Source organism: Lethenteron reissneri, chromosome 61 (genome assembly GCF_015708825.2).
Source record: "Lethenteron reissneri isolate LAM-NWPU_2019-01 chromosome 61, ASM1570882v1, whole genome shotgun sequence".
Lineage (NCBI taxonomy): Eukaryota > Metazoa > Chordata > Hyperoartia > Petromyzontiformes > Petromyzontidae > Lethenteron > Lethenteron reissneri.
Genome location: NC_083839.1, coordinates 1,493,984 through 1,638,162, shown reverse-complemented (window position 1 = coordinate 1,638,162; position 144,179 = coordinate 1,493,984). Strand labels below are relative to the sequence as shown.

The window sequence follows — 144,179 nt, the reverse complement described above, 5'->3', positions numbered from 1 at the left end:
GAACCAATCAACTTCAAGGACAGTGCATACATTATCAGAGTTGTGCTTTTTGTTTGCATTATGACTGCAGGTATTGTGGTCTATGCAAACATGACTCCTCGTAAAAAGGTGTCAGTTCTGTTGCCAGATAGAAGGGTAAAAATCCAATTATCATCAGAGAGGTTATTCAGACCAAGGCCTTTACGGCGCTGCAGCCCATCACAAGCTCTACCCCCAACTGCTAACAACAGAGAAATCCAGGAAGAGTAACGCAAGCACGTGTGTATGTTGGACTTCTTTCGTACCATACGTAGCCCACGGTGCTGATGGGAGGCGTGACGAGGCGCTACCCGGTATTTTGGGAGCGAATTTTTGCCGGGGGAGTGTTTTTATTTCGCTTAAAACATTTGTACCCGGGTGTTGGCGCGTGTGAGACCAACGCACGCAAACAGCGGCTTCGCTCATCCAGCGCCAAACGAATCGCGTTCACCGATGTCAGCAAGACAGCGGCGGCAGTTCACGCAACAAAAACGAATCGCGTTCACCCGCCAGCATTCACCGCTATCGGTCAACGCTGGCGGCGAGTTCACGCGTGTAACTCGGTGGCCCAGGGGCAGGGGCAGGTTGGTCAGCTGGGGGTTGCGTGTGTTATAGTAATAGTTCAAATACCCTTTGATTCTTTCGATTGAAAGCTTTCGTGACTGCAGGGATTCATCTTCTTGGTTCTTTCGGTAAAGTCACGTAGAAGGGAAGAACAGGTCTGTCTTTCCGACAGACCTGTTCTTCACCTGAGGACGGCTGCTTGCGTTGTGGCCGAAATGTCGTGAGAATTATTTTATAATGTTTTATTTTTATTATTTTATTATTTCCCTTCTACGTGACTTTACCGAAAGAACCAAGAAGATGTACCCTTTGATTCTTTCGGTAAAGTCACGTCGGTAGAAAAATAACACTGGTCAACACAATTTTTCTGGCATAAGGTATTCCAACGGTTATAAGGTAATTTTGGGGTGCTGATTCCAAATCTGGCATCAGTTTCTGTCTATCAAATCAGGTTTTTGAGATATCAAATATTGCATTTTCAATAAAAACTGCAGAAGAAAAATATTAAATAAATGTGGATATCTATATAAAATGATATTATAAACACACTATCCTAAAAATACAGCGCCATATTTTAACACTAAAGCAGTCACTGACTCGCAGAGTTAATTTCGGGTACAATCAATGAAAATGGAGTATGCCGATAGCATAAAAATGAGATGTGATAGAGCAAATCTGAGATCAGATTTGGAATCAGCACCCTGAAATTAGTCTAAAACAGCTGCAAAAGTCCAGGCCAGAATTTATTTTATTTTATTTTGTTGACCAGTGTTATAGATCACGACGTTTCGATTTTATTATTTTATTATTTTTCTACCCACGTGACTTTACCGAAAGAACCAAAGAGTATGGATTCCTGCAGTCACGAAAGCTTCAAATAAATCATTCAAATTCCATCATAGGATCCCAACGCGCAACGCAAGTAGGTTGCCGTTTGCGTGGAGCATGGGAAATGTCCCCGCTCCCCATACGCACGAGAAAAAAAAAACCACGTAGCACCGAGCCTCCTGTGTGAACGATTGTTGCCATTGCACTTGCATCTTCTTGGTTCTTTCGGTAAAGTCACGTAGAAGGGAAATAATAAAATAATAAAAATTCAACATGATCAAATAAAATGCTCACGACGTTTCGGCCACAACGCTAGCAGCCGTCCTCAGGTGAAGAACAGAGCTGTCGGAAAGACAGCGTCCTGAAAATCGAAAAATGTGCATTCACAGCACGGCAATATTGGGGCAGAGCACCTTGCGATACATATACGGAGGCTGCCTCTGGGTTCCCACGTCGCACACGGCCCGTGGAGGAAGGTGAACGGTGGCCTGGTGAGCACTGGAGTTGGAACTTTTTTGTTCCAAGAACGTCCGGTGGGGGGGGGGGGGGGAGAGCCCAGAATGCCGCGCTGGTAAATTCACTACCCGTCCGTCAAGAAGCAAAATCCCTCGATAAATTGGGCTGCCGTGGTGGCGAGGTGTTAACTACCTCGCCTGGTCTACAGGAAGTCGTGGGATCGATCACGACTCTGACGCCTGCTGCTGTATATTTGGAGTTTGCGTGTCTCTCTCTCTCTCATCATCATCATCACGGTGGCTAGGAGATGTTAACTACCTCGCCTGGTATACAGGAGATCGTAGGTTCGATCCGGACTCTGACGCCTGTTGTATATTTGGAGTTTGCGTGTCTCTCTCTCCTCCCGTGGTCGCGTGCATTTTTCTCCGGTTTTTCCCTCCGCTTTTAGAATCAACGTCACGGCGTTTAGAGTATTTGGCTGCTATGAATGTTTACACGACGCTGCTGATGAAGCAGATCGTTGAGCCGTCATTCGTGATGGCCAGGTTGCTTCTGAAAAAGAGATGTACAGCTCAGTGGGGCCTTACCTGGTAAAATAAAAAGTTTAATCAATAAAAGCAGAAGAACGGGGGGCTGGGGGGGTGGGGTTGCTTTACGCAACACGCCCGGTTTGATTCCCGGCCACGGCTAGCATCAGTAACGAGTGCGCCTTTTGGCGTCATCTGGTCCAGCACCACGTGAGACTCGGCTCTGAGAAAAGCTGTCTCGGGTGTGGACCAATCAATTTCAAGGACAGTGCACATACATTATCAGAGTTGTGTTTTTTCTGACTTCTAAAAAGTACAGAAAATGGCTATTATTCCCCACAAACTTTGCATTTGTCACCAGGACAGTGATATTTAGAAATGTTCCCATTTTCAATGAGAAAACGGGCGCGTTTGTGTCTTTTCGTACGCATGAAGTCAGAAAAAACCCATATGAATCAAAATTAACATGTATTTATACTAAAGTAATACAAAAATTACTACAAAAGATTTAGAAGTAAGTAGTTTTTCTAGATTTACGATTATACTGTAAATCACTTCCACGAATCAACCCACAAATGTCGTCTCCCATCATGTTCTCGTTATACTGTCATTGGTAGCGGCGTTCAAAGTCCAGTATATCCTGGTGGAAGCGCTCGCCTTGCTCCTCCGAGTACGCTCCCATGTTCTCCTTGAATGTATCAAGATGAACATCAAGGATATGGACTTTGAGGAACAGTTCTTCACCAGAGTCTCAACCAACTCAACTCCACATAGTTTTCGACTTTGTGATTGCCCAGGAAGCCACGAACCACTGCGACAAAGCTGTTCCAAGCCACTGTCTCCTTACTAGTGAGCTTCTTGGGGAATTCATTGCACTCCAGGATCTTCTTTATCTGTGGTCCGACGAAGACACCGGCTTTGACCTTTGCCGCAGACAGTTTAGGGAAGAAGTCTTGAAAGTACTTGAAGGCTGCCGACTGCTTATCTACAGCTCTGACAAATTGTTTCACAAGGCCCAATTTGATGTGCAGTGGTGGCATCAGCACTTTCCGGGGGTCCACCAGTGGCTCCCACTTGACGTTGTTCCTCCTACAGAGAACTCGGTCCGCTGTGGCCAGTCCCGCCTGTGGTAGTGCGCCTTGGTGTCTAAATCTTTTATAGTCATTTTTGTATTACTTTAGTATAAATACATGTTAATTTTGATTCTTGTTGTTTTTTTTCTGACTTTATGTGAACAAAAAGACACAAAATCGCCCGTTTTCTCGTTGAAAATAGGTACATTTCAAAATATCATCGTCCTGATCACAAAAGCAAAGTTTGTGTGGAATAATAGCCTTTTTCTGTACTTTTGAGGCATAGGCAATTAGGAAATAACACTTACTACCCAGGAACAAAATAAATATTTAAATGTGTTGCACACAGAGTCACTACACACGTGGACGTTCACAACCGTGGCACGGAATCAAGAATCATCGAGCTCAGGTTGTTTTTTTATGGGGCCTTTTGTGGCGTGCCGCGTTTAGTCCCCTCCCTGCCCCCCCTGCCCCCCTGCCCCTCCCTGCCCCTCCCCTGCCCCTCCCCCCCACTCCCCCCGCCCCTCCAGCAAATATTTTAAATTATCACACAAAAAAAATCGTAATTAACGCTGCACGTTTAAATACGAGTTGTCTCAGACTCAACGGAGTTCCTGGTACCACGGCGGTTTAAAAAGCAGAACCTTTTAACGTCAGAAGGCTTTGCTTTGCTTTTTTAAATTCTCATCGTAGGGAACCACAATTGCAAACAGTTTTTGGTCGCGTATTTATTTATTATTATTATATATTTTTGTTCCTACCCTGGCCATCGGAATTTCACTGAAGGCGCTTTGTGGTTAGCGGCTCAGATTGGCCACCATATGTTTGGGCTCCGTCCAGGCCCACGCAAGGCGATGCCACGACCACGAAGGCACAGCAGTCGGCATCGGGAGAGAAGATGGTCTGGCTACGTACGGTGCGATAGAAGTTCAACACACGTACACACACCGCACCTCCGATTAGCAGAGTTGGCTACGTACGGTGCGATAGAAGTTCAACATACGTACACTTACATCATCTCAACTGGCGAGGCCCCATTGAGCCAAGCAGCTCCGTTACAGTTTTAATTCAAAGAAACTTTAAACTATTTTTTATTTTACCAGGTAACGCCCACTGAGCCATGGAGTTGTTTTTTTTCAGAAGCGACCTGGCCGTCACAATGATAGCTCAACGAAGTGGGCTTATCACGTGACATTAATAGCAGCAGACGAATACTCTGAACGCGTGATGTTGATTATAAATGTGGAGGGGAAAAACCGAAGGACCCGGAGCAACATCCACGCGAAGAGAGACACGCAAACTCCAAATGTACAGCAGGCGTCAGGGTCGGGATCGAACCCACGATCTCCTGTAGACCAGGCGAGGTAGTTAACATCTCCGAGCCACCGTGATGATGATGAGAGAGAAAGAGAGAGACACCGCAAACTCGGAATATACAGCAGGCGTCAGGGTCGAGAATCGAACGCATGTTTAATGCTTAATGTGGAGAGCTAAAAAACCCGGAGGGTTGCCAGTGGGAGGTGACGAGCCTGACGACACAAACCTCTGCGGCGGAGAGAGGAGGGTTGTCGTGAAGCAGAACGGCATTCAGGGCAGCGGCGTCTTGTGACGACCTGCACCACTTCATCTCATCGCCACGAGTCTCTCCTATCCGCCAGAGAGCTCCCAGCAGCGCTGTGTGTTGCTGGCCGCTTGGCAACCGCGATAAAAAAAAGAACATATATATTGAATTTCGATTTAAAGCTTTCGTGACTGCAGGGATTCATCTTCTTGGTTCTTTCGGTAAAGTCACGTAGAAGGGAAATAATAAAATTGGCTACATGCGGCGCGAAAGAAGTTCAGCGTGCGTGCAAAAAGTGCGTGAGTGCACAAAGTGCGTGCGTGCAAAAAGTGCGTGCGTGCAAAAGTGCGCATGCACAAAGTGCGTGCGCGCACAAAGTGCGTGCGTGCGTGCAAAAGTGCGCGTGTGAAAAAGTGCGTGCGTGCACAAAGTGCGTGCGTGCGTGCAAAAGTGCGCGTGTGAAAAAGTGCGTGCGTGCACAAAGTGCGTGCGTGCACAAAGTGCGTGCGTGCACAAAGTGCGCGTGTGAAAAAGTGCGTGCGTGCAAAAGTGCGCGTGGTCGGAGTTGCTGTGCGATACGATAAAAGGGGGATCGTGGTGAGGGACCCACGCTTGCAAGAGCGACACCGAGAAGGCAGAAGAAGGGACGCGTGGAGGCGGGGAGCGAACGCGGGGTCGAGGCACCGAGTTGACCCCGTTGGGAGAGCTGAGATCTGGGGTCGTGCGGGGATCACCGCCGCAGGAAGGGATCGCGTCGCGCGCGACCAACCCAACCGCGGTCGTCACGAGCGTCCGTTCACTAAGGGGGCATGGGTGGCTAGGAGATGTTGACTACCTCGCCTGGTCTACAGGAGGGGTCGTGGATTCGATCCCAACCCCAGACGCCTGCTGCTGTATATTTGGACTTTGCATGTCTCTCTCTCTCTCTCGTCATCATCATTCTCACGGTGGCTAGGAGATGTTAACTACCTCGCCTGGTCTACAGGAGGGGTCGTGGATTCGATCCCAACCCCAGACGCCTGTTGTATATTTGGACTTTGCATGTCTCTCTCTCTCTCTCTCGTCATCATCATTATCATGGTGGCTAGGAGATGTTAACTACCTCGCCTGGTCTACAGGAGGGGTCGTGGTTTCGATCCCGACCCTGACGCCTGCTGTATTTTTGGAGTTTGTGTGTTTCTCATCATCATCACGGTTGCTAGGAGATGTTAACTACCTCGCCTGGTCTACAGGAGGACGTGGGTTCGATCCCGACCCTGACGCCTGCTGCTGTATATTTGGAGTTTGCGTGTCTCTCTCTCTCCCCGTGGTCGCGTGGGTTTTTCTCTGGGCCCTCCGGGTCTTCTTTCCACATTTAGAAACACGCGTTCAGAGTATTTGGCCGCTATAAATTTCCACACGATGATGATGATAAGCCCACTTCGTTGAGCCGTCATTTGTGATGACCAGGTCGCTTCTGAAAAATATTTATATAGCTCGGTGGGGGCATTACCTGGTAAAATAAAAAAATAGTTTAATAGGTTTTAGCATCGGTGTGAGCTCAGACAAAGGCGGTCGGGTGTGGTGCTGGCCAAACCCACGACGTTTCGATCGCTTGTGTTGCGATCGAAACGTCGTGGGATTTTTGTTTTTTTTATTCTAATTGTATTTTTATTTTCTATCTACGTGACTTTACCGCAAGAACCAAGAAGATGAATTTCCTGCAGTCACGAAAGTTTTAAGTCAAAACCCAACTCAAAGTTTCAAGATCGGCAATTGCCCCGGTGGTGAACACGAGACGGCGATGGTCCTTGACGATCCGTAAACAAACAGCGCGTCACGAAGACGGTCCCTTCAAGACGAAGATATGAATGGCACGGTGTTTTTGTGTTTGTTCCACTAAAACCCTCCACCACCCGACAGAGCCAATCGAATCAATGTGTCACGTGTGGGCACATTTGCCTTAACGCCCCACACACAACAACAGCAACAACAACCGCCATTCGCCACTGAGTGGCGGTGACGTTACCACGACGCTTGTGCCAGGCTAGGTGCACATTGAGGCCACGTGGAGTGTCCAACGCTCGCTGGCCAAGAGGTCACGGGGAAGACTCAGCAGGTGCCACGGGTTGACTGAGATGACTGGCCGATGCACCACTACAAAGACAACGATTTCTCGTATAGCCTTCACAGACTCTTGAGGCAAGGTCTGTTAGCGAGTAGTACTTATGAGTGGCCAACGCCACGCCCGACCGCCTTTGTCTCCCCAGCGGCGATGTTTGTACACCACACCAGGTGCTCATCTGAGGCCGAGTCGGCCATGAGCGGGAATCGAACTCGGGTCGCCGGGTTCATAGCGCAGCGCAGCGCTAACCGCTACACTACCGCACACACCCACACACACCCACACACCCACCCATACACACACCCACACACACACCCACACACACACACACCCCCACACACATCCACACCCACACACCCACCCACACACACACCCCCACACACCCACACACACATCCACACCCACACACCCACACACCCACACCCACCCATACACACACCCATACACACCCCCCCACACACACACCCACACACCCACCCACACACCCACCCATACACACACCCCCACACACACACACCCATCCACACACACACCCACCCACACACCCACCGCCACATCCACACACCCACCCACACACACACCCACCCACCCACACACACACCCCCACACCCACACACCCCCACACCCACACACCCACACACTCCCACACCCACACACCACCCACACCCACACCCACCCACCCACACACCCATCCACACACCCACCCACACACCCACACCCACACACCCACCCACACACCCACACACACACCCACACACCCACCCACACACCCACCCATACACACACCCCCACACACACACACACCCCCACACCCACCCACCCACACCTGTCCTACACACGAACACCTGCACGATGGAAAGCGCATGACAACCAGCGACGGGATCGCAACGAGGGGTTTCGACCCCCCCCTCCCCCTGGCCCCCCCCTCCCCCCGGCCCCCCCCTCCCCCTGCCCCCCCCCCCTCCCCCTGCCCCCCCCCTCCCCCCGGGCCCCCCTCCCCCCGGCCCCCGTCAGCGCACGGCGACCTCCGCCGAGGACGTCTCGTGGACCCATCGACGCGTGGCTCGCCTCGGACTCCCGGCCGAGTGGGCGGCCACCTCCCCCGGCCCGGACGTGATCAGGGGCCTGCACGCTAGCGCTCCCCACGTGTCGCTCCGGGGATGCCACGTGGGAGCCTCCTCGCTCGCTCGCTCCTTGGTCGCCCCACCACACACATACACACATCCACACAAACACACACCCACACACACACACCCATACACACATATCCACCCACCCACACACACCCACAACAACAACCGCCATTCGCCACTAAGTGGCGGTGACGTCACCACGACTCTTGTGCCAGGCCATGTGCACCTTGAGGCCACGTGAAGTGTCGAACGCCCGCTGGCAGGAGGAAGGCACGGGGCAGACCCAGCAGGTGCCTTGGGTTGACTGACTGAGTTGACTGGACGATGCACCACCACCATCACCACCACCATCATCACCACCACCACCATCACCACCACCACCATCATCACCACCATCACCACCACGGCCACCACCACCATCACCACCACCATCACCACCACCACCATCACCACCACCATCACCACCACCACCACCACGGCCACCACTTTTGTTATCCCGACCAAGGTTGACATCATCATCATCACTATGAGAACGACTGTCCTCACCACCATCAACCAAAGACAAAGATCCCCCGTATAGCCTGACCAGATTATTAGGGCAAGTGCTGTTAGCGAGCACCTATGAAGGCCCACAAGGGGGTGGGTGGCCACCACCACCTTTGTCTCCCCAGTGACGATGCTTACACACCGTACCAGGTACTCATTTGAGGCGGAGTCGACCTAGGGCAGGCACATGACCGGTTCAGATAATCGTCCCACTGAGTGTTGGCTGTGAGTGGCGAACTCGGGTTGCCGGGTTCGTGGTGCAGTGCGCTAACCGTCTCATTCTTCACCTGAAGACGGCTGCTTGCGTTGTAGCCGAAACGTCGTGAGAATTATTTGATTTTATTATGTTTTATTTGTATTATTTTATTACTTCCCTTCTACGTGACTTTACCGAAAGAACCAAGAAGAGTTTTATCAGTTTCAACAGTTCCATAGTTTGGATGTGACCCCAGAGTAGCATGTGGGGCAGGCAGGGTTAATGCTGGTGTCAGTTCAAACTGGCTCTCGCCGTCACCGCAAAGACGTTTTGGTAACGGCACCGCTGCCCAAATGTTGCTGAGCTTCAGGCAAAGAGGTCTTCAGGGACGTAGATTTTGAATAATAATTGTACAGCAACGGCGTCTCCGCGCACAAACGCCGTGTTTTCAGTAACATTTCGACGCGGCTTAGAATGCACCTTTGATACCAACTTCATGTCCACGTGCGCACGCACAACGCACCTCGTGGAAGACTTTGTGTTTTTTTTTATCTCAGCCGGAGCGTCGCATGCGATGCACGAACCGAAATGTGTATTATTTTTTGTTAAATAATTATAATAATTAACAATGTGTCCATTTAGAAATCACCGACAAGTACGCATGTATTTAACCTGTGGTAATTGACAATTGCTGTACGTCCTAGTTGTGCTTTCAGAGTAGAGTAATGGCACGAGAAGTAAGCCATCGTCCCTGTGTGAGTTTACGAACTATGAACAATTTTTTTTTATTTTACCAAGTAAGACCCACTAAGCTGTGTAGCTCTTTTTTTAGAAGCGACCAGGTTATCACAAATGATAGCTCAGCCAAGTGGCTTAATCATCATGCTGACATTTATAGCAGCATCCAAATACTCTAAACGCGTGATGTTGATTCTAAATGTGGAGGGGAAAAACCTGAGGACCCGGAGAAACATCCACGCGACCACGGGGAGAGAGAGACACGCAAACTCCAAATATGTAACATGTGTCAGGGTCGGGATCGAACCCACGACCTCATACAGACCAGGCGAGGTAGTTAACATCTCCTAGTCACCGTGATTATGATAGAGAGAAACACGCAAAATCCAATTATACAGCAGGCATCGTCAGGGTCGGGATCGAACCCACGACCTCCTGTAGACCAGGCGAGGTAGTTAACATCTCCTAGCCACCGTGATTGATGAGAGAGAGGGACACGCAAACTCCAAATATACAGCAGCACGCGTCAGGGTCGGGATCGAGCCCACGACCTCCTGTATACCAGGCGAGGTAGTTAACATCTCCCAGCCACCGCGGTGAAAGGCCCTGGGAGTGGACTGCAACCAAATTGCCGTTGGAGGCACTTCAGTGGCGCCTCGCTCACCCATCACCACGTGGCACTGCTCCACACCCCCCAACCCCCCACCGCAGCAGCAGAGAGAGAGGGGGGGGGTGCCACGTGCCAGCCTCCCGGACTATGATTTCACAAAATCCTCTCCAGGACTTCGAGTTAAGGCAAGTGAATCGACAACTCCTGCTTTCTTGCCCTTGACCACGTGGCTGACTAACACGGCCGCCTTGTCCCGGATCCGAACCTGACCCCTCGGGTGTGCAAGGCTCACTCCGAGCTGCTCCTCCCCCCCCCCCCCCCCACACAGCCACCAATGTGTAACCCATCGCTCTGGTGACGATTTCAAGAAGAGAGATTCGAAATATCGCCACTCCGAATGACTCTGACCGTGAAGCATCGCTCGCAACGGGAGTTGGCCAAACTCCCCAAGCAGCAGAGTCATGAAATAAGAATAACCCGTAAAAACAAAGTTTTTCACTATAAATCATTTATATGCGTGGCAGCGAACTTAATATAAAGGATTTAAAAATATATTCGCCTGTGGAGGACGCGGGGATCGATCCCGCGACCCTTGGCATGGGAAGCGAGGGTGCTACCAACTGCGCTACTCCGCCACGGCCTGTGGAGGGGTTACGCTCTGGGCTCTTACACTCTGACGTTCAGCCAAAGCCATGAATGCGTTCTATTTGAATATATGTAAAATAATTTGTTTTGCCTAAAAAGTGTAACATTTTGGGAATTTTTTTTCACGAACATTAATTGTCTCGCACAACGAGTCTGTGTGGAAAATGTCAGCTCGATTGGATCACGGGAAGTGGGTTAAAAAAACGACCGAAAGATTTGCACGGTCGTAAGCAAGCAAGCACGCAAGCAAGCAAGCGAACTTAATATAAAGGATTTAAAAAGGACGGAGTTTTGAAAGATCCGATAGGGGGGGTGGACTTTACGGAGTGAACCTCTCCTTAAAAGAAAAACGAATCAACCTCGCGAGCTCGCAAACGTCGAGCACTATGGCCTCCTTGCCTCGTGGGGCCTTCGTGAAGTCGACCGAGGCCCGCGGCGGTGGTGGCAGCAGCGGAGCAGGAGGGGATGGGTTTCGTTTTTTTGCGACTTTCGTTAATCCAAAGTGCTTTTTTTGGGGGGGGGGGCCCTTTTCTCAAGCTTAAGGACGGCAGGGACCCTTACCAGAGCAAGGGGCCCAGGCAAATATGACAGCCACATGTGGGGGCCAGGCAGCATTGAAGCTGGCCTCTCACCAGACCACCGGAATTCGGTGCCCAGATGAGAGGAAAGGAGGAGAAGCGTGCCTTAATAAAGACACTGTTTGCCTACATCTGGGTATAATGAAATCAACTCAACCTCCCCCCCCCTCCTCCATACACATAATGAATTAATCATCAGAGCCCCCCCCTCCCCCCCCTTTTTTTTACCAATTCCACTGCTGGATGAAGGCCTCGCCCGAACCGCGTTTGGGTCGGTTGTGGTGGGTGCGCCTGGCTTGACCATATTTCACCCCAAAGGTTGTCGCTTTGTCGGTGAAGAAGACGTTGCCCACAGGGCAGGCAGGTCTAGATATTTCGCGTGTCGCCAACGCAAGCCGTGGACGGGAGTCGAACTCGGGTGGCCGGGTTCTGTTTTTAATAGCGCGGTGCGGTAACCACGGCGCCATCGCTTTCTAAACGGCGCTGGTTGTTGTTATTTCCATTCTACGTGACTTTACTGACAATGAGAGATGTTTGTTTTTTATTTTATTCATTGAGTCTTTTTGTTGCCCCAGTTTTTTCACCAATCGGTGCCACAGGGCGTCGCGAATCGAGGAATCTCGATCTGCCGCAGAGCAGTGCAGCTGCGTGTTAGAGAGCTGGCCGTGGAAGTGGATATCACAGAGTTTGTCTCTGAGGTGCCTTCCTCAAGTGACCTTTGATTCCCCGTGCGATTATTTTTAAAGCTACTAGACTAAAACTATTAAGACTAAACTATTTCATCTTCTTGGTTCTTTCGGTCAAGTCACGTAGAAGGGAAATAATAAAATAATAAAAATAAAACAATAAAATACAATTCTCACGACGTTTCGGCCACAACGCAAGCAGCCGTCCTCCCTTCTACGTGACTTTACCGAAGAAACCAAGAAGATGAATCCCTGCAGTCACGAAAGCTTTCAATCGAAACTAAACTATTTTTTTAATTTTCCGAGGTAAGGCCCACTGAGCTATGCCACTCTTTTCCACAAGCTATCTGGCCATCACAAATGATAGCTCAACGATGTGGCTTGTGATCGCGTGGACATTTATAGCAGCCAAATGCTCTAAACGCGTGTTTCTAAACGTGGAGGGAAAAACCGGAGAAAAATCCGTGCGACCACGGGTCGAGAAAAATATACAGCAGGTGTCAGGGTCAAGATCGAACCCACAACCTCCTGTAAACCAGGCGAGGTAGTTAACATCTCACCACCGTGGCGCAAAAATAACAGCTAACGACCACCCAACCTGCCGATTTGAACAAAAATATCAACACCACGAGGGTGTTATGGGGGAAGACGAACACGTGTGGGAAACTGGAAGAAAAGCCGGAGTGGTTCACCATGAAATCTCACTTCTTTAGAACTGCCTTTTGTGTTTAGTTCCTTGTCCTTCACACGCACCTCCAATTAGCACGGTCGGCTACGTACGGTGCGAAAGAAGTTCAACACGCGTCGTGTAATACATGAAACACGGAGTGGAGACCCACGGGTCCCGAGCGCAGTAGCTCGTCCTTGCCGACTCGGCAAGACCCTCGGATGACCGAAGGCGTCGTGCAAGGAGGAGGAGAGGGGGGAGGAGGAGAGGGGGGGGAGGGGTGCCGTCCCTTTACTTCGCGACGTGAACGCGCGTGGTGGCTTGGTAAGCGCAGATTTGGGTGCGGAAACAAATGAGACGCGGTGCGTGAAAGGCACCGACAGAGGCATGGTTTTATTTTTGTTTGTTATCTGCTTCGAAAATGTACTGACTCGGTAAGAATGCCGTTCATTCAATCGGGCGTCGTCGGCGAAGGGTAAACGTCGCGCCAAAACGCGTGCCCTCTCGCGACGGCCTGCTCATGGACTTCTCTTGCTGCCATGCACCGGCGCGTCTCCAGTGATGTTTGACCCACGGATCAGAGTGGGGGGCCAGAGGGGTGGTGGGGGGCCAGGGGGGTGGTGGGGGGGGCGGGGGGAGCGACCACGTAGGCGGCGCCATTTTGTTGAGGGTCGTGGTCTCTCGCTTGGAACGTCGAATGGCAACTGCAGTTTGCGCGATGTGGCTGGACGGGGCGACGTGTCCACAGAGCGGCAGCCGTCTCCCTCGAGCCGAGCTCTCAAGAGGCGTTTCGTTTCGTGGCAAGTGATCATTGAGCTTTTGGAGTCCAATCAAACACGGTTTCATTTGAACTCTTTCACTTATACTTGCAAGGGCAAGGCTATTTGATACTAATGACGACAAGCCCTTCACCCAGGAAAGTCTCACCGATGATGGTGGTGGTGGAGATGGTGGTGGTGGTGGTGGTAGAAATGGTGGTGGAGATCGTGGTGGTGGTGGTGGTGGAGATGGTGGTGGAGATGGTGGTGGTGATGGTGGTGGTGATGGTGGTGGTGGAGATGGTGGTGGTGGAGATGGTGGTGGTGGAGATGGTGGTGGTGGAGATCGTGGTGGTAGAGGTGGTGGAGATGGTGGTGGAGATGGTGGTGGAGGAGATGATGGTGGTGGAGATGGTGGTGGTGGTGGAGATGGTGGTGGTGGAGATCGTGGTGGTGGTGGAGATGGTGGTGGAAATGGTGGTGGTGGAGATGGTGGTGGTGATGGTGGTGGTGGTGGAGATGGTGGTGGTGGAGATGGTGGTGGTGGAGATGGTGGTGGTGGAGATAGTGGAGATGGTGGTGGTGGAGATGGTGGTGGTGGTGGAGATGGTGGTGGTGGAGATGGTGGTGGTGGAGATGGTGGTGGTGGAGATGGTGGTAGTGGTGGAGATGGTGGTGGTGGAGATGGTGGTGATGGTGTAGATGGTGGTGGTGGCGGTGACGTGGCTAAGCTGCGGTGCTTTCACCGCTTGTTAGGGCACCACGGTGTCAAGATGTTAACTACCTCGCCTGATATACAGGAGGTCGTGGGTTTGACCCGACCCTGACGCCTGCTGCTGTATATTTAGAGTTTTCATGTTCTCCCCGTGGGAGTGTTGAATTTCCTCCGGGCCCTCCGGTTCTTCCCTCCACATTTAGAATCAACGTCACGCGTTTAGAGTATTTGGATGATATGATGATAATTTCCACATTATGATAAGCCACTTCGTTGAGCTATCATTTGTGATAGCCACTTTGCTTCTGTAAAAGAGCTACATAGCTCAGTGGGCCTTACTTAGTAAAAAAAAAAAAATAGTTTAGTTTTGGTTGAGTTTTTACTGTGCGAATCCAGTAGCGGCCCTTGTTATTATTGCGGTATGTCATCAACCATAATAATATGACTACGTGTCGCTCACTTCATTTTTTGGTTTGGCCATGTTTGTTTGTTGTAGTACAGAGTTAGACTGATGGCCTTAATCTAAGTTGTCTTGTGGTTGTTTGTTGTTTGACTTGCATCCCACTGGGATATTTGCACAGGGTTGGTGTACAGGGATTTTTCTGCAATATTTTGCTGTCTTTTCTTGGATTTTCTATTTGCACATAGTCACTTTAAGATGTTTTCTTGTTCATGTTTTTGTTTTTGTTTGTTGCGGTTGCACCCGATTCAAGAGCCGAATGGCTCACAGGGCTACACCTAATAAATGAACTTTGAACTTTGATACTGGACGTTAAATATTCGCTGAAGCCATTCGCAAGAGTGGGCCACTGTGTGCCGCGGACAGGGTCCACCAGGCCCGTGGGCCCACTTCGAGACCCAACGTCTCGCCGCCGAAGCAAATCGCCGCCCCGAAAGAGAAAGGAAAAGGAAGCCGACCCGGCACTGCGGATTCCACTTCCACGTGGGACCACCGCGTGGTGCCTCCAATGCCCCGAAGATCTGCGGATCCAGAATTGGACTCCTCGGCCACCTCAAGAGCCACCAGCAAACGTCATCCTCGAACCGCGGGGGGACGGCCGATGACGACACCAACATGATTAGACACCGGCTCTACTGTACACCAACATGATTAGACACCGGCTCTACTGTACACCAACATGATTAGACACCGGCTCTACTGTACACCAACATGATTAGACACCGGCTCTACTGTACACCAACATGATTAGACACCGGCCCTACTGTACACCAACATGATTAGACACCGGCTCTACTGTACACCAACATGATTAGACACCGGCTCTACTGTACACCAACATGATTAGACACCGGCTCTACTGTACACCAACATGATTAGACACCGGCTCTACTGTACACCAACATGATTAGACACCGGCTCTACTGTACACCAACATGATTAGACACCGGCCCTACTGTACACCAACATGATTAGACACCGGCTCTACTGTACACCAACATGATTAGACACCGGCTCTACTGTACACCAACATGATTAGACACCGGCTCTACTGTACACCAACATGATTAGACACCGGCTCTACTGTACACCAACATGATTAGACACCGGCTCTACTGTACACCAACATGATTAGACACCGGCTCTACTGTACACCAACATGATTAGACACCGGCTCTACTGTACACCAACATGATTAGACACCGGCTCTACTGTACACCAATAGTTACACACCAGTTGGGTGGGTAATGATTCCAGGTGCAGGCTGCGTGGTCACGTGGATTCGTGCCACTGAGTCCGTTACTCTGAGAATTCTGAATATAGTATTGATTGAATAGTTCACCGCCGAACTGCTGTTTGTGAATTGAACTGATTTTCGCGTTTAGTCTGTTGTCCTTCTCCCGGATCTCCAATTGGGGACGGTTGGCTCAACAAATCTGTCTGTCGCTTGATGAAGCTTGCTGTGATTACTGGCAAAACGTCGTACTCAGATTGTAAATGTTGTTGTGGCTTTGCTCTCCAACACACCGGTGTTCTGTGCTAGTAACGAATTGGCCACGTTCTGTTTACGTGACAAATCTTACTAATTGGCTGTGTCGAGTGGTGGCGGGCTCACCTATATCATCGCACTCTAACCCCCCTCCACGCACTCTCCTAGCTCTCCCTTCTCATCACTACTCCACTCTGTGCACTCTCCTACCTCTCTATCATTGCACTACCTCCCTCCACGCACTCTTTCCGCTCCGACAACGATGGCTTTCCATGGAAGCCTCCAGTCATATGCGGCGTGAAAGAAGTTCAACGTACATACATCATCATCATCAGCAGCCATGATCTATCCAGCACTGAAGGACACTCCTCACGGGAATCCTTTACGTGGCCAAGCTGGAAAAGAGAACACGCGGTGGTTTTCATAGAAATCAATTGTCTGTGCATTCTACAGACACGACAGGAGGTCAGGGCTGCAAGTTGCCACCGTATGCAAACTTAGTGCCCGCCTGCCCTCTGGATCTGAAGGACACGCGGACCTTGTAGAGATGCCCGGCACAAACGCGTGGCTGGCCGATTCATAAATTGGTTTCTTTTTTGGGGCTCGCTCGTTGTGTCAAAAATGTGTCGTAAAAGCCCTCCTCCACCCAACGCGGGCCAATCCATACCGGAGCGTCACGTCACGCTCACACGTGCCCCCCACGTGTATTGCTGCTTCAGCAGCGTCGCCACCCGCTGTTGTTGCTGGAGAATAATGGAACGACGGTTTAAAAATGACGTTTCTCTCGAGATTACATCCCGCATCATCAAAGTTCGCTAACACGAGCTCACATAGTCAGTTGACACCCTCATTAATTGGCTGTGTTGGGTGGCGGAGGGGAGGGGTTTACGACGCATATTGCTCGTGACAGCCCTCGTATACATATAATTAACCGTAGGCCTGAATGTAGCGCCTTACACTCAGCAGCTTCTGATCGTCACAAACAGGACCACGGTTCCAGTCATTCTACGTTGAGACATCAATTACAGCCCTCAAGGTCAAAGTCAAATGTGCACCACCAGTCGCTACGGCTCTGATCCAGCCAGCTGTGGAAATTCCACATTACCATGGAAAGTGTCAGTCTTTCCAGAATAAAACCTCCCAAAATATAAATGTAATGCTTGAGTCCATCCACTTATTGAATGGCTTTTCCGACCGATATTAATCAGGCGGCATCTGTTTCAAGCAAGCGAATTGTGGTGCGGGTCTGACCGTCTGGAACTTATCAGCAGTCGTGCATGTGAAACCCATACAGTACAGCGTGCTCCAGATGTCTTGTGACCCCCATTTAGTTCTCTAAAACTGAATATTCATCTTCTTGGTTCTTTCGGTAAAGTCACGTAGAATGGAAATAATAAAATAATGAAAATAAAACATTAAATGATTCTCACGACGTTTCGGCCACAACGCAAGCAGCCGTCCTCAGATGGAGAACAGGTCTGTCGAGAAGACAGTCATTCAGATTCTGTCTTCTCGACAGACCTGTTCTCTACCTGAGGACGGCTGCTTGCGTTGTGGCCGAAACGTCGTGAGAATTATTTTATTAGGTTTTATTTTTATTATTTTATTATTTCCATTCTACGTGACTTTACCGAAAGAACCAAGAAGATGAATCCCCGCAGTCACGACAGCTTTAAATCGAAACGGAATATTCATATATTTTTAAGTAAGGGTTATTTAAAACAAAAATTAATATTACGGGGGGGGGATGTTAATGGTCAATTAATTTGTGGTCACAAGACAACTGGACCACGCTGTACAAGAGTGATCCATTTATCAATACCCATCTGGCTTCGAATGAGCCTCTTCATATCCAATCTCCTGAGCTGACGCGATCGTTGAAGATGTTCAGCAAATCACGAGGCGAGTGTCACTTAAACAGATGCAGGAGGCCTATTGAGATCGACCGTACGGATCAAATAATTGTTGATTAAGCGGGGTATCTCTAAATGCATCATCACGATTCTCACGTCTTAACATTATTCGGCTGCTTATACATTTCCACGTGATGATGACGACGACGACGACGACGATGAACCACTTCGTTGAGCTATCATTTGTGGCCAGGTCGCAACTGAAAAATAAGCAAATAGCTCAGTGGACTTTACCTGGCAGAATAAAAATAGTTACATTTAATTTGTGTGTGCGTGATTTGCTTACATTTCCTATACTTTGCGCTCCGGCCGTGTTTATTTGTGTCTTTGTTGTTGTAACTTTCTGAGCCCCGTGAAAAATGAGCTTCATAGCTCATCGGATTCCTCCAGTGCCACACAATCTCATACAGTCGCTTAAACTCTCCCATGTTGAACAAATATCTATCCCCCCCCCCCCTCAGGCATTTTTACATTCTCTCTCTCGCTCTGCTGTTAGCTAGAAAGTTAAAAATCGTGGCCCGTTTGAACATTTTCTGCCGCTACGAAGCGATTAAGGAGGGGGAAATGTGCCGGCCAGACCTCTCTCTCATCATCATCATCCCCGCACACTTGAAGATTCTCCGCGGGCCTCGGCGAGTCGGACGGGAGAGGCTTGAAAGCCACTGCCAGAATTCGGGCAGGATGTGTGGTGACCGCAAAGGCTTCTCTCTCATCGCATCTGCGTGCATGATGTCCCCCCCTCTCTCTCTTCTCTCATCCGTGGTCTCTCCTCTTCCTCCCCCACCCATCGATCTGCTGGGCTCCATCCGAATCGAGCAGCACGTCCCTCGCTGTCTCAGACACGCGATGGTGCCCTCTGCTGGCTTGAGCCGGCGTCACACCACTAGGGGACGAGACCCGATTCATCATACTCTTTGGTTCTTTCGGTAAAGTCGCGTAGGTATAAAGTATGAAATTAATTAAATCACGACGTTTCGGACGCCAACACAGGCCACCGTCGTCAGGCGGGACAATCATAGCAAGAAACAATTGCAATTGTCGATTTGAAGCTTTCGTGACTACAGGGATTCATCTTCTTGGTTCTTTCGGTAAAGTCACGTAGAAGGGAGATAATAAAATAATAAAATCTTCTTGGTTCTTTCGGTAAAGTCACGTAGAAGGGAAGTAAAAAAAAATATATATTATTATATTATTTTATTATGTTTTATTTTTATTATTTTATTACTTCCCTTCTACGTGACTTTACCGAAAGAACCAAGAAGATAAATCCCTGCAGTCACGAAAGCTTTAAATCGAAAAAAAATAAACATAATAAAATAATGCTCAGGTCTGTCTGAAAGACAGACGCTGTCTTTCCGATAGACCTGTTCTTCACCTGAGGACGGCTGCTTGCGTTGTGGCCGAAACGTCGTGAGAATTATTTGATTATGTTCTATTGTAATTATTTTATTATTTCCCTTCTACGTGACTTTACCGAAAGAACCAAGAAGATGAATTGTAATTGTTTTAATTTATTTTATCCTTGCAGTCACGAAAACTTCAAATCTAGAACGAGACCACTTCCCCAGCCATTGGGGAATTGAATCAAATACTTCTAGAGGCGTTGAAATCGGGTTTTATTTAGCGGTAACAGCGGACCATGCGACATTAAGTGGCTAATTCCTAAAGTGGTATCCATCAACATCGTGAGCCATGGTCTATCCACTGCTGAGTGAAGGCCTCTGCAAGCCCATCGCCGTCCCACGCGTTCAGAGTATTTGGCAACTTGCTATAAATGTCCACGCGATAAGCCCCTTCGTTAAGCTGCTTTCGATTGTGATAGCCTGGTTGCTTCTGAAAACACATTCCTGCGGAGGGAGCTGGTAGGAACGTTGGGTTACTCGGTCAATGGCCAGGGTCAACGGCGGCGTGGTGTATTCCGCAAATATGCCCGACTGTGAGGGCGGGCACAAGCCGGCGTGAGTAGGTTAAACGTTGAGTTTTATAAGGGCACCACGGGGTGACCAGCCCCTCCCCACCCAGCCCCACCCCTCACCCAGCCCCACCCCTCCCACCCCCCACCCAGCCCCTCCCCACCCTCCCCTCCCAGCCCCACCCTCCCCACCCAACCCCTCCCTCCCCACCCAGCCCCTTCCTGCACGACGGACGGACACAATAATCCCCTGTGGGCTGGTGGAACCAGCGGGTTCCTACCAGTAAAAAGAGATGTACAGCTCAGTGGGTCTTCACCTGGTCATTTTTTTCTAAGGTTTAGTGCATCGGTATCGCTATGCCATAATCAATCTCGTGCACATCAACTATGCACTAATCTCGACGCTCCATCTCCGTGAAGCCGGTGGCGGTGGTCATCCTCTTCGATGCGTTCTCTACTCCTCCTGCTGCCATTCCATCGCGAGCCATTCCGAACAACCCACGTCCCGCAAGCCCACCTCTGTTGAGTGGCGATGATGTCTGTATTGCATGTCTCCTGATCCACGTGATTCCGTATCTCTCCCCGTAGCTTCAAGCAAGCCGATTAGCTACAGTCGGCTACGTACGGTGCGAAAGAAGTTCAACGTACGTGCAAGCCACATTCCGTGATTTTTCCCCCCACACTTTCAGCTTTTGTCGCATGTGTTGTCCATATTCATGATCTTGGTGGATTTGGGTGATAATCATTGGCCGTGAAATCCCCATGGGCCGTATTTGTTAGTTTAAAGCAGGGGCGGGGAACCTTCTTTCTGACAAGGGCCATTTGGATAGTTATAACATAATTCGCGGGCCATACAAAATAGTCAACTTTTAAAATAGCCCGTTATATTTGGACAAACTTTTAATTAACTCGCCCCTAATGCGATGGGCTGGAACTGCTTCTCTCTGGCGAGGCGTGTGATGTTGTTAGCTGGTGCTGATGATGATGCTGCTACTCGCAACTGCTTTTCCAGGTTTGCTCCGAGATTTATTCAATTTCGAGTCCCGCCTGCGGTTGCCTTACATTATAAAATCGAGTTAAAGATGACCGGGCATAGACCACGCTCCTGGTTTGATCTCGGGGTCGCTGTCCGGATACAGACCCAGTTCTGGCCTAGGACCTTAACACGGCCACACTATGAGCCACCGAATCAATGTGGGGACGGTCTAAATGTGCTCTGCAACGACAAACGCATTGGACTCGATGTGTCTGAAACCCTCGAGTCCTGGACTCTCAGAGACTGCCCTCTGCCGGTGAAGGGGCAGTCAGCAACCTGCTGCTCTTTGGCCGCTCCGTTGCGGCTCTTTGGAGCCGTCCATTAATGACGTCACGCGATTTTGGACGATTTTTGACCCCCCCTCCCCTCGTCACACGGCGTCACAAAAAGTCAGACCCCCCCCTCTCAAATATGACGTCACAAAGCTCTGCCCCACCCCCCCCCAAAAAAACCATGCTTCAAATCGTTTTAAACTATTGTCATTGTAGTGCGTATTTAATGTGGCGCTGCACTCTGATGTTGTAGGAGAAAACATTTATTACAAAGTCTATTTAATTAAGTAGAACGTGTTGTCTATATTTATTTAAAGTTGCGCATGTTGATGTGACGTCACATTTCTGAACCCCCCCCCCCTCGTCACACATCGTCACAAATGTCTGACCCCCCCCCCCTCTACGTGCGTGACGTCATTTATGGACGGCCCCTTACCCCCCCCACCACCACCCCCACGCTGTTCCAACTTGGAGAGGTCGCTCCTCTGCCTCTTCGCTGTTACCCACGTATGGGTTGTTGTTGTTGTTGTGTAACCATACTTCACCACGCTGGTCAGGGTAGGTTGGGGAGGAGGGCGAGGGCATGGGAAGGCCAAGATTGGCCCAAATGAGCGTTTTAGTTATCATAAGGAGGTGGATTTATTTGTGTAACCATACTTCACCACGCTGGTCAGGGTAGGTTGTGGAGGAGGGCGAGGGTAGGGGGAGGCCAGGGTTGGCCCCAATGAGGCTTGTAGTTATAAAAATGGACACAGCAAACGAGGACCCAGGGAGTTCAACATTTCCCGGGCAGTCGCGATTCACGTGGCTGTAGTACAGCACTGCCCAGGCAGCACCAAGAGGTTGATGGATCACAACACGCGCTGCAAAACTCCCTTCCCGCGAGAGTTGAGGTGCCATACCGCGGCTCACCAGCAGACGGCAAGTGTGGAACACATCTCCGTCTGTTCCATCTGTACACAGTAGTGTGTTGCCTCTCTCGCAGATGTGGGGTTCACTGCCAGGTGCTCCCGTTGCTCCCACGGGTTTGGACAACTCATTGACAACATCTCAATGTATGTGTACGTGCGCTTGCGCGTGTGCAGATTGCAAAAACTTAAGAGTATGAATCATTGCACTCACGAAAGCTTCAAATCTAGAAAAAGATTGCACAGCGTTGTGAGATGCAGTTACGTAACGACACGACTATATAAAGCCCAATATACGGTCGATTTAAAAAACCCGGAAAATAAATAAATCATTATTGAAAATAGCTTATTTTGCAGATTCTTGCATGAAATAACATTTTAGGTGTTGTGTATATATGTTTTGTGTGCTCTAAATGTGTTTAACGATGTAAAATTGGCATAAACAAACGAACAAATAACGAAAAGAAATATCATCCTGTAAAAAGTTACCGTATTTACTGTACCGTACTGACCACGCTAATCTGCAAGATTCCGCATGGGGTGACGTTAGTCTCACCACCACGCTCCTAAATTTCGATTTAAAGCTTTCGTGACTGCAGGGATTCATCCTCTTGGTTCTTTCGGTAAAGTCACGTAGAATGGAAATAATAAAATAATAAAATCTTCTTGGTTCTTTCGGTAAAGTCACGTAGAAGGGAAGTAAAAAAATATATATTATTATATTATTTTATTATGTTTTATTTTTATTATTTTATTAAAAAATAAAACATAATAAAATACATTTCTCACGACGTTTCGGCCACAACGCAAGCAGCCGTCCTCAGGTGAAGAACAGGTCTGTCGGAAAGACAGCGTCTGAATGAACACCACCACGCTTGGCAGCGTATATCTAAGCTGCTGGGTTAGGGGAGGAAGGGCCCTTCTTTTCCTTCCTTTCCTTCCTTTACCGAAAGAACCAAGAACACCACGCTCGTGTTCCAACACGGCAATGTTCGACGATCACCCGAATGTTTGCAGCGTTTGGAGAGGCTTCGCCGGTTTCGCCGGATCGGCCCACGACCGCCGGATGAAGTTGGAACCAGCGACGGGATAATCGCGCGGTGGCGGATAATCGATGACCGGCTGGATTCTAATTTTTGTGTACGGTCTTGAGCGGCACAGTCGAATGCACGAGGTTGGGCCCAACCTTGGGCCAACGCCGACCAACGTTGGCACAATGTTGGGTCAACGTTGGTCGACGTTGGCCCAACATTGGGTTAACGATGGCCCAACGTTGGGTCAACGTTGGTTGGCGTTGGCCCAACGTTGGGACCTCTGTGCCAGCGTGGGCCCAACGTTGCTCGTTTGTTGGGTGATGACTTTTGTTGTGAACATCGTCCGTATGGGGTGCCGCGGTGGCTAGGAGATGTTAACTATCTCGCCTGGTGTACAGGTCACGGGGGGCTCGATCCCGACCCTGACTCCTGTTGTACATTTGGAGTTTGCGTGTCTCTCTCGCTCTCTCCCCGTGGTTGCGTGGATTTTTCTCCGGGTCCTCCGGTGTTTCCCTCCACATTTAGAAACATTCGAGTATTTGGCTGCAATACGTTTCAACAATCCACTTTGTTACGCTATCATTTGTGGCCAGGTCGCTTCTGCAAAAATAGCTATACAGTTCAGTGGGCCTTACCTGATAAAATAAAACGTTTAAATTAGTTGAATCTTCTTCTTTCATATGGCTGATGTGATGCATAGGAACAACTACAATTTCACATTCAGGTCGTCAAGCCCAGACAACCGTGTTAGGAGCAGCGGAGTAGTGCCATCATCATCGCTGTGATGTCTCCTTGGTATTTGTGGATCGGGGCATTGCGTCGTTATACGTTGTTCTGGATGACCACAGTCGCACAGGACTGGAGAGTTTTTAACATTCAATTGAGTGCATCAGATATCCGCGACTTACTGCCATGGTTTGTGTAGTCGATGCGGTTTAAGGTGGACCATGAGCGACGTGGGAAATCAAACTCAGGCATCTTCTGCATTGGGTCTTTCACAAGGTGTTTGTTTCATACTCTTTGGTTATTTCGGTAAAGTCACGTAGTTAGAAATAAATATTGTGTTTTTACAATTTTAGTTAGAAATAAAATAAAATATTGTATTTTTATCTACGTGACTTTACCGAAAGAACCAAAGAGTATGGATTCCTGCAGTCACGAAAGCTTCAAATCAAGACGGTGTTTGTTCATAAGTTCTTTTGAACTCCATTCATCTCTCCAAGCTTCATCGGGGTCGCATGGTTGAAGGTTAAACATCGTGGGCTCCAAGAAGGAGGCACGGCGTGATTTAAAGCGATGACGGGGGACGTTATTGAGGTCACGTAGGTAAAAAAAAATAATCATAAAAAATAATGAATTTTCATGAAAATAACTAAATTTAGTTATTTTCATTTACGTAGGTACAAATATATATAATAAATGAAAAGAACAAAATTTAGTTATTTTCATTTATTAATCTTTTATTTTATTATTATTATTCTTTTTTACCTACGTGACCATTTAGTTATTTTCATGAAAATAACTAAATGTAGATATTAGCATTCATTATTAATTTATTTTATTATTATTATTATTTTACCTACGTGACTTTGCCGAAAGAACCTAAGAGTATGAATCCTTGCAGTCACGAAAGCTTCAAATCTAGAGTTATTGAGGCCCTCATGAGTGGGAAGGGGCGACCGTTGTCCTCGATCCACAGGCACTTCCCGGAGGGTTGCGGCGGATGGGCAACGGAGAGACACGTGCACAGCGTTGCCGCAGAAGGTCACTTTCAGAGTGTGCCTGGCGCTCCTATTGTCAAGATGAAATGCAGTAACTGTTGTGTTGTGGGGATTTGGCTTGAGGCTCCATTTACAGAAATATTTGTCTTGGTTCAGGGTGGATTCGATGTCGTTGAAAGTGGCTGCTTGCATTGCCAGGGCAAGGTCAAATGCGTCTACAAGTTTATGTGACCCGGTCGGCGGAACGTCGCTGGCGTCGACGTTGAAGAGCGTTGGTGGGTGTGGGTAATCCATTGTCGAGGAACCGGGGTGAGCTGGATTTGTCGCCCACATAGACCCCCTGTCGCCTATTGCTCGGCATCGTCCACATCAGGCGTATTGTTTCGAGGCGAGGGAATGGTCCTTGTGAGCTTCAACATCAAGACCTTTAATCCAGACGGTGACGTGGCCGATGACGAGCCCACAAAGGCTGCGCTGGAGGATTTTGGATTTCTTCTGGAATGCGGCCTCGGTGTGCGTCGCAAGGGGCCCAACACTTGGGTCACAGCAGCAGCTGCGTCCAGGCCGGATTCTGCAGGGATCTCCGGCTCGACGAGGAGGCCGATGCTCTGGAGGATGATGATGATGATGATGTTCCAGGAGTTCGTAGGTCGTGCACAGGAGTGACATCGGCCTATAGCTTCCCGGGTCGTCGGTTGGCTTAATAGTTTAATATATTAGATACGCTCCGTGTGCCCTGGCTGACAGCAGAATGTCATCAGAGAGAGGATTGCAAACGAGTCATCATCAACCATGATCGATCAACCCACTGCTGGGTTAACGTCTCCCTCAAGTCGTCCTTGTGCCACACGCTGTCCGGCACGATGTCCCCCCACATGTCGCTCTCGCACGTGCTGGGAGCTTCTTCAAGAGACACCCGATCGTTCTTCAGCTCCCAGCACGTGGAGCGGAACGTCGGACATACCGATCGACAGCCGGTACAACCCCGAATACACGGTGCACGCACCGGGCAGGCGCGACCTGTGAAAGCCTACACAGTCGCCATACAAATCTGAATGAGGTGACCCATGATAAAATGTACGTTGAACTTCTTTCGCGCCGTACGTAGCCAACCGTGTTAATCGGAGGTGCGGGGGAAGGACAACAAACTAAACACGAAAAGCAGTTCTAAAGAAATGAGTTTGTCAATGTAGATGATTTTAAAGTGCATAGCTCCCAGTGGCTTCCTAATATCGGAAGGAAGAGAGCGTTCCAGACGGCCGCAGAAGCGCAACTGAAAACGCGATGGCCCGCGGCCGAAAGCCGCTGCGAGGATGATGGTTTATGCTCCGTGACGAGATCAGCGAGGTGAATGAAGTGGCAGCAACGAACAAAATCACCAAACCGTGATAAAAATTATATTTCTTTTTTTATTTTCTTTTGTACATCACGGGAGACTGATCTGAGTGGGGAGGGGGGTGGGTGGGTTGAGTTCTCTCTCCGTACTGTTGCGTCCCACAGCCGCCCACACGTGACAGCAGACCTCTCCGCGTGTGACGGCCGCGGCAAAAAGGCCACTCGCCCGAGACATCGATAAGACATCGATAAGACAGCGACGCCACACACGCCTGGGTCCACGCAAGGGCCCACCAGCACACACTCACCACAACGCCCGCAGCGAGGCGCTTTCTCACGCACAAGGTACGCACCCATATTGCTGTTCTGTGTGCTTAATACCGTTTCCCATCCTCTGTTTACCGCGCACAATCACCTGCTTTCTACATTGAAAAGTTTTTGTTTTTACATCCATCCGCCGATTCGAAAAGCACTTATGAACGTCCGATTGCTCTCCGCCTTTTGATTACGCGAACGTAACACGGTTTGAGAGGCCAACCTCTTCCACACCGAGGCTGCGTTTGAAGAGACGAAACGCTCACCGTGTGGAACAAAGCAAGACTCAGGAGAGACGCATTTCAAGGTCACCGGCCAAATTTTTTTTTTTAGCTTTGCCGCAAGCGAGAATGTCGCCGTCCGATTAAAACCCCGCGCCGTTGGTTTTGAACCAATTTTTTTAAACTTTCGCAACTCGAGTAAGATGCGTCCATCGAGCCACACAACGAACAGAACCGACCGCTAAATTTCGATTTAAAGCTTTCGTGACTGCAGGGATTCATCTTGTTGGTTCTTTCGGTAAAGTCACGTAGAATGGAAATAAAAAAAATAATAAAAATAAAAAACATATTTCATTATGTTTTATTTTTACGTAGAATGGAAATAATAAAATAAAATAAATACATATTTCATTATGTTTTATTTTTACATAGAATGGAAAAAAAAATGTTTTCTTTTAATTATTTTATTATTTCCATTCTACGTGACTTTACTGAAAGAACCAAGAAGAACCGACCGCCTTTGTAAATCGATCGCCGAAAAGTTCCAATTGGTGGGAAGGGGCCAGCCTGTGTCCATCATTAAGTGGGGGGGGGGGGGGGGGGGGGGGGGGGGCGCAGTTGGCGGAGCTTCTGCAAGAGAAACCACGGACATGCGACTCGTGGCGACGAGTTAAAAGTTAAACGGGGAACACGAGATCGTCACGGGGCGTCAGTGCCAACGCTGGGCAAACGAGTCGGGCCGTGGGCCTTGATCAGGGCCAAGAACGCCAGTGTGCCACCGTCCAAAACGTGCCGTCCCGTCGCTTGCACGACGATGTGTCGAGTAACGGTGAACGACGGCCATCACCGGTGGTGGCATTTCGAAATGAGCCGTAGAGAGACCGGAGGTGCCTCTCTCTCTGTGGCCTCGGATGTGAAGAAGGCTCACTGCCCGAAACGTCGTCTGTTATATATTTCGGCTTTTAAGGCAAAGGCGTTATTGACGAATGCGTTGAGGTTTTTTTGGGTGTGTGTGCGTGCTTGTGCACACCACTGCCAATGCAAGTATCGGCCAAATAAATTGAAATTAGCCGGTATAATTACCACTAAGTGGACGTTTAAAAAGTTGAACAAATCATCGTTCGGTGAGAGTGGCGCGTGGGGGGCACACTCTGGCGCAGGAACACAGTTAGCCCGTAGTGCCAATTGGGGGTCTTGTAGGACATGAAGTTAGATGTCAGTATAATGAGATCATTTCCAGTTTAGCAGCGGTTGGATCAGCGACCCTCTCCCAAATTCATCCTCTGCACGTCCAAGTGTTCGTTCGATTACATACGATAGAAAACATTCACAAATTTTAAACGGATCTAAGTCACAAAACGTTAAATTTTATATTGAGATTAAATTCAAGTGGCCAAAGAAGGGAACCGCGCTAACGAGCACAGCACAAGTCTCACGTTGCAAAAGAATGCCGTGGCAAATGAAATGCCGTGGGGCGGCGACTGTGACCACAATTTTCATCGCAAGATAAATTCGTTACCGCATCCGCGGCCAGGACAGTTATTTTTATACGCGAACACCCCCAAAACGCTCGGCAGATGCCGATTTCAGAATTTTCACGCCAGAAACGTTCGATAACCTGGTCACGTAACTTTAAATTACGTTGGGACTCGCATAATTTCTTTGGGAGAGAGAAGGACGGACAGGGCAGACCTGGAAGTGCAGAGAACGGTTCGACCGCGACGGGTTGAGCAACGAGCAGAACGCCGCAGCAGCTGCACCCCCACACAGGCTGGGCCTGGCTTTGTAAAACTGGACATGGACTCAAAACGAGACGGCAGCTTTATCGGCCCGACACCCCCTTTCGCTGGCACAGACCAGAGGTCGCAACCGGGTACCTGTACCCTACCCGATACCCGGCTACCCGTACCCGGCCGGGTACGGGTAGCCGTTTGCGACCCTGGTGCGGCCAGGTACGGGTACTGGTAGGCCGTGAGTCACCGGTGAGTAACCGTTTGTCACTCATTTCGGGTAGGGTACGGGTAGGGAACGGGTACCCGTACCCGGCCGGGAACAGGTACGGTTACCCATTTGCGACCCTGGTGCGGCCGGGTACGGGTAAGGAATCAAAACCCGTTTGCGACCTCTGACACAGACGCCGCGGGGTGGAAACTCTTTGCCGGGTGCGTCAATCTCACGCGCGGGCACCCCGCTCCACACTGGACATCGCGGACGAGACAAAAACTTTCGCTTTGTCGTACGCAGCGAACGGCGAGAAAACGTGGAATTGAAAATTATTTGGGTCTTTCGGTAAAGCCACGTAGATAGAAAAAATAATACAAATATGACGTTTCGATGGCAACAAAAGCAATCGTCACCTGATGACCTGATGACGATTGCTTGTGTTCCGATCGAAACGTCGTGATATTTTTATTCTTTTTTTCGATCTACGTGGCTTTACCGAAAGACCCAAAGAAGATTAATTCCTGCAGTCACGAAAGCTTTAAGTCAAGACCGACTGTTGTGTTTACAAGCACTCTTACAGAGCTCACTCAAAGTAGCGCTTCGCGAATGCTTACTCTTTGGTTCTTTCGGTAAAGTCACGTAGGTGAAAATAAAAGAATAAAATAAAAATAACTAAATTTTTAGTTTATTATTAGTTGATTTTATTTTAAAATAATAAACCAATAATAACTAAATTTGTATTTTATTAGTTTATTAAAATGTTTTTATTTTATTTTCACCTACGTGACTTTACCGAAAGAGCCAAAGAGTATGGATCCTTGCAGTCACGAAAACTTCAAATCTAGAATTCTTGAAAGCTTTTTGAGTGTTGGCGCCACGGCCGCACGAGACGTTTGACAGATGGAGTGCCACAGGGTAGCGAGTTTGAACTTGACCTGCCGACGGATTTCTGTTTTTTCCGTTTCGTTTTATTTTCAACGTGCAGAACAGAAAACGGACACAAACGCTCGCGAATCTTTAACTCGGACGTGACGGATACCGAGAGGCTGCCTCCGTGAATTTTAAGGAGAAAGAAAATATTCCTCGACGTCGCCTTGATAGGAGTGTAGCAAAATAGAATGTGTGCATTACGTACAGGGCGCATTATTGCATAAAATGATCCGGTTGGGAATTACGTTGAGCCGACCAGCCCTCGGCACTGCAGTGGGGGGCACGGACCGACGCAAGAGAACAGCATCCCAGAAACGTGTCAAGTGATTCTCAACATACAATCTATTTGCTTTACACGCAAGCGGAATTATGTACACGCGGCGATTTCGAACGCCGATCCTCCCTCTCGGATAGGCCTCCGTTAAAATCCGGCGCTAGCGGGCAAAGCCCCCAACGGCCGTTTCGGCACCCGACGTCCGGGATTCACGGCACCAGCAACTCGCAACTATTTTAATTCACCTTTGAGAAAGACCGTTTCGCTTTTTTTTTTTTATCCGCCGTGAAATTGTCCACACCAGATCACGTTGTGACGTTTGACGACGGATTTTTCAGCGTTCCTTTTAATGACAAGCTTCGAGCCAACGTCTTCTTAAAGAAGCCAGTTCGAATGCAAATGTGTTATTCAAAAACACAAGGCTCCCCGCCCCCCCAGCTTCTCCGAACGTTGTTCGAATGAGGCAACGCAAGTTTAGAGCGTGCGCACCTACATCACCGAGTTGACACGACTGCCAGGCCCGGCAAGTCACCTGCGTAACGGATCACTTGCCATTTTCAAGGACACCATCTCCGACACCTATCCCAGCGTGCGCAAGTCCAACTCCGCAGAGAGAGAGAGACAGAGCGCTCTGCAACAACCTCCCCTATTCCCCGTGCGCGCGATCCACCAACCGAGCAAGACGATGTCAGCTCAAGTGTACCCGGTTGCGGTCGGGGTTATTTTCAGTGGACACCGCGACCGTCAGAAGCTACGCAAGGCAATGGGCAAACTACCAACGCGGTGAACACGGAACGGCGACAAAAGCAATTACATTGAAAATAAAAATTTTAATCGTTAACAATCGGGTCGTTTTACAGTTTACAAAACGAGCAAACTTGTGGGATAGAAAAAAAGAAAGATACAGTTTGAAAACACAGTAAAACACCAACATTTTAATCGGACAGACTAAACAAGTTAAAACTATCCAAAGCCTATAGCATCAGCTCAGCGCACACAGAATGTAAGAGTCTTTTGGTTGTGACTGAGAGGATGTTTCCCGGCAGGACGCGGGCAAGGTTTGCAATAAGTACAGTGTCATCAAGTGACGTAACGCTCGAATTTGGACACCGTTAAAGATTTTGTGAAACGAGGGTGCTTTTTTTAGTTTTTGGTATTTTTTTTATACAACACATTACAACCTCTTTTTAATTATCATCATCATCATCATCAACTTTCAAAATATATATTCTTTCAAAAATACCTCTTAAAACAATATGTTTCATATCCACGACCGCTTCCTATAGAATTACGTCTGTCATCAGTGAACAGAAGGAAAACAAACGCGCCGTTTTCGCCATCCATTCTCAGCGTAGAGTAACGGGTCCATGGGTAGGTTAGAACCCCCCCCACCCCCCCCGTGGGGGACTTACAATGCACGCCGCACACGGCTCTCATGTGCTGCCAAAAACGCACAACAGGTTTGTTTTGTGCCGCCCAATCGGAAACACCGGTGAGAAATGTGTTTTTTTTTAACCACCTCGACAAATTACAACGTTTCCCCAATGATCGCGCGGCGTTCCCCCTCTCACGCCCGTCGCTGTACTCCGTCCGACACCGCGAGATGATCGCGGCTCGATGCAGCAAAGCCGTACAGCACACGCACACAAAAGAAAAAAAGAGTTCGGTGACATGGATTTTAATGGTGACGGGGGCAGTACATTTTTTTTTTCAGATTTAGAAAACTTAAGTGACCGCTTCTCAAATCTAGATGCCCGCCCCCCCCACGCGTAACCCATTAAGAGAAGGCCTCCTCTTGCCGAGGATACATTTTGATTGTTAAACCGGGCGGTGTTGAATGACGCAAAAACTAAATACAGTAGGACTCGCTAATTTTGGTTAATGCCACAAACTTCGACGTTTACCGTTTTCAAAAAAAGGAAGAGGGAGTTTGACAGAAGGTAGACGGAGGGTGGAGGCGGTTGCCGTGCCGACCGCGGCAGAGCGTTGGGGCGCCACGGACGCGGTCCGTGGTCGATTGACGTTTAGCGCGTTGACGTAACTGTACTGGACATCTGTGACAATGAAAGAGCTTTGCAGCTCATCAGATTTCTCCAGTATAAATAAAGGTTCTGACTGTGAACCCACGCTTTCGGCCGGCTCGCGGTCTATGCTAAGCGACACGCGCTGAGCGGCGTGCATGCGTGTGGGTGAATGTGCGCGTGTGTGCGTGTGTGCGCGCGTGTGCGTGCGTTTCCCACGAAACTCGTGGGGCGCACATTTCCATAGAGGCACCGGTAAATGAACGGGATCGGGTGTAGTAGCTTTGATTCCTGCTACTATCGTGTACAAATAAAACAGATAAACGAAAGGACCTTATTTTACAAGATCGAGAAGAGGCTTTTGTGCGTGGCCTTCAGGAATGGCCGGGAGGAACACAAGTTGCGAGAGTTAAATCGAAACTGTGGATTTGGAATTCAGATGCCACTGTGCCGTACATACACGTAACGGAGATAAACCTCAAAGCGTATTCATGAAAGCCCATGACACCACCGACACATCCAGCAATAACCTGTGCTCTATATGAATATGCATGTATATACATAAATATATATATAAAAAAGAAAATCCTGGTTATCCTTATTACAGGCGCCGGGGCAAAGAGGCGGTGGTTGCGGTGAGCACACTGAGGCCGGAACGGGCACACGTGTTGTTGTGTCCAGGGCAAGGACCACACACATCGTTCCCCCATTGCTGCTGCCGATAACCGTAACCATCACCACCACCAACGGTGGTCGTTTCAGGCCCAGCTGACCTAGGGGCGTGACCGGGTGAAGTTCAGATACCGATCCTCACCGATGCTGCGGTCGCCACGCCGCCGCTGCCCTGTTATATACACCTGCGATGAGCACGCTTGGCTACGTACGGTGCGAAAGAAGTTCGACGCACGTACGTACACACCAACACACGTGTACGTGAGCCCAGGATTTAAAACGTTGTGAACTACTTAAGAAAGAAATGTACAACAGCGAGAACACGAGGAGGGGGGAAAAGACAACTCAGTTTTTTGTAAAACTTAGCCACTAAGGTATCAATATGGTATACAGCTCTCAGCGATATTTTCTTGGTCATTCAACGCATGTACGTTATAAACAAAATGTAATTATTTTTTTACGTCTCTTCCTATTTGAGCAAGATATAAACATTTTGCAAGGAAAGGAAAAATACTCTGAAGTACGGTGTTTTATTTCTTAAAATCAATAGGGAAAGGAATAAATAGATCAAATATAAGTAGCATACAAAAAGAGTGAAACTGTTAAATGTTAATACCAATACCCAGGCAAGTAGGACCTGCAAAAGAGAGTAAAAAATATCTCATTTAAAAGAAGATCACCGTTACCCAAGCTTAACCCTGCTAAGATGAGGAATACACAGAGAACACAATCTACTTTAAACAAACATACTTTGCATTTTGTGTCATTCTTACAAAAGCCTACTTTGGAACAGAATAAGAACAATTGCTGGTGATTCTGGAGCGTTAAAGGAATTCAAAATAACACACGGTAACCACAACGACGACAACGACAAAGTGGAGATGGTGCGGCGTGTGTCCTCTGGCCAAGACGACGCATTTTAAATCGGCGTTCAGCGAGGCAGTGTCAACGCAGACATTCCCGTCTCAAAAAAGGCACTCCTCAGAAGTTTCACTTCCACGCCGCCGCGAGAGCGCATCGACCGGACGACGATGTCGCCCCCCCGAGAGCATTCACGTGCACGACCGCTTCCCATCGTCGCTCTGAGACCCCCCCCCCACGCGCCACGCGCGCCCGACCCACCCGGGACCCCCCCACCGAGACCGCCCCGCCCCGCCCCGCACCCCCAACAAAAACAACAACAACAACTTTAAAAAAAGAACGAACTAGATTTTATACAGTATGAAAAAAAAAAGTGTCTCGGTCGTTTTGCCGCAAACGACTTATACTCTTAAGCTCAAGAAATTGGCCTACTAAGGAAACTCTATACAACAAAACAGGTGAAGGCATGTAAAAAAAAAATCAACGAGAGGAAAGGAACGGCGAGCAACGGACTCATTCTAAGACACGGCTCTAGCGAGCGACTGGTGTGAGGGGGTGTGGGATAATCGCGTCGCGCCCGCGGCGTGTTTCAGACTCGCCGAATCGCCAGCGTCACGCGGCCCCCCCTCCGGGCGGGCCGTTGGGCCGCACCATCGTACGGACACACACGGAGCGACTGTCGCCGGGCACACGCACGCACGCCCCCCCCCCCCCCCATCGTTTCCGAAGATCGCCTGACCCCCTCCGTCAGCAGGGGGGTGGGGGGAGGAGGGCGGGGAGGGTTGGGATGGCGCTGCCAAACGCTCGGTGGAGCGAGCCGTGCCGGCCGCAATCCAAACGCACCGGGTCCGTCGCTTACATCGCCGGCTCCTCTTCCATGGGCTCCTCCACCGGCCTAGAGGAGGAGGAGGTGGACACACGCGAGAGGAGAGGTTGGAATCACGAGAGAAGGGGGGAGGAATCGCGCCAGAGAGAGCGTTGGGAATCGCGAGAGGAGAGTGATTCTCGACGACGATGTTGCACGTCGCTGATTATGGCGCCGACGCTCGTTCTTCTACGGCCGTGGTTCTCAAGCGGGGGGTGGGGGGTAGGGGGGGTACGTGGACCCCCACGAGGGGGGTTACGCGGCAATGCCCCAAGGGGGTACACGTGAGAGGATTTATAAATGCGTGACGTGATATCATGCGCGAGAGTCATTGGTGAATGATCACGTTGTACGAATCTGCCCATGTAAAATAACTACGGTAGAATTTGAATGCGTATGGTAACCCAGGGTTTCCCAGACTAAGCAGCGAGCGCGGACAAATTACGTCACGCGTGCAGAGCGTCCGTTGAATTAATGTTTTTTATTCGCTTGCGGTTGGCACCTAGTTAGGGATCCCTCACAAAATGGACAATCGGTTAATATATTGACGTTCATTATTCATGCATGTATTTCTCAGAACCACGATGGGTCAGATCACGGTGTGTGGCGGGGTGGGGGGGTAAATTCAGTGGAAACTAAATTCAACGACGGGGGGGTTTACAGGAGACAAAAATATGGGTTTGAGAGCCGTCAAGCTTCCCCTCTGGACCAGGCCTCCAACTGCCAACCACAAACAAACTGTGGGACCACCACGCAGCCAAAACGTCCGGCGTTGTGAGAATATCATCGTAGTACCTGCCCCACCGCTGGCGGAAGGGACGCCCCCCCCCGCCACCCCACTAGAGGGGGCTCTACAGGGTATTTGGTCTACTCTTCCACGCCGATCGGATGTCTTGAAAGAGGCTCTCGCGTCACCCACGTTTTTACCCCACCGCGCGCGCCGCCGCCATCACCGCACGTCTGGAACACACCTGCATCGGCAGGGCATCGTGACGTCACATCGTGGTCTCGTGGAATGAAGGAATGAAGGAATGAAGGAATGAAGGAAGGACTCAACAAACGGAAGGACTGCTCACCTCTTGTCGTCGGCGGCGGCGGCGGCGGTGTCGGCGGCCGCCTGCGTGGCGTCCACGGAGAGGGAGGCCATGGCGGTCACCGTCTCCGTCTCCTCCTTCTCGTGCTTCTGCGCCTCCAGCAACGACAACCCCACCGTGGGCGCCAGCCTCTGCAGGCAGCGCCAGTACTTGCCTGTGTGCACGCAGCGCACAGACGCACGCACGCACGGACACACACACAGACGCACGCATTGGCGCACGCACAGATGCGCCCACGTGCGCGTATATACTCGAGCCGGGTCAGCCAGGTGTGCGTGCTGTGTCCATTACGAACTTTACACGGGGAGGTTGGGGGGGTGTTGGTGGATCAGTCAGACGCGGAGGCATTGGGGTATGCGCGAGGCGCTCGCCACCGCCACCAGGGCGACAATAAGGCGGTGGCTGCAGAGCAGTGGTGGGCGACCTGCATCCCGAGGAGCCCCTCCTGGTGGTTGCCTGGTCTAGGTGCGTCTAGGGGTAATGTGTGGGGGCGGTTGTGTGCGTGTGTGTTGGTGTGTGCGTGTGTGCATGTGTGTATTGGTGTGTGCGTGTGTTTGGGTGCATGTGCTGTGCCGGCCTTCATAAGTGCCGCTCGCTAACAGCACTTGCCCCCAACAGTCTGTTAAGGCTACACGGGGGATCTTTGTCTTTGTGCGTGCAGGGGGAATGTGGCTGGGTGCACTCACTCTGAACCTGGATGACGCGTTCGAGCGACGCCACGGCGTTCGGGTTCGGTCTCTTCTGAACGACCTCCTGGGACAGAGGCTCCATCTGTTCCACGCGCGCACCAGCACGGACGCTTACTTCACATCCGCACCTCCGCTTAGCACGCCTGGCTACGTACGGTGTGCGAATTGGAAGTTCCACGTACGTACATCAAAAACACATGACCGAGAACTAGGATAGACGAAAGCTAACAGCGGAGGCCACTAGCGCCAGCGTGAGCGCGAGCAGGCACAACGCAGGGCAGCACCTTGACGCGTGTATGTACGTTAAAATTCCTTCGCACCGTGGTCATAGCCACCCGCTGTGACCGTTCCATCAGTGGTCCGATGTGAATACAGGCGAGGGTGAGCGCCACCCCCGCCACCCACCCCACCCCCCTACCCCCCCCACCGGCTCGCGCTAGCGGGGAAGTTACGACGCCTGCTCACCTCGCTGCCCAGCAGGCTGTAGACGCAGGCCTCGGACGCGTCGCAGATCGCCGTGAGGTCGTGCCCCCCCTCCAGCGACAGCACCACGCGGCCGCCCGCCAGCGTCATCAGCTGCTGCGTCAGATAACCGAAGCCTGGAGGGGGTGGGCGGTGGGGGGTGAGGAGTGGGTGGGTGGGTGGGTGCGGAGAGAGCGGCCGAGTGGTGAAATGGGCGGGAGGGACAAGTCCCCTCTTGCTGCATCTACCGAGCGTCTCCGGCAGTGTCTTTCACTCATTTTCAGAGGGGTGGGTTGGGGCGGGGGACACTTTCGCCGATAAGACATCGTCAGTAAGAGAAGGGCCGCCACGCATTTGAAACGAATGGGGATTTGACAGCAGCACGATGATGATGGGGGGTGTTTTTGTGTATTGTCGGGGGGGGGGGGGGGGGGGGGTGCACGTGAGAGGGCCGCACTAAAGGCCACCAAGGGCCGCCAGTGGCCCGCGGGCCTGGCAACGAAGAACACCGCTCTACAAGGTCGACCCCTCGCCGCTGGCTCCGGCGGGCGGCGCGTGGCGGCGACGCCGAACCTCAACGCCATTGCCGACGACTACGACAATGGTGTCGATGAGCACCGATTGGAGCGGCATTGATCACATCGGCTGATGATGACGAAGACGATCTGGCTGTTGACATCGCTGCTGCTGATGATATTGCTTCTGCTGCTGCTGCCGATGACGATTCTACTATTGTTTCAAATTATAACGATGTCCCCTGCTGCTGTTGCTGAGGATTCTATGTCGTCTGATGTTGGCTGCTGCAACTGATGATGATGATATTGCTGCTGTTGCTGCTGATAATGATACTACTGTTGTTTCAAATTACAATGATGTCCCTGCTGCTGCTGATTCTGCATCATCTGATATTGGCTGCTGCAACTAATGATTATGATGATATTGCTGCTGCTGCTACAGCTGTGACGCAACAAGTAACGCGGCGGACCGCGCCAACGGCAGGCGTCGCGTGCGGGCGTGGCACGTACATTTGGCGGTGACGTTGTACCCGCCGAGCGGCGCGGGGTGGCCCTCGACGGCGTCGAAGCCGGCGGACACGAGCACCACGTCCGGGGAGAACTCGTTGGCGATGGGCATAACGAGCGTCCTGGGGGGGGGGGGGGCGCAGCACATGACGCAACAGGCAAACAACAAGCCACGCTTAGGGGGGGTCACGGCCAGATTCAGCTGTTCAACAACAACTTACATCGTGGTGCTGGAGGTCGTGGGTTCGATCCCGACCCAGACGCCTGCTGCTGTAGATTTGGAGTTTGCGTCTCTCTCTCTCTCTCATCATCATCATCACGGTGGCTAGGAGATGTTAACTACCTCGCCTGGTATACAGGAGGTCGTGGGTTCGATGCCGACCCTGACGCCTGCTGCTGTAGATTTGGAGTTTGCGTGTCTCTCTCTCATCATCATCATCATCACGGTGGCTAGGAGATGTTAACTACCTCGCCTGGTATACAGGAGGTCGTGGGTTCGATCCCGACCCTGACGCCTGCTGCTGTAGATTTGGAGTTTGCGTGTAACTCTCTCTCTCTCTCCCTGTGGTCGCGTGAATTTTTCCCCGGGTCCTCCAGATTTTCCCTCCACATTTAGAATCAACGTCACGCGTTTAAAGTCTTTGGCTGCTGGTAAACATTTTCACATGACAATAAACCACTTCGTTGGGCTATCATTTGTGGCCAGGACGCTTCTGAAAACGACCTACACAGTACATTGCTAAGTGGGGGCCTTACCTGGTAAAATAAAACGTTTAAGTTTAACCACCGTCCGATCATCGCAAGCGCCGTGCATCGTTGCCGTATGGGGGCGGTGCGGGGGGAGGGGGCGGTGCCCGAGACGGCCGCTGCGGGGGGGCGAGCGTTACCTGAACGCCGCCAGGTAATCGGCGTCCCCCATGGGGGGGCTGAGGCCGCCCGTCCACGCGATGTTCACGTTGAAGCCCTCGCCCGCACCAACGCCCACCTGCGCACGGGCACGGCCACGAGGTGGTCAGAGACCCCGGCAAGGGGGCGAGCGGTGGTGGTGGTGGCGCTAGTGGCGGTAGCAGCAACGGTGGTGGCGGCGGTGAGAGTGATGGTGGCCGTAACGGTAGTAGCGGTGGTGGTGATGATCTTAACGACGACGATTGATACTTAATTACTTGGGAACAACTGCATTGGTGGCGAGTGTACGAGCACAAATAGCGACTCTTATTATCACAGTAACTCTCTGACCTCTCTATTTGTGTACTATAGAGAAGGGCCATTGCCTGAAACGTTGTCTATTGTATCCTCTTGGGGCTATGTTTATGATGACTGTGTTGTGGGGTGAGTGTTTTAAACGTCAGTGGTGAGTGTTTTAATCGTCAGTGGTGAGTGTTTTGAACTTCAGTGGTGAGTGCTTCAAATGTCAGTGTTGAGTGTTTTAATAGTCAGTGGTGAGTGTTTTAATTTCAGTGGTGAGTTGCTTCAAATGTCAGTGGTGTTTTAATTTCAGTGGTGAGTGTTTGAACTTCAGTGGTGAGTGTTTTAATTTCAGTGGTGAGTGTTTCACACGTAAGCGGTGAGTGTTTTGACCGCCAGTGGTGAGTGTTTTAATCGTCAGCGGTGAGTATTTTAAACGTCAGTGCTGACTCTTTTGAATGTCAGTGGTGAGTGTTTTAACCGTCAGTGGGGCGAGTGTTTTGAACGCCCAAGTGGGCGAGCGTTGACGAGTGACAGCACGAGCGGTGGACAGCCTTCGCACCTCGTCAGCGGCTCCGCTGCCGGGAAAGAAGTTGCCCTCGTCGTGCCGATGCAGGGAGACGTAGAGGACGCTGGGGTCGCTGTAAAACGCTTGCTGCGTCCCGTTTCCGTGATGGACGTCCTGCGGACACAAAACGACGGCGAGCGTCACTTCCCCTCGTCCGCCCCGTCCGCTATCCGGGTGCCCCGTTCGCGGCCGACCCGGCGAACCGCCGACGCGTCCGTCCGCAGACGAGGGTTGGCGCGGCTTTTTTTGCGTGTTATGAGTCTGCCTGGAGGAGGGTAAGGCGGGGTTGTCCTACGTTGGGCGGGCCAGGATTTTGACTCGCAAGGCGCCCGCCCGGCAGAGTTCGGGAGCTCGGGGTGCGTGGGTGGCAGCCCGCGACGGGGAGAACTCGGGACGACGTCGGTTGCCGGCAGGCGGTGAAGTGCGGGAAAGGTGACCCGAATAGCGTCCAGGTTGCTGCTAGGCTTGAACAGGTTCGTGACTTAGCAGCCTGCAGCTATAAAGAGAGGTTTACCGGATGTGGTGTGGAGGGGTGTGTAAATATTATTCCGGGAATGCCGAACCGAACAAAACCGGCTGAAACTAAGGCCTGGTTATGCGGGGATCTTCGTGTGTATGTGTGGGTGTGCATGCCTGTGTGCGAGTGAATGTGCATGGCTGTGTGCGAGTGAGTGTGCATGGCTGTGTGCGTGTCAGTGAGTGAGCGAGCCGGAATGGCTCATGCTGGATCTGTGCGCTGGAGCGGTGGCGCAGTGGTTAGCGCACCGTGTTACGAACCCGGCAAACCAGAGTTTGATTCCGCTCACGGACAGCACCAGCGATGATTAGTTAAACCGGCCCTGGGCATCCTTCAAATCGGCTCAGCAACTGAGCGTGGTGCTGGCCACCCCTCTCCACGCTTCCCATGCGCCGTGCCGGCCTTCATAGGCGCCGCTCGCTAACGGCACTTCGCCCCAACAGTCCGTCGCAGGCTACGCACGGGGGTGGGGACGGGGGGGGGGGGGACCTTTCTCTTTGCGAGCTGGAGCGGCCGCTTGCCAGACACTCACCCAGTCGACGATGAGCACCCTCTTCACGTTGAGCTTCTGCTGCAGCACGCGGGCGGCGATCGCCACCGAGTTGAAGAAACAGAATCCCCTGCGGAGGACAGAGCAGGCCGCACGCGCGTCGCTCAGAATCGGAAACCGCCGTCCAGACAGCAGGAGGGAATCCGCGATGGGCTGTCAAGGATCTTTTTCACAGATGTCCAGGCCGGGGGCCGCGGGGTGAGAGCGTTACAACAACGAACAATACGAAAAACACGAAAGGAGTGCAAAGTATAGGACAGGTTAAGTAAATAACGAAAATGTTGTTATCTTATTTTCACCAGGTAACGCCCACTGAGCCATCAGCTTGTTTTTCGGACGCGACCTGGCTATCACAAACGATAGCTCAACGAAGTGGCTTATCACGTGCAAATCTATAGCAGCCGCCAAATACTGTAAGCAATCTAAACGTCTCATTCTAGATTTGAAGTTTTCGTGACTGCAAGGATCAATACTCTTTGGTTCTTGCGATAAAATCACGTAGATGAATAATTAAAATAATAATAAAATGAAAATAACTAAATTAAATCACGACGTTTCGGAGGCAACACAAGCTTCCATCATCAGGTGGAACAGCCGCAGCAAAATTACTGTAGTGAGTAATTTGTGTTGCCTCCGAAACGTGATTTAATTTAGTTATTTTCATTTTATTATTTTTCATCTACGTCACTTTACCGAAATAACCAAAGAGTATAATCTAAACGTCGCCGCCACCGCGATCATGGCCTCCAACTATCAATAATAATGGCCATCTTTTCTCAATACGTAAAGTAATAACCTGGCTTTTAGGAATGATACACACAGAAGGTGATTTCTGGGCTGGTGACATGGCTTATTGTGGGGGCTAGTGGTTCGAATCCAACGGCCGCCCTGATTAATAACGCGGCGGTGTGCATCGACCGTGATGATAATACTACTGCTGTCGCTGCTACGACTGCACCTTGTCAGCCTCGCGAGCAGTGGCTGTTCAAGATCCCCGTGACGTCACTCGCAAGAGCAGGCCGATGGGTGCCGGTGCCAGGGTGAAATTTTTTCCAATTTCGAACATGATGCCGTTAAATTTCTCGCACGTGAAAAGAGGATTTTTTTTTGGTTAGATCGTGTGAATATAAACACGTCGTCAAACCCACAACATTTGCGATTACTACTTGGCTGTGTCGGGCGGCGGAGGGCTTAACGACACATTTATATTTTCACTCGATCTAACCCAAAAAAAAAACCCGTTATTGTGCGTAATATTGGTCACAAAAGCCTATACCGCGTGTTACACTACTCACACGGCAACAATCATAGCCCCCTACTGGCAGCAGACTAACGCCCCAGCTCACCCTTGCAGACGAGACTCTCCCCTGGTCTCTTGAGTGCTCACCTGGTTCAACAACGTAGACTAAATGCAAACCAACTAGCCGGCAAAAGGTACGGCTGTGAACACAGGGTCGTCGCCACCTCCCATCATCCCTTGCAGGTCACGTGACAGCCTAGAATTATTCTACCGTCCGATGTACGTACGGTCGAACCTCTTTCGCACCGTGCGTAGCCAACCACGCTAATCGAAGGTGCGGAGGAAGGACAACAAACAAAACACCAAAAGCAGTTCTCCAGAAACGTGTTTTCAATCTAGATGAAGATTTAAAAGTGCATAGTTCTCAGCGGCTTCCTAACATCGATAAGAAGAGCGGTTCCAGACGGCCGCGGGAGCGCTTCCGAAAGCGCTGCGCGACGCGGCGAACCGTCTTTGTCCGACGGGTTCTTCGCCGTCGACGTGATGCGCAAGAGAACCGGTCTGACGGTCTTATTATTATTTGCTGCACAACACGAGGGCGCCCACCCCCACCCCTCGCTATCCTTCCCTCTGGTACGCGAGGCGGGCAAAACGTGGGCGAGTGTCGGCGAGGGGCGTGATAATTACATGGCGATCGACTCCTCGGCATGGTGCCCTGGAGGCCTCACCACCGCGAACCCATTCTAAAAAAAGAACAACAACAACAAATGACGACGATGGTGACAACAACAACGAACGCAGCGGCAGCATTAGGACTACGTGGAGCACTGGGGAACGTTTTGGCGGCGACAAACTCACAAACTGCGCTTTGAAACGTTGAATGTCGCCACACTCAAACGTGCAGATCTCCACGCAGACTCGCACACAGACAGAGAGAGAGTGAGCTAGCGAGCGAAAGATGGGGGGCAAGAGGTTTGTGAGGCCGCAACACCTGCTCGGCTCTGGGTTCTATGGCCAATTTCTCAGTAGTTTTGCACGTCGGAGGAAACGACAGACGCCGACCGACAGTGTGAACACACAGGCACTGACAGTGTAACACTAATATCCCCTGTATAGCCTTAACAGACTGTTGGGGCAAATGCTGTTAGCGAGTAGCACTTATGAAGGCCGGCACGGCACACACACAAACCCAGATAGTGCAACACACACACTGACAGTGCAGAACACACACACACACAAAGAGACATACCTTGACAGTAGAACAAGCACACCCAGACAGCGTAACACACACACAAACTCTGACAGTGTAACAAAGACAAATATCCCCCATATAGCCTTAACAGACTATTGGGGCAAATGCTGTTAGCGAGTAGCACTTATGAAGGCCGGCACGGCACACACACAAACCCAGATAGTGTAACACACACACACACCCTGAGAGTGTAACACACACGCACACACACACACACACACTCTGACAGTGCAAAACACACACACACAAAGAGACATACCTTGACAGTAGAACAAGCACACCCAGACAGCGTAACACACACACACAAACTCTGACAGTGTAACAAAGACAATGATCCCCCATATAGCCTTAACAGACTGGAGGGACAAGTGCTGTTAGCGAGCACCTTTTAAAGACGGAACGGTACACGAGGAGGTGGGTGACCAGAACCACGCCCGACCGCCTTTGTCTCCCCAGTGGCGATGTTTACACACCGCACAAGGTACTCATGTGAGGCTGAGTCGACCTAGGGGAGGCCCAGGACCGGTTCAGATAATCGTCACCGGTGTTGGCCGTGAGCGGGAATCGAACCCGGGTCGCCTGGTTTGTAGCGCAGCTTAGCACTAACCGCTACACTACCGCTCCCCACAGAGTAACACACACACACACCCTGACAGCATAAAACACACACACACAAAGAGACACAGGCGATGCTCGCTGGCACCTTGAGCTCCCCGGCCGCCACCTTGTACGCCAGCTCGGTGACGCAGCCGGCCGCCATGCGTGCCGCCCCCGACGAGTGCAGCTCGTTCCAGATGGTGTCGCTGTCCACCTGGCACAGCCACAGCCACGCCCGCAAGGTCAACCACACGCCCACCCGTGTGTCCGTTCGTGCGTCCATCCACCCGCCCGTGTGTCCGTCCATCCGTCCGTGTGTCCGTCTGTGCGTCCAACCGCCCGTTCGTGCGCGAGTCCGTCCGCGCGTCCGTCCCGGCCGCGCTGACGATTCACGACGACGGCGGCGGGCCCCAGCGGAGAGCAGCGAGAGACGGCCATCTTGTCGCTCGTGGGAAATGCGATCCCGGGTGACATTTTCGTTTGTTTTTTGGGTTCGAAAAATCTCAAAGCTCGCTTGGCAAAACAGCTGTTTACATTAACGGGGTCCCCGCCCGGTTCCACACGAGCTTCCACTCCATCCGCTCATCATCCCCTCTGGGATCGATAAAATGAGTACAATTTCAGGAGAGGTTATTTCAACAATCGCCGTAGAGAGAAGACAGCCTTCCCCATGGGAATGTGGAATTTCCGTGGCAGCCAGAAAAACATTGCTGGCCTCTGCCCCCCCTGGCGTTTCCTCGACTACAGAGCTCGCGCTTGACTGGAGCTCCCTCCAGTGGAGGCTCTTCTGCCAACAGTGGAGCGTTTCTCAGCGCTGCGCTTTCACCTTTCCCTCCGACTATAAAAGGACGACACGCGTAATAAACTGTTTACAAAACTTTGTTTTATTCGACCAGGTAGGGCCTACTGAGCCATGTAGCTCTTTTTGAGAAGCAACCTGGCCGCAAACGATAGCTCAACGAAGCGGCTTGTCATCTTCACGAGGACATTTACAGCAGCCATCAACTCTGAACTCGCGATGTCGAATCTAAATGTGGAGGGAAAAACCGGAGGACCCGGAGAAAAATCCACGCGACCACGAGATGAGAGAGAGAGAGAGACACGCAAACTCCAAATATACAGCAGGCAGTGTCAGGGTCAGGATAGAACCCACGACCTCCTGTATACCAGGCGAGGTAGTTATCATCTCCTAGCCACCGTGATGATGATGAGAGAGAGACACGCAAACTCCAAATATACAGCAGACGTCACGTTCGGGATCGAACCCACGACCTCCTGTATACCAGGCGAGGTGGCGAACCCCCAGGGGCCGCGGGTGTGCGTAGCACGCGGTGTGTGGTACGCGGTGGTGTGCGGTGCCCACGAGCGGTACTCACCCCCAGGCCGCCGCACGGCAACATCACCAGGACCTTCTGAGGCAGGGATCCTGCACGGCACAAAGCAGCGGAAAATACGGTCAGCGAGTCCGCGTGGAGATCTGCCGGACGGAAGAGCAGAGATCGGAGAACGGGCAGTCCAACCCGCTCTAGATTTGAAGCTTTCGTGACTGCAAGGATTCATACTCTTAGTTCTTTCGGTAAAGTCACGTAGGTAAAAAAATGAAATTAAAATTAATAAAAATAAAATAATAAAATCACGACGTTTCGGAGGCAACACAAGTCTCCGTCATCAGGTGGGACCGTCAACGCCAGATTTGCTGCATCATTTGATGTTAATTTCATTTTTTACCTACATGACTTTACCGAAAGAACTAAGAGTATATAGTCCAACCCGTGACACGGCAGGACTGTCCCGTCACGTGGCCTCAAAGTGCACCTGGCCTGGCATAAGCGCCGTGGTGACGACACCGCCACTTGGTGGCGAATGGCGGCTTTGCTGTTGTTATTGTTGCTGTGAACACAACAGGAGACTAAGGGGAAGAGGAATTGATTCGGGCGGCAGGGTGGCCCGGTGGCCTTGCAGCGAGAAGACCCTGAGAGTTCGATTCCCGACTCAGTTGCCCCTTCTTCTTGGTTCTTTCGGTAAAGTCACGTAGAAGGGAAATAATAAAATAATAAAAATAAAACATAATAAAATACAATTCTCATGACGTTTTGGCCACAACGCAAGCAGCCGTCCTCAGGTGAAGAACAGGGCTGTCGGAAAGACAGCGTCTGAATGAACACTGCTAAGCTTGTTGCCATGTGGAGTTCTCCCCCCCGTTCTGCAGGGGTTTCCCTCTGGCTATTCTGGTATCCTTCCCCCGTAACTCTGATTAGCAAAGTTGGCGATGTACAATCCAAAAGAAGTTCAACCACACGTACAAACTAGGCCTCTAATTACTTGGCAGCCCTCGCAATTCGACTGCCACGAATCGAGGTTGCGTTTCAATTTAGATTCAATCTTTTCCCAATGTTCTCGCGTGTTGATGTAGCGGCCCCTGGCGGCAGTTAAGGGGGTTATTGAAAAGAATCGCTTCCCGTGCACACGGTTGTGGGAAAACATCATGCGCGAAAGAATCGATCGGTGGCGAGATGTTAACTATCTCGCCTGGTATACAGGAGGTCGTGGGTTCGATCGCGACCCTGACGCCTGTATATTTGGCGTTTGCGTTTCTCTCCCGCCGTGGCCGCGTGGATTTTCCCCCAGGATTCTGCCTCCGCGTTTAGAATCGACACGTGAGTTTAGAGTGCAATGGCTGCAATAAATTTCAACGTGACCATAAGCCACTTAGTTGAGCTATCATTTGCGATGGCCAGGTCGCTTCTGAAAAAGAGCTACATAGCTTAGTGGGCCTTATCTTGGCAAAATATTTTTTTGAAAATAGTTTTAGTTTATGGGTACCATCTTCTTGGTTCTTTCGGTAAAGTCACGTAGAAGGGAAATAATAAAATAATAAAAATAAACATAATAAAATACCTGAGGACGGCTGCTTGCGTTGTGGCCGAAACGTCGTGAGAATTATTTTATAATGTTTTATTTTTATTATTTCCCTTCTACGTGACTTTACCGAAAGAACCAAGAAGATGAATCCCTGCAGTCACGAAAGCTTTAAATCGAAATTCATGGGTACCGTGCATCTTCTTGGGCTCGATCTTGGGGGGGTTGAAGAGGCTGGTGCCGTAGAGGAGTGCGTGCTGCTCCGAGTGGACCGTGCGGATCTCCTCGGGCGTCGCCTTGCGGGGCCTCACGCGCTGCAACGGCACCCGCAGAGGTTAGTGCCAACAGTCGGCGCCGGCAGTGGCGGTCAGCGCCGGCGGCGGTCAGCGCCCTTATACTGCTGGACCCGCTCGATAGTGCTTTGTAGCATGGGGCTAGCTGGATTGCTAGATCTACTGGCGGCAAGGAGCGGGCGGCGATTGCGCCCAGTCGGTTTTGTAATAATTTTCAGAAGAAATGTATGTGAGATGCCGGTATTCGTTTTATTTTGTTAACACAATGCGCCCTCTCAAGTTCCGTCAGCCGTAACGTCGCAAAAGCAACAACTGGGAACAACACCCGGTCACGAGAAACTCCTGCGAGCGACGCCTGCGCCCGGCGAAGCGGTAGAGCGGTAAGCGCACTTGCGAGCGCTCACCTCGCACTTGTTGACGAGGCCGGTCTCCTGCAGGCGTGACCAGATGCTCTGGATGCGCCCGGCGTGTTCGGGGTGGTTGGTGTTGTTGCCGCACGTGCACTGGTGCTTCTGCATCAGCGTGTCGTACACCAGGCCTGGCACGAGCAACGGGGGGGGGAAGAAGGGGGGGTGGGGAATGCACCACCGCCGCCGCCACCGGTTAGAGAGCCGTGGCGGCTGGAGACGGTGAGGACGGAGGCACTCGCTCGGTTCGGCCGAGACGGGGGTTGAAGCACCACAGTGGCGAGATGTGGAGATATTTCCACGTGATAAGCCACATTGTTGAGCTATAATTTGTGGCCAGGGCACTTCTGAACAATAGCTATATGGCTCAGTGGGCCTCACCTGGTAAAATAAAAATAGTTTACTTGTAGTTTAGTTTATAAATAGTTCATAGCTTCAGTTACCAAAATATGACCGATCCTTGTTGTCGAGAAACAATTCAGCAGTTCATGGAGTCAACCGTGGGGGAGAAAGGAGCGACACGGTGTGTGCGATGCACGCGCACACACGCACGCACACGTACGCCTGGACTCACTGGCCATACGCACGCACGGACGTACCGGTGGTGAAGCGGTGCTTGACAGGCGCTTCGGGCGGCGGTGCCGGCAAGGGGAAGGTGGCGGAGGCCGGGGACGACTGCGCTCGCGACAGCGGCCGGTGCCCGGGCGCGTGGGCGCATGCGGGCATCCCCGCCGCGTGGTACATGCGCAGCTGGTGCAGCTGCTGCTGCTCCAGCACCAGCGCCTGCTGCGGGTGCGGGGGGGGCAGGCCGATGAGGGCGGCGTGCTGCGGGGGGTGGGGTGGCGCCGGGGAGAGGGGGTGGGCGGGGAAGAGAACGTGGGAATAAGTGTAATATCTCATACACGTTCCATTCGTCATCACCACTGCTTCAGGACGAGATCGCGCGCGGCGGCGCGTAGCCGGCGGGGGCCCACGGACCGCCGCTCGGGGAAACCGAAGCCTACGCGGAGCACCGCTGTCATTAGTTGGGATGGGGTCACGTGGGTTTGACTGCGGGGTCACGTGGAGGAAGTTCAACATACACACACACCGCTTGATAAATAGGCCGAAGCTAAGTGTCTGAGGTTTAGCTGGGCGAGAAGAGACCAGGTCAGTCTCACATTCAAGAGTGGGTGATCTTAACTCCTCCAAGATCACAGCAGATGCACGGTACTGCTTGTGCCAGGCTCAGTGCACTTTAAGGCCACATGAAGTGTCCAATGCCCGCTGGCAGGAGGTCACGGGATAGACCCAGGTGCCATGGGTTGACCGAATGAGATGACTGGCAAGATGCACCACCTGTGCCCTCCACTGTGCCAACTCGTTGCGTTTTAGCCGCTCGGCGCTCCACTCGTTGATGCGAGCGTCGCTCCCGTGTTGGGAGGGCGACTGCCTCCAACTGCCCAGTAGCAACGTCCTTCACGAGCCTCTTCCACAGAGGCCGATCTTGACACCGCTGATACCATTCAAACAAACTCACCTGCTGCAAGAGTGCCGCGTGGAACTGCCGCTGCTGCTGCTGCTGCCGCTGCTGCTGCTCGCTGAACCCCCCGGCGGCGGTAGCGCCGTCTCCCCCGCCGAGGGGCGAGCCCTCGCGCACCTCGTCGTCCTCGTCGTCCTCGTCGTCCTCGTCGTCGTCGCTGTCCGCGGGCTCCCGCTTGACGCGGACCTCGTCGGCGACGGCCGCCCCCTCCTCCTCCTGCATCATGGCCTGCTGCTCGCGCAGCTCCTCCTCAGTCTCCTCGGGGTGCGCCTCGTGCTGGCGCACCGGCTCGCCCGCCTTCGACAGCAGCAGCTGCGACGGGGGCAGTGGCGCCGCGCGGGCGGCGGGCGCGGTGAGATCGAATGCAGCGGCGCGTGAACTAAACCGTTTCAACTATTCTTGATTTGAAGCTTTCGTGACCGCGGGAATCCACTCTTTGGTTCTTTTGGTCATCAGGCGATTGCTTGCGTTGCGATCGAAACGTCGCGATCTATTATTTTTTCTACCTACGTGACTTTACCGAAAGAACCAAAGAGTATTTTAACTAATAACAATTTTTCCTATTTTACCAGGTGTAAGGCCCCACTGAGCTGTGTAGCTCTTTTTCAGAAGCGACCTAGCCGTCACAAATGGTAGCTCAACAGAGCGGCTTATCATCACGTAGAAATTTATCGTAGCCAAATACTCTAAACGTGTGATGTTGATTCAAAATGTGGAGGGAAAAACCGGACTACCCGGAGAAAAATTCACGCGACCACAGTCAGAGGAGCATGCAAACTCTAAATATACAACAGGTGTCAGGGTCGGAATCGAACCCACGACCTCCTGCATACCAGGTGAAGGAGATCACATCCCACTACAGTGGCACCATAGCCGGGGGCCCCGCAGACCGCCGCTTGGGAAACCAAGGCCTACGCGCAGCAGCGCTGTCATTGGCCGGGACGGGGTCACATGGCTTTGACAATGGGGTCACGTGGCTTTGACTACGGGGTCATGTGGCTTTGACGCCATGGTCATGTGGGTTTGAAGGCGGTTTCGCGGCCCACTGCCAATGCCGCTGCTGTGGGTCCTGCGCCACCGCTTCACCCACGCTCCCTACATTACCGCCACTGCTCCGCAGGGGGGAGCCATGGGAGGGGCCACGGGGGGGCTACAAGTAGGGAACTATGGGGGGTGGGACTATGGGGGGAGCCACGGGGGGTGGAGCCATGGGAGGGGTCATAGAGGTGGGCGATGGGGAGAGCCACAGGGAAGGGGTGTGGAGCCACGGGTGGAGTGCCATCACTGGCTAACTCTCTCTCCCCCCACCTGGTTGAGGTGCAACTGCTTCTGCTTCTCCTGGAACTGCTTGTGCTGCTGCTGCAGCACGAGCTGCTGCAGGGCCTGGGGGCTCTGCGGCAGCGGCGCCGACTGCGTGCGCCCCAGCGGCTGGTGCCGCCCCATCTTGGCCGGCGTGCGGCGCAGCGTCGGCGAGCCGCCCAGCGCCAGCGGCGACTGCGGGTGGGGCGTCACGCCGCCGAGACCTGCGGTGGAGTGGGCGCAAGAGACGGGGATCACGGACGGGCGGGCGGACCGAGACGACGGATAGACGGGCACGCGGGGTGAGAGAAGAGATGGCCCAACGGATAAACGGGCAGGCGGACGGACAGGGAGGGAGACGGATGGATAGATGGGTAAAGATAATGGAGGGACGAAGAGTCGAATGGGAAGACATACAAGTGGACATACACAGATGTATGGACGGATAGGCAAATGGACAGTTGGATGGACAATCAGACTGACAGATGGAGAGAAAGATAAACGGACAGACGAACAGATATACGGAACAAGAGACGGACACATGCAGACGGATGGACAGATGAGACAAATGACCAGACAGACAGACATCCAGAGAAACACAGATGGATGGACATATGAACTGCTGGTTAGACATACGCATGCACACAAGGAAGACAAAGTGGCCATGTGCCTGCTATGTTAAATCCATGTATGTGTGTGTGGTATAGGTGGTGGCGCTTGGTGTGTGTGTGTGTGTATGTGTGCGGTACAGGTGGTGGCACTTGACCTGCGTGTGCGCGTGTGTGCGCGTGTGTGCGTGCGCGCTACGGACCGGCGAGGCGCGCCTGCTCCAGCAGGAGGATCTGCTGCTGCAGGGTGGCGGCACCCGCGTTGCCGTCGTGGCGTGGCAGAAAGGGGACGCTGCCCACGAACTGAGCGCCGGCGGCGCCACCGCGCATGCCCAGCACGGCGTGCCGCTCCGCCTCGTGCTGCGCCGCCAGGCTCCCCGCCATCTGCCAGGGTCAGAGAGTTGGGGTCGAGGGTTAGGCAGAAAAAAATACGAATTTTAGTCTTACCAGGCAAGGCCCCACTGAGATGTGTAGCTCTTTTTCAGAAGTGACCTGGCTATCACAAATGATGGCTCAACGAAGTGGCTTTTCATCGTGTGGAAATTTATAGCAGCCAAATACCCTAAAGGCACGATTCTAAATGTGCAGGGAAAAAACGGAAGACCCGGGGGAAAAATCCACGCCACCACGGGGTGAACAATTTGCAAACATACAGCAGGCGTGTTGGTCGCGATGGAACTCACGACCTCCTGCATACCAGGTGAGGGAGATAACATGTCGCCACCGCGGTGCCGCACCCCCTTAAGGAGTTAAGGGGGTTCGTAGTCGAGCGATCGCAGGACAGAAGGAGATGGGGGGGGGGGTAGGTAAGTAGGTAGATGAGTAGGGAGGTGAGTAGGTAGGTGAGTGTAGAGACAGGAAGACGGAGGATTGAAGGAGAGTCATCTTCTTATTTTCGTACGGCTGCTGTAGACGCTGAGCAACGACTACAATTTCACAATCAGGCTGTCAAGCCAGACAATCGCGTCAGCAGCAGCGGAGTGAGAGGGGGGGGGAGAGGGATGGGGGTGACAGAGAGGAGGAGACGTTGTAAAAGTAGAACCACACACATACATGGTTGTACGAGCGAGTCCTGCCAGTGAGCACCTATGAAGGTCGGCATGGCACACAAGGTGGTGATGTGGCCAGCACCACGCCCCACACCAGGTATTCACTTGAGACTGAGTCGACCTAGGGGAGACCCAGGACCGGTTTGGAAAATCGTGTTGGCCACGAATAGGAATCGAACTCGGGTCGCCGGGTTTGTAGCGTAACGCACTAACCACTAATCTACCGCTCCCCATTCACCCACAAACAACAAAGACACATATCCCCCATATAGCCTTAACATGCTATTGGAGCAAGTGCTATAAGCGAGCACCTATAAAAAAAGCCTGGACGGTACACAAGGGGGTGGGTGGTCAGCACTACACCTCACCGCCTTTGTCTCCCCATGTTTACACACGACACCAGGTACTCATTTGAGGACGAGTCAACCCAGACACACACACGCGCGTACATAAGCACAAATACAGACACACACAAGGCATACACGCGCACACACGTACACATACTGCGATTCGCTCTCTCCACCGCTGCCCCCACTCCGCTCCGAGTGATCTGCATTCACGTCATGGCACGCACACCGCGCAGCTTCAAGCTGCTCACGTACATTTATTCCACAAAAATAACTTTCACAACGTTACGGTCGGCTATTCGGCGGCAGTTACCCGAGTAAAAGGGAGGGAGGTGATTGCAAGCCTCCCACATTGTGGTGGAAATCTGAGTTCCTCTGAAGCGGGGGGGGACAGAGCACACGCACCGTGTGTTTGTGGGGGGTCTAGGCACGTGCATGTGCGCATGTTTTATTGCGGACAGCGCGGTGGTGCAGAGGTTTGCGCATTGTGCTACAAACCCGGCAAAGCCGAGTTCAATTCATAGCCACGGCTAACATCAGCCTGGCCAGTGTGCACGAGTCGTCCAAACATCCTCTGGAAAGGGGAGGGGATGTCTAGCTCCGGCCCATCCGCCAGCGGTGGCATGAGCAGGCAATCGCAGGGCTGCACCTGTACGTCTTGCGTGCGTGCGTGTGTGTGCGTGCGTGTGCGTGCGCTGTGCGTGCGTGCGCGGGTGTGGCACCCACGTGTGGAGTGGCGGCGCCCGTGGCGGGCAGCCCCAGCGAGATGTTGGGCAGCGAGGGCGATGTGTAGAGGCTGATCTGAGTGAGGGTGCTGCCATCGCGCGTCAGCATCCGCTCAGGAGACAGCATCGGGTGCTGGTGGCGCAGAGACACGGAGACGGAGGGGGAGAGAGAGAGGGAGAGAGGAAAGGGAGAGCGCGAAAGAGAGAGAGCGAGGAGAGAGGGAGAGTCAATGACAAGGTAAAGACAAATACACCACCAGTGACAATTCGGATCCCACCTGGTGGCGATGAGGGTCAGGAGATCACTCGTCTCGCAAGTTAGACGGTTCCCAGTTCAAATCCTGGCCAGAGATCAAACTCAGAATCGCAGGCCTCCCGGACCGATACATTCAAGTAGCACCAGTGGTTATCCTCCCTCGGCTAAACTGGAAGCCTCTCCCCAAGCTGTCGCCATCACCGAGGTCTCGACAGGAATTGTAATGGCAGAGAAATGTGTCGGTGCTAAACGGTGCTGCGCAAGTATTTTCGCATTGCCGCGAGAGTGATGCCCGGTGCACGAGCCGCGGCTAAAAGCGAGCGTTCTGCGTTAGGGTGAACCTTGTGAGCGTTACGCGTCACGATCCGCCAACACGTTTTAAAATGTCTATCATGTTGCCAGAGAGAAGGGTAAAAAACCAATTATCATATTTTTTCTTCTGGCAAATGAGGTTCCAATGGTGTAAATGCTTGACCCGAGCTCTCATACCCTGATGGTGCATTGTCTTTGAGTTGTGCGCCTTTTGGCGTCATCTGGTCCAACACCATGTGAGACTAGGCTCTAAGGAAAGCTGTCTCGTGTGTGGACCAATCAACTTCAAGGACAGTGCAGACATTATCAGAGTTATGTTTTTTTTTTGCATTATGACTGCAGGTATTCTGGTCTATGCAAACATGACTCCTTGTAAAAAAAAAAAAGGTGTCAGTTTTGTTGCCAGATAAAAGGGTAAAAAACCAATTATCAATGTCTATCCCATTGCAGTTTGTTACTTGTCGTTTACATTCATTAGTGTGTTACTCATCAGGTGATGATAACACACCACTGTGGATACTTTGCGCACAGCACTCAAAGATCCCCTGTAAAGCTTTTCAAGACTGTTGGGGAAAGCGAGCGGCCACGAAGGCTGGCACGGCACAAAACGGGGTGGGGGTTGTGGCCAGCACTATCCCCAGCCGCCTTTGTCTCCCCAGTGGCAATGGTCACAAATCACAACATCCTAGATATCTCACACGACTGACGTTAGCTATAGCAGAGAATCGAACTCGGGTCACTGGGCCGGACTAACCACCCACACGTGCCCGCACATGGTGGGCCACATGGCTACGTGTGTAGGTGTGGGCAGGGCCGCTACCTCGGCATGCATGTTGGGGATGGAGCCCATGGTGCCGTTCTCGTTCGTGATGTTGTTGGAGCTGTTGTTGGGGGAGCTGGGCCCTGAGCCCGGCGCACTGTTGCACACCGTGGGGCCTGCACGCACACGCGCACAAAGACAGAGGTCCCCATATAGCCATGCAGACTGTTGGGGCAAGTGCCGTCACCTGGCAACTGCTAAGGCCAGCGAGGCGCTCGATGGGGTGGTGCGACGAGAATCATGCCCGGCCGCCTTTGTTTCCCCAGTGCTGATGTGCGCTGGATACACTGCATCCAGTTTAAGTGCTGTTCGCGAGCACCTATGAAGGCCGCCAATGTCTCCCTAGTGGCGATGTTTACACATCGCTCTCGATACTCATTTGAGACTGAGTCGACCTAGGGGAGGCCGATGACTGGTTCAGAAAACAGTCACTGCTGTTGACTGCGAGCGGGAATCTACGTGCTAACCACCGCACTACCGCCTACCCACCCGCACACACAAAATACAAAGATCCCCCGTATAGCCTTAGCGGACTGTAGGAGCAAGTGCTGTTAGCGAGCACCTATAAAGGCCAGAATGGCATACGAGGGGGTGGGTTGACAGCACCACGCCCGGCCGCCTTGGTCTCCCTAGTGCCGATGTTTTTACGCACCGCACCAGGTACTTATTTGAGGCTGAGTCAACCTAAGGGAGGCCCAGGACCGGTTCAGATAATCGTCACTGAGACACTCATGTACACTCGCACACACACACACACAATGTAAACGCACACACAGACACGTACCCGCACACACTCGCAAACACATGCACAACACCCGCCATTCGCCACTAGGTGGCGGTGACGTCACCATGGCACTTGTGCCAGGCTATGTGCACTTTACCACACGCACGCACACACTCGCGCGCACCTGTGACGTCCATGGGCCTCTTCTTGAGCGTGGTGACGACGGTGCCGTCCTTGCGCCGCAGCAGGGGGCTGCTCCGCCTCTCCGCCACCTTCTGCTTGAGTCGGCAGCGCAGCTTGAGGTTCGGCTCGGACGCTGTGCACCATCGCGGGGGGGTGGGCACACCAACAACACACGAGAGAGCGTGAGCCTGGATGCGAACCCAGGTCCCCGATAGTCCGGTGGCATCTCCGCTAACTGCCTGTTTCAATTAGCTGAAACCGAAGATTTGCTGCTCTGCATGGACTCCCGGTGGAATTATGGGTGCCATATCATTATTTACGAGCAGCGAAAGTATATCCACTACGTGTAGGACTAGATATCAAACTCGGGTCACTGGGCCAGACTAACCACCCACACATGCCCAAGCACTGTGGTCCACATGGCTACGTGTGGAGGTGTGGGCAGGGCCGGGGCAGGGCCGGGGCAGGGCCGGGGCAGGGCCGGGGCAGGGCCGTCTATACGGCACACGTAATTATTTCGAAACGTCTGAGTTCCTGTCCCAGGCGCGTTGTCTAAACGTGGGCGTGGACAGCCGAGCGGGGGAGGCCGCGGGTGGGGCGCCCGGAGAGACTAGCGGCTCTCTGGCGGGCGGCAGAGCGAGCGCTGCCACACACGTGGGCACGAGAACAGCAGCGTAGGGGGGAAGAAGAAAAAAAATATTAAAATAATGTTTATTTGAAAGCAAGGAGCACGCAGCGCCAGATGTATTTATTGACGAAACGGCGTCGTGCTGCGTCGTTGGCGGGGTGGGGGGTGGGAAGACATCAGCAAGTTTTGAACCAAAATAATTTTTTTATGAAACCCAAGAGACGGCACGAGCGTGGAGCGCACAGAATCGTGTGTGCGGTGCACCCGAAAACGTGTTTCCCTTTAAATGAAAAGTGCAGTCCAGAAATGATTTACTCACTCAAGCCACTGCTGGCGGAAGGGACTCTGGACAGCCCCTAACTCTAACTCTCTCTCTCTCGAGGATACTGGCCTCCTCTCTCGATGAAGGACTTACATTTGTGGAAGAGACAGGAGTTACACTTTACCCCACCTGACCCATTTATACTGTTGGACAAAGACGGGGGCGCATTGCTGAGCGATCGATCGTGCAACCTCGAGATCGGAAGCCCGGCCATTGCCGAAAACTAACGAAAGGAAGGTCTCAATTTTAATTATTCGGCCACCACGGCCGACATGGCTTTCGAAGCGTTGCCGCCGCTGTGGGCCGGCCGCCGGGTCTCACCGGTTTTTCTCAGCGGGAAGTCGTCCTTGGACTCGTAGTTGCCGATGTCGGGGTGCTGGCACAGCTGGGTGACGCCGCCCGGCCGCGAGCTGTTCTCAAAAGAGCCGTGCTGTGCCACGCTGTCGGCAAAAGACACGGGGGGGGGGGGGGCAGGGGCGCGAGAGCAACGCGGCGAGTCAGCGGCGGTGCGCGGTGAAGTATGATCAAACAAGCTCCATGTTTGGGGAGTCCAATCCGACAATGTATTGACAAAGAGCTGTAAATTATTATTATTACACACCTCCACGCACACACACAGACACCCCCAAACAAACAATGACAAAGATCCCCCGTACAGCCTGAACAGACTGTTGGGGCAAGTGCTCTTAGCTAGAAGGCTGGAACGGCACATTTTGTCTCCCCAGTGGTGATGATTTTACGCACCGCACCAAGCAATCATTTGAGGCTGAGTCGCCCAGGTACCAGTTCAAATAATTGTCACTGGTGTTGTGGTGGCCACGTTAACAGCTGCACCGCCGCTCCACACATACAGACACATGCGCGCACACACATACGCACACGCACACACACTCGCACAAACTCACGCGAGCCACAGGCGCTGGTTGTGCGGCAGCGTGTGGTTGATGGCGCCCGTGCTGGGGGTGATGGTGGGGCCGCGCTGCCGCTTGTTGAGCACAAACTCCTGCAGGCGCTGCTTCACCTCCGAGCTCGCGACGGCGCCTGAGACGCCACACAAAGATAGAGATCCCTCGTGTAGCCTTAACAGACTGTAGAAGCAAGTGCCGTTAGAGAGTAGCACCTATGAAGGCTGGCACGGCACACGAGGGGGTGGGTGGTAAGCACCACGCCCGACCGCCTTTGTCTCCAAAGAAGCCACTTGCAGCCACTATTAGGAAGCAACTGGAGCTATGCACTTTTAAATCTAGATTGAAAACTCATTTTTTTAGAACTGCTTTGTGTGTGTGTTAGTTTGTTATACTTCCCCCGCACCTTCGATTAGCGCAGTTGGCTACGTACGGCGCGAAACAAGTTCAACATACATATAAACATCACTGATGTTTACACACCAAACCGAACGATGGAAAGGCTCAGAACCGATTCAGGTATCACTCGGCACCAATGTTCGCCGTCACCGGGAATCTAGCCCAGGTTGCCAGGATCTCAAGGTGCTCCCTCGGAGCTCCGCACTGCCACTACCACGGCAACGCAGCCGTGGCGAGCCGCCCCGTCGCTCACACTCACTCTCTTTGCCCTTCTCCTTGTACTTGAGCGCTTGCAGGTGCTGCTCGCGCCGCTGCTTCTCCTGCAGCTCGGCCTCACGCGCCGCTTCCATCTTCCGCTGAGCCTCCAGCATCTCCCTCTGCCGCTTCAGCGCCATCATCTGCTGCTGCTGCTCCGAGGGACCGGGGGAGGAGCGGGGGGATGAGGTGGGAGAGGGGAGGGGACGCACGCACACGGGCGCACGTGCGCGCGTACACACGCAAGGGCACACACAAACACACAGACGCACGCACGCGTCAGCGAAGGAGACGGACCGAACAAAAGCTGCAAATCTTTCGAGTACCGTGCCCTCGTGAAGGGCGCTAGGACCAGGGCCTGCACGGAGCCTGCGCCGTGTCTCCCCTCTTAAGTTTTCCCACGGCATCGAGACCAGCAGCAGCTGGGCTTAGTGCTCCAGGAGAAGCCTGCTCAGGGTTCCACTCTTGTTAGCGTGTGGCACGCACGTTCCACACCTTCACTGCCCGCCACAGCTAAGACGGGTGGGTGGATGAAGCAGGGATGCCATGGTAGCGAAACGTTAACCATCACGCCTGCTATGTAGCAGGTCGTGGGTTAGATTCCGACCCTGACGCCTGCTGTATATTTGGAGTTTACGCGTCTCTATCCCCGTGGTCACCCGGATTTTTCTCCGTGTCCTCCCGTTTTTCCCTCCACATTTAGAATCGACATCACACGTTTAGAGTATTTGGCTACTGCTCTAAATTTCCACACGACGATCCACTTTGTTGAGCTGTCACTTGTAATGGCCAGGTCGCTCCTGAAAAAGAGCTACGCAACTCAGTGGGACCAAACACATGGAAAATAAGAAAAAGATAATAATTTTCTGGGTGAAACCTGCTGAAAAAAGAAGTTCAGCGCGGGCCCCTACTGGACAGCTCATCGGATTCCTCCAGGACGAATCAAGATTCCGATTCCGAGCGAGGGGTGGGTGGGCCGAACAGGCGGGCGGGTGGGGGGGGGCAGAGGCACTCTCACCCTGGCGCCCACCTTGATGTGCTCCTGCAACTGCGCCTCGTGCTGTCGCGCAAGTTGCTCCTGCTGCTTGTGGAACTCGGCGAGCAGCAGCTGTTTCTGGATCTGCTGCTGCTGCTTGAGCGCCTGCAGTTCGTGCTGCAGGTCCTGCTCGTGCGGGAGGCCACCCGGGGTCGCCGGCTGCGCCTGCTGCTGCTGCTGCTGCTGCTGCTGGGGTGGCGAAGATGCCGCCGAGGAGGGCAGCTCGGCACCGATGATGACGATGGCGCCGCCACCGCTACCTGCCCATCCCGGTTTCGCCGCTGCTGCCCCCCGCGGAGGCGAGGACCCCCCCGACGCCCGGCATGGAGGAGAGGGCGCGGAGGCCGAGGTTGGGTTGCGTGGACAGGGACTGGCTCACCTCCACTGCGCACGCGGAGACAGCAACACCAAAGGTTTCGCATCCCGTTTAGACTTGTGAATCGTCAGGGCAAAGCGCTGTTCGCGAGCACCGGTTAAGATGACGCGGTAGTGCCGGCCAGCGGCCAAGCCCGACCACCTTCGTATCCCCGGTGCTGAAATGTATACACCGCGTCAAGTGCTAGTTTGAAGCCGAGTCAATTGTGGATAGGCCCCAGGGAAAGTTCGGGTACCATTAGCCACGGCTGGGAATCGAACTCCAAACACACACACACACACACACGTATGTGCACACGCGTGCACGCGCACAGCATACCGTTTTTTCCCCACCGCCAACCCACACGCAGTTGCGGCAATTGTCCTATCAACATACAGGACGAACACACATTTAAAACAAAAGACCTCCCCACCCCCGCCACTGTAAGCCTCATTCATTCACTAGAAAATAGATTTTTGTACGACGAATTCTTCAACGGTCATGCCCCATCGCACACCCGGGCGTCGCGTTAAGACAAATACACATGAGACGAAGAGAGAAAGCCGATTCGGAGCACGCAACACGTCTGACGGGCAGTGACGCACACGCGCGCCCTTCCACGCGCATGCAAGCGCTTATGCACGCCCGCCCGCGTTCTTTTAAAAAGACAAAAACGATGAAAGCCCCGGAAGGAAGGGCGGGAACACGGAGCGTGTGAAGGTTCATCCTCCAGAGCGGGAATCCGAGACGTTGCGCAACGATGAAAAACATGCGCATTTATTGCGACGGGGGGTCACGAGCAGAGAACATACATCCGGTGGGGCGCCACGGTGGCTAGGAGATGTTAACTACCTCGCCTAGTATACAGGAGGTCATGGGTTCCATCCCGACCCTGACGCCTGCTGTATATTTGGAGTTTGCGGTATCTCTCTCTCTCTCTCATCATCATCACGGTGGCTAGGAGATGTTAACTACCTCGCATGGTATACATGAGGTAGTGGGTTTGATCCCGACTCTGACGCCTGCTGTATATTTAGAGTTTGTGTGTCTCTGTCCCCGTGGTCGCATGGATTTTTCTCCGGGTCCTCAGGTTTTTCCCACCACATTTAGAATCGACATCGCGCATTTAGAATATTTGGCTGCTTTACAATTCTACACGATAGGCCAACAACAACAAGTTTTCCTATCATTCGTGATGGCCCAGTTGCATCTGAAAAAGAGCCCCATAGCTCAGTTGGTCATTTCCTGGTGAAATAAATTGAGTTAAAGAATTTACTCGTTCGCTGACGGACAAGACTAGCGAAGTTACGACAGCCGAGGGAGGCACCGGGCTGAGGGGTGCAGCGTGAACCCCTGGCCAGCGGAGTCTTCATCTAGCAGCGGATAATGAGAACCCCAAATACCATGGCAGTGTAAAAAAATAAAAGTGCTCCCGCAATGTGTGGTGGTCATGCTCAATATCGGTCCTGAATCTGTCATGGAATGTCCACGTTCCTATGGCAGAGACCACTCACGTATCTTAACACAACGATCGCTTTTACACTCGCACCAAAGGCGGCAGCTTTTCCTGACAGTGCCAATTTCACTGACTGACCAGGGGGGGCCTACGTGTTAAATCGGAGATAATAATGATGATGATGACGACAAAGATAACGACGGCAATGGTAATATCCTGGGGATGATCATGAAGATGACAATGCAGAGTTGACCCCGGCTGGGACGTGAGCCCGCACGTTCGCAACTGGCAGGCCCCCGCTGCTATCCGCCCACTGCGCTGCATCCTGGCCAGAAGGACTGATGACATGCCCTACTTTTAAAGCGAGTGCCCGCCGTGAGTCATGGGTGCGGACAACGAGTGTTTACTTCGTTAATTTGACCGTTGCAGTTCCTAGGCCCGGATGCTGCTTACAAATTCTGTTCAGGCGCCTCTGCAGGTGTTTTTTTTTTTTAAAGCCTGCATGCTGCCTGCACGCTGCCTGCACGCAGTTGAAGGGGGTGGGAGGCACTCGCTCAGCATTCTCTCGGCGTGCGTGTTCGTGCACGCGTCGCGCCCATTGCTGCAGTGCACGACGCACCGGGGCTTTTGCTTATTTTCTTTTTTTGTCTCTCCCCCCACCCCAACCCCCGCCCCCGACATTGACCCGATCGTTCGTTTTGGCGGCATCACGTGGCCACAGGACGGCAGGATCCGTTCGGATCTCTCGCACAGGAGCGCGGACTCTTCCTGCGGAAGTGGACGCTGCAGAGCTACCTCCGACATCCCTTCCAGTCGCCTCTGATTCGCACTGTGGGGGGCAGCACTTTCCTACCCTCCTGACCACAGAGAGTAATGATTGCGTTCGTGACATTCACAAAATGAATACGTATGAATGCAGAGCTTCTGTCGCACCGTACGTTGCAGGGGAAGGACAACAAACTAAATACAAAAAGCAGGTCTAAAAAGTGAGTTTTCAATCTACATTTAAAAGTGCACAACTCCATTGGCTTCCTAATATCGGAAGGAAGAGTGTTCCAGATATGTTAATTCTCAGAGATGAAATATAGCCCACAGTGGTTACTGGAAGACCATCAACTCACTACACTAGAGAACCCAGTCGCATCACAGGCAGTGGCAGAAACCGGTGTTCGAACCCAAGATTCTAAGCTGGCTTGGCACGATGACCCCTGTGCCATGAGGCCATGTCCTACACGATGTACCGGCACCACTGCTGCAGCCTATGAGCCACGTACTCTTGCCCCTCTGGGTCCATGAATGTGGCGTTTATTGACGATAATAACCCACTCAAATAATTGGAACCAATTACAGAGAAATTACACATTCGTGAACTCCTCTACATGTCTCCCACCAATCTGAATGCTCGCATTCAATCTCTGAACACTTTCCTACCTACGCAAGGCATCACTTTCGCAGCAAAGAGGTTGGCTCCGATAAGCACGGTCGGCTATGCACGGTGCGAAAGAAGTGTAACCTACATGCATACAAGGAGGGCCGTTACAAATCTGTGAAGCATCTAAATATCGATCGCCTTGTACATTGCGATGATGACTACGATGATGATAACAGTAGGTTTAGGTTTGACATTGCGCCATCCATGTCCGTGAATTGAACCCGGTTCACAGCGAGTTAAAAGCCATTCACCCTCTACCCCTTCCGGACATCCACGAACGACAAAGATCCCCGTATAGCCTGAACAGGCTGTTGAGACAGGAGCTGTAAGTGAGCACCTATGAAGGTCAGCACAATACACAAGGGGGTGGGTGGCTAGCACCACACTCAGCCACCTTTATCCCCCCTGTGCTGATGTTTACACACCACTTTAGGTACTCATTTGAGGCTGAGTCAACCTAGGGGAGTCCCAGGACCGGTTCAGATAATTTTCACTGGTGTTGGTGGCTGTGAGCGGGAATCAAACTTGTGTTGCCGGGTTTGTAGCGCAGTGTGCTACCCTGCTACACTACAACAGCTCCCCACACACACACACACGTGTTTCCCAAAAAGCCTGTCATTTTAAACCTGGTATGTGTGCGTGCGTGTACGGCGTCTCTCGCGATGTTTATTCTCCCCAGATTTCCCCACGTAATGGAAGTGACAAGTTCTCAACTCACAAACACAAAATGAACCCAAGGTGCAAATTGAAACCCCGAAAGAAAGCAAGTTTCTAAAAATACCGAAAAAAACATCATTTTCTGAATTACCAACCCGCCCTCCACGCCCTCCTCCAACTGGGAGCAAGCGCACCGCACAGCTGATTAACGCCGCGCCACGCCGCGTCGATGGGGCTGTGGGGGTCGTGACGGTGACAGGGGCGCGCTGGTGGCCCGTGGGAGCGTGGACACGCGACACTGCGATTGTGGTGTGCTCCGTCACTCCGAGGCCATCGAAAGGTGGTGCGCGATTTTCCCGGGAGCAAAAGAATTGGGATTTATTGTTCTTATTGCGATTGCTATTATCGTCGTATTTGTTGTGATATAACAAACTGCCAAGATGATTGCTTTTAATCGAGGTTTGTCGATTCACTTGCAAACAAATAATGATTATTCGGTTCAGAATTCATGAACGCGTGTAGTTATCGACAGGTGCCCTTCGCTTGGGAGAATCGTCTTCCTCGCAAGGGTAGAACAGGACTTGCAAACGCCTTTGCGGGCAACCACACTTACCACTGCACGCACGCGCACCTCAGTGTCATCCAACGACAACGCAGAATTACAACGCGCGCGTTGACCGAGCACAAAGAGGCCATTGCGGTGACAGATACGACCGAGCGAAATTTTACCAACGCGGTCTTTTGCCTGGTCCTACAACACTCCCCTCCGGTACCCGATTGGTGATGCTACGACGCTGGCAGCGACGGATAAGACATTGCGCGCAGCCCGCTTCGGAGTGGAAGGCCCTCGCGGTGGGCACGGGCCACGCGGAATTAAAGTCACGGGTCGGGTGCGGACCCCAGGCCCGTCCCACGCCGGGAGAGGTGGAGGGGGGGGTTGTCACTCGCGAAACATCCCTGCGTGGTTTAATCAACACCCGGCTTTGCCGATGAGCCCCGAGAAAGGAGAAACCCGGCTGCGACGAGCGGTTCACCCCTCGGTCAATCGGCCGGTGAAGTTCATCTCTGGGAGCCGAGCTGCGGTAACCACGACGTTCCGTGCCTGGATTTGAAGTCGGGAATTCAGCAGCGATGACAAACTGCTCCGACACGGCCGTCGCGAGCCCCCCCCCCCCCCCCCCCATTAGCGACGCGGCCTCGCCTCCTCCTTTTCCCGCAGACGGTGTTAGAATCAGCCCCACAACTCCCCACCTGTATTTTAAACACATCTCCCCCTTTTTCCCTTTTACTTACACATACACAGCTACCCCCCGCCCACGGGTGTATTTTCCATGTAAATGATGAGACAAATAGTTTGTCTCCCCCCACCCCCCCCCCGACTTCCCCGGGTTACCTGCCCTCCCACCTACCCCATCAACCAGGACGCGTCGGGTACAATGGGGGGCCTGGTGGATATTCGCGTGCAGTAGTTTTTTGTTGTTGTTGTTGTTGTGGCCCAACATTCCGCAGCGGCGGGGCCTTTGTCCTTGTGTACAACAAAACTCAAATAAATAAATAAAAGCCTCCCCCCCCCCCCGCCCGACCGATGCATTGCCTCCCGTGTCTAAAATCAGACCACGCGTCTATCACCCACCCACTACCACAGCCCCCCCCGCCTCAATTCCCCGGGCATCTACCCACCGCCCCCCCCCCCCCCCCATCTGCTAACATTTACGGAATCTTGTTTTCGTCTGAGCATTCTACTACACAGGAGCCGAATGACGTCGCGATGGGAGACGCACGGAGAGTTGGGCACCTACCACCCTCCCGTCGAAGACGTCAAATTATTTGAGCCAGGACAATTCGCCTCCCATTGCATCGGACTCGATTACATTCCTCGCGCTTTCACTTGTTCCATACGCCGTGAGTGCACACACCAGCAAATACAACGACAAAGATCCATCTTTGTATAGCCTTCACGGGCTGTTGGGGCACCTACGAAGGCCGGCACGACACACGAGGGGGTGGGTGGCCAGCACCACGCCCGGCCGCCTTTGTCTCCCCAGTGGCGATGTTTACACACCGCACCAGGTACCCGTTTGAGGCTGAGTCGATCTAGCGGAGGCCCAGGACCAGTTCAGATAATCGTCACTGGTGTCAGTGGCTGTGAGTGCAAATTGAACTCGGGTCGCCGGGTTCGTAGCGCAGAGTGATAACTGCCACACCACCGCTCCCCACACAATTACGCACGCACACACACACACACGAGAGTATTATTACATTTATTTCACCTCCTTTGCCCCGTTAAAGTTTGTATGCAGTCGTGGTTGGTGGATCAGGGAGCCTTGCATCAAGCGCCCCACCCGCAATGACTGCGATAAAATCTTTGCGACATCAATCCCCCCAGTGTGACCTCCTTTGCCCTGGATCCTATCGGATTTTCAAAGCCGTTTAATTTATTTCTTCCCGCACGCGCGAGAGCGTGAGTTTGAGTGAGAGTATGAGCAAGATTGAGAGAGTAAGTGAGCGCATGAGCGAAAACTTGAGTGCTTGAGAGCGTGAGAGAAAGCACGAGCGAGAGCGTGAGAATGAGCGAGAGCGTGAGAGATAGTGATAGCGTGAGCGATAACGTGCAAGTGAGAAAGTGAGAGTGTGAGTGTGAGCGAGCGTGTGAGTGTGAGCGAGCGAGTGAATGAGAGCTGGCCACTAGGACTTAATCGCGAGCACAAGAATCACGGTCGGCTCAATTAAAATTAACATCACCAATTCTCATTTTAATGGAGGTACTAAAGAAACTATCAAAAGCCCAACTTTAGCTGCAGCAGAATTAAGATATTACACACGCACTACACAATATGCACGGGTACACACTTTGCCTTCATTGGCCTTTCATCCGCTCGCTCATGCCCGCACACTCTCTACAATCTCGAGACAAGTCACGTACGCGCAGCAACCATTAAAGAACATAAACACACGACATTTTAACCAAAATGGTAGAAGAGCCCACGGCTAATCACTCGCACATGTTACGAGCGGTAGATGAGAGCCACGATTCACTCACTCACTCATTCCATTCATTCATTAAATCGTTCGTTCGTTCGTCTCGAATCTTTAACCAAGAGACACAAACGAGATACCAGCGAGACCCCTTCCAGCGACGTCCTCCACTGGCGGGGTCACGGGGTCGTCACGGGGTCGTCACGGAGGCAACGGCCAGGTTAGGCACTCATCATCGCGCTGCGTGCGGCGGTGACGCACGCGCTGCGAACGCTGCTGGTTCCCCGCGTCCGCCTCGCAACAGCAGGAAGGGGAGCCAGGACTGCGATTCGCAACCTCGGAAGCCATCCTCAAGCTCAACAGTTTGGCCTTCTGCTTGCTGGTTGACCACATCTTGTTGGCATCTCCTACAGCAATATACGACGACGAAGGCGACCGCTACTGCTGTTGGGGCGCCACGTTCACGAGATGTTAACTCCCTCGCCTGGTATCCAGGGGGTCGTCGATTCGACCCCGACCCTGACGCCTGTTGTACATTTGGAGTGTGTGTCTCTCTCTCCCCGTGGTAGTGTCAATTTTTCTCCGGGTTCTCCGGTTTTTCCTTCCACATTTACAATCGACGCGCGCGTATTTGCCCGTGATAAATGTCCACGTGATCAGCCACGTCGTTGAGCTATCATTTGTGATGATGACCAGGTCGCTTCTGCAGCTCAGTGGAGCCTCACCTTTGTAAAATAAATATAGTCAATAGTTAAAATTGCGAAACTGTTGGTGACACCGGTAACAACGGCTGCCGATTTGTTGAAAGCCACCCGTCCAACTCAATGCCGGCAATCCTAGGGACGACCAAGACCCCCCCCCCTCCCCCCCCAATCAAAAAGTTCCACCCCTTCTCCAAAACTGCACATGCGCAGCCAGCTCCTTCACGCGCGTCCGCTTCCCTTGAGAGAGCGAGCGACACGGCGTGGACAGCGGTTGGTGACAGCTAGAACGGCCCGGCGGCGGCCGCCACCTCACCGCCATCTGCGAGTCGCTGAAAGCGAGCACGAGCGTGGGCACGGCAGCGGGCAACGGTAGGACGAAAGGCGAAGAGAAACGGGTGCGTTCGGGAGGATTGCAGGCCATTCGTAACCCGACATCTGCGGCCAACGGGAGACCAACCGCAAGTTTTTTTTTTATTGTTTGTGACGTTCTGACCCCCCACCAACTACTTTGACATGTGTTGAAAAGAGCTTCATAGCTCATCGGATTCAACCCAGTATAAAAGAATATTCTGATATTCTTTCGCGCCGTACGTAGCCATCTATGGTCATCGAAGGTGCGGGTACAGCAGCTGGCGCAGCGAGACGGTGCCGAAGCCAGGGCCGACGTTAATTTTACACGTCGAGCGACTGCTGCTTCCTGCCCCGGGCTGCTGAAAATCCGACAACAGGTGGGCAGAGGTGGCAACCGGGTACCCGATACCCGTACCCTACCTGATACCCGGCTACCCGTACCCGGCCGGGTACGGGTAGCCGTTTGCGACCCTGGTGTGGCCGGGTACGGGTAAGGAATCAAAACCCGTTTGCGACCTCTGCAGGCGGGTGGGCGGCTGCGACGGCTTCCGCGGCGCGGTGAGAAAAACGCTCTTCCTCGCCGTTTACACGGCTACGCAAAGTGTGACGGCGCAAGCGGCGCACGCGTCGGCTGGTGGGACACGAGAGAAGAAGAAGAAGGAGGAGAAGAGAAATCGACATCGCCAGCCGTGGACTATCCACTGCTGGATGAGGTCCTCCTCCGAGCCGTCGCCATCTCTCACAGCCTCGCGACGCTAACAACAATCCATCTGGCTCCTGCGCACGAGAGCTGATCTCATCGTGCCATCTGCATATCGTTAAATCATAAATACGTTACTATGATTATGGGAGTATTGGGAGTATTGTATTATTTGAATAAAAATGTTTTAAAGATAAATACTACACGAAAATAATTAGCTGCAGCTGTGCTTGTGTTTGCAAGCCTTGCGTTGCCACGGTTTCTCCAGACCAAAACGACTCATTTTAGACCCGTATCATTCCGTGACTTGCCCAGGATGAGAGTAACCACTGAAGATCCCTACGATTCAGTGACTTGCCCAAGATGAGAGGAACGACTCAGCGACGTGCAGGGCCTCGCGGGGGTAGCTGGAGGAGAGGGCCTTGTGGCTCGTGGAGCCGCGCGTTCACTCCTTTTACAAAGCGATGATGAATAAAAACATTGTGCAAAAGAATCAACGTACCACCCTTCGCCGCCGCGGAGAAAAAAGAAAAAACGTGGGCAAAAAATATAACGAACAACTAACAAGTCCCCTGCTTGCTACACGGATTGCGGCACGCCGAATTACCGCAGGGCAACGCGGCTTCCACCACATTTTCCAGTACGGTCGGGGGGTTTTTCTCTCTCCCTTCTAACCATGAAAACTCCAGCCTCACACCGGCGTCTACATGAAACAAAACAAACGGAAAGTTTGCCACTGAATAATAATGTAGCCCTGTAGCCCAGTGAGACGCAAGCGGTAGGGCACACAGGGCCACGTGTTTCACAAGGCTAATGTCGCTGTGTCTATCGCTACGCACAGGCGCGCACACAGCAACATGACAAGCCGGACACGCGCGCGCACACACAGCAACACAACGAGAACCCACACACACACACAGCAACACAACGAGAAGACACACACACACACAGCAACACAACGAGAACCCACACACACACACACGCAGCAACACAAATCGTTTTAGCTGTCTGCTGGGTATGTGCTCATGCATCATTACATCGACAAAAATTTAAACTTAACAATTTAAAGCACGAACATCTTCAGCGAAATAAATGATAATTATCATTTATTTTAATGAAAATTATCATAATTATAATAATATAATGGTAGTGGCACAAGTAGAGCGTTCACAGCACTGAACTTTTATCTTTATCTCGACGTGCAGACTAAACGCTTAACAACGATCAAACTTTTATTTATTTTACCAGGTAAGGCCCACTGAGCTCTATCGTTCTATGTCAGAAGCGACCTGGCCGTCACAAATGACAGCTTAAACGAAGTGGCTGATCATGTGGAAATGTACAGCAGCCAAATATTCAAAACACACGTCGATTCTAAATGTGGAGGGAAATAATCAGATAACCCGGGAAAAAATCCACGCGCACACAGGGGGAGAGAAAGAGAGAGAGATGCAAACTCAACAAGGTTCAGGATTTAACCCACGACCTCCTGCATACCAGGCGAGGAAGATGACATCTCTGAGCCACCGTGGCACCCCTCTGTTGTGCCTTGTTTGGGAGGATTCAATGCGGCCGTGGAATCGGTGACCAGGCTGAGACCAGCAAACTCGCTACGCTTGAGAACCCCGATCTAAATCACGGGGCCGCTGAAACCCGGATTCGAGCCCCAGCATATCACCCAGTGTCGACTCGGCTCCCTCGAGCCTCCGCTCGACACGGTTTTTGTTGTTGTTTTTAAAACAGCGTCGGCACCCCCCCACCTCCCCGCTCGCTGTAAATGTCTCTACCCAGCGTTCCCCTCGTCGCCCCCGCTGAGCTGCGGTTTGTTTCAACACTCGCCGGGGGGGCGGGTGACGCGGCGCACCGTAAACGGACGCCAATTACTCGGGATTAGGGTCACACGTTTTTACACAACGCCATCTACGGAGCGCGCCCTGCCGCCGCATCTCCGCCGCCACGGCCATATTGAGCGCACCGCCAGCGACGTGATTAACGCCGCTTTATTTAGGCACCCGGGCGGAGGAGGAGGCTGGGGGGGGGGGTCGCCGTTACGGCGATTAAGTCGTAACGACGCGTTGTTCAACGCCGAGCGTTTGGCCCGTGCCAAAGAACACCACGACGGGATGGTTGAAGGCGCAGCAGCGGCACAGCGATTGCTCGCTCACACGACTTGCTAGCAGAAGGCCCGTTTGGAGAGTGGATTTTGGCCTACTCTTTCCGTGCTGGCGAGATGCCTCAGAGGAGGTTTGGAGCAGGCACACTTTACCCCACCACACGTGCCCTGTCCATCGACTAACCACATTGCTGGGTGAACAGAAGTGGTGCGGGGAGGGAGGGATGGTGGGATTTAAGAAACTTTCCTAATTGTATCAACTACCACGCTGGGAGATGGGACCACAGGATTCAAATTCCAGAGCGTTCTCCATTGCACCATGATGGCATCCCGTACGGAGGCCGAGGTTGGATGATAATATGGGGCCCTATCTTTTGATGAGAGAACAAATGCAAGTTGGAGCGATCACAAGAGACTGCGTGCCATTTATCGTTCTTCCCCCGCACCTCCGATTAGCATGGTTGGCTACGTACGGTGCGAAAGAAGTTCAACATAGGTACGTGAATAAAGTGAAGTGGGCTTGGGCGAGACGTGTCACGGGAAGGGCCGATGGGCCGGTGGGTCGAGACTAACGATGGGCTGGTGGACAAACAAGCAGGATAAAAAAAACTAACCTTTTGATTTTACCAGGTAAGGCCCCACTGAGCTATGCATCCATTTTCCAAAAGCGACGTGGCTATCACAAATGACAGCTCAACGAAGTGGCTTATCGAGTGGAAATTTAAAGCAGCCAAATATTCTCTGTGCATGTTTCTAAATGTGGAGGGAAAACCCAAAGGACTTGGATAAAAATCCACGCAACCACAGGGAGAACACGCACACTCACTCCTGGGATCGAACCCACGACCTGCTGCATACCAGGCGAGGTAGTTAACATCGTGGCACCCCAAGGAGATCACGCGCGCTAGAGGACGCCCACTGTGGAAACGAAGCCATCGTATCAGCTCGCGTGAAGCTGCCAGATGGATTTGCTGCGTCTCAGGATCATGAGAGATAATTGCCTCGTACAATTTTCAGCCGGTTGGATACGTTCATCGGTGAAGCATTAGTAAAAACTGTACACGCAAGTTTTCGCCACACTACATCATGATTCACAATTGATGTTTGGGTCAGGTGGAGGAGGGTGTACAACACACAGTGGTAATCTACTCACGCGATATGACCCAAAAATCTGTTACGAATAACAAAATGTGCGGTAACTGTACAAGATTGCCCAAAATATATAACACACATGGTATTATTAGTATATATAGTATATATATATTTATTTTTCATTGAAGAGCATTGTATATTTTTATGTGTATGAGTATGATGATGGAACTTTTGCGTGGCAGATTTGACTTGGCTAAAAGTAATAATACTGTCCCTCAAGATAATAGTAACAGTACGTGGCCACCTTGGATTTACCCAGCATGTTGTGCACTCTATGAACACCTGTGCAATAAAAATTCCATTCCCTCTCGTGACCAACACTTGGCTATTTTCATATTCGGAATTGCACGTTCGAGTGCCTAAAACGTGCAAGTTAACACATTCACCCACTCATAATGACATCAGCATAATCATCATCACCAAAGATCCCCCATATAGCCTGAACAGACTGTTGGGGCCAAGTGCTGTTAGCCAGCACCTATGAAGGCCGGCACGGCACACGAGGGAGTGGGTGGCCAGCACCACGCCCGGCCGCCTTTGTCTCCCCAGTGGTAATATTCACACACCGCATTAAGTACTCATGAGTCGACCTTAGGGAGGCCCAGGACCGATCCAGATAATCGTCACCGGTATTGGCCATGAGCAGGAATCCAACTCGGGTCGCCAGATTCATAGCGCAGAGCGCGAGCCTTCACAATAACCGCCCCCCCCCCCCCCACCACATCGCCATCACCACCATCACAGCCATCGATATCGCAACAGTCATACCTGTTACAGTTAAACAACGTATCTGGCGACGCTGCCAACGCAGCGGTGGACACGAGCACAAGTAAATAAAACAAAAAGCTAAAACGCATTCGTCAATATAAGACCAGTGTGGCCTCAATAGGAAACGTACACAACAGTTGACATTCCCGGCAAATGGCCCTTCATCACAGCACACACAAAGAGTGAGCGGAGAGATTCGGGTGTCAACTCCCGCTCAGCAAAGCACGTTTGTTAAAATCGCCAAGGACCAATTTCATCGCGATGGGCTCCGGGTCTGGTTGCGCATGCAGCAATTGATCACACAGCATTAATCGCGTCGGTTTTACGTTTCGCCGTCTTCAGACGGAATTACATTCACGCGCGGGTTTATATTCCCGAAGGTCGAGAGCTCGTTTAAAAAACAAAAACAACCACGTTGCCGTTATATACCGGGTTCCAAAAAATAAGAAGAAAGCAAACGGCGACGAATCAAAGCCTGCGCTAGAACAACAACAAAAAGGGGGCAAATTTATAACGAGTAGGGAATGGCCCAAAAGACGGTGGCGTTCAGGGACATTGGCCTGAAAATGAAGGCACAGCGGTCGCAAGCCCCAGATGGAGAGAACAGGGCCGACCCAAATCGGGCAGCAAAACCCGACGTCCAAAAAACATTCCCGTCCAACGTTGAGTGGCAGCGAGAGCAAACAAAAACGCTCGGCAATGAAATCCACAGCTCGAGAGTAGAGCTGCCCCGCTTATCCGAGGCCCTATCATCGCCCGCGACTGCTCATATCCGCGGTGACCCCAAATCAATGCACGGAAATTGGTCGTATTTATCGGCGAGTCTTCCGAGAATTTGCGCTTTTTTAGCTGGGGGCAGGTGGGAAAGGGGTGTGGGGGTTGATGATTCGTTCTATATAATCTGTTTACCCGTGGGAAACCGTGTGCGGATATCGGGAGCTAAATTTGCGGTTAGGTTCGGACAGCAGAATCGGCCAAGAGTATGAAATTATCGCACCTCCGAGTAGCATAGATGATTATGTACGGTGTGAAAAAAGTTCAACACACGTACATACACCGCACCTCTGATCAGTAGGGTTGGCTACGTATGGTGTGAAAAAAGTTCAACACACGTACATACACCGCACCTCTGATCAGTAGGGTTGGCTACGTACGGTGTGAAAAAAGTTCAACACACGTACATACACCGCACCTCTGATCAGTAGGGTTGGCTACGTATGGTGCGAAAGAAGTTCAACGTACGTACAACATACACGCATAATCGGTGGCATTCCTCCACAGGAGCGCGAGGTCTCGCACATCTGCTGGGACTAAATCTGTACAGAGCAAGAGTGAGCAAGCGTTGTAAACGAGGCCAGGCTATAAGCGGGCACGAGTGCACGCGCCAGCACACGTGCGTACGTGCACGTGTCAGCACACGTGTGTACGTGCACGTGTGTGTGTGTGAGACTTGTGTTTAGACGTGCGGACGTGAACACACAATTCCGGTCACTGCATTCATTCAGTCATAATTTAGGCACTGAATTGAATTCAGTACCGTAAGCCAATAAAGGAGCTGTGGCACGGTACCGCTATGAACCCGAGTTCGATTCCTGGCCCACGGCGAACACCAGTGGCGAGCGATATCTGAACCGGTCTAGGACCCCCCCCCCCAACCCCCCTTCTCCAAGTACAGGACAACAATCGATGTTGCTGCACAACTCTCTGCTGCTGACCACAGAGCCCCGCAGAAGCTGCATCATCATCAGCAGCATCATCATCAGCAGCAGCATCATCATCAGCAGCAGCATCGGTATCATGTTGTGTGTTTACTCTCCAACACACCGGTGTGCTGTAGCAGTAACTAATTCGCAAGTTTCTTTGACGTGACAAACCTTAATAATCGGCTGTGTCGGGTGATGGAACATTAACGACACATCGACACTTAGGCGATCTAACCTAATAAATCTTTATTATGAGCAGCATCATCAGCAGCATCAGCCTATCGCAACCCGTTGTGCTGGGTGGTCTACCGTCCAAGCACCGTGCAGGATCAAGCTACGCTTAACTTCCGAGATCGTACGATATCCCGGGTGATTTGGTCACAGGCGCGAAAAATTATCAGGAGACAAAATCAACGGCGGCTCTGTACAAAATACAAAGTGCTGACACACACACACACAATGCGTTACATTTTTCGTTCCCCCGAAAGTTGCGACGTACGAAACGTACATGCAACTCAAGAAACGCGAAAGCGTACGGAAATACGCGCAAACTCAGAAACGCGACAGCGGACGTACGTACATCCTCAGTTGTACTAACGTACTCACGTCCGCTATCGCGTTGAGCAGGGGTTCCACGTTATCTGTGGGACCGCACAGAGACGACGACATTGAACCCGTCGCACCCGATGGCCTCTCTTAAGCAGCCTCCAATCGGCCACCGGCCACTCGCCGGCACAGCGCACCCACTCAGCTCGGCTCCGACGCGCTCCCTTGAACGTAGCCCGTACGTCGCACGGCGACGAGCCGGGGGCCCACAGAGCGTCACCGCGGGTCCGAGGATGAGCGAGTCGCGGAAACGCGGAGAGAAGAGCAAAGCACGAGAGAGAGATGTCCTTACTTGTGGTCACCATTACAGGCAAAACTCCGCGTGGCGTGAGGCCGGAGTTTTCCCCGAGAACCGGTGGGGGGGTAAGGGAGGTGGAGCCCTCGCGATTTCTCTGCCCCGTCGCCGGCGCTCGCCGGGGCGGCTCTACCGCTCGGAGCTCGCCGCGCCGCCGTGCCAACCTCCGCCTACCGCCGCACGCCCCGCGTCGTGGCCCCGCTCCGGATTGTTTTCGTCGTCTCTCTCTCTCTCTCTCTCGCTGCGCTCCTCTCCACGCAAGCGCACTACGGCGCTCACACATAAATGCACGGAGTGCACCCCCGACACAAAAGCCGGGGGGGGGTCATGGCGGGTCACGAAAATGCGTCGTTTCCTCAATCCCTGCCTCCCCTCCACTCCCTCCCTCGATCCCCCCCCTCTCTCTCTCTCTCTCCCTCTCCCGTGCCGGCTCCACGCTCGCACGTCCCCGCTCACCATTTTCCAACACGCTCGCTGAAAAAAAACACACGCTTGCTCACGGCGGCCACTTCTCCATCTCCACTTGCTCCTTAAGGCTCTGCCTCCAACTCCTTCTCCCCTCGCCCCCCCTCCCCAACACCCGCGGCTCTTCTGGCTCCCGGGGACTTGGGCGCGTCGCACCGTCCCCACACCTACTCACCCCGAAGCATCACAGCACGGGTTCGCCGGGCCCCACACAAGCAGCCCCCTCGCCGCCAAGGCCCTGACGTTGCCGCTGACGACAGAGAGGGAAGCTTAGCCCTGCCTTCTGACTCAAGAAACAAAAATGTCACCGCATCCGTCACTCGGCGTTTAAATTAATCCTGCAGATTTCCGCTTAGTTTCTTTTTGCTTTTTGACCGCCCCCGTTCGCTCGCCTGCTCCCCCCCCCCGCCACCCAAATCTCCATCCTCCTCACTGCCACCTCCCAACCTTCCATTACGACAACGCATGAGTAAACGGGTATTTGTGCGGAGCGAGCTCAACTGTGAAAGGGCACGACCAATCAGCCTCGGGAACACTCCACATCACTTTATCTCATCACTTTCTAGCGTAACTTTCTTTCTCTCTCGACGCAGCCGTGTAGAATTCCAGACGCGATCCGCGGCCATAGCAAGTTCGTGAACAGCGAGGGAATACCGCGGACTTCAAAACCACCGCAGCAAACGACTGTGCCCGTGAAACACAGCGGCGGCGTCCTTCCTTGCGCTACGAGAACATCAGCGGGCACAGAAAGTGCTAAATTATTATCACTATTACCATTAAAAGCCTCATCTCTGCGCGATCCAACAACCGCCCCCGCACCCGCAACCGAGGGAGAGGGGGGGGGGGTGCATCGCATAGCCACGCGCGCCTACCACCACACGCACCGGGCGCAAGGAGCGAGCGCCAACGGATAAACGCCAGACGGCGGTGGCGGAAGGTTGGGGCCGAGGTTCTTGCAGCGGGGGCAAGACGAGGCTTGTGCTTGGTCCGCACAGACTCACGTCGTCCTCGCATACGCCCGCGGGCGGATTCCCGAAATTCAGAGTGGACGGACGGTGGCGACGAGAGATATTTATTTTTTGTTCCAAAACCAGCGGCCCTATCCCCCCTCCTCGTCCATTGTGTGGCCGGTGTTGCCTGGACGGGGCCGGAAAAAAACTAACCCACAACACACAACAAGCCCGTCCATTCCTTAGTGGAGACGCACCTCCAGCTGAAATCCAGCACAAAGCCTCCCAGCAGAAAGGGGACCAGATTAACTATTCACTTATTATTTTTATTTTACCAGGTAAAAAAGTTCACCGAGTGAGATTTCTCTTTTTCACAAGCGACCTGGCCATCACAAATTATAGCCCGAAGAAGTGGCGGCTTACAACGTGGAAAATTACATCAGCAGCCAAATAGTTTGTTGAGTTTGTCCTTTACCCGATGTTGTCACTGCTGAGCTATTAGCGTCGTCGTGTCATCGGGAACTCTGAGCGGGCTGGGCGTCACCCCCCCCGCCCCCGTGCTCCAGCGAGAATGGTGCCCCTCACAACAGATATCGCAAAACTACTTTAGAGACCTCAAGTGACCGTTGTTTGTTTATAATGGCCACACGACTGGCTGCGTGGGAGTCAAGCGGTCGACCAGGCGAGTGAGAAATCGGATTTTAACGTCACGGTATTTTTTTTTGGTAGGTATATTCAACTTTTTTTGCATCGTACGTAGCAAACCGTGCTAATCGGATGTGTGGGGGAAGAACAACAAACTAAATACAAAAAGCGGTTAAAATAAATTACTTTTCTAACTAGATTATTTAAAAGTGCACAGCTCCAGTGCCTTGCTAATATAGGAAGCGCGTTCCAGACGGCTGCAGAAGCGCATCTGAAAGCGCCGTGCGATGCGGTGGCCGTCTTTGTTCGATGCCTAGCCAAAAGCCGCGGCTGCTGCGAGGATGACCGGAGTTCGCGTGATGATGATTTATGCTCCTTGACACTTTGCGCTTGCCACAAATGTGCAGTCGCTGGCGACTTGATTGAGACCGTAAACTCGCCGCACTTGAGGGCACCACGGTGGCGAGACGTTAACTACCTCGCTTGCTATACAGGAGATCGCCGGTTCGATCTGGACCCTGACACGTGCATATTTGGAGCTTGCGTGATCTCCCCGTGGTCGCGTGGATTTTTCTCCGGGTCCTCCGGTTTTTCTCTCTACATTTAGAATCGACGTCACGCCTTGTAGAGTATTTGGCCGTTTATGAAAAAGAGCCGTGTGGCTCAGTGGGCCTTACCCTGATAAAATAAAAAATAAAGTTTTCAAATAGTTTTTAGCTTAAATAACAGGCTGGTAACACTGGGATTTGAAGCCAGCTCTCAGGATCGGTGGCTCAGCCTCTCGGGATCACCCCCCTCCCCCACCGCTGAGAGGCTCTGTGGCCTCCAGAGACGAGACATGACCGAGCGACGTCTCCCGGGGGGGGGGAGAAGAGCGCATGCGGTCAATCTTCTCCCCGTCTCGTCGTGATGTCACTCAGAGTGACCGATTCACATAAATCAAGGGGGGTGGGGGTGGAACCGAAACACGGTTGCACATTGTGCAAAAACACACCAGGGACTAAAACGGTTCTTGAAACTCTCGCTCTCTCTCATTGCGGCTTGGGCTCGGGATTGCGATCAGGAGCCACGGGCGAGCGTCAAACCGAAAATAGCATCGTCAAATAACAGAACCGGCTTTAAACGGCCGACCGAATCAAAGCAAAACACGTTTCTCAGACCGCCCGATGTACCAGCGAGCGAGAGAGAGGTTTGCGTCGAGCGAGACGAACTCGCCAGAGAAGCCAAAAACTTCCGTTTCTGCCCACGCGTGCGAAGAGCAAATACTGAAAGGGGACTTTGCCCGAGTAAATGTTGAGCCCGGCCCCTCCTGCAAGATGCGTCTTGGGACTTCGCAGCCGCATCTCCACGTCCAGGTGGCCCCGACTGATTTCAGAACCGATGGGAGACCTGGGATCGACGCTTACCAGCCAGGGGGGGGGGGACACGTCACGGCCCCAACTCTCTGGGCCACGTGCCTCATTTCTCCTTCAGAGAGCTCCAGGCAATTTTTTTTATTTCTATTTAAAACCTACCCAGGCCACTCACTTTCCCGATCGGAGGGAGAGCAAAGTTGGGACAGCGCTTTGGGCAAAATTGCGTACAAACCAGGGACAAGGTTTGCCGCTGAATGATGGGAGACGTCCCGCCTGGGGACCACGCAGCGGTGCAAAACACATCGGAGTACGCAACAGCTGGGGGCAGTAACTGAAGGCAGACCGGGATCAAAAGTTTTAAGTTAACAAGGTGGACGGGAGAGGGGCGGCGTGTGGTTTACCGTACTCAACTTAATACTGATAAGCAACATACCCATGCGCCTAAAGAATATCCAACCGTTTAGAATCAGTTATTCATCAGGCTTTGGTTTTTTTCTCACAATAACGGCCACAAAAAATTAGATCTTCAATCTCTCCAAGAGCTCACCGACCTGAACTTTGCGGCTACATTTATTCACTCGCAGGGACACGGCGGTGAGAGCGTCGCCCAAACTGGACGTTACCTGTGCAACGAGGTCATTACACAAAGATCCCCCGTGTAGCCTCAACAGACTGTTGGGGCAAGTGCTGTTAGCGAGCACCTATGAAGGCCGGCACGGCACACGAGAGTGTCGGTGGCCAGCACCACGCCCGGCCGCCTTTGTCTCCCCAGAAGGCACTTGCAGCCACTATTAGGAAGCCACTGTAGCTATGCACTTTTAAATCTAGATTGAAAACTAATTTCTTTAGAACTGCTTTGTGTGTGTGTTAGTTTGTTGTCCTTCCCCCACACACCACTGCACCAGGTACTCATTTGAAGCTGAGTCGACCTAGGGGAGGCTCAGGACCGGTTCAGATAATCATCACCGGTGTTGGTGGCTATGAGCAGGAATCAATCTCAGGTCACTGGATTCGCAGCGCAACGCACCAACCGGGGCACTACCACTGACAGCAACCTGACCCCCCCTCCCACTCCCCCTCTCTCGCCACAATCTCAACGTAAATCTCACCCCCCGCCGTGCCCGCATCCCCCACCCCCAGCCACTCCATGTAAGGGAATCAACAGAGCTTCAAAAGCAAACGACCCTTGGCCACAGGGGGCTTTCACGAACAGGGGTCCATCAGCTGTGTGCCCCCCGAAGTCCAAACAAATCGTAAAGTGTTTCCGAAAAAAGCAACCCGATGGGAGAGAGAAGAAAACAGCCATCGCAATTTTGAGAAAAAGAAAAAAAAATTAAATGATGCACGGGAAGTTCTGGAAGTGCATGTTCGGTCGTTTATTTACTCGTTTGAATTAAAAAAAAACCTCCCCCACCACCACTCCACCCGGATGCAGAACCACAAACAATGCAAGCGAGCCGCGGGCATTGTTGCCCCCTTCGGCGTGGAGGGAAACGCTAATTTTGGTCGTGTGCTTCGTACACATCTGGGCCCCCTCGAGAGTGCACGGCTCCCCGGCGTGCACGCGTTATGAAACGGCAGCAAGTAAACAGCTGGCCTGAATTTATATTTTAAAAAAACATCGTACGTCGCTGCCACTAATGGATTCACAGCGGCGATTACTGCGCGAAGGAATCTTACGCGGAGCGTGCTGGCGATGGGAACACGCAGCAACGCAAGGCGGATGCCAATAACGCGAAAACACGTTTCCAGGCGTTTCCCTAGGATTCGGTGAAAACGTGGCAAATCACACGGGGCATGGGATAATCGATTGCAGTCTCTCGCACCTGCGACACGCGCGCGTCAGGACCAATTAGGCGATTATATTTTATTCAAGTAGATCATGACACACGACGACGCTATATTGTTTTACACGCTTTCTTTTAACCCGCTCTGTCTGTCGTTGTCGTTGTATCCTCAAATCTTGTAACTCAATTTGAACCCACTTCCCAATGTGGTATCGACTGCAAACTTGGCATACTTATGTCATACTGATGACAATACTATATTCTATCAGTACAAAATATATATTTTTAAACGTTCTTTTTTATATGTTGTGTTTCGGCTTGGGTCTAATTGTCCACGGTCAACTGACGTTGGCTGTAAATAGAGTTCTGCCATTACTAGTACATTTCATAAAAGCGTGTTTAGAAAAAAGTTTTTAAAATATTACTTATATCTAACTGGCTCGCGGCAAGCCTGCAGCCACTGGAGGCGATGCTGCATTCGTTGCAACGTAGAGTAAAAAAAAAACACATTTATTGTTTGAATTGAATCACGAGCGTGGTTTATGACAATTCGTTGCGTGCCAAACTAACAAAGTCTGACGATTTTTTGCGCTTCAAAGTGAACGGATTCTTCCGGTCTAAATCGAGATTCTGATGATCCTGAAATGCTTAAAAATAAGAACCAAACGAAGATCCTGCCTTGTTGACGTCTGCTGCTGTTGTTATCATTATAGTACTCAAGGGAGTGGCATATGCGGTGGGTACGGTTACTGTGTTGTAGCTTCTCACGATACCGTGATAGGGCGTTAATATTCACGACGAGACGACCATGGCGATATCGATTTTTTTTTCCTCCAAATCTTTACAATCGCGTTTCCGTATTTTATTGACCATCGTTTGTGTGCTTCGCCGCTGTCGTTAGTTCTTCAACTGCAGTTCGCGTCACCGTAAAGAGGGTCACCACATCGCGGGGTCACAGACGCGCTTCTGCGGCCATCTGGAACGTTCTCCCTTCCGATGTTAGGAAGCCACTGGGAGCTATGCACGTTCAAATCATCTAAATTTAGAATTGTTTTTTGTTGCGTTTAGTTTGTTGCCTTTCCCCTGCACCTCCGATGAGCCACGGTTAACGACGCACGGTGTTTAAGAAGTTCAACCAAACATACAACCATACATACGTACGCGTTCCAAAAGTCTCCTATAATAATCATTGCCACTTCACAATGAGCAACGCTTAAAACGCACGCGGCGTCAAGTTGCACAGGAGATAATTATATTCGAAGAAATTATGAAAGTGGTGACCTCGTATATAACACCATGCCGCCAATTAAACTGTTTGAGAAGCAATGATTTAACGGGTTAAAGGTATCTCGAGAGCGTCTAAATGTCTTGCCCATGCCGCTTACCGGTGCATAAACCTCCATTCTTAACAATTTTTTTTTATTTGACCAGGTAAGGCCCCACTGAACTATATAGGTATTTTTGCAGAAGCGACATGGCTATCACAAATGACAGCTCAACGAAGTGGCTTATCCTCATCACGTGGACATCTATAGCAGCCAAATACTCTAAACGCGTGACTTTATCCGAAGATCTCAGGGACCTCGTTGGAAAGTCAACACGGATCAGTTCCAGGCTAACAACGTTTTATTTACACTTTTACACTATTTCGTTTTGTTCATTCAGATATACTGTATAGTTTTTGTTTCAGGAGATAAAAATTACCCGAGCAGCGACGATCTCAGCGTGACGACACCCAGGGGTAAGTAAAAGGACGATGGGGTATTGGCGTGGCTCCGATTTCTCATCAAGTATCGTCATGGTGAGCCGTGTGGCGCGCGCCTTCCCACAATGCAATGTGGCAGCAGAATTTTTTTATTTTACTTTGAACATAAACGAGTTCATTTAGTAATATTATTGAAGGGTATGTCTGTTACACACCTCCCTGTGCCACCGACACGAGCGTGATGGCGTCACAGCCGCTGCGAGATTCACTCCGGCCTAGTCTCATCGAGGCACAAACACCAGGCGATCGAGCGCGGTTATTTTTAGCCCTGCTTTCTCCTGCGAGAAATAAAGAGAACAAAAACAACATATAATAACAACCACGGCTAAAAAGATTTTAAAAAAACACTCGCGGCAATTACCGCGCCGGCGTGTGATGTGCACAGCGTTTTCGGCATCATCATAATCCCGGCGCATTGAGAGCTCGCGATTACGAAACGATTGTCGTTTGCTAGCGCAGGGATTTCTCTCTCTCTCTCTCTCTTTATCGCTCTACATTATCTCTCTCATTCTCATACTTGATCTTTGTTTGTCTAATTAATCATTCTTTCGTGGGCCCACGTCGATTAAATCTGGATCCTGGGACTGGCGTCGCGCGCGCAGTGAATGGCGGGCGTATGACAAGCGGCGTTTTTAAGATTTACGAAAATTACACCGCGCAACAAAAACTAACGACGTTCCAATGGCTACGTACTTATGCGTTCCACGAAATGTCCACTCGCTTCGCAATCGGCCGAGTGAAATGTCGCCCTTCACTCAAGAACGCGCGCGCTAACGCTGCATTGACGCCAAGTTTTCGTTGTCGGATCTGCTCTGGGTCGGGCTTCTGGAGAGTGTAACAATAAGACGCATAACTTAGCCGCGTGGTGACGCTGGTGGCTACACGAGAGCTGCACGTGGCTGGTGCCTGTAACCCAGCGCTGTGGAGGCAGCAGCGAGGGTTGGTGGATCGTCGCACGGATGTCGTGGAACTCTCCTTTCCCATGGGCACCGAGGATGATCTGTAACCATGGTTCACTAGGAGATGGTGGTAACGGAATTTTTTGCGCCTATCTGTTCCATCTGTACGGGGGATAAAGCGTTGCCCCCCCCTCGCACGTGTGGGTTTTCTCCGGGTGTTTCGGCTTCCTCCCACTTGTATAAATACTTACCCTTTCCCATTCCAATAATGTACATGTACGTCATCAGTTTGCTCCCACAAGGCCATCCAGGAGGGCGCGTGGCACAGTTTGGTGCCAGCAATCATAGAGTGGCGGTCTAGTCGCTACGGTTCTCTGCGGTGAGTGCAACGTCTTTAAAAACAACGGCGCTGCTACTACGCCTCTCTCAATAACATTGATGCCGAGCCGCTCGACCCGTTCCGAGTTTCGGCGGCGAACCGGACCCACACCTTGCAACATGCAGACATCTCGGATACGGGATTAAGTGGCTGAACAAAATGTTCATATGCAGAGAGCAAAGCAGAGTTTGGGCAACTGGCTCATCAGCGACCGCGGGATGGTCATTTGCATGAACGACGCCGACGCTGCACGTATGAACACAAATATAAACATTCTAACTATTCCTGACGAACGCAGAGCCGTGCGCCGAGCGACAGATGTCAGGGCAGGGTGTACCACGGATTGGGAAGTTTCCCAAACGACCACACGACGGTCTAATTTGATCAGCAGCCCTGCTACGGTAGCAGAGCCACCACACGTACGCGCTCGTGTTGAACTTCTTTCGCACCGTACGTAGCCAACCGCGCTTGTTCGGAGGTGCGGACGTAGCAACAGTGTTAACCATTCCAGCACACAACCGCAATCGGCCATTGCCAATGCTTTGTGCGGATGGACATTGCTGGGTATTTATATCGGTTGTCTGTGTGTTTTTAACTTATCCTCCAGAATACTATTTGTCAAGCACCGTTGGCTGTAAGCACGCTTGCAAGCATTAAATGTTAATGGTGCGGTGGTGCTTCAAGCAGTCTGCACGGTAACACGAGGTGACGAACACAAAGGGGAACAACGCGATCCGCGTGCTGAATACTGCATCACTTGTTACACGAGGCACAGATATTATGATACCGCCCCCGCCCTCTGAGCCGCGTCGGGAGAATTTGCGGCAAAGGGCCGCCGACGGATGACCTCCGCCCGCAACGACGTCAAACCGCGGGGGAAAAAAGTAACCAAGACACCGCGGGAATATTCCGGGGTGTTTTTATCTCCCCCCTTCCACTCTTCGCCAATTGTAATAACAGACGTATATCACGACGCAACGCCCGATCAACAAAAACCAGAGACATCGCGGCGATACAGTCCCAGCGCTACTCCCGACGCGAATGTCCAGCTTGAAGCGTGCTCCGTGTCTACATCAGCCGTACGACAAGAAGAGAAGAAAGATGAAGATCGCAAAAGTGCACTCAGAGAGGGGGGGCATCTCTCACGAGGCAACGAGACGTCCTTGGGGAATTGGGCCCCCATCAGAATCGGAAACCTTTATTTTATAATTGGTTTTTTACCCTTTTATCTGGCAACAAAACTTGGCACCTTTTTACCAGGAGTCATGTTTGCATTGACCACAATACCTGTGGTCGGAATGCAAACAAAAAACACAACTCTGATAATGTATGCACTGTCCTTGAAATTGATTGGTCAACACCCGAGACAGCTTTCTTTAGAGCCTAGTCTTACATGGTGTTGGACCAGATGACGCCAAAAGGCTCTAAAGAAAGCTGTGTCGGGTGTTGACCAATCAATTTCAAGGACAGTGCATACATTATGAGAGTTGTGTTTTTGTTTGCATTCCGACTGCAGGTATTGTGGTCAATGCAAACATGACTCCTTGTAAAAAAGGTGTCAGTTTTGTTGCCAGTTAAAAGGGTAAAAAAACAATTATCATATTTTGCAACTGGCAAATGAGGTTCCAATGGTGTAAACCTTCATTTGTTTATTGATGCTGGAGGAATCCGATGAGCTATGCAGCTCTTTTTCGCAAACGTCCAGTAGGGGAACGGTGGGGGGGGAGGGGGGTGTTAGAAAGTTACAACAAACGAAACAAAATAAAAAACGACAGGAGTGCAAAATATAGTAAAGGTAAAGTTACTCAAATAGATAACTAAATAAAAAAAGCCAAAATAAATCAAGTATAATAACTTTAAATTGCGCAAAGCACGTAAATTCCTGCTGGTTTTTCAACGCTAAATGCAAGCTTGGGCAAGGTTAGCAAAACAACAACAGCCGTCATCGTACCCTGGGGGTAAAAACTAAACTATAAACTATTTTATTTGACCACATGACGATAAGCCACTTCGTTGAGCTATCATTAGTGATGGCCAGGTCATTTCTGAAAAAGTGTGGGGCCTTACCTGGTGAAATAAAATTAATATAGTTTAGTTTCAGATTAGTTTAGTTTGCAGTGGCAACGCACTTGACGGTATACGACAGCCAGCCACGTCCCTAAAATTAAACATCGACAGCCGCAACGTTTTTTTTTTTTTGGGAAACGACGATTTTTATAGAGCTCCCAACGTCGGGGGAGCGTTTCACCGTGGAGCAGGAAACCGCTTGGTGGTTAGAGAGAACATGTGATCCGCGTGCTGAGCTGGCGATTAGCTGCTGCATGTGACATTCGCACCGGCGCTAAGCGCACGAATCACACGATCACGGCGTTTAGGAGTCAAGAAAAGGAGGAGAGACACCTTCACACGAGGGCCCTGTTTTAAACTAAAAATTACTATTTTTTATTTTAACAGATTCTTTTGGTAAAGTCACGTAGAAGGGAAATAATAAAAATATAAAACAATAAAATTCTCACGAAAGCTTTAAATCAGGGAAGGCACAATCGAGCTGCCATGTCGCTCTTTTTCAGAAGCGAGCTGGTTGCCACAAAAGATAGCTCGACAGAGAATTCGATAGGTATTGATTATAGCCACGCCACCTGTTTCATCATTATTGGCCAAGATCTGTCCACTGCTGAAGGAAAATTCTGCAGTGCAATATGAATGAGAGAGAAAATACTTCAAAGATGTGTTAATTCTAGATTTGAAGCTTTCGTGACTGCAAGGATTCATACTCTTAGGTTTTTTCGGTAAAGTCACGTAGGTGAAAAATGTATTATAATAAAATAAAATAATAATAAATGAAAATAACTAAATTCAATCACGACGTTTCGGAAGCAACACAAGCCTCCGTCATCCACCTCTGTCATCCGGTGTAACTGCTCCAGTAAAATGACATACGCTACAGTAATTTTACTGGCGCAGTTACACCTGATAACGGAGGCTTGTGTTGCTTCCGAAACGTCGTGGTTTAATTTAGTTATTATAATTTTTTTTAATTGTTTTTATTATTTTACCTACGTGACTTTACCGAAAAAACCTAAGAGTATTTAAAGATGTGATCAAGCATGGAAGTATGTAGCTCAAACCAGTGGCTTATCACGTGGACATTTATAGCAGCTAAATACTCTAAACCGCGTGATGTCGATTCTAAATGCGGAGGGAAAAACCGGAGGACTCGGAGAGAAATCAACGTGACCATGGGGAGAGACACGCAAACTCCAAATTAACAGGCGTTAGAGTCAGGATCGAACCCACGACCTCCTGCATACCAGGCGAGGTAGTTAACATCTCCTAGCGATGGTGGCGCGGTGTCACCGCCCAGCGGGCTGGGGATAAAAATAAACTATCACGGTTGGGAAACCCAGGCCCACACAGGGCCCATAATGCCAAACGGCCAGCAACAAAAAGCATGAGTAAAAGCCGTGATGGATAAAGGGTTGGTACGTCACGTGCATTGAGCGAGGTACTCGTAGGGAACTCCACAGTGGAGCAGCGCGCAGGAAGAAGCAGAAAGAACTGGGAGGTCACCTCCAGTGTGGTGAGCGGGTGAGCAGGTGAGTGAGCGGGTGAGCGGGTGAGTGAGCGGGTGAGTGAGCCGGTGAGCGGGTGAGTGAGTGGGTGAGCGGGTGAGCATGTGAGTGAGCGGGTGAGTGAGCCGGTGAGCGGGTGAGTGAGCCGGTGAGCGGGTGAGTGAGTGGGTGAGCGGGTGAGCATGTGAGTGAGCGGGTGAGCGAGTGGGTGAGTGGGTGAGCATGTGAGTGAGCATGTGGGTGAGTGGGTGAGTGAGTGGGTGAGTGGGTGAGCATATGAGTGAGCGGATGAGCGGGTGAGCGAGTGAGCGAGTAGATGGTGTGCGTTAAGTTGGAGTGTGTGGGGGGGATCCAGGAGCAGCTGCAGGGAGTCTGGGGCCGTCCCGTGCGGCCGCCTTGTTACGTGCGTGTTTTTAAACGGGCCGAGCACAAACCTGCACCGCAAGCCATTAGAGAGTCTGCCATTCAATTAGCGGCATGCCGTGCGGGAGCACATAACCAGTTATGCAGTTACCACGAGCTGCGTTGTATTCAATTGTTTCTAGCGCGCGCGTGGAGGGGAATAAAACTAAGATTAAAAACACGCTGCGACAGAGGGAAACGACGCGCAAGGAAGTTAACGCTACGTACAGGCTTGTTACGATTTGCTATTCTTATTTTACCAGGTAGGGCCCACTGTGCTACACGGCTCTCTTTCAAAAGCCACATGGTCACAAAGGATAAGCTCAACCAACTGCCTTACCGCGTGGAAATTGACAGCAAGCCAAATACTCGAAACGCATTTTTCTAAATGTGGAGGGAAAAACGGGAGGGCCTGCAGAAAAATCCACGTGACCATGGGCAAAACATGCAAACTCTAAATATACAGCAGCAGGCGTCAGGGTCGGGATGGAACCCACGACCCCTGAATATCAGGCGAGGTAATTAACATCTCGCCACCTTGTTTGGAGGCTCTAAGTGCGTAAACTAAATATTATTTTACTCTTGCTGTGGTTAGAACACCATCTGTAAAGAAGGTCACCACATAGCGCGCTTTCAGACGCGCTTCTGCGGCCGTCTGGAACGCACTTCCTTCCGATATTAGGAAGCCACTGGAGCTATGCAACTTTTAAATCATCATCTAGAGTGACAAACTCAATTCTTTAGAACTGCGATTTTGTGTTTAGTTTGTTGTCCTTCCCCCCGCACCTCCGATGAGCACAGTTGGCTACGTACACTGCAAACACGTTCAACATATTCTTGGTTCTTTCGGCAAAGTCACGTAGAAGGGAAATAATAAAAAATATAAAACAAGATGTGGATTTCACACCTGATGACGATTGTTTGTGCTGCAGTCGAAACGTCGTGAGAATTTTTATTTTGTATTGTTTTATATCAATATTATTTTATTATTTCCCTTCTACGTGACTTTACCGAAAGAACCAAGAATATGAATCCCTGCAGTCACGAAAGCTTTAAATCGAAACGTTCAACATACGTGCATACACCGCACCTCCGATTAGCACGGTTGGCTACGTATAATGAAAAGAAGTTCAACACACGTACATACTCACTCGGAGACGCAGAGACAACGCTGAGGCTCATGGGTAGGAAATGAGGTGGGCAGGGGCGGGGCCCTGAACTCTCCCCGCGTGACCTTGACGGGAACTGCTCGTCGTTTCCGATGAGCAAAGGGAGATGGGCGGACAGCGGAATCGACGCCGAGAATTCCGGCACCGCAAAACAATCCGCTCAGGGTGTCTGGCTCTCACTTTGCAGCGCTCGGGTGGTGGTGGTGGTGTGTTTTAGCGATGATTAATTCGGAGGAAAAGAAAAAATCTGAATTATATTTTCGCAATCGTTCATTTCGGGGGGCATCGGTACGATTTGAATGAGGCAAGTGTTTCGTTGTGGTGGTCGCATCTTACCACTCGGTCAGCAAACGGGCAAAAAGAGTGCCGCTTTTACGCAGTTAAGGGGCCTTTTCAAACGTTTTAATTATATCACTGCCAATATCACAGCCACCGCGAGCTGGAGTATTCTAAAACAAAAAAACTCTTCCCTGCCAGATCATTACGCCGCTTTCAACCGCAAAATGACACGTCTAGACAGCAGCCGTTATATTTATTATTACCAATAACAACATTATCACTAAGCTCGTTTACCCAGGGAAGACCTCATCGACTTTCAAGACTGCTTCAGGAGGGTCCTGCCAAGTTGTCGCAGGAGGTTTGTGGCGACGTCTCTGCTGCGTGCGTTCCAGATTGAGTCATATGCAGGTACATTTTTCTGCATTGGGAGGAGACCCATGCAGAACAGGTGGAGAGAAGATACAAAAACTGCACGCAGAACGGGGTGAGCGTGAGTCGGGAATCGAACGCAGGGCCTTCTTGCTGCGAGGCCACGAGCGATACCACCGCACCGCCACCGCCACCCTGCCACCCCGATTGCTTCTTCAACCACCGTCGAAAAAAGACGGCGGACAGATGCGCTTCTGCGGCCGTCTGGAACGCGCTCTTCCTTCCGAAATTAGTAAGGCAATGGAGCTACGCACTTTTAAATCATCTAGATTGCTTTAGAACTGCTTTTTGTGTTTAGTTTGTTGACCTTCCCATCGCACACTTACTCTTAGGTTTTTTCAGTAAAGTCACGTAGGTAAAAATAAATAATAAAAATAATAGAAATAAAATGATAAATCACGACGTTTCGGAGGCAACACAAATCTCCGTTTTCAGGTGGGACCGTCACAGCTAGATTTACTGTATCAAGTGAAGCAAAATTCCAAGAGACAAGCCCTTAAATACAAGTTAAGGGGGGACGAGGGGGGAGGGGCTTATCTGAATGTGGCAGCCAATGAATGGAACGTATTGGTGGGGGTGGGCGGGGCTTCCCATCACACCTCCGATTGGATAGTGACGCATCACCTGGAACGTGGCTAAACTTCTGGACGGCGGCTCATCATCTTCCGTGCTACGAAGAGGGGGTACACGAAGCCAGGAGGGACATCCGTTTGTTGCTCCCCGGTGTAAGTGGAGGGATACGTTCGTTGACCACGACTGTGCGGCGGGCCAGCGATTCCTCTTAGGGGCCCTGCGTTTATAAAGACCCGCTGCTATGCAGTCCGTTGGGTTTTGTCGTAAAATAGATGTAATTATCGGCTTAAAAATAAAGTGTAGGTTGTTGCGGGAGTGGGGGGGGGGGGGCTTTAGGGAAATATGTAATAAGATTGCGCAACTGTTTATCTTGAGTTGTGCCATTGCCGGCTTATCGGAGTTCAAGAGTCATATGGACCGCTGGCGAGATCACCATGAACAAACGTCACGCAAAACCGAGGTTCGGAACCACGGGCGGCAGTTTCACAGAGCTGTTGGGTGCACACCCACACTTTTGCGCACGCACGTGCACACGTGAGCACGTGCTAGAGAAACCACCGCGCGCTCACTCACTCGTGGGAAAATAAGACATCGCACAAGTGAGTGCAAGTGCGCACGTGACGTGTGTGTGTCGTGTGGGGAGCGGTAGTGTAGCGGTTGGCGCGCTGCGCTACGAACCTGGCCGTCCCGAGTTTGATTCCTGCTCACCGCCGACAAGGGTGACGATTATCTGAACCGGTCCTGGGCCTCAAATATAGGTCGACTCAGCTTCAAATGAGAACCTGGTGCAGTGTGTAAACATTGCCACTGGGGAAACAAAGGCGGCCGGGCGTGCTGTTGGCCACCCACCCCCTCGTGTGCCATGCCGGCCTTCATAGGTGCTCAAGCAGCTTCTGTTTGGCCGGATAGAGGTCGCTACATGGGTGCTGCACGGGCTAGAGAAGAGATGGCACTGACGTGGTAAAAGTGGATGTGCAGCTGATTGTGGACTTACCGATGAGCGGGTTACCAGCTCTGTCAAGATCGGCCTCTGTAGAGGAGGCTCATGAAGGATGCTCCTGTGCCGTTTGGAGGCAGCTATGCTTACGAGTGGAGCGCCGGGTGGCTCAAACGCAGCGAGCTGGCACAGCTGGAAGCACAAGCGGTGCATCTACCGGTCATCTCAGTCGGAATGAGAAGCTGTGTTTATCCTGGAGGAATCCCAATGAGCTGTGAAGCTCTTTTTCACAGACCTCCCGCAGAACGGAGCCTTCGACACTTCACGCGACAGCCTCAAAGTGCACCTAGCCTGGCGCAAGCGCGCCGTGGTGACGTCACCACCACTTTGCGGCATACGAGCTGCAGTCACTGCTGCTGTTTGGTGTGTGTGCCCCACGTGACGCGCTGGGCTGGAGGGAAGGACCCGGGATGCCCTCCCGGGCTTTCCCCTCGAGAGATTTTCCTTCGAGACGCAAGAAAGTTTCCTTGCCAGAATAACACCAGCTTTTAGGACCCTGATCGTGCGCCGTGGTTGCTAGGAGATGTTAACTACCTCGCCTGGTGTACAGGAGGTCGTGGGTTCGATCCTGACCCTGACGCCTGCTGCTGTATATTTGGAGTTTGCGTGTCTCTCTCATCATCATCATCACGGTGGCTAGGAGATGTTAACTACCTCGCCTGGTATACAGGAGGTCGTAGGTTCGATCCCGACCCTGACGCCTGCTGTACATTTGGAGTTTGCGGTGTCTCTCTCTCTAATCATCATTATCACGGTGGTTTGGAGATGTTAACAACCTCGACTGGTATACAGGAGGTCGTGGCTTCGATCTCGACCCTGAAGCCTGATGTATATTTGTAGTTTGCGTAGCTTTATTTCTCCCTCATCACGGTGGCTAGGAGATGTTATCTTCCTCGCCTGGTGTACAGGAGGTCGTGGGTTCAATCCTGAACCTGACGCCTGCTGCTGTATATTTGGAGTTTGCGTGTCTCTCTCTCTCTCCCGCTGTGGTCGCGTGGATTTTTTTCCGGTTCATCTGGGTTTTTCCCTCCACATTTAGAATCAACGTGTGTTTTGAATATTCGGCTGCTATACATTTCCACGTGAGCTACCGTTTGTGACAGCCAGGTCCGTTCTGAAAAACAGCTACATCTAGCTCAGTGGGGCCTTACATGGAAAAAAACACTTTAGTTTTAATTTAATTACTAATTGGACGCAGAAAAGTCGGCCTCGTAGAAAACTTCCCGCTTTGGGAAGATGTTTTTCTTCTTCATCCAAAAAGGTGAGACACTTTTTTTTTACACACAGTAATAATAAACAGTCGTGTTTTTCTTAAGTGAGTAGTTTAGAGAGGAGGGGGGGGGGGCGGGGGGGTTTCAGTTCAAAGTTGCAAAATAATTGGTACACGAACGGTCGACATGCGGTGGGGGGGGAAAGAGGGGAAATGTAAACACAGAAATACAACAACAAAAAGTCCAACCCGCGGAAATAATAACAGGCTTCGGAACGTGCGGTTACCTTGGAGGGAAAAACACGAACGCGTTCTTAGGGGAAGCTCTCGAGAGCCCCTTTAGAGGGTGCTTGGCCTACTCTTTCATGCTGGCCGGACCGTCACAGAAGAGATGGGAGTGCTCACATATGCAAGCTTCACCTTGCTTGGTGCGGCGGCAGCGGATACTTTAAAAACAACAAAAAAATGGCGCACAAAGCGAAGCTGCACGAGGAAACAGATGCTTGCCGAGTAGGGCACATAGTACACACGCAGTACACACACAATACACGCAGTACACACACAATACACGGTACACACACCACACACTACACGCATAGTACACACGGTACACACGCAGTGTACACACAGTGTACATTGAGTCTTGTCCCACGTCCGACCGGATAGCCACATGTACAGTGAATTCACACCACATAATAGGGTACATTTTTTGGGTAGAAATAGCATTTACACGAAAACTCATCAAATCGAATGCGCAAAAAGCGAGGAAAATCTGAGCAAATCCATTTGGGTATTTCACTTATTCTGGCCAAGACCCGGCCTTGATGGCTTAAATTGACAAACGACAGATGACCGACGCACAGCGAACTACCCTTACGGCAGCATGACGGCGCACCAGCTAAGTGTTGAGTTTAAGAGATTTACGAATGTCACTTTGGTAGTAGTTCTGCGATGTCAACTCCCGGGGGCCGTTCCGTGACACGACCGCGTGAGGATTTGCCCGGGAGCCTGGGAGGACACTTTCTGCGACCTGCACCACCGGTGACTGGTTTTCACCGCAAAAATTCGAACGACAAAGTTGGCGACAGAATCCCAAAGATGCCGCGACTACTAACTCATGAGCAAGTATCAATTTGCGTGAGAGTTATTTCCACAGGTAAGGCCCACTGAACTGTATAGGTCTTTTTTCAGAAGACACTTGGCTATCGCAAATAATAGCTCAACGAAGCGGCTTATCGCATGGAAAACGATTGCAGCCAAATACTCTTAAAGTGGAGGGAAAAAATCCGGAGGAGTCGGAGAAAAATGCCACGTGACCACGGGGAGGAACACGCAAAAACTTTAAATATACAGCAGCAGGCGTTAGGATCGGGATCGAACCCACGACCACTTGCATATCAGGCAAGGTGGTTAACATCTCGGTACCGTGGCACCCCAATGTCGTCGGCGATCGGACGAGCGTTTGTTGAGCGGCTCCAACTCCGTGGGCGTTCTGCCTGGGCCAATTAATTTGAAGGTGCAAGCTCCCGGAGTCGTTTCGCGTGGAGACAACGACAACAACGACGACTACGACGACGACGACACGACAACAACGACGACAACAACGACGACTACGACAACAACGACTACGACAACAACGACAACAACGACGACTACGACAACAACGACTACAACTACGACAACAACGACGACAACAACGACGACTACGACGACGACAACAACGACGACAACGACAACAACGACGACTACGACAACAACGACGACTACGACGACGACGACAACAACGACAACAACGACAACAACGACAACGACTACGACTACTACGACGATGACGAGGAGGAGGAGGAGCCGCCCCGCCGTGTGACTTTGTGTTATCTCGACCATCCCCACCCCCCCCCACACACGCATCAATAATAATCCCAGAGCGTTCGCGATAATACGGCGGCTGGCTTTTCCCCCCCAAAGCCTGTTTTGTCTTTCGCAACCGATTCACGTGAACGCGACGGGGGGGGGGGGGGGGAGTTCCAACGCGGTGAAAATTCCACTGGGGCTCGATGGGGAAGACAACAACCAAAAATTACAAGAAGACTGCCTGGGGTCATTTTGCTCACAGAGGCGATAAAGGTCGGAAACACACGGAAATAGGGACACTTGGATTTTGATTTTGGAGAACCCGCACAGTTTGGAGACGTCTTATTTATTCGTAAGACCTTATCGACGGACAAGATCGATTTCATCGCGTGACGACGAAGCAACTTTTTTTTTCAGAGCTAAAATTTGGCAAACATTTAAGTGGGAAAACTCAATTGAGCTGGGTACTTTTTGGTGCGCGCAAGTCACTGGCGGCTAGGTTGAGGTCATCAGCTCGCTACAGAGGAGAATTCGACTTAATCAGGGGCGGCTGAAACCCAGGTTCCACATTCAGCGTCGCAGAGGGGACATCGGCTCTCCATGCTCTGACCTCCGGAGCCACGCGGCCACCTCGAATTGTTTTAGATGGTCCAACGCCAAAGTGCAATCTTAGGAATCTTAGGAAAAACGAGTGGCCGGAAGTGCGACGGGGCTTCTATATAAAGCGATAAAAGTGCCGAGAGAAGGAGGGGGGGGTGGAAGGAGCAGGGAACTGGGTTAAACCGCTCGGCGGCGTTACGGTCGCCGATAGCCGGCAATCCAATTTCCTCCGTCCTTCGCTGCGTGTCATTGTTCCTGAAGGCTCCATTCATCCCAAAATATCCACCGCACCAGCGGCGGGCACACACGCACGCACACAGTCGCGCGTGCACGCACACACACGCACGCAGCCGCACATGCGCGCGCACGCACGAACACACGCATGGACATGCACAAACATTCACATGTACAAAGATAAAGATTCCCCACATAGCCTGAACAGACTGTTGGGGCAAGTGCTGTTAGCGAGCACCTATGCACGTGTATACACATATTTACACACACATTCACGCGCACAGACACGCACACATGCAGTGTATTTGTTAAAGAACACACGAAAATTCGTCCTTCAACAAAAAAACAATTTCCCAACGACTGTGTGAGAACAAAAAACACATTTCCGGGTGCCCACGATGGGAAAAAAAAAAACCACGACCACTGGTAATTATACCCCCGGCGTAACGTTTTGATTTCCGAAATATTTGACGGCGACATTAAAGTGTACTCGGGCTTTCATTTGCGGCAATTGGGGAAATAATTGGAATTCTGCGCCGACAAGACGATCGCCACCCCTTCGTCGTGAGCGCCGCGCGATGAGGGAACGGCGCGGTCCCGCCCACCATTGCCAGCGCCGAAAACCATGTGCGCGCGTCCCGACACGGGCCTGGGTCCTCCACGAGGTGAGCTGGGGCAGAGTTACTGAAACCGCGTCAAGATCGGCCTGGCGGACGCAGAGCTGAGATGAGGGAAACGCCGCCGCTTACCGTACGATTCCGCGCACCGTACCGCGTGCCGTACCGTGTGCCGTACCGCGCACCGTACCGTCTCCGCGCGCCGTATCATTACGCTCGGCTGCGCAGGTCAATCAAGTGGCTTGCCGTCGACCGCCACAGAAGGAGCGTCACAACGGCGCGCAGCGCGGAATGTGCTCCCGAACAGATGAGCCCCCCCCCCCTCCGTCGAAGCGAAAAATGCATACTTGGTTGTGGCGAGGTGATAAACGTGGGCAACGGGGAGGGGCCCAGACGCCCGAAGCGTGCGCTGTGTGGGGCCGCGCCACCCTCACAAGCGGATCGTTCGCCTTAATAGGCGCTTGCCGACAGCACTTACTGCGTCAAGCGAGGAATTGCTCATCGTTTTCTCGGCGCCGATTGTCAATTCGTCAATTTACCAAAGCGGCAGCAGGAGCAAACCGCAACCGACCCGTCAGGCGTTGTTAACCGACCCGTCAGGCGTTGTTAACCGACCGCGCGCGCCTGTGAAGTTGCCTCTCCCTGCAATCGCTCTCCGATTAACCAAGCGCACTCATCATCATCTCCTCCTTTCGTACGGCCGATGTGGATGCGGCAGAGATGACGCACGTCAGGAGCAGCGAGGGAGTGCATCGCCGTGACGTCTCCTTCGTGACGCAGCGCGAATGTGAATTCCTGTAAATGTGCGTGACTCCCCCCCCCCCACACCCCCCCCCTCCCGAGAGCAGGGAGGCACAGACTCAAAACCGGAGGCACGACCATTCGACGTCCCTCACCCCCAGGGATTCAAGTGCCAAATGGAACCCGTTCCTCCTCACCCTGCTGCCAAGGCTGATGCAAGCTGGCGAGGCAACGATGATTCCGGAGACTACAGTTCACGACTGCTTACCCTTTGCCTGGGGGGGCGGCAAGCGGTGGTGGGAGTGGTGGCGCCGAGCGGCGATTGCTGCTCCGCGCTCCGCACCCAGCGACCCCCAACCACCCCCAACTACCCCCAAGCCACGGCCGCCGGCATTAGCGACAAGTGACATCCGAGCCGGTACTTGACCCCCCTCCACCCCCCCCGACCCCCGCGTTTGATGTCCAGCCCCCAGCCACGGCCGCCAGCGCTAGCGGCGAGCGACATCCGAGCCGGTCCTTGACCCCCGTCACCCACCCCACCGTCAACCGGCTCCCGCGACACAAGACGTGCGGGGGTGGGCGGTTACGCCGTCATCCAGCGGTGGATTGGCACAGGACCGCAATGACTTATTCTTATCATCGTCGTCGTCAATACCAATCGGTCACTTGTGGAGGTGGGTGTCTCTGCTGTGAGCGGGCGAGCGGGCGGCATCCTTAGTATTCCTCGCCACTCGCGCCGCGCTCGGCTAGCGGCTCAGCGGGCGTCAGAAGGCAACGGCTCTGACGTCAGCGGCGCTGAACCCGTCTCCGCGGAGAATGCAATTATGTCGCCAAGAATGACCTTAGGCGCAGCACCTGCCACTATCTTGGACGCGGGCGGCGGGTTTTTTTTTGCTTGAAAGCCGCATGATGTCGGCCAATTACGTCAATGGCACCGTCTGGGGATGGGGTTGCTCTACCGTGTTGCCAAGTCCGCGGTGGAGAGCGCGGGACTTTGTTTACCGACGATTCTAAAAATAAAAACATTTTTAAATGCACGCAATTTGTCACCGCAATCGGGCCAAACGTCTCGAATGGCCGAGCTGTGCAGGTTCACCCGCGATGGCACGTGTCGGAACACGGCCCCTGCTGAGAAACACTGGGCAGGACCTTCCTGAAGAAGAGCCTTGAGACTTGGTGGGGCTCTTCCAGGTAAACTCTCGCAGCAACAACAACGACGACAATAAAAAAAATACTTCGGCACTATTTTCTCTCTCCACATTTAGGTTTCTGCGCGCCGCGTGTGTACACGCCAAGCTGTCCCCGAGCGCCGAGGTATCGCCAGCGATCGCGATATCGGATCGCGATCCGTGACCGGGACGCTCTTACGGTTTTCACGGCCATCGCACAGACACCACGGAGTGATAGCCGGTATCACCGAAAACCCAAGCTCCTCTGCTTTCCCGTTCTGGAGGCGTCGTCGCTTGCCATGTAGGCCGCCCCCGAACCATTGTGGGGTCGTGGAACCTCGGGGCAAAAGAACGACGTTGGGGCAGTTGAAAATCCTCTCATGGGATTTGACGGTTTGGGGGGGGGGGGCGGGCGATCCTATTAGCCATGATTATCTGCGCAAATGTTCCAGTTTGTGAGAGTTTGTGAGAGTTTTCGAGGCACGGACACCGCTCTAAACGTCTGAGCAAATACTGGATATCTGTGAAAAAGAGCTTGAGAGTTCGTTGGATTCCTCCCGGCACAAATCAACATTCCGATTCTGATTCTGCTCGCCCATCGAGGGGCTGGGCGGGCGAGGGGGGGGGGGGGTGGCGGACGCACAGGGCAGCAGCTGGTGCTGCGGTAAGGTTGAGGCGAAGCCCACGCACAGGTCGGGGGGTGTGGTCTGGCACCGGCGGTGAGCGCTGGCGGGCCCCCCGGTGGCCACAGGAAGAGAGAGGCTTTGCAGCCGCGAGATAAGGGAGAGCCGGCGAGAGCCACGGTCTGGTTTGTGCCGAAGGGGGGTGCACACGCGCGCGCGCACGGAGTTTTTGTGGCGGGCACCTGCGGAATCGTTCGTTTTTATTTATTTTTTACGGGCCGCATCGCACCGCAACCGATCTGAAAGTGGGCTCACATCACCCCCTCTGACAAGGAGATCCCAACCGAGTTAGACCCCTGCCACCTGTGCCAGTCGACAACTGAAATGCAATCGGCGTCACGATGGGCTGATCACGTGTTGACGTTTGTTTGTAAGCGCGCACGTTTGTCCCTAGAACTCCTCATTGGAACACCTCCACTCAATCGATTTAACATGCTCTTGTTTTACGCCGATGCACCACAAAACTTGCTTGCAAAGTCGCTGGGTGACTGCCTAATTGGGACGTTGTGCGTCACAAATAAGCATCGATCGATTGAATCGACGTCATTTGAAAGCCCACACCGTGTGCAGCTTACGCAAACGAGATAAAGAAAGAATGGAAAAAAATTGTAAGCTGGTATCCAACAATTCAGCTAACTCAACTTGTTCTCATGGTCCTGCTTATCTGCTCTGTCATCTACAATAGCCCGGCAAATGATGAGAACCACCGAGAGCCATATTTAAAAATCACACACCAGATAAACACGTATATTAACAAATATTATGTCTGAATAGGTGCGTGTCTTGGCACAGACCACGGCATTGAGAAGATGCTGTCAATGTGGCTGCCGGTGGGCTAAAGAAGTGAATTATTTTGTCCTTTGAAAACGTGACACATGTTTTACTGTTTGGCCGTGTCAGGTGGTGGAGGGTTATGACACATTTATAAATAACGCGATCTGACCCAAAAACCTAAATTATGAAAACGAGACGCTCGCAACGATCAGCGCTCGGACCAGATGCAGACGACCCCTTTACCATCGCCACCGCCGATCACCAACCACCCCGCCCGGTAGTTGGCGCAGGCTGAGCGAACACCCAGAGAGCTTGCTGCGAGTTATTAATTCGTTGCGTCTCAAACGAGACTCGCGAGACAGGCACGTACACACTAGACGCGCGAGCGGACGCACGCAATCGGCATGCACGGTCGGTAACGCACTTGGCAGAGTGCGGCAAAATCCGCCCCATTACTATGCAGACGCTCGCGCGCAACAACTTGTACGGTTAACCCCCTGCGCATCTACCACCCCCCCCACCATCACAACGCCCCTGTGGGTGGGGGGGGGGGCGGCAGCTACAGCGGAGACATCTGCAGGTCTGACAGCGCGCTAGGAGGGTCGACGGTGCGCGCAGAGAGAGGTCCCAGTCGTGCAAATTAGCGGCAGGGCAAATGCCAGGCGGTGCCAGGCGGCGCCCTGGCATTGCTCGGCTATTTCAGGGATTGCGAGAGCTTCAGATGATTGCCGATAGGAGGGGAAGTGTTGCTCCGTAAACTCCCCCGCGGTGGCACTGCTCAAAATAGCCGGTCCCAGAGGGTAATAAAAACGAACGGCAATTTCTCTGAAGAGCCAAACTCACGTACGAGAATATTTAATCGTTCGACCAACATGCTTTCCAGATGACTATCAAGTAACGATTTGCTTGCTAGATGCTCTGTAACATGAACATTGCCCAAGCTAGGTGCTGCCCGAGACTTGATCTTCGTGCTTGTTAGGGCCATGGTTTGGAATGTGGAGGTGCCAGCACGCTGCCAGATAAACGACACGCGATATCGGAGTGATGCCTCCACACATCGCCACGTCCTGCGTCTCCTCGATGATGCTTATCGGCGTCATCGCGGTGCATTGCCCTCCGCAGGCAGGGGGGCTGGCCCTGCCCCCTCTGGCGCGCTCCATCACAATGGGCATGGCTGGGGTGGCACGCGCGCGGCTTCGCCGAACGATGCTTGGTACGCAGCGCAAAGGGTGCATTGCGCTATCCGCGATTCAAAAAAAAAAATTCTCATTGCCGCGCGGGAAAATACAGACGACGGAACGCATTCTGCTATGAGAGCGATGCTTCATCTCGCTTCTCGAGACGCGTGAAGATCTTTTAATGAGAAGCAAAAGAAAAAACAGAATTTCGAACGTTACCGGAATATCAAAGATCACCAGGCCACAAAGTCATAGCAGTACACGCTCTGCTGCGTGTATTTTGTCGGTGACAAATGTCATCATCACCACCACCACCACCACCACCGTTTAGTTCCGACCTATCCACTGCTCGATGAAGGCCTTCCCCCAAGAGGTTAGACATCTCTCGTGATCCTGTGGTGCAACAATATGATTGGCGGCTCCTGCGCAGGGGCCGATGTGCGCACGTACGTTGATCTTCTTTCGCAAGGACAACAAACTAAACTCAGAAAGCATTTCTAGAGAAAAAAAAATTAGTTATCAATCGTCACTCCATCTCCACGGAGGACAATCCTCTCAGAAACGTTCCCTTCTTCGGCTGCCCGTTCCGCCATCCCGACTCCTCCTGCCCAGGCTCGCTCACTTTTTTCTCAGCGGTCGAAGCGACGCTGCCTCGAACCTGCACATCTTCTCTCATCGTTTCACCTGCTAATGCCCACTGAGCTACCGAGCTCTTTCACTGGTAGGAATCACCTGGTTCCACCAGCCCACAGGGGATTATTGTGTCCGTCCGTCGTGCATCCAAAAATGGGAGGGGTGGGGTTGGGTGGAGAGGGGAAGGTGGCGAGGGGCTGGGTGGGGAGGGTGGGAAGGGACTGGATGGGGAGGGTGGGGCTGGGTGGGGGGTGGAAGGGGTGGGGCTGGGTGGGGAGGGGCTGGTCACCCCGTGGTGCCCTTATAAAACTCAACGTTTAACCTACTCACGCCGGCTTTTGCTCGTCCTCACAGTCGGGCATATTTGCGGAATACACTACGCCGCCGTTGACCCAGGCCATTGACCGAGCAACCCAACGTTCCTACCAGCACCCTCCGCAGGAATGTGTTTTAGAAGCGACCTGGCCACAAATGATAGCTCGATGAAGTGGCTCATCACGTGGAAATTTATAGCAGCCAAATACCCGAAAACTCGTGTTTCAAAATGCAGAGGGAAAAACCGGAGGACCCGGTTTAATCTCAATGCGTCTTTGTGCACTCTGCAGCTTTTGTTCCATTGATTCGGTCAGTGTCCAACGTGCCAATCCACATGTCAGAACACGTCAACATCGCTAGCCATCGAGCAAAGACCGTCAACGCATCGCGCACTTTCAGATGCACTTCTGGGGCCATCTGGAACACTCTTACTTCCAATATTAGGAAGCCAATGGAACTGGATGAAAAGCCATTTCTTTAGAACTGACTTTTGTGTTTAGTGTGTTGTCCTTCCCCCGTACCTCCGATTAGCACGGTTGGCTACGTACGGTGCGAAAGAAGCTCAACATACGTACACACACGGAGAGCGATTAAATATTCATTCCTCTTCCTTCGGCACCTTGATCTGTGTCTCTTCTCTGGATCAAGCTCAGTTTGCCAAAGTCAAAAACCTGGCCAATGTTCTCAGCGGTCGGAATTATTTCTCTACCGGAAAAGCACTTTCCACGGCACGAATCGGGGGCCAATATAGAATTGTAATCCGGGCATCGTCTTGCGAACAGGAATACCCCAATATCATGGGAACTTTTTGCGAGTATCAAAGTATTAAAATAAGTTTTACCCTTTTGGGCAATAAAACAGGCGTTAAGATGTTCAAACAACGAATAGAAACCTTTTGCATGGCATCAAGTCTGCATTAACCGCACTATTTGTGGTGAACATGCAAACAAACATGCTCTGATAATATTTGCATTGTCTTTGAAACTGATTGGCCTCGTCTCACCTATTTCAGTTTCTCACCCCGAGCTATAAGTTCTCCGTTACGTGCATCGTCTTTGTACTGTTTGCATTTCGGCGTTCTCTGGTCTCACACAGCTCAGGACCACATCACCGTGAACACGACCCGATCTCGTGAGATCTTGGAAGCTAAGCAGAATCTTAAGCCGGCCGAGTAACGGGATGGGAGAGTGACTGAAGATACGGTGGCAGTCCAGCTATGGGATTCGTTCATCTTTCTGTGCGACCCAACGAGCGTGAGATCCCCTCGAGTGCACGCGTTTTCTCCAGGTACTCCCATTTCATATGACGAGCCCAACACTCATTCGGGAAACTGCCCGATAATCCAGAACTTAGCACGCCTCTCGTGAAAAAAGTTTGTGAGGTGACGTTTCACCGGATAAATAAAGGGAATCAGTAATAATGTCTAGAACTTAAGTTTTCGCGACTGCAATGTTTCATACACTTTGGTTCTTTCGGTAAAGTCACATAGGTATAAAATAAAAAACTTTTAAATAATTTTTTAATAAAAATGTATTATTATTACAATTTTTTTTTGTAAAAATTGTTATACCTATGTGACTTTACCGAAAGAACCAAAGAGTATGAATAAGTAATAATGTTGTTATTATTAGAACCGATTTTTGTGGAGAGTTTGTTATCCACCGCCCGCACCGACAATAAGCACGGTTGGCTCCGTACGGTGCGTAATAATCATTTCAACACGGGTACGTACGTTATTAATATTCAGTCAAGGCACAAGTGGATATGAACCAGATCCATTTCCAGCCAAGTGCCAGGAGTACGGCTGCCACCTGTCCCATGTTTTTTATTGATCCCAGGATCATCCTCTCTCTCTCTCTCTGTGATAACCGTCCCTGGGAGACCAGTAGCGTCTTCCCAGGACAACAACACCTGTAGGTCTTCCCATGGGCACCACGGTGACGTTAACTACCTTTCCTGGTATACAGGAGGTCGTGGGTTTGATCCCGACCCCTGACGCCTGCTGTATATTTAGAGTTCACGTGTCTCTCTCCCCGTGGTTGCATGGATTTTTCTCCGGGTCTTCCGGTCGTTCCCTCCACATTTAAAACCAACGTGCATTTAAATGATATGGCTGCAGTAAATTTCCACGCGATAAGCCACTTGGTTGAATCATCATCTGTGGCCGGGTCACTTCTAAAATATATATATATAACTCAGTGGGCCTTACCTGGTAAATTAGTAAAAAGCTTAGTTTGCAGTTTCATAAAAGTCACAGTTTTTGTCAGTTGCGTGTTTAACGCACCACTCAGGAAGATCCATTCCCCGGTATCTCTCATCCCTCCTCCGCTACGCAAGACAATTTTCTTCTCCTCTATCGTCATCATTCTTCCAATGCCGCACAGGTGGCAACCCCCATCCTGTGGGCCAGAGGTCGCAAACGGGTTTTGATTTCTTACCCGTACGCGGCCGCACCAGGGTCGCAAATGGGTACCCGTACCCGGCCGGGTACGGGTACCCGTTCCCTACCCGTACCCTACCCAAAATGAGTGACAAACGGTGACTCATCAGTGACTCACGGTCTACCCGTACCCGTACCCGGCCGCACCAGGGTACCCGTACCTGGCCGGGTACGGGTAGCTGGGTATCGGGTAGGGTACGGGTATCGGGTACCCGGTTGCGACCTCTGCTGTGGGCACAACAAGCCAGACCGCGACAAGTGTGGAGGTCTCCGGACACCCCCTCCCCCCACCCCCCCATCTAAAAACGTCCGCGGCGGGACAGGCGCTCGCTCTCACCCCAAGCGAGCGTGCGGGCGCCCACGAATTTAGAAAGTTCACCGACCGACGGGGCTCAGATTAGCCCAGGCCGTCTGACGGCGGCCGGGCGGCGGCGGCCTTTGGGGGGGGGGGGGGGGGGGGGGGGGCGGCTATGTTTAGAAGCAGCAGCGCGATGAAACTTGAGACGGGGCTTCTTCTGTGTAAGAGGTTGTAAACAGAAGTGTTATGGGAGGATCCGGCTCGCACCCCCCCCCCCCTACGCCCCCCCCCCGCCGCCCCTGTCCGTGTGTTCTGCACGGTTATTTTTAAGGCTCGGCTATTTCTGGTTCTGCGTGAATGTGGCCGCTGCCAGCTCTGTTTTTAGATGCGGGTTGAGCGGGGGGGGGGGGGGGGGGGGGGGGGGCTGCCCTTTCAAAAACATATTTTTTTTTTGTTCAAAAACAAACTTCAAATTTAGATTGATATTTTTTTTTACATGTTCAGATTTAAACCAGTGTTTTCTTATTTTCCCCCCATGTGTTTTCTTTAATCTGGCATCTCTATACACTGTAGGGGGCGAGTACAGTAAGGGGCCGTCCATAAATGACGTCACGCACCTGGGGGGGTCAGATATTTGTGACGATGTGTGACGAGGGGGGGGTTTGAGAAATGTGACGTCACATCAAAATGCGCAACTTTAAATAAATATAGACAACACGTTCTACTTATAAAAAATATTTTTATTATTTTATTATTTCCCTTCTACGCGACATTACCGAAAGAATCAAGAATATGAATCCCTGCAGTCACGAAAGCTTTAAATCACGTTCTACTTAATTAAATAGACTTTTTAATAAATGTGTTCTCCCACAACATCAGATTGACGTCATTTATGGACGGCCCCTAACAGTCTCGCATCCCAAACCCACCGGCATACCTTTATCAGTGCCCTACCTTATTACAGACAATTCAAACATCAATGGTCACCCCGTGCCCCTTAAAAATCTCCATGTTCATCCTACAACGTCCCATAACAAGGGAGAAACACAAACAGACACTTTTTTTTGCTGCCCGTATTGAAACGACTGTATGGCGTATGGACCCCAAAAACTCAATTTCCCTGTACAGTACAAGAACACGGGCAAACCGTATGGGTTGACGGCTATGCAAACCCACTGGGGTTTAGCGACGGTGGCCAATTCAAAGAGAATAAATCTTCCATTTGGTCCCAGCGGCGTGGAGGAGTACGCAGGGAGGAAACAGGAGGAAGCGTGAGAGAACGGGATGGACCGAGCATGGGAAACCAGTGCAAGGGAGTTAGAGAAAGCGGAATCAAAGTTGGAATACTTATTTATGCTGGAGGAATCCGATGAGCTATTAAGCTCTTTTTTTCACGGATGTCCAGTCGGGGCGGGTCAGAATGTTACAAGAACAAGCGACACAGACACACGGCAGGAGTGCAAAGCAGAGGGGTCGAAACCGGGTACCCGATACCCGTACCCTACCCGATACCCGGCTACCCGTAGGGTACGGGTACGGGTACCTGTTTGCGACCCTGGTGCGGCCGGGTACGGGTACGGGTAAAGAATAAAAACCCGTTGTCGACCTCTGGTGCAAAGTATAGCAAAGATAAACAAGCCACTTAAAAATATCTACAAATAAGATTAAACTATTAAATTTTTTACCAGGTACGGCACACCAAGCCATTAGCTTCTTTTTCAGAAGCGACCTGCCCGTCACCGATGATAGCTCGACGAAGCGGCTCGTCGCGTGGACACTTCTAGCGGCAAGAACTATGTAATTAATCTCGAGCGCACGTTTTACATCAGAGTCGAGGGCATGGGGGTAGGACAGCAGTCCATGGGGGGCCAGAGCGGACACCACCGAAGGCAGCCGGAACTGTTGTCACACCGATTAATTTACACGGCCGGTGCAACCGGATTACCTGGCTAACCCCGCTCGTGTCAAGCGGATATCACCGCACCTCCGATGTTTTGTGTTTAGTTTGTTGACCTCCCCCCGCACCTCCAATAAGCGCGGTTGGCTACATATGGTGTGAAAAAAGTTCAACGCATGTACATACACCGCACCTCCGATTAGCACGGTTGACTACGTACGGTGCGAAAGAGGTTCAAAGTATGTGCACACGTATGTAGGTCACTGAATTCACCGTTATCGGCCACGCGGAGAGAGATCGGAACAGCTCAAACAAGGCGACATCGGCTGGTCCCAACAGAGCGGAAAAATAGCGGCTATGAGCTCGGCATTAAAAATATCGGAACGGATCAAGCGAGGCCTCTTTTGGTGACACCGACACAAGGGAGGTCTGCGCTCGTGGACTCAAGAGAAGGTCTTTGAACAGAGACTTCAAAGTCGTGGAGAGCGACGCGACCAGGCCAGGGGTCGCCTTGCGGAGGGAGTTCCAGACTTCCCGAGGGTGGGGGGGGGGGGGTCTGCACAGCCGTCCCGAGTGCAGATCGGCGATAAAAAAAGACAAAAAGCAGCCGCATTTAGCCACCGGGGGCTCTTGGGGAAAGTGCTGCTATAGCGAGCGCCGACGAAGGCTGGCACGGCGCTCGCGAGGGTGGCGCTACCAGCGCCGTGCCTGGTGACCCCTTGGGTGCTCAGCCCACCGCCAACCAACCAACCGCACGTGGGAGCTACCGATCAAAGATCAAAGATCGGGGCCAACCCCAAAGATCGGGGCGAACCGCTCATCGTGACCCAAGCCACTGCTGCCCACCACACGCCTCGCCAACGCTCTCCGCCGTTCGCGAAATCTCGCAGCTGCAACACGCTACCCAGCCGCCCACCGTCATGCTACTACGACGCTTGTTTACCCAGGAAAGCCTCGCCGAGTCTCAAGAATCTTTTAAGGAAGGTCCTGTCAAGTTTTCACAGCAGAGGGTGGCGATGTCGCCTCTGCCGGTGCTGTTTTTCATCCCGATCGAGTAATCTGAAGAAATGCATTTTTTTTATCATCAGCATTGCGATGTTTGGCCAACACCGGTTACGTTGCATCACGCGCTGAGCTGTGGGAGGAATAACGGAGGAAGCCTGTGCGGAACTCGGCACAGAGAGACGCCCTATTCTGGAGTCGAACCCGGGAGTCCCTGCTGTGAGGCGCACGAACGTGAGATGCTGCGACTTCTAACGATCGGGGAAGGGGGGGGGGTGTCGCGCCGCTCATACGCCTCCCCTTCATTTGGAGCGGAGAGACGACAGGCCACGGGAGGGCCCATGGCGTTCGTGACGCCGTCACTTCACAGCGGCGATGCGTTGAGCGGAACGGTAAAAGCCCCCTCCCACCCCGCGACCAATCGGTGCAACAAAGTCGCTGGAGATGGTGCACATTTTATAGCGGAGCAAACAAACAAAAGATCTTCACGTACGCGGATTTGTACTCAAACGAGTAAACGTCGCCGCATTCACTCGATCGGGATTGCTCGTAGCAACATCGCTCCCTGCTGACAAGACGATCAGCCCGTGACGCGACTCCGTGACAGCCCCAACCCCCTTCCCTCCCCCCACCGCGTGCCGTGAGAACAGCTCAAGCACCGCACGTACCGAATTATGAAATATTACAATCGTTGCACACCCTAGGAGTGGCGTCGGTCACATCAACGGTGAAATATCTGGCAGCTGACCGAGGGGGTCTGAGTGCCGTGACGGATTGGAATGTTTGGTTCTAGATTTGAAGCTTTCGTGACTGCAAGGATTCATACTCTTAGGTTTTTCCGGAAAAAGTCATGTAGGTAAATTTGGCTGTGACGGTCCCACCTGAAGACGGAGACTTGTGTTGCCTCCGAAACGTCGTGATTGAATTTAGTTATTTTCATTTCATTTCATATTATTATTATTTTTTACCGACGTGACTTTACCACAAAAACCTAAGCGTATGGAATGCTTTGCTTTTGACGAACTGGAATGGACATCGGCGGTCGCTCGGACGAAACCCACATCCTTTTACGCACAACGCAACAGGATGCACGACGAGCCGTCGGGCGTGCGCACACGAGAGCGGCCGCGACGTGGGCCGGCCTTTGACACGAAAGACACATTTACGCAGCAGAAAATAACGTGGCCGGTAAATATAAAAAAAATATGGCGAAAAAATGTGTCACTGCAAATTGCTCAATTGGGATCGCGCACGGCAGCGTTATACACCACCCCTCCACTACTGTACACCAGTGGACTTCACACCAGAGGTCGCAACCGGGTACCCGATACCCGTACCCTACCCGATACCCGGCTACCCGGCCGGCCGGGTACCCGTTTGCGACCCTGGTGCGGCCGGGTACGGGTACGGGTAGGCCGTGAGTCACTGGTGAGTAACTGTTTGTCACTCATTTCCCAACGACTTATCTCTTCTCACAATTCAAGTTCCTAGAATCAAACCACCCGCGCCTGCAACGTGGCTTCATCCCAGAGGTCGCAATCAGGTACCCGATACCCGTACCCTACCCGTACCCGGCCGGGTACCCGGCCGGGTACGGGTAGGGTACGGGTACGGCCGGGTACGGGTACCCGTTTGCGACCCTGGAGCGGCCGGGTACGGGTACGGGTAAGGAATCAAAATCCGTTTGCGACCTCTGCTTCACACTCGCGCGATACAGCGGGGGAGCGCCTCGTGGACGGACGGGGCACCACCAGGCAGACAGGTGCGCATCGAGTCGCGTGCGCGGATCTACCGTTTGGCACGTTTTAAAAGATCTTTAACAACAACAAAATATAGATGCACATTAGATACAAAGATCCCCCCCCCCAACCCCCGCCGCGTGGCCGAGGGTTAGCAACAAGACCTGCTAACGGGCTGACACACGGCGTGCGAAGAGGTGGCCGGAGAAAATTACACCTGGCCCAACTTCGTCTCCAAAGTGCCGGTGTGATGAACACATTGCACCGCCACAGACAGGTGCTCATCTAAGGGCTGCGTCGACCTATAGGGGGATGCCCTGCACAAGTTTCGTTCCACTTGCAATGGGACGTTAAGCCAGGGGTTGGGAATCGAACTCAAAAGTCGGTTTGCAGCGCGGTGAGCCACCCACTCCCCCACAAAGACAAAGGTCCCCCCCGCTCGCCCCCATATAGTCTTAATAGACTTGTGGGGCAAGTGCTGTTAAGCGAGCACCTACGAAGGCTGGCACGGCGCACGCAGGGGGTGGGTGGCCAGCACCATGCCCGGCCGCCTTTGTGTCCCACATTTCCGATGTTTACACATCACTGCACCAGATGCTCACTGAAGCCTGAGTCGACCTTAGGGGAGGCCCATGACCTGTTCAGACAACCGTCACTGGTGTTGGCCACGAGCCAGAATGAAACTCCAGTTACCGGTTTCCTAGTGCAGTGCGCTAACTACCGCGCCACCGCTCCCCCCCTCCGCACCCCCACACCACAACAAAACACATAGACACAAACACAATGGATAATCCTTCGTAAAGATCACGAATAATTTTTCAGTGTGCGGCAACTTTAGCGTCACAACCGACAAGCGCGACCTTTGCGTGACCTTTGCCACCTCCGCCCCACCCCCTCCCGAGATGTAACTTGAACTTCTCAGCCAAATACTTTGCACGCGATCGTACGCAAAGCCCACACCGCGATCGCATGGCCTGCTATCAAAAACTCCACGAAGAGGGAAGGCCACCGTGATGGCGAGGAAATGTTGACTACCTTCGCCTGGTATGCAGGAGGTCGTGGGTTCGATCCAGACCCTGACGCCTGCTGCTGTATATTTGGAGTTTGCGTGTCTCTCTCTCATCATCATCATCACGGTGGCTAGGAGATGTTGACTACCTCGCCTGGTATGCAGGAGGTCGTGGATTCGATCCCAACCCTGACGCCTACTATATATTTGGAGTTTGCGTGTCTCTCTCTCTCATCATCATCATCACGGTGGCTAGGAGATGTTGACTACCTCGCCTGGTATGCAGGAGGTCGCGTGTTTGATCCCAACCCTGACGCCTGCTGCTGTATATTTGGAGTTTGCGTGTCTCTCTTCCAGTGGTCGCAGTTTTTCTTTCCGGGTCCTTCCGGTAGTTCCCTCCACATTTAGAAACGTGCATTTAGCGCTCATAGTATTTGGCTGCATTAAATGTCCACAATAAGCCATTTCATTGGGCTATCATTTGCAGCCTGATCACTACACAGCTCAGTGGGCCCTACCTGGTTAATAGTCAGCGTGAAAGAATGAAAAACCGAAATGTAATTTCACGTGAAAAAAATTATAGACAGCTTGAATAATAAATCACATTTTCGAAATTTCTCGTCTCTTAATTAAAGGCCAGAAATAACAAACAGTAACACTGTATATACAACACATTCCCAGTAGGCGCTGTTAATCTGGAGGTGTTATTGCGTTTGGTGAAGGTCTGTCCACTATTAAGGGTTTATCGCAATTATTGCCCACAGACCTATTTTTGTTTAACTGCTGCCGCGTGTATAATCCACCTAATCGCGAAAAGCCTTTGACCGGGACTACGGCCAATTGACGTTTTGTTCCAACGTCGTCAAAAATAACAAAAAAATCCAGGGCAAGTGGGGGAAATCCTAAACGCCCATCAGGTGCCGAAGCTCACGCGATACGCTCACCAAATTCACATGCATGTGTGTGTGTGTGTACAATACAACGTACAGGGACTCCTCTACTCACGAACATTCAGAGATAAGAACAAATCTGTACGTACGTCCAGTTGCCTGTTCGGACCCCGAGTCGTAAGTTCAACCGCCGCCAATATATGGCGGTGGTGGCATCTACATCTGCAGAAGGTGAAGAACCAGTGGCATCTACATCTGCAGAAGGTGAAGAACCAGTGGCATCTACATCTGCAGAAGGTGAATAACCAGTGGCATCTACATCTGCAGAAGGTGAATAACCAGTGGCATCTACATCTGCAGAAGGTGAACAACCAGTGGCATCTACGTCTGCAGAAGGTGAATAACCAGTGGCATCTACATCTGCAGAAGGTGAATAACCAGTGGCATCTACATCTGCAGAAGGTGAATAACCAGTGGCATCTACATCTGCAGAAGGTGAATAACCAGTGGCATCTACATCTGCAGAAGGTGAATAACCAGTGGCATCTACGTCTGCAGGAGATTATACGAGATTTAAAGCCATCCCCCGAGTTCAGTGTACACACCGTACAATGTGTTTGGAATCGACAGGAGTAAATTTGAGACTTACGAGCGAATTGACTTACGAACAGACCTCTGGAACCCAACTCGTTAGTATGTAGAGGGAGTTCTTGTACAGCGATAACACCCCGATGTATGTCTCTACCCCCCTCTTACGTCGCTTAGCAAAACACCTCGTCGCTTTGCCACGCGCACACGTGGCTGGTAGCATCGTCTGTCCGTCCGTTCTTTCTCGTTATCCGTCGCCTTCCAAGCCTCGCCTCCACCACCGACTAGAGCCCTGGAAATCGCTTCGATTTACCACCGCGTTTCGATATTCGTCGTCGCACCTTTTAGGAACGCATCGCCGGCGTCAACCGGGGGGGGGGGGGGGGGGGGGGGATATTGCTGTGTTTATAGTCGTAGCGGTAAGTTGTGTTTGGTGTGGTCAATGCGTTCACAAAAACCCCGGCAGTCACTCGCGGCTCAAATCATTTGCCGCACCTCAACTTGCAATGTGCCATCTCAACACCTGCGTTCTTAATCTCTATTGCCCTTCACTACGCCCCAGCTCGCTCCCCTGTGCTCGGTCACGTCTCGGCTCCTTTTCCCTCCTGGCTCCCCTCCATTGGAATAAACTCCCACTCCACATCAAACAGGGCAACTTCACTAAAACACGTTTTGTTACGTTCACTCGGCTCAGCCCGAGTTAACATAACGACGCGCCGATAGCGTCGTTTCAACGCCGATTCCTGATTTCCGGACGCGGAAATGGGAGTTGCGCGTGCAACACCCCACTTTTTCTCTTTCCCCAATTCACACGACGCGTCGATAGAGCAAACGCTCCGCTGTCCGGCACTCTACCATCCAGAATGCTCTATTTGCCAGTATCTCTCATAGACGGCAACACAAATCTTCCTTGACGTATCCGGCACCTTTCCGTGCACTCATCGTAGACCTGTTGTTGTTTACGGGAGATTCAGGACGCTGCCGAGTGTTGGCGCTAGCCGAAGACTGTACGTACAGTTCTGCACTACCGTATACTGTACTGAAAACAGCCCCCCTGATTCTCTACAATCAATTTAGGATGTTCTACAACTGACTGGTGAGTACCTCTAAAAATGATTATTTAATTTATCTTCTTTCTACGTGACTTTACCAAAAGAACCTAAAAGTTATTCCTGCAGTTACGAAAGCTCCAAATCAAGTTTACTCTATAAAGGAGTTTATTATTTGCTCCATCATAGTTAAAATCTACGCTTAGGTTTCTCTCCGTAAGTATGATGCTCAGAAAACCAGCATATTCAATTAACCTCATAGGTTTTGTGCGTTAGATTGCGTAAATATATAAATGTGTCGTTAAACTTGCCACCACCCGACACGGCCAATTAGTAAGAGTTGTCACATAAACAGAAAATGCCAATTCGTTACCAGTACAGCACACCGGTGTGTTGGAGAGCAAAGCCACATTTACAATCTGAGTACGACGTTTCGCCAGTAATTACAACTAGCTTCATCAGGCGACCTTTTTAATTGGCTGTGTCGGGTGGTGGTGGGTTCAACGACACATGTATATATTTACGCGATCTAACCCAAAAAAACTTGCATTATGGATTTGATTGCTCGTGAAAGGCTACGTGTTAGAGCTTTTGCTGTTATCAATTCCAGGGAGCACCGCAGCCACCGGAGGTGCTACAATCACCACGACGATGACTGGATTCGCGACCCCAAAGATGGGCAGCACACGGCGGCATTGACTCCCGATCGTTTACAGAGCACGAGCGGGTGGCGACGCGACTCCCGTAGTAGTTTTGCAGCGTCACCTTCGGGGCCCGTTCCACCGATTGCTCCAAGCCAAAGCTGCCGCTTGGCTGCAGGGGGGGGGGGTCTCGTGGAGAGACCTGGAAGTGAGGGGGGGGGGGCAGCTCACTGTGCGAAAGCGACTGCCAAGTGACCGCTCAAAGGACCGGCGAGGGGCCCTGGCATCAACTGCCCGAACAAACCAAAGACGTATATCTAAAAATCAGCCGCCACCGCTGCCACCCAAATAACAGCATTTTCATTCAGTAAAAGAAAAATCAGTGAAGCCACAGCCGTCCCTGATAAGGTTAGTCAAGAGCTCCAGTGTAAAACATTATAGAGCTACTGTATATCCAGTGGCTTCTTGCCAGGTTTTAAATGGGGGGGGGGGGGGGGGGGGTGAGAATGGCGCAATGGATGTAATTCAATCCACGACACTGCGTCCGTGGTTCCTGTATCTCTCTCCTCGCGTGCCGGCCTCACCCCGGGGTTTTGTGGCCGCTTCATCGCCGAGCAGCGTCACCGCCGCCGCCGCCCATCAATCTGTCCAGCGAGCAGAAGCGGAACTCCACTCTGCGTCTCCGCGTAGAAATAAACCCTTTCGAAATAAATAATAATTATCATATTAATCCATCAGGACTATTGGATTTTTCAGAACAACATCATCGAGCGGTATTTGCTTAAGCGAGCAAACTCTGGACTGGGTTCGACCTTCGGGGGACGCGTCAGCAGAGTCAAGCTCGTTAAAGAAATGCTGTTGGACTACTCAGGCATTATTGGCTTGAGCACCCCCTATAAACCAAACTATTTTTATGCCACCAGGTAACGCCCACTGAGCCTATGCAGCTCTTTTTCAGAAGTGACCTGGCGATCACCAACGATAGCTCAACCAAGCGGCTTAAATTTCCATTTAAAGCTTTCGTGACTGCAGGGATTCATCTTCTTGGTTCTTTCGGTAAAGTCACGTAGAAGGAAAATAATAAAATAATAAAAATAAAACAATAAAATAATTATCACGACGTTTCGGCCACAACGCAAGCAGCCGTCCTCAGGTGAAGAACAGGTCTGTCGGAAAGACAGCGTCTGAATGAACACCACCAGGCTTGGAGCGTATATTTAAGCTGGGTTGGAGGGGGAAGAGTGCCTTGACAACAGAATTTGCATATCAATAGGAATTTTGCATATTTATGGGAAATGCAGAATTCTTTTGTCAATGCGCTCTTCCCCCTCCAATCCAGCTTAAATATACGCCGCCAAGCCTGGTGGTTTTCATTCAAGCGGCTTACTCGCGTGGAAATGTTACCGTCGGAGACAGGGGGGCCCAGCAGGTGAACACCACGACTACCGAACACCCTGGCACGGCAACACCACAAGGCCCCCGTAGCCCCACTGAAGCGTGACCGCACCACGATCGGTGCGCACCTACCCGCGGGCCACGGTCAAACGACTGTCGGTGGGTGAGGGTCAGCGTTAAAGTTGAACTGCCGTGAAGGTGAGCGGACGGGGAAAGCTTTGCGTGCGCAAATAAAAACGCAGCTCCGGCGTTTATGAGAACGTAGGAGGATTCGGGGGGGGGGGGGAGCAGAAAAATGAACTCTAGGAGTTTTTTTATACTCGTCAAGGAGCATCAGCCATTCTCTTGGTTTTTTCAGTAAAGTCACGTAGGTTAATAAATAAATCAATAGCTTTAATCACGACGTTTCGGAGGCAACACAAGCTTCCGTCCACCTGAAGACGGAAGCTTGTGTTGCCTTCGAAACGTCGTGATTTAATTTATTTGTTTTCTTTTTTCACCTACGTGACTTGACCGACAAAAACCAAAGAGTATGGATCTTTGCAGTCACGAAAACTTCAAACTCCGGTCATCTTCGCAGCAACAGCGGCTCTTGGCTGGCCATCAAACAAATACGCTCACCGCATCGCGCGGCGCTTTCACACGCGCTTCTGCGGCCGTCTGGAACGCTCTCTTCCTTCCGATACTAGGAAGCCACTGGGAGCTGTGCACTTTTAAATCATCTACAGTAAAAACTAATCTCTTTATCACTTCTTTTTGCATTTAGTTTGTTGGCCTTCCCCCGCACCTCCGAATAGCGCGGTTGGCTACGTACGGTGCGAAAGAAGTTCAACAAACATACATACGTGTGTGCGTGTGCGTGCATTGTACAACTTTGGCTGTGCGCACATTCCTCGAAGTGTTGCAACGCCGCTGCCGAACGTCTATATAAAGAACCTCCGCGTATGCAAAGCGCTGCGCAGAGCGATTTTTTTTCGCTTCCGCCAGACTTCCTGGTGCAGATTTATATTTAGCCGCAGTGCTTTTCTCGGCTGAAAAAAAACATCTTCCTCAAAAAAAATTAAACGTTTTCGCAGAAGCGTAACGATAAACGAGTGCAAGCACAAAAACAAGTAATGACACTCGTGCGGCGGGGGGAAGGGGAGGGGTGAGGAATTTGAATGTCGGGAGGAGAAATCTGAAGCACACTCACGAGAGGGCCTGAAACGCGATTTTTCCACGGGTTGGTGCCGGGTAATTTGCAACACGATGTACGTGCATGTTGAACTTATATCGCACCATACGTAGCCGACTCTACTAATTGGAGATGTGGGGGGGGAAAGGACAAGAAACTAAAGTCAAAAAGTAGTTCTATAATGTAATGCGTTTATAATCTAGATTTAAAAGTGCATGGCTCCAGTGGCTTACTAATATAGTAAGAAGAGCGTTCCAGACGGCCGCAAAAGCGCATCTGAAATCGGCGACGCCGTGACCGTCTTTGTTCGATGGCCAGCCAAAAGCCGCTGCGAGGATGTCGGAGTTCGTGTCATGGTTTATCCTTCTTGTCGAGAATCTGTATCACGGTGCAGTCACGGTGGCTAGGAGATGTTAACTACCTCGCCTGGTATACAGGAAGTCGTGGGATTGATCGCCACTCTTGACACCGTGAAAATTTGGAGTTTGCGCGTCTCTCTCCCCGTGGTCATGTGGATTTTCCTCCGGGTCCTCCAGTTTCTCCTCTCTACATTTAGAATCGACATCACGCGTTTAAAGCATTTGGCTGCTATAAATGTCCACGTGATAAGCCACCTCGTTGAGCTATCATTTGCGATAGCCGTGCCGCTTCTGAAAAACAGCAACACGGCTCAGTGGGCCTTACACCTGGTGAAATAAAAATAGTTTGCGTTTTATAGCTTTAATTTTAGTCCGTCCACATGTCAAGGTTTCTTCATTGCGAGCGATATCGTACAAGTCCGGCGCAAACCCAAAAAACAAATAGCCGCTGCTATCTGCTAGATATGCACCAAGCGTGACTACTTCGCGTTGTGCGAAAGAGAATCCAGAGGCCACGCACGGTCACGCCGCCGCCGCCGCCACCACCACCACCGGAGCACTACTCCATAAGTGGCATCGCCAACTCTGACACCGCAGTCAAGATTGTGGGGCATCGACGTCGCTCAAGCGCCGTAACGGCGGCGTAGCCCCGCAGATAACGTCAGCGTCTGTGATGCTCATCCGCGAGGATTGGAAGTCGTGTGAGAGAGCACATTCAATGAGCACGGTTGGCTACGTATGGTATGAAAGAAGTTCACCAAACGTACACACACTACACCTCCGACTACGTACGGTGCGAAAGAAGTTGAACCTACCTACGTACACTGGACCTCCGATTAGCATTGTTAGTCACGTACGGTGTGAAACAAGTTCACCAAACCTACACACACCGCTCCTCCGATTAGCACGGCCGGCTACGTACGGTGCGAAAGAAGTTCAGCACACACAGACACACATGCAAACTAGGGGCGTATCAACAAGATAACGACTGTTTGACTTTTGGGCCGAGTCCGCCTTTACCGAGGTTACAGTCCAGCGGTGTTGCTGCTCGCCACTCTACGTCGGCTTTGAAAATACCCGGGGCCCAAACGCTACCCTCGTAAACTTTACTGCCATGATGCGCGCACGGCAAAGTGTTTAAAGTGTCTTTGTTCGCAAAAGGAAAGGTCTCGAAACTCTACGCGTTCAGGACGGCCCGCCCTCCGCCCCTGCCCCCAGCTGCAATGGAATTGTTTGGACGCATGGCATGGACGCGAATGGGAGAGCGGAATGCCCAGGGAGAATGGCCACCCGTCACAGCAGAGAAGGTTTTAAATTGCCTGTGAGAAACCTGCCTTCCGCACTGCCTCCCCGACCCTGACGCCTGCTGCTGTATATTTGGAGTTTGCGGTGTCTCTCTCATCATCACCACGGTGGCTAGGAGATGTTAACTACCTCGCCTGGTATAGAGGAGGTCTTGAATTCGATCCAGACCCTGACGCCTGCTGCTGTATATTTGGAGTTTGCGGTGTCTCTCTCTCATCATCATTATCACAGTGGCTAGGAGATGTTAACTACCTCGCCTGGTATGCACGAGGACGTGGGTTCGATCCCCACCCTGACGCCTGCTGCTGTATATTTGGAGTTTGCGGTGTCTCTCTCCCCGCGGTCGCATGGACATTTCTCGGGGTCCTTCGGTTTCTCCCTCCACATGTAGAATCAACATCACGCGTTTAGAGTATTTGGCCGGTGCTATAAACATTCACGTTGGGCTATGATTTGTGTTGGCCAGGTCACTTCTGAAAATTAACTATAACAGCTCAGTGGGGCCTTTGTCACGTTCCCCGCCCCCCCCCCCCCCTCAAACACGCATGGGGCGGCCGAGGTGGTGAAGCGATCATCTCCGTGGCAACGCAGATCGTCCGTCGCATCGCGGATCGGATCGCTCGACAAACCTCGCACGTGCTCACTCGTTCGGCACGCGGCGTGTAGAATGCAGAATAATATTTACCAGTAAGCAAACGTGCGCGCGCACACTTTGGAAATGCACACTTCCCGTGAAACTTACAGTGCGATTTTAGTAACGGAAACGTGACGCAAGCAATTGTTAGTCGGGGGGGCGAGGATAGTGGTCCCAACTGGAGATTCCATTCTATATCCAAGTGCCGCCGCTCATAACAATAATGATATCGATAGCGATTTAGAGCCGTGGATGAAGGCTTCCCCATGCCGTGTCAGTAATGGGGATTGTTTGACCATACTTCACCGCACCGATTGGTGCGGGTTGGTAAAGGAGGGGCGGGTGGCGGGGGGTGGGGGCATAGACCCAGAACTGATTCAGATACCACTCGCCGATTTCACCCGACGTATGCCGCACCTGATCGACGGGACCTCCGATCAGTGCGGTTGGCTACGTACGGTGCTAAAGAAGTTTAACACACGTACATGCACCGCCCCCTCCGATTGGCACGGTTGGCTACGATCGGTGCGAAAAAAGTACAACATACATACACCGTACGGGGCAAAAGATGTTAAACGTACGTACACACTTGTTTTCGGTTTGGCCTTTTCTAAACAAATGTAAACGCCACGGACTAATGCACTTCGATGATATGTGAACCACGGAACGATTCTTCGCGTGTGTGTATGTTGAACTTCTTTCGCGCGAAGTGTGGTCGAGGCGACGCACGACGGGCGTAGAAGACGCGAAACCCTGCGAGCGATCAACCAACGATGAGCGGCCAATGGAGCGTGCTGGTCAAACACATTGAGACTTGGCTCTTAACAAAGCTGTCTCTGGTGTGGACCAATCAGCTTCGAAGGCAACGCATCATATACTACCAGAGCATGTTTTTTTTTGCATGTTCACCACGAGCACATGTGGTTAATGCAGACATGATTCCTTGCAAAAGGTTTGAGTTTGGTGTGCTAACATCTTAACACACCTGCTTTATTGCCCCAAAGGGAAAAACCTATTCTTATATCACGACGGTGCTGCAACCACAAGCCCGCGCGTGCATGCGTGCACACGAACGACCGCCGACTCTGCGAGCCACGGGGGCAAGGCAGGAGCAGCGGTGAATTATTATAATAACTCTCAGCTCTCCGTGGAAATACCCAAGATCCCAAAATGTAAGGCTGCTTATCAATCATTCTCAGCGTGCCTCGGGGGGGGGGGGGGTACGAGAGGGGCGGGGGGGAAACATTGTCCCGAGCTGGACCCGTGTGGGTGCATGTTGGCTAAACAGCCGTCGAGACGACACCGCCACGGGCACAGTCTGAAACGACCGCTCTGGGTGCGGGAGCCGGTGGTGGTGCCGATCTCCTTGTGTTGTTGCGCGTGCGTGTGTGCCTGTGTGCGTCTCTGTGTGTGTGTCTGTGTGCGTGTGTGAGTCTCTCCGTGTATGTGTCTGTGTGTGTCTCTGTGTGTGTGTCTCTGTGTGTGTGTCTGTGTGTGTGTCTATGTGTGTGTGTCTCTGTGTGTGTCTGTGTGTGTCTCTCCGTGTGTCTGTGGGGAGCGGTAGTGTAGCGGTTAGCGCTACGCTGCGCACTGAACCCAGCGACACGGGTTCGATTCCCGCTCACTGCCAACACCGGTGACGATTGATCTGAACCGGTCATGGGCCCCCTCTAGGTCGACTCAGCCTCAAAAGAGTACCTGGTGCGGTGTGTAAACGTCGCCACTGGGGAGACAAAGGCGGCCCGGGGAGCGTGTTGCTGGCCACCCAACCCCCTCGTGTGCCCTGCCGGCCTCCGTAGGTGCTACTCGCTAACAGCACTTGCCCCATCAGCATGTTACAGCCTATCCAGGGAGGGTGGGGAATCTTTGTCTTTGTTTTGTATGCGCGCACGCGCATGTGTGTGTGTACAAGTGTGTGTGTGTGTACACGTGGTGCATCGGCCAGTCATCTGATTCAGCCAACCCATGGGCACCTGGGTCTGCCCCATGACCCCCTCCTGGCAGCGGGGGTTCGACACTTCCACGTGGCCTTAAAAGTGCACATAGCCTGGCACGAGCGTCGTGGTGACGTCCCCGCCACTCGGTGGCGAATGGCGAGCCGTCGTGGTGGTGGTGGTTGTTGTTGTTGTGCACGTGCGTTGCGTGTCTCGCTGGCGCCTCACCTGTGGACGCGAGGACGCCGGGCCTGCGCGGAGACACGAGGTCCAGCGGCTGCTCCCGTCCCGACGCTCCGTCTGGAGGGAAATGCGATTCGGACTCGTAAATCGTCTGCAGCATCATGGAGCCTGGCCCCAGCAGAGACAACATCGGTGGGGTCACGGTGGGGTCCCGGTGGGGGGGTGGGGGCCCGTCTTCGTCGGCAACGCTCTCAAGTCGTCCTCCTCCTCCTCCCTCCCTACCTCCCTCCCGCCCCAGCTCCTTCGCTCAGCCCGAGCCTTTAATTCTGCGCGTGTTCCCCTTTGCGTCTTGAAGAGCGGTCCAGCAACACGCACGCACCGCCACCACCACCACCCGTCAACGTTCACGAAAAAATAAACAACAAACTAAAATAAACAACAACAAGAAGGTTGAAACGATTTCCTCGTCCGGGTCAGCAGGCGAGCGAAGAAGAAGACGTAGAAGTCGTAGAACCACAACGCAGAATGATAGAAAAACTCTCCCAAGAAGGCGGAAAATCACGCGGCAGTGGCGGAGGATCGTTTTGGTCTCGGACCACGTGAATCTCCAGGCTAAATCAGGTTGGTGGTGGTGGTCAGGTGGTTGCTCGCGAGCCGGTGACGGCAAACAAACGAAGTCAACGTGGAAGAGACGACCGCTGCGCTACACGAGTCGTCTTCTTCTTCTTCCTCGCGACAGCGGCTCTCCCACTCTCTCTGCGGTGCGGCCGCGAAGAGACGGGGGGGGGGGGGTGGGTGCCGCGACACCACCTGAGCATCCGACACCTATGATTATGATGATGATAGTAATAATAAACTCCTCGATTGTTGATGTTGTCGCCGTTATTCTCCTCCTCGTCGTCGTCGCTGTCATTTAGTTGTCATTTCAAAGAGGCCTCCCATGACCGCGAAGAAAAATCCAGGGCCAGCCGCGCGCGCGTTACAACATGCCCAGCGCTCTTGTCGTAACGCAGCAGCAGCAGCAACGAAACTTTGCCGCCTTGCTTCAAGGATGACGACGACGACGACTTTACGAACGTCGCCCGAGGAGGCCGAGATCGATAGAGAGAGGGAGAACCACCACCACCATCACCCTCCCCACTCAGTTTTGTCTCTCGGTGTCGGGGCTAATCGCCGGACGAGCGCGCGCGCGTCTTCGCTCTGAACGAGGTGGACAGCGCAGCGCGGACGAGACGGAGGAGAGAGAGAGAGACACGGGAGAGAGACACGGGAGAGAGAGACGGGAGAGAGAGACGCAGGAGAGAGACGCGCAGGTGAAGTGCGAGGGCAGAGGGGGTACAAGTCATCCGTGTAAGTAAAAAAAAACAGAACGCTCTCGCAGAGAGAGAGAGAGGCAGCCGTCGTGCCTGCGTGTTGTGCACTGTATACCACCACCACCGCGTCCGGACTGAAATAGCACAAGGGGGGGGTGGGTGGGAGTGGCAGATAAAATTAGCTCTCTCCTCGGCGTGGCGGTCACACACACACGCTTACACACACACACGCTTACACACACACACACGCGCAGTGTGGGAGTTGGTGGGGCGAGCATACTTCCCCCCACACCCGCCACCTCCTATGGCACACACACACACAAGCTCATACACAAGCTCACACACTCTCGCGCACACACAAAGATCACCCGTATCGAAAGAGCAGACTGTTGGGGCAAGTGCTGTTAGCGAGCAGCTAATGAAGGACGGAACGGTACACGGGGGGGGGAGGTTGGGTGGCCAGCACCACGCCCGGCCGCCTTTGTCTCCCTAATAACGATGTTTACACACTGCACCAGGTACTTATTTTAGGCTGAGTCGACCTGGGGGGGGGCAGGACCGGTTAAGATAATCGTCACTGGTGTTGGCCATGAGCGGGAATCGAACAGAGGCCGATCTTGAAACCGCTGGTACCAGTCATTGGCAAGTCCACTCAGCTCCACGTCCTCTTGTACCACATCACTCCATCTCTTCTCTAGCCCGTGCCGCGCCCGTTCAGCCCCCTCGATCCGGCCGAACAAAAGCTGTGCTTAGGCATGCGGTGGCTGGGCATGCGGGCGACATGACCCAGCCAACGCAGCCTTCCCTGCCGGAGGAGCTCACCGATGGGACTTTGTCCAAATCTTTCAAGGATTTGTGAGCTCCTCACACAATCCAGCCTCACACACACACACACTCTCACACACAGACACACACTCTCACGCACACACACTCCCTCACACAGACACACACACTCGCACTCTCTCACACAGACACACACACTCACACACTCACACAGAGACACACACTCACACACTCTCACACAGACAGACACTCACACTCTCTCACACAGACACACACTCACACATTCTCTCACACAGACACACACTCTCACGCACTCTCACACACACTCTCACACAGACATACACACTCACACACACTCTCACACAGACACACACTCTCACGCACACACACACACACTCTCTCACACACACTCTCACACAGACACACACTCTCACGCACACACACACTCACTCTCACACACTCACACACACTCACACACTCTGGGCACGGCAATGCACGCACTGGCGAGGCAACGAGAGCTGCCGACGGTGCCGAGCGAAGGTTCTCGGTCGTCAACTCACTTCAGCGCGGTGCGGCGATTGCCGTATTTGTTGTGCGTGTGTGCGCGCGCGCTTTATGGCTTTGTTGCCACCAAATCCCATGACCATATAACAACAACATTGCTGCATTTTTACGAGACGCACAACGCTCAAGAACAAAAGTATATTTATATATAAAACAACGTTCTAAAAAGTTGTTAACAAAATGCACCACGCGCCGCCCCCCCCCCCCCCCCGGGTGGGTTGTTCCAAACATTAAAAGCCATAAAAACTCTGGTGAGGTTTAAATTCGTCAAACAGGTATTTTAAGATATTCACCGCAAATATCTGCAGGGCTGATTTGTACTAAAACAACATGTAGTATAGATTTTAACACAACGTCAAATCTCACTTTCGCAGGTGGTCACGGACACGCCACGTGTAGGCCACATATGCGGAGTGTGTCAGTGACCACCACATATCGACACCACGGTGGCGAGGAGATGTTAACTCCCTCGCCTTGTATACAGGAGGTCGTGGGTTCGATCCCGACCCTAGTGCCTGCTGTATATTTGGAGTTTGCGTGTCTCTCTCTCTCTCATCATCATCACGGTGGCGAGGAGATGTTAACTCCCTCGCCTTGTATACAGGAGGTCGTGGGTTCGATCCCGACCCTAGCGCCTGCTGTATATTTGCAGTTTGAATGTTCTCCCCGTGATCGTGTGGATTCCTCTCCGGGTCATCCGGTTTTCCCCTCCACATTGAGAATCAACAGCACGCGTTTGGAGCGAGCGGTACGCGGCGTAACCATCGATACGCAGAGTCTCGGGCCGTGCGCCGACGCCGTATTCTAGCGAGGGCCCAAGCGCCAACCCCATCTCGGGTCGACGAGATGGGGGGCGGCACGAGCGAGGCCGGGGGCCGCCACGGGCCTGCCTGTGCACGCGTGGCCGCGGTGGCGGTAACTCCTACTGCTCCCAGCCTGCGGCGATCCGCCAACCTCAGCCCTGGCAGAGACCGGCACGAGAGGTGTGCGCGCCACACCTCGGCGCGCTGCGATATGCCGCGTGCCCCCTCTCAAACGGTAACGAATTCTCAAAAAGAATATTATTTCGACAAAAAATATTAATTTTTGCGTAAAGTACGCGTGCCGCAAACATCAAAAACCCCGCCCGCTTTACGAGCAGCGTCGGGGGTGGGGCTTGGCGCGGGTTTCCGAGGTTACTCGGTGGAAATTCCACATCTCTATGGCAGGAATGGGCATTTTTAATTGATGTATCAAACACAGGTTGACGTCCCCTGTGCGCGGCGGGTTCGGTGGATGCTGAACCCCTCCCGGCGACTTTCAAGGGGTTGGCGACGATGCCGATAAAGATGACGGCAACTCAACAGCTTTCTTAACCCTTTGCAAGTTTCCGACGACGTATATTGTGGGACGTCATCGGGAACGGAGTCGGAAGGAAAAAAAACTTTACCGGTACAATACATCTTCTACCGAGACTCCCACAAGGCCATGCGGCGGGGGGCACAGTTTGGCGCCGGCTATCGGAAAGTGCGGCGGTCGTGTTGCTACGGTTCTCCGGGGTGAGCACGAACGTCTTTAAAAACAATGGCGCTACTTACGCCTCTCGAAATAAAATTAACGATTCAGGGGTGAACGGGACACCCACCCTGCAACTTACAAATGTCTTAGAAAGGGGTTAATAATGCCATTATTAGTACACTTGTTTGTCAAGGAAAACCTCACCGAGCCTCAAGACTCTTTTGAACGAGGATCCTGGCAGGTTTATCGCAGGAGGAGGGAGGGGGGTGACTTCGCTGGGTGTAACTTCCAAATCGGGTGAATTTGTAGGTCGTTTTTCAGCACCAGGGATGCGTGTCCAACGCCAGTAACATTGTCTGGCTCTTTTATAGTCGCGAAACGTTTTAGAGAGAGAGAGAAATTCTGCCTATTTTTAGATCGCACACCCGTTAGGCAAGTCCAGCAGCATATCAATAGGCCCGTGTAGCTTCTCCCAACACCTGCCCTGGTTAAATGCGGCACGTATTTTCGGTATAAATTAAGCACTGGCATTTTTTTTTATTTTTGCCACGGGACAGACGGCCTGGTGGCAGCTAAAATTACACGCGCTCAGTTTAGGTCGCGCGTCGGTATTAAAAAAAAACGTGCGTGGCTGCAATTACGAGAAGGAACATCGACAGCCGCGCCCGGGAGAGTTTCGTTGAACGGCTTCAATCGCGGGCGCCGCCGTCACGAGCGGCGATGGACCCCACACGCTCGTCACACTCCGCACCACTGATGAGCGAGGTTGGCTACGTACGGTGCGAAAGAAGTTCAACGCACGTACATCTAAGCATACAGAATGGCCCCCACGTCGGCCTCCCCAGAAAAGCCTCCCCAAGTCTTTTTCAAGACTCTTTTTTCAAGAGGGCCCTGCCAAGTTTTTCGTAGGAGTGGTGGTGGGGGCGGAGGAGGGGCGATGTTGCTGCTGTGTAAGCCATTTGCGGTCTCATCTTTCACCAATGGGACGTTTGGCCGATAACAATTGCACCGTATTCTTTTTGTTATTGTTTTCACGCGACGGACAGGCGGCTTGCTGGTTCTCAGATTGTAAATGTTGTGGATTTGCTCTCCAACACACAACCGGTGTGCTGTACTCGTAACGATTTGGCCACGTTCTGTTACCGTGACAAATCTTTACTAATTGGCTGCATCGGGTGGTGGCGGGTTTAACGACACATTTATATTTACGCGATCTAACCCAAAATAAAAACGATATTATGGCTTGCGTCTGTTAAGCGAGGCCTGAACGGGCGGTGGAAATCTAAAATCTCACATTTCCGTGGCAAGGGGGCCCGGATCTGTGCCGATGATGACCGCTGTGGACTTCTTGCAGAGTCGTCGGGACTGGAGGTGAGGGGGGGGGGGGTTGCTCTCTTTGCGTTTATACGCAACACCAAACGAGATTGGCACGGAGGCGTGCGTTTGCTCGGCGCTGCTGGCAAGGGCTCGGCGGCCTCGGTCGCAAACATTAGCGTCTCGTAATAAAGATTTTTTGGGGGGGGGGGTTTAGATCGCGTAAACATAAACGCGTCGCTAACCCACCGCCACCCAACAGCCAAATCACTTCATCAGGCTGCTTTTTAATCACCAGCGAAACGTCGCAGTACTGAAATTGCAAAATGTTGTAGTGGCTTTACTTTCCAAAACGCCAGTGTGCTGAAGCAGTAACCAACTGGCACGTTTTGCTTCGGTGACAAACCTCGCCTGATTGCCCGTGCCGGGCGGGCGGGCGGCGGGTTTAAAGACACGTTTATATTTGCGCGATCCAACCCAACAAAGAAACGTTCATCTTCTTGGTTCTTTCGGTAAAGTCACGTAGAAGGGAAGTAATAAAATAATAAAAATAAAACATAATAAAATAATTCTCACGACGTTTCGGCCACAACGCAAGCAGCCGTCCTCAGGTGAATGAATTCAGACGCTGTCTCCCCGACAGACCTGGTCTTCACCTGAGGACGGCTGCTTGCGTTGTGGCCGAAACGTCGTGAGAATTATTTTATTATGTTTTATTTGTATTATTTTATTACTTTCCTTCTACGTGACTTTACCGAAAGAACCAAGAAGATGAATCCCTGCAGTCACGAAAGCTTTAAATCGAAATAGAAACGTTCATCGCGGATAATGTTGGCCGCGAAAGGCGAGGTGCGCGCGCAGACGCACCACAGAGCGAACCCATCAGCAGAGGGGACGAACCAAGCAGAGCAGCGGCGCAGCAGACAAACTCGGCCGCTCGTTGATATTTAATGGACTACACGGGGGGGGGAGTTTGGTGGACTTTATTTATTCAGTGTCACGAGACTCCACGGTGGGGGGGCGGTGGCGGGCTGGGGGGCTCAGGTTTGAAGAGAAAAAAAACACACTCGCGTGACCGTTGTGTTCTTGGGGGTTTTTTTTTTACAACCGATCATAAAAATGAAACTTGAAAGCAGAAAGCAAGAGAGAAGAGGGGGGGGGGAAGGCCAGTAAATAAAAGTGCGCGGGGTTAACGGCTCGCGGGCGCGCTATGCCTCGTAAATCTACGGCAACGGGCCACTGTGTGCAAGCCGCGGCGGGAAAAATCGCAAACCGAATCAAGCCAACCGGCTTGTTTGATCGCAAACCGAATCAATGTTTCAGTATGACGGGCATTGCAGACTCTATACCCATGGCAGTCGGCAACACAAGGAACCTGCGGGAGGTAACGTCCGGTACGAGGTCAAACGTTGAGGGAGTAACGAATGACCCCCCCCCCCCATCCGTCGTCACCCAGCATGTGACCCCCTCCCCGGGGGAGGTGACTTTCAAAAAGTCCTTGACGCTATTTACTACGGCGACACGAAGCTCCGGGCTGAGCGTGCTCGGTCCGGGCTTCTCGTTGGCCTGGTCACCGGCGCGAGAGCCAACCGAACTCGCGGCCCCACCGCCGTGGCCACGCGAACCGCCCCGGCTCACTCTCGGCAAGGGTCGTGGTCGTCGTCAGCCGTGATCTATCCGCTGCTGGGTAGAGGCCTCCCCTCTCCCCTCCCTCCTCCGTAGGTCTTCACCGTCTATGAATCTGGAACGCTCTTCCTTCCGATGTTAGGAAGCCACTGCGAGCGGCGCACTTTTAAATCTTCTCGATTGACAAACGAGTTTCTTCAGAACTGCTTTGTGTGTTTCGTTTGTTGTCCTTCCCCTGCACTTCCGATTGGCCACGGACAGTGCGGAAAAAAGTTCAACATACACAACCAGTACACCTATCACGGTTCTGCGACGCAACAAATCCGATTAGTTCCAGATTTGAAGTTTTCGTGACATACTCTCTGTTTTTTTCGGTAAAGTCACATAGATAAAGATTTTAATATTAATTAAATCACGAAATTACTGTAGTAATTTTGCCGTGACCGTTCCACCTGAAGACGGAAGCTTGTGTTGCCTCCGAAACGTCGTGATTTTATTTATTTACATTTTTTACCTACTTGACTTTACCGAAAAAACCAAAGAGTATAAATCCGATTAGCTCCGGCGCACAGACGCCGGCCAATCTGGTAGCTCCATCTCCGTGGCCGACGTGCTCACGGGCTACGTTCCCTACTGCGGCTGCCACCCCACGCCATGCGTATCGACCACCAGCCACCATCGTCCCTTCTGACCGTGGCAGGTGCTGCCCAAAGCACACGTACTTTCATTAACAGTCCATCGGGCGTCTCCTAACTCGCGCCGTCTCTCCGATCCACGTGTTCCGCGCATTCCGCGTGCTCCTCTTTTGGTCTTGCGAGGGGATGGAATACATAAATGTTCAAAGAATTAATGTTTTCGTTCGTTGGTGCATTATTGAAATTGCAGGTAACAGGCCCGAAGCGGGAATTTATAACTGATGCATTCGCAAAAATGCGCGAAGACCAGGAGGAAGCACACCGTCAAGCAAGCGTCATTCAGAATGGCGGGACGACCCCGCGGCAAAAAATCGGCTACAGGATTCACGTTGCCGACCACCGGCGTGGAAACAGCTGCGTCGTTGTCCGATAAGAAATGGGAATTCGTCGTGATGTTCACGAGATTTGAGATGCAGCAGCAGCAGCAGCAGCAGGTGACGGCACAAACAGCCAAGCCCACAAAGTGCGTCGTGGCAACGTCCCTACTATGGCACTCAATCCTCATCTTTGTAAATGCTTCCAGTGATCCTCTTTTTTTTAAGGCACCGCACCACCCGGAAAAAATGTAAACACGGTACAGAATGTACCCTAATTTATCTCTGCAAACAGGGGAGTGCGCACAAATTCCATGCATTGCCGATAATGAACGAAGGGAAAAAACAACAATCCAACGCGAATAAAGATAGAGACGTTATATAACCGTTGCACCTCTCATCAACCACAACGAATAGCAATCGCGACCGCGTGCGCTTCATTAAATTTCCGCGCACGTTAATACACCAGCAAGAAAACACCACCGCCGCATTACTGCACAGGCGCTTCCTGTCGACAATGCCGTCACAAAACCCACGTGGGCCTCGTCTCAACCAATGGCAGTGCGGGCTGCATGCACCTCCGAAGGGTGCCTGGCGCCCGTTTAGCTGCGACGAATCCGAACACAGCGTGATTTCTGTGATATTTCCTGCATGACAATATTCAACGGTCCAACTATATATCAAAGATCAAAGATCCCCCGTGTAGCCTTAACAGACTGTAGGGGCCAGTGCTGTTAGCGACCAAGCACCTATGTAGGCCAGAACGGTACACGAGGGGGTGGGTGGCCAGCACCACGCCCGACTGCCTTTGTCTCCCCAGTAGCGATGTTTACACATCGCACAAGGTACTCATTTGAGGCTGAGTCGACCTAGGGGAGGCCCAGGACCTGTTCAGATAATCGTCACAGAGTGTTGTGCCATGAACGGGAATCGAACCCGGGTCACCAGGTTCGTAGTGCAGCGCGCTAACCGCTACACTATCGCTCCCCACCAACTACATATACACACACACACATTTTAAAAATAAAATACTATCCGTGTGAGAGTCTTTGGCCGGATCTCAGCACCACCACCCCCCTTCTCTCTTACCCCCCCCACTCGTCCAGCACCCCCCACCGCCGCCTCCACCAGTACTCCAATGTGAGACTCCACGATCGTTCCCCAACCGTGCCAACCTCGCTCGCTCAGTCGAGCCGCCGCGACCAAAACGCTCGTGCGCCCCTCTTAGCGCTCAATTTTCTTGGAGTGCCACGAGTAAGACGCACGTGGTTAATGCGGCAACTCGGTGCCTTGCGATGGGGCATCTACATTTAGTGCTCAAACATCTCCGCGACTCCTGTTCTATCGCCAGGCAGGGTAAACAACCGTTTATTATCTTCCGTGATTTCTGACACTGGCACAAAAGGGGCCCCCCCCTCCCCCCCCTCCCCCCCCACAGAAACAATTTGTTGCCATCTCTCAACGCTACGGACAGGGCGGCTTTGCTCCTGTTCTGAACCGGCGGTGGGAATCTCACATTTCCATGGCGAGGGAGCCGCATCTGTGCCGATGATGACCGCTGTTGACTTGCTAGCAGGGTCGGACTGGCTTACCGATCGAGTGGGGGGCGGGGGTTGGTGAGGGGAGGGGAGGGGAGTTGCTCTGCTAGCGTTTATACGGAACACCAAACGCGAATCGCACCGAGGTGCGTGTTGCCCGCCGTGGCTGGGAAGGGCGCATCTTCGTGGGACCTTTTTGCCAGTATCAAAGTATGAAAAGTAAGAATAGGGTTTTACCCTTTCCGGCAATAAAACAGGAGTTGTGTTAAGATGCTCAAACACCAAGGAACCAAGTCTGCATTAAGCACGCGTACTCATGATGGACATATTTGTTTGCACGTTCACCAAAAGTATCGGTGGTTAATAATAAAGACTTCATTACTTATTCTTGGTTCTTTCGGTAAAGTCACGTAGAAGGGAAGCAATAAAATAATACAAATATAAAACAATACAATTCTCACGACGTTTCTATTGCAACACAAGCAATCGTCATCAGGTGTGAAAACCACAGCAAGAAAATTTTAAAAAAGTGGCGTTTTTTTCTTAACGTCAGCACGTTAATAGAAACGTTCTGAGAATTTTATTGTTTCATATATTTATTATTTTATTGTTTCCCTTCTAAGTTACTTTACCGAAAGAACCAAAAATTATGGGGACCTCATTTGCCAGTAAAAATATGATAATTGGTTCTTTACCCTTCTATCTGGCAACAAAACTGACAAAAAAGGTGTCAGTTTTGTTGCCAGATAGAAGGGTAAAGAACCAATTATCAGAACCAAAAATTGTTTCAGTTCATAGTTTCATTTGCCTCCTGTGCAATGTGACACATAATCCGGAGAGACCAAGCAGAATAAGTCACTGGTCGGTAATAATAATATGAATACAGTAATGATGATAATTCCAATAAAACGATGATTTCTCCGTGTGACCACAAAAAACCGATGACTTACGTTTCCATTTTTAAGGTGGGGTGGGGGGAGGCTTACTTTGCAACAGCCCTGATGCTGGATAATTTCCTATACAGGAGGAGAGTGGAACGTCTGGGGAAAATCCCCAGCAATGCACAGACGAGATCGACCCCTTTCAACCACGCGCAGATAACTTGGGACGTGGAACCGACTCGCTGCGCTGTCTCCTGCCGCCACCAAAACTCGCTGCCCCGCGCGGGCGAGTTTCTCGTCCGTTCAGAAACAATCGCACGCTCAACCACACCAACCCAGCAACCTCACAGTCGCCGGAGCGCGCAGGCAGGCGTGCGTGCACACGCGTGGCGCCTGTAACGCGAAGGGCAGTGTGTGTTTGTGTGTGTCCAACGACAACAACAGCAGCAGCAGCCGCAGTTCGCCACGAAGCGTCGGTGAAGTCACCGCGGCGGCTTGTGCCAGGCTAAGTGCACTTCGAGGCCACGTAAAGTGGTCGAATGCTCGCTGGCAGCGAGTTCACGGGACAGACCCCGGTTGCCATGGGGTTGACTGACCGAGATGACTAGTAGAGTGTGCTCACAGACATAAATAAAAATATTCCCCGGATAGTCTTTCACAGACTGTTGGGGCAAGTGATGTTAGCGAGCATCTATGAAGGCCGGCACGGCACACAAGGGGGTGGGGGGTGGCCAGCACCACGCCCGGCCGCCTTTGTCTCCCCAGGTGAAGATGTTTTTACACACCGCGCCAGGTACTCATTTGAGCTCGAGTCGAACTAGGAGAGGGGCCCAGGACCGGTTCAGATCATCGTCAGTGGTGTTGGTGGCCGTGAGTGGGATTCGAGGCCGTGATTGCCAGGGTTCGTAGCGCAGCGCTGCTAACAAATCACGAGCGCGCTCTCCACACGGGCCAACATCACGCGCACTTGTACACCCTGGGGAACGATGTCTGCACCTTTGGTCGCCTGTGTGCCACTAAGAGAGAGAGATGGGGGGGGGGGTACAGGAGAAAAACTGCGATGATGTCAGACGCTGCCACAACCACCAACCACAACCAACCACCACCACAACCACCACGGGGTTTGAAGAGAAAACAACAGGAACAGGGGAGGGCTAAACAAAAAAAACACACACGGCAACCGAAGACCAAAAATAGACGAAAACAGGCGGGCATTTAATTAAATAAGAGGCAGCGTTAGTCACGGAGGCCAAAGTCTACTCAGCGCTTGACAGTGCAGGCCAAGTGGTATTGACGCAGCACGGAGGCGTGGGGGGTGGGTGCGTGAGGGTGGGGGGCGTAGGAGGAGACCTCTCCGGGCTAGGTGAGGAGGAGTGTGGTGGTGGGGGGTTGGTGGTGTGGTGGTGGGGGGTTGGTAGTGGGGGGTTGGTGGGGGGTGGTGGTGAGGGTGGGGGTGGGTAAGAGAGCTGGGTGAGGGGGTGGTTCGTGTTCGGGAGGGATTTGGCCGTGGGGCTGTACGGGGCGGGTGGAGCTGTGGTGGTGGGTGGGTGGGGTGGTGGTGGGTGGGGCTGTGGTGGTGGTGGGGGGGGGACTAAGGGAGAGGGGGGCCTGCCGCTATTTTTGGCCCGTGCGTCAGCATGAGAGGCAATACAGACAGCCCCTGCGGGTGAAATCAAAACAGGCCGGGAAGCTGCTTCGTACAAAAGAGGGGAGTAGGAGGGAGGGTGGCTGGAGGGTGGAGGGAGGGAGGGAGAGAGCGAGGGTTAAAGCAGACAGACGGTCGAGACGGAGAGTTGTTGTATTGCTCGCACGGACAGACAGACAGACCGGCGTGGGTCAGTCTCTCATAAAGAGAACTGGTGCAGAGATCTCTCCGCTCGCGGAGGCAAAGCATGCTAGGCACGTAGCTACTGCCGGCAAGCTCTGCAGCAGCAGCAGCAGCGATGTGCGGTGTGTAAGCGGTTGTGCTGCACTGCCGGGCAGCAGAGGGAGGATTGTTTTTAAAAGGGGGCATTGCATCATCACTCACCACCACCACTCACCACTACACCCCTGACCCCACTCACCACCACCCACCACCACGGACCCCACTCAACACCACTCACCACCACCCACCACCACTCACCACCACTACCCCGGACCCCACTCACCACCACTCACCCTGACCCCACTCACCACCACTCACCACCACCCACCACCACTACCCCTTACCCCACTCACCACCACCACTCACTACCACGACCCCTGACCCCACACACCACCCCCTCCATTTGATGTCTTGCACCTGGAGTCATATACCAACCACGCTTACGCAACGGGTAGGAAGTTATCCTCAACAAAGGCCCCCCCCCCATCCCGACCTCATGCCTTCGCGATTCAATGAATTATGATGGCGATTCAAGTCAAGATTTGATTAGAGAATAATAGATTATGGGGGGATTTTTCTTCACATTGTCGTGTTTGTAGTGGCCACAAGTGCTTACAGGGACTCGCATAAACGAATTGCACAAATCATCATCACGATCCACTGTTGGATGTAGCCACCCCCCCCCCCCCCCCAAGTCGTCACCATGAACTCCGACATACGTACAAGCCCTGCACGCTCCGTTTACACCGTCGTCATCCCTCTAGGGCAACATTCCCTCCTTCGCCTGCCCCTCTCCACTCACTCTCGACCGTCACCGTCACCACGTACGCACGCTGAACTTCTTATACACCGTACGTAGCCAACCGTGCTGATCGGGAGGGCAACTAAACACAAAAAGCAGTTGATAATTGTTTTTTTTACCCTTCTATCTGGCAACAAAACTGACACCTTTTTTTACAAGGAGTCATGTTTGCATAGACCACAATACCTGCAGTCATAATGCAAACAAAAAACATAACTCTGATCATGTGCACTGTCCTTGAAGTTCAAAAAGCAGTTCTCAAGAAATGAGTTTCCAATTTAAATGTAAAAGTTCGTAGCTCCAGTGGCTTCCTAATATCAGAAGGCAGAGCGTTCCAGACGGGCCACAGAAGCGCATCCGAAAGGGCGCGCGAAGCAGTGACCACCGTCTTTGTTTCGATGGCGAAAGCCAAAAAGCCGCTGCCACGAGTGGATGACCGGAGTTTTGTGATGATGGTTTAGGCTCCTTCACAAACAAACATCTGAGAAGCAAGCAGTGACTATGAAGCGTTGTCTGCGCCGGCCCCCATCAGTGCAGAATGCAGTCATTAATGCCGATCAATCCACGCGGTTTCTAGAAAAAATTATTAAAAAAATATTTCACCAGGTAAGGCCCACTGAGCTATGTAGCTCTTTTTCAGAAGCGACCCGGCCACAAATGATAGCTCAACGAAGTGGTTTATCTTCACGTGGAAAAGTATAGCAGCCAAATACTCCAAATCAACACGTTGATTCTAAATGTGGAGCGGGAAAAACGGAGGACCTGGACAAAAATCCACACGGCCACGGGGCGAACATGCAAACTCAAAATATACAGGCATCAGGGGTCAGGATGGAACCCACAAACCTCCTGTATACCAGGCGAGGTAGTTAACATCTCACCATCACAGCGCCGTGTCAAAGCACGCTCTATCGTCCTGAGCCCCCTCCCCACCACCCAGCACCATCAAATCTCCTAAGCGCCGCAGCTATTTTAAAGTTCATAATTGGAAATCATAAATTGCCTGCTTAAAAATAAACAAAACAAAAAAAAGTGCATGACTCACTAATTCCAGTTTAATTCGCCAGCCGTGGCTGTACCGCTGTTCGACATCCCGGTAATTAGGGTAACGAGCAGGGGAAAATGGAACATGCGCGCGCGTGTGTTTGTGTGCGCGTGTGTTTGTGTGCGCGTGTGTTTGTATATCTGTGGGGAGCAGTTGTGCAGCGGTTAACGTTCCATGCTACGATTGCCACTCACGGCCAACACCAGCGATGATGATCTGAACCGGTCCTGGGCCTCCCCGCCCCAAGATGATTCAGTCTGAAATGAGTAGCTGGTGCGGTGTGTAAACATCGCCACTCGGGAGACAAAGGCGGTCGGGCGTGGTGCGAGACATCCACCCCCTCGTGTGACATGCTGGCCCTCATAGGTTCTGGCTAATAGCACTTGTCCCAATAGTCAGCTAAGGCTACATGGGGGATCTTTGTCTTTCGACATCATGTGAGCAGCAGTGCAGCGGTGAGTGTGCCGCGCTATGGACCCGGGCGACCAGAGTTCGATTCACACTCGCGGTGACGATCATTTGAACCAGTTCTGGGCCTCCCCCGAGGTCAACTCAGCCTCAAGCGAGTACCTGGTGCGGTGTATAAACACCGCCACTGGGGAAACAAAGGCGGCCGGGCGTGGCGTTAGCAGCACCACCACCCAACAGCCTATCAAGGCTATACGGGGATCTTTGTTTATTTGTGTGTGTGTCACGTGGGCGCTCGCTGAGTAGAGCTTTCCGCGATAACAAAGGGGGCATGGGGACATCAAGTGCTGAGAGTGAGAAATGATCAAGGCTGATTGATCAAATGGGTTTTTTTTCCTCTTCCTCCAAATTCATAAAAAATTGCTTTAAAAAACCTGTTGGCCAAACACCCCCAATGAATGAAAAATAAAATGAGCTTCAAATCACTCTACTCATTTGAGATCCAGTAGCCACCATTCGCCACTAAGTGACGGTGACGTCACCACAGCGCCTGTGCCAGGCCAGGTGCACTTTGAGGCCACGGAAGGTTTGCTGACAGCAGGTCTCGGGACAGACCCAGGTGCCGTGGGTCAGCTGACTAAGACGACTTGGTAGATGCACCACCACCTGTACCCGCTACTGTGCCAACTTGCTGTGTTTTAGCCGCCCGGCGCTCCGCTCGTTGTTTTGAGCGTCGCTCCTCTGCCCTCCGTTGTTGCTGGAGGGCGACTGCCTCCAACTGCACAACAGCGTCCATTTAGGATCACACTCAACAGCAGCACTAACAGCGCCCCCCACTACTGTGAAACATACCATAACCCTACGCTTTGGTTCTTTCGGTAAAGTCACGTAGGTAGAAATAAAATAAAATAAATCACGACGTTTCAATGGCATAACCCGTTTGAAAAATACTCTTGAGACTCCAGTCATGATTTCCTGGGTAAACAAGCATTGTAATATTAATAACTAATACAATCATAATAATAATTAACCAACTCTAACTGCACACTCCGCACACTCGTGTGACTTGCAAGCCGAATAAGGTGCTCACTCACATCACTTGCCGAGGCTTTCAAGCTGAAAGGCGTGTTTCTTTGCGTGGACTGGGCACGTGGCTTTTCAAGACAGGGTGGTGCTAAATAAGAAACCATTAGTCATTTACGGCCCTGTGTCAATCGACTGCTCAACGTGCGTTTGTATGCCGAACTTCTTTCGCACCGTACGTAGCCAACCGTGCTCATCGGAGGTGCGGAAAGAGGGACAGCAATTTCGAGGGAGAAGGATGAACCCCCTCTCTCTCTCTCTGCGCCCGCGTCGGTTACGGGTCTCGTTCCACCATACTTCACCACGCCGATCGGTGTGGGTCGGTGACAAAGAGGGGAGAGGCCACAGGTCGCCGGGTTGGGTTGTCGCTCGCCACCGATGTCGGCCATGGCTGGGAATCGCGTGTGGATCGCGCGCGTGGACCGCGTGGCCCAAGCGTGGCTTGCGTGTGGACAGCGTCTGGCTCACACGTGGACCATGTGTAGCTCGTGTGTGGACCGCGTGTGGACCATGTCTGGCTCAAGTCTGGCTCAAGTCTGGCTCAAGTCTGGCTCAAGTCTGGCTCAAGTCTGGCTCAAGTCTGGCTCAAGTCTGGCTCAAGTTTGGTTCTCGCGTGGACCGTGTGTAGCTCAAATCTGGCTCACGTGTTGACTGCGTGTGGCTCAAGTTTGGCTCGTGTGTGGACCGTGTGTAGCTCGTGTGTGGACCGCGTGTGGACCCCATGTGTAGCCGCACGCAGAGAGCCGTCGACACATAGAGAGCACCGCAAGCGCTTAACCCGACGACAACAGCGGCACTTCCCGAAATCATCAGTTTGCTTATCAGCAGCGAGCAGCGGCAACGGCGGCGGCATTACTCAAGCGCGGCGGCGTTTGTCGTTCGAGCGGCCGGAGAAACCACTTTTGGATCGACCGCCTTCAATAAAAAAAGTAACGCCCTACGCGACGGAGACACACACGCAAAACAGTGGCTCATCGCGGAACGCGCGATGATGATGACGATGACGATGGTGGAGGTGGGGGGGGGGGCAGAACTGTGGCCTGGGCCGTGGCGGCGATCGGGAAATCGCCGCCGTTCACAACGGCGGGAGGCCGTGCGACGCTCCTCACAAGGGGACTTGCGGTGGACGATCCAGCCACTCCTCACCCGAGCAATTTGATGAACCGTCGCGACTCGGGGTCACAGATTGAACTCAACAAAATAAAAAAAATTAACGTTACTTTGTGTTACACTCGCCGGTGCCTTGTTAATGAAAAAAAAATCCAAACGCCGTCAATGGATGAAATGGTTCCCGACTCTAAAGAACGAGATCAAAACCAAGGAAACCGCTTCGCTGGCGGCGGAATTGCAGACAGGGATCACGACAGCGACGGATGGCGTCACCCCACATGGCAACCGACGTCGTCTTTTAGAGGCTCTGTGTCATCGCGTTTCAATTTGCATTTGGACACCACGTGGCCAAAATGATGGTGCCCATGCATACGCTCCGCCCCCCCTCGAAACGGTGGCTAGGAGATGTTGACTCCCTCGCCTGGTATACAGGAGGTCGTGGGTTCGATCCCGACCCTGACGCCTGCTGTAGTTTTGGAGTTCGCGTGCCTCTCTCTCATCATCATCAGTATCACGGTGGCTAGGAGATGTTGACTCCCTCGCCTGGTATACAGGAGGTCGTGGGTTCGATCCCGACCCTGACGCCTGCTGTAGTTTTGGAGTTCGCGTGCCTCTCTCTCATCATCATCAGTATCACGGTGGCTAGGAGATGTTGACTCCCTCGCCTGGTATACAGGAGGTCGTGGGTTCGATCCCGACCCTGACTCCTGCTGTAGTTTTGGAGTTTGCGTGTCTCTCTCTCATCATCATCATCACGGTGGCTAAGAGATGTTGACTCCCTCGCCTGGTATACAGAAGGTCGTGGGTTCGATCCCGACCCTAACGCCTGCTGTATATTTGGAGTTTGCGTGTCTCTGTCTCGTGGATTTTTCTCCGGGTCCTCCGGTTTTTCGCTCCACATTTAGAATCAACATCATGCGTTCGGAATATGTGGCTGTTGTAAATTTCTACGCGATGATAATCCACTTCATTGAGCTATAATTTGTGGTCAGGTCGCTTTTGAAAACGAGCTCTATAAGCTCAGCAGGCCTTACCTGGTAAGGCCCCCATAGTGGTGACGTATTTGCTTTGTCAAGGGTGGTGACGTATTCGGTGACTGTTTGGCAGCGGGAATTTTCACGTGTTTGGTCTACGAGAGGTGAGGCTTGGCCAAAATAAAGCGAAATATTTAATGAGTTTTTTTCCCTCGTTTTTTGATACTTTATTGAATAAACATCCTCGAGGGTGGGCAACGGTGACTGTCGTGAACCGTAAACCCGCTCCAACCCCAGGTCGGAAACTCGAGTGGGGGAATAGAGGAGGCTGCCACCTGTTGTTCGGCAAGAGATGCGCGCCTTTAGGACCTCTGCGGTGGCGCCGTGTTCCCGGGGAGCCGTTCCACGCGACGGAAGGGGGTGGCAGCGCACACGGCGCTCGCCACGAAGGAACCACGATAGCTCGCCGATCTCGTCAAGGAGCGTAAATCATCGTCACGCAAACTCCGGTCATCCTCGCAGCAGCAGCAGCGGCTTGTGGCGGCTCGCCAGGTTCAGATGCGCTTCGGCGGCCGTCTGGAACGCTCTTCCTTGCGATATTAAAAAGCCACTGGTCAGGCGATGCACTTTATAATCATCTAGATCAGGGGTACCCCCAACTAGCCACAATGAGTAAAAAAACAAACGTCGCCGGAGAGCTTCTTTGAAAAGAGGGTTAAGACCCAATGATGAACCCCCCCCCCCCCCGCCGGTCCGTGAAAAAATTGTCTTCCACGAAGCCGGTCCCTGGTGCCAAAAAGGTTGGGGACTGCTGATCTAGATTGACAACGCATTGCGTTAGCTTTTTGTGTGCCAGTTTGTTTGACCTTCCCCCGCACCTCCGATTAGTGCAATTGGCTACGTACGCCGCCCAGGCTTGAAACACAACAACTCGGAAAACGGCACAAATCATGGAGGGTGCGATAAAATCCAAGCGGTGGATATTTTTTCTGAAATTCCTCCGTGAGTTACCCAAACTGCCGCGCAGATGCGCTTTGTCATGCGACGCGCGGCCTGCGCCCGTTGCTACGCTTGCGCGCGGGGACACCTGGTATGAATTAAGAGGCCGCAGCTGCCGCTGCTGCGCACGATTTAGCAAAAAAAAAATCCGGTTCAAGGGAGGTCGCGGAAGCTCGCTCGTGTTCCCTGGGATAAACCGCCGCCCCGTTGTAATTCGGCGCGAATGTCCCTGCCCAATTTTCCGCGGATTCCTCCTCCCCCCCCGTTGGGGGACAACGCCCGCGCACTGCCGCCACTCAGAATCGAGAATTTTTTTGGTATACTGGAGGAGGAATCCGATGAGCTATGAAGCTATTTTTGTTTCACAGATGGCCACTAGGGAGCACGGGGTCAGAACGTTACAACAAACTATGAAAACAAAGTACGGGAAATGTAAACAAATCACCCAAAAACATGCAATACAACTAAACCATCCCCAACCTACCAGGCAAAGCCCACCGAGGTATGAACTTAATTTTCGGAAGCAACCTGGCTACCACTAATGACAGCTCAACAAAGCGGCTTATCACATACACATTTATAGCAGCAAATGAATAATCTTAATGTTGAGGGGAAAAACCGGAGGACCCGGGGCCCACCGTGCAACCGCGTGTGGCCCGCGACCCACCCACCCGCTCACTCTCCCGCTCACTCGCCCGCCCGCTCGCCCGCTCACCCGCCCGCTCGCTCCGACACTCGTCTTCGCGCATCACGACGGGCGTTTCAAGAGCGGCCACCTCAAATTCGTAGATGCACGCGGAGAGGTCCACGCGCATCTGAGAGGAAGCAGTAACGGCAGCAGCCCAGGGGTATGTCTTCAAAGTAGAGCAGGCCCGGTTATTATTGACACTTTCCTGCTGAAGAAAGTGCTGTTTGTGTGTACGCATGCTGAACTTCTTTCGCGCAGCACGTAAGCCAACCGTGCTAATCAGAAGCTGCGAGAAGGCGTTTGGCTCTCGAGTGTTTTGCGTCGCGCGATGCCGGAGTGGCCGTGGAGTTGTCCTGGAGTTGTCCTGGAGGGTTCCCGCCCACCCCCCCCCCTCACCGCCCAGCCCCCCACCCCCGCGTAAGTTCCTGTGAAACTTTCACGACGATCCGGGCCCGGCCGTCGCTCTTATGTCACGGCCACGGCGGCCGAACGTGTGCGAAGGGGAGAGAGCGAGCGACCGGCGACTACCACGCGTGGCCAGCAGGGAGGGCACAAGAACGCCGTGGTGAAGAGCAGCACAGCATCGCAGCAGCCCCAACGGAGCGAACCCAGACGGCAGAGGTCGCAAACGGGTTTTGATTCCTTACCCGTACCCGGCCGCACCATATACCCATACCCTACCCGAAATGAGTGACAAACGGTTACTCACCAGTGACTCACGGCCTACCCGTACCCGGCGGCACCAGGGTCGCAAACGGGTACCCGGCCGGCCGGGTACGGGTAGCCAGGTATCGGGTAGGGTACGGGTATCGGGTACCCGGTTGCGACCTCTGCCAGACGGGAAAACAGCACAGCGGCGACTCCGCACGCTTAAACATGCACCGATCACGCACCGATCGGGGGCGGGGTCATGTACTCATCTCAAGTGGAAACTAACACAACTATTTAAAAGTAAACCATTTTTTATTTTACCAGGTAAGGCCCCGCTGCGCTATGGAGCTCTTTTTCAGAAGCGAACTGGCTATCACAAATGATAGCACAACGAAGTGGGCTTATCATCGTGTGTAAATTTATATCAACAGCCAAATACTCTAAGACATACATCGATTCCAAATGTGGGATGGAAAAACCGGAGGAACCGGAGAAAAATCCACGCGATCACGGGGAGAGAGAAATATACAGGTGTCAGGGTCGGGATCGAACCCACGACCTCCTGTATACCAGGCATAGGAAATAAAATCTCTCCACGGCGGTTCGCCAGTGAGGTTTGCAGGCCAGTGGACGAAACTCCACGTGCTTAGGCCGAGGACCAGAATCTCCTGAAGGTGAAAAGAACCGCCGGTGGACTTCCCGCCACGTGTTGCAGTCTGACCGAAGCAGTGCCGAATGTATCCGCCCCGTGGGATGATGACGACGATGATGGTGATGATGGCGATTGCAAACCAAGCTCTCGCTATCGTGCACCGCTTCATGTGCCCCGTACGTAAAGGGACCTGGTTATCGAGAGGAGCACCAGCAAGCGGCTCACCCCAACTCTTTGTCAGCCCTCCATCGCCACTGGGGGCATTTGGCCAATTTCATCATCACGTGGTCGGCTTGCAGGAGGAAGCCAGAAGTTCCCGAAAATAGGGGGAAAGACGACAGCCGTTCAACGTTCCGTACGAATGTCTTATTCTCCGATTAATAATTCCATGTATGTAGTGGCAGCAGCCACTCAGCATTAAAATAATCATTAAATAATTACATTTTTGAAAATCCATTTCCTTAAATGAACTGAAAGTGTAACAGGCGGAAGCATATAAATAGACGCATTTTTTAAATATCCACAGACTTGCAGAGATCCCTGATACCTCGTGAAAGATCATTCCATAGCCTGGGGGGTACACAGGGAAACAATCTCGGTCACCCATAGACCGAAACCTCGACCTGGGAATGCAGAGAAGATCTGCATCGCTGGATCTTAGGGACCTTGAAGGAGACATGTGCACAGCATGTCTCCTAGCCACCACACAGCCCGGTGGGCTTGGAGCATCACAAGCAGCACCACGTGGGTCCACCAAAGCACCGGATCACCAGTGCAGCCACGTGACCGCACCGTGTGTGTGTGTGTCAGTGCGGTTGTAGGTGGGAACGCTGGTGTAGCGGTTAGCGCGCAACGCTACGAATCCAGCGACCCGAGTTCAATTCCCGCTCACATCCACCAACACTGGTGATGATTATCTGAACCGGTCCTGGGCCTCCCCTAGGTTGACTCAGCCTCAAATGAGTACCTGGTGCAGTGGTGTATACATCGCCACTGGGGAGACAAAGGCGGCCGGGCGTGGTGCTGGCCACCCACCCCCTCGTGTGCCGTGCCGACTTTCATAGGTGCTCGCTAACAGCGCTTGTCCCAACAGCCTGTTACAGGCTATACGGGGGATCTTTGTCTTTGTAGCAGTGTGTGTAGAGGACTACCACCTTGCATGCCACCAGCAGTTATAAGTGGCTTCTACATAGAGCTAGCCTCCCCTACATGGACTCAGCCCAACTTGCTGTGCTTTAGCCACCCGGTGCTCGGCTCGTTGTTGTGAGAGCGTCGCTCCTCTGCCCTCCGTTGTTGCTGGAGGGTGACTGCCTCCAACTGCCCAGTAGCATACTTCAGGAGCCTCCTCCACAGAGGCCGATCTTGACACCACTGTTACCAGTCATCGGCAAGTACACTCAGCTCCACGTCCTCCTGTACCACATCACTCCATCTCTTCTCGAGCCCGTGCCGTGCCCGTTTAGCCCCCTCGATCCGGCCGAACAAAAGCTGTGCTTAGGCATGCGGTGGCTGGGCATGCGGGCTACATGACCCAGCCAACGCAGCCTTGCCTACCGGAGGAGCTCACCGATGGGACTTTGCCCAGATCTTTCAAGGATTTGTGAGCTCCTCACACAATCCAGCCTGGTTAAACCCAGCATGAATCGTAGGCAGGCCAGCCTAAATGTTTCCAACCACACACACGCACACACACACACCCACAAATACATGCACACACACACACCCACACACACACACATGCGCGTGCACAGCGGCTGTACGCATATGGCCGTTCGTTTGAAAGTGGGGGGGTTCCGGACAGACGTGTTCACCTGACCGCCCGCCCCGGGTAAATTTCAGTGGGATTTTTTTTCTCCTCTTCTCGTTTACAAAAGCGAGTCCAAACCTGCGCGAGCCAGCGGAGCCCCGCGGCAGACTTCCAGCGACGACGACGACGCGCCCAGCATCAGCAGCAGCATCAGCAGCGCGGCTCACGTCCCCGTCACGTGGGGAGAGCGCACGGTTACTGCACGTGGTACTCCGCCAACTCAGATTATTACGGCCGGCTACGTAGGGTGCGAAAGAAGTTCAACGTACGTTCACCGGCAACTCCGTTCGGCACGGTTGGCTACGTACGGCAGAGGTCGCAACCGGGTACCCGATACCCATACCCTACCCGTACCCAGCTGGGTACGGGTAGGGTACGGGTACGGCCAAGTACGGGTACCCGTTTGCGACCCTGGTGCGGCCGGGTTCGGGTAAGGAATCAAAACCCGTTTGCGACCTCTGACATATGGTTCACCACGTACGAGCAGCCAGCCCACCCACTGCCACCGCTCACTAAACGATCACTGTTCGAAAAATATCAGAATTGGAGGGAAATTCTAGGTTTTTTCTTTTCTAATGGATACATTTTTGGCAACTAACGACAACGAAATGTAAATTCGCGCTTTCACCACGACGACGAAGACGATGGCGGAACGCGTGCCAAGCGCTTTTTCCATTTTGCCCCGGGAAAAAAAGAATTCACTTTTTTTGTCATCGTCGTTCAGCGTCGTGGGGTGCTTTTTCAATGAAATGACACCATTGTGTGACTTGCAGGCCGACCTTTCTCAAATGAATGGTAAAATATTGAGCATTGTCCATCTCGAGCTAGCGCACGGGGACACAGGGCGGGGGGGGGGGGCGGGTGCCAGGGGGGGCCCTCGGCACAATCCAGCACGCACGCGTTATTGGTCAACCCCCTCCCCACCCTGCACTCCGCGCCCCCGTTTTCTGCGTGCGCGCGTGTGTGTAGCGTCGTGGGGGAGCGGTAGTGCAGCGGTTAGCGTGCTGCGCTACGAACCAGAGGTCGCAACCGGGTATCCGATACCCGTACCCTACCCGATACCCGGCTACCCGTACCCGGCCGGGTACGGGTACGAGTAGCCGTTTGCGACCTCTGGTGCGTCCGGGTACGGGTATGGGTAGGCCGTGACTCACTGGTGAGTAACCGTTTGTCACTCATTTCGAGTAGGGTACGGGTACCCATTTGCTACCCTGGTGCGGCCGGGTATGGGTACGGGTAAGGAATCAAAACCCGTTTGCGACCTCTGCTACGACCCGAGTTTGATTCCCGTTCACGACCAACACCGGTGATGATTATCTGAACCAGTCCTGGGTCTGCTCAGCCTCATACGAGTACCTGGTGCGGTGTGTAAAACATCGCCACCCACCCCCCCTCGTGCGCCGTGCCGACCTTTCAAGGCGCTCGCTAACAGCGCTTGCTCCAACAGTCTGTTCAGGCTATATGGGGGGATCTTTGTCGCGTGTGCGTGCGTGCAGGGCATGCTGTGCGGGCGGGTCACTGTTCCGTTGCTGGAAGCACTTCTGTGTTGCAGGCAGAACGCCGATGACGTTCAGGCGTGGTAATTATGCTGCATTGATTTGTTGTTTGAACACCGGCAAAGTTTATCTCGTGGTCATCATGAGACCTCCCCCTTGCCAGTATCAAAATATAAGAATAGGTTTTACCCTTTCTGGCTATAATAAAACATCTTCTTGGTTCTTTCGGTAAAGTCACGTAGAAGGGAAATAATAAAATAATAAAAATAAAACATAATAAAATAGCTTTAAGCTTTAAATCTAAATATAATACAACAGTTGTGTTAAGATGTTAAAACACCAGACTGAAATCTTTTGCAAGGAATCATATCTGCATGGTGTGGAACAATCAGTTTCAAAGACAATGCATCATCATATACAACCAGAGAATGTTTTTTTTGTTTGCATGTTCACCACAAGTATATGTGGTTAATGCAGACATGATTCCTTGCAAAAGATTTCAGTTTCGTGTTTTAACATCTTAACACAACTGTTTTATTTTGGCCAGAAAGGGAATAACCTATTCTTATGGTTATCTCTTGGGTTCCATGCAAGTTAAAAATATCACGAACCGTTACTTTGGCGGCTTGCCGTGTATGTGCGTATGCACATTGAACTTCTTTCGCACCGTACGAAGCCAAATATACTTTTCGATTTAAAGCTTTCGTGACTGCAGGGATTCATCGTCTTGGTTCTTTCGGTAAAGTCACGTAGAAGGGAAATAATAATAAAAATAATAAAGACAGCGTCCCTCATTGGAGTGCAGTCTTTCCGACAGCTCTGTTTCTTCACCTGAGGACGGCTGCTTGTGTTGTGGCCGAAACGTCGTGAGAATTTTAATTTTATTATGTTGTATTTTTATTATTTTATTATTTCCCTTCTACGTGATTTTACCAAATGTACTTATTGGAGATGCGGCGGAAGGACAAACAAGTACACAAAAAGGAATTCAAAAGAAATTAGTTTCCATTATAGATAATTTTCAAGTGCATAGCTCCCAATGGGCATCCTAATATCGGAAGGAAGAGCGTTCCAGACGGCCGCAGGTGCGCGTCTATCTGAAAGAGCGCGACTCAGTGACCGTCCCTCCGTAGAACAATCGATTGAAGACGTTGGCCGGACACGTGCGTCTAACGGTGCGCCGGCCATGACCACGTTAGCTCACCGCTGGCGGTCTGGCAAACAATCCTCACCACCAACTCGAGCAAAACAAACGGTGGTACGTAAGTCACCCGGGCCTATACAACTCTGGCATCGGTCAAATCAGTTGCAGCTGCTACTTGTGGCCAGTAGAGGTCAGAGGGCAGCCTTGCCAGCGGGCGTACGTGCCAGCCCCAAACGAGATTGCGATTCGCGTTATTTTGTTGATTCATTGAGAGATCTTTAACCCAGCGAGGACCCCAGCTTGACGTTTCAATAGTTAGGATTTAGATCTGCGTTATCGCGTACGCGTGGACAAATTACCTCGTCCGTACTTTCTCAGTTTAACATGTAGTGGTGGTGGGCTTTCGCGACATATATTATCCATAATAGAGGTTTTTGGGTTGCATCGCTTAAATATAAATGTGTCGTTAAATCCGCCACCACCCGAGACAACCAATTAGTAAGGTTTGTCACGTTGGAGAGTAAACCCACAACATTTGCAATTCGAGTACCGTGACATTTCGCCGGTAATTACAACAACAAGCAGCAGCATCATCAGGCGACAGCCGCAGAGTTGTAGAGAAATCCTCGTCCTGTTTCGGTCTTGAATCGACGGAGGGGATAGATGTGACGTCGTCACTTGTGAGTCAATCACGTGTGAAGGCTCGAGGCGAGGGGGGGGGGTGGTTTAATGTATGGAATA

General features: G+C 52.1%; 1 protein-coding gene across 1 annotated transcript; it reads right to left on the bottom strand.

Moving 5' to 3' along the window:
* Positions 1-30,977: 30,977 nt before the first annotated feature.
* LOC133358222 (histone deacetylase 4-like) lies at positions 30,978-118,464 on the bottom strand. Its single transcript, XM_061576465.1, is given in 26 exon segments — positions 30,978-34,616; positions 35,663-35,834; positions 36,367-36,451; positions 36,835-36,968; positions 37,857-37,975; positions 38,741-38,838; positions 39,601-39,720; positions 40,656-40,743; positions 42,601-42,656; positions 43,869-43,976; positions 45,139-45,188; positions 46,815-46,935; positions 47,319-47,452; positions 47,921-48,146; positions 48,841-49,155; positions 50,152-50,366; positions 50,954-51,134; positions 52,873-53,004; positions 54,260-54,375; positions 55,168-55,299; positions 56,438-56,556; positions 57,022-57,157; positions 57,680-57,827; positions 58,706-58,972; positions 58,974-59,095; positions 118,233-118,464. Coding segments are annotated over 26 exon segments (3,579 nt in total). The 5' UTR covers positions 118,378-118,464; the 3' UTR covers positions 30,978-34,576.
* Between the last annotated feature and the right edge of the window lie 25,715 nt (positions 118,465-144,179).